This window comes from Cryptomeria japonica, chromosome 6 (genome assembly GCF_030272615.1).
Source record: "Cryptomeria japonica chromosome 6, Sugi_1.0, whole genome shotgun sequence".
Classification (NCBI taxonomy): Eukaryota; Viridiplantae; Streptophyta; class Pinopsida; order Cupressales; family Cupressaceae; genus Cryptomeria; species Cryptomeria japonica.
This window is the reverse complement of record NC_081410.1, coordinates 6,139,206-6,283,384: the sequence shown is the minus strand read 5'-3', so window position 1 is coordinate 6,283,384 and position 144,179 is coordinate 6,139,206. Positions and strand designations below refer to the sequence as shown.

Genomic DNA, 144,179 nt, shown 5'->3' with positions numbered 1-144,179 from the left:
TCTTTTTGTTTAATCTTTAGAGGGTCTGTCTTCCCGTGTGGTCATTAGGACTACTAGTGAGAAGAGAACGACCCAAGTGGTAGCGAGGAAAACCCACCTCTTCCGAACCACTATAAACAAATGTATTCATGGTGAAAACTATGGATAACGTGTGCTGATTAGTTCATACTGACACTATGTCTCCCCATAAACCCATTTGATCAAATTTATTTGATCAGTTGTAGGGCGTAACCCCTACCGGTTGGGAGCCTTCTGTATTTACAGAGCTGAAAGTACCGCATGTATGGCCACATGAGTGGATGCCCTTACTAGCACCTTTTTGTTTTAGAAGCCCAAATCCTTCTAGTTGTTGGGGCAGGAGGTCGGACCTCTAGTAGCGGCCCACACACATACAGTTCTTAGCAGAGATACAAAGTTCACCACGGGGAGTTTTCGTGGGGACTGATGCTTGGCTGACCCGAGAAGTGAGTGCCAAGGGTGGAGCCAGTGAGGTCGAGCATATAAGTATCCGCTCTGAATAGCGTAGCCTCGAGGGTAAAACCTCATGTGGGATCAACAACTATTGTCTTGGCCAGCCATAAGAATTGTGCTTGACTTATTTTAAACATTCAGAACATTCAAGACCAAACAACAAAACATTGTGTCTTTCATGTCTTCAAGTGTATGCAAAACAATTTTACATCAAAACAACACACTTTTATTAGAGTCATTTTTGAGTCTAGACACTTGCAAACATTGAGTCATCATCAACACTATGTCCTCTTGTCACGAAAAACAGTCAAATAGTCAGATTTGGTCACAACAAAAATGACTTCACAGATTGGAAAAGATTGCACAAATTTTGTAGAAACGCATCTGTGTCTGATATAATAACGTCTGTGTTGTATAACCGCGTCTGTGAAGGGCAGAATCACGTCTGTGTTCCCAAAATAAACATTACACTTTGCAAAAAATCTTAGAAGCGCGTCTATGTTGAGCAGAGCCACGTTTGTGTCTGGAAACTGCGTCTGTGAAGTATGCAAGTGCGTCTGTGTCCAGAATTGAAAAACTGTTACAGTCCAGCAAACAACCACAGTCAGTTCCAGAATTCTTGAGCTTCCTAGGTCATTTCTCCAGGGTTTCATTTAGCAGTCAACCTGTCCTTGGGTCTCACAAAGTCCATCATTGCTTTACATCTCTCACTTTACATTCACATTTGTCTAAACTTGAGTCAAAAGGTCACTTGCTTGTCCTCACTATACATTGTCAACACACTACATACAACAACACTTTGCTAAGTGGTCCCTCATCAAGGTTTCTTACCTTTGGGTCTCATTTGGTCTTACTTAGAGTCAAGGTCAACTTACCTCATCAAGAGAAACTATCCTCTCTTTGGAAGTCACACCTACTCTACTACATACATACTTGGTCTTACACTTTGGACATTGCAAGTACACCTCAGATTAATTTACATTCCATCCAACTCTTAGTCTTCCATACTGTTTCCATTTTCATCTAGTCTCACACATCTTGGTCAATACCTAGTTCATGGTTGAAACCCGTCTTCAAAAATCTAGGAGAGAAACTAAAGAGGCTCAAGAGTCCGCAAACATGAGTTCTTATGAGTATGATAATGATATCTTTTTCAATTCTGAACATACCGCATTACCTGACATGGATGCCTATAGAAACATTCCAAATGTTGAGAACATGGACACTACAAACAACAATGCTACACACAATGACAATATGGACAACTTCTTCGTACATTCAGCAGATGTGGAAGAATCCATTATGAATCCCCATTTCAATCGATTGGTTGAGGAAATAATGAGGAGGGATAGACAATACTTCTTACAAATGATGGCACAAAGTGGAGCCAAGATACCTCATGATTTTGACATGTCTCAAATAATGGAAAATCGACCTTTGCAACAACCTCACTCCAACATGGATCAAAGGAGACCTAATAGTGGAGGCAATAGAGGACCACATATGGTGCCTGAATCACCATCATCTTTGTTTCAAAAACCAGAGGTCCCACATACACATGGTCAAGCATATGATACTCACCTTCGCAGACCATTATGGAAGTCTTATGCAGAGAAATATGCTCAATCACATATCAATGCTAAGGATCAACCACCAAAGCAATTGGATATTCAAAGGCATGCTCAAAATTTGGACACAAGGAAACCCCATGTCAAATTTGGGGGCAACACATTAGAACATGACATGCCTGTAGAGTATGGTATACATGTACAAAATAGATATTTCATTCCTCAACATGAATCTATACCAAGTGGTCCATATATGCAGCATCACTATAGACCTCCTCCATATGAACATGTGTATGGTCAATATCATCCATATATGCAACATGCTTCTCCTCCAATTGGTGCCTCAAGCATAGGGTATGGTCCAAGAAGTCGATCTCCACCTAAGAGCAATTTGGAACAACAAATCAGGGACTTACAAAAGAAAATGGAGGACATAAATACACCAAAGCCAACATACACAATGAGAGACATATGTCCTTATCCATTTGACAAGAGCATTCCAATGCCTCCATTTCCTACACACTTTGTGATGCCTAAGTTTGATAAGTACAAAGGCAAAGGGGATCCTAAGGCACACATAAGACAATTTTTCATAGCCTACATTGAGGTAGCAGCAGAAGAGACATATTTGATGAGATTATTCCCACAAAGCCTAGGTGATCAAGCTATGGAATGGTTCTCCCAACTTCCACCTGGCATTAAGTCATGGGGTGATCTAGCAGAGGCATTTATTCAACATTTCTCCTACAACATAGAGACAGACATATCAGCCACTACTTTGTGCAACACCAAGCAAAAAGAGGGAGAGTCTTTTGCATCATTTTTACAAAGATGGAGGAATCTAGCCAACATATGCTCTTGTGAAATCCCACAAAAACAAATGGTAGAGATGTTCACCCAGAATGTTAACAAAGACATTGGATATGATCTAAGAAAAGATTGTTTGTCCACCTTCAAGGATGTTATTGAAAAAGGCTTAGCGACAGAAAAGGTCCTAATTGAACAAGGAGTCATTAAGATATTCAAGGAAAACAAAGATGACTTTAAAGGAAAAAACAAGCCAAGATTTTGGAATAAAAACAAGAACATAGTCAATGATGGTGTTGTTGATGCCAATACAGTGCGACCCAAATTCATTTTTTCTGGATCAAGTTCTACAAACAATCAAGTGAATACTCAAACAACTTCCAGATCATGAAGGAAGTACACTCCATTGGGAGAACCACTTGAGTCAATTTTCAAAAAGCTAGTGGCAAACAAGGTAATCACAGTTCCAGATTTTCCTCCATATGAACCAAAGGTTAAACCAAATTGGTGGAATGATGATGAGTATTGTGAATTTCATAAGAGCAAGGGTCGTAAAACAGGAAATTGTCATCGATTGAAGAACATCATACAAGATTTCATTGATAGACGTGACATTGAAATTGAGGGACACTCATCCAATCAAGAACATGAGATGTTCAAGGAACCATTTCCAAAGCATGACAAGGGAAAAGCTAAAGCCACAGATGACCAAACCAACTATACCAAAGCAACCTATAACTATGATTCAACTATCAATCACATCTCGATGGACAATTATGTCTCTACCATTATCATCAAGGACAAAACATCTAAGAATTCTACCTGGAGACCCAGGATTGTCCTAAAAGGCATTGGATCTTCTTCCGAACCTACCTCTGAATGTCATGTCACAACTCGTCAAGGTAAAATCACTTTGCAAGGTGCTCCAGCCAAGAACACCGCCTCCTCATCAACCAAACCTGAGTATGACCTTGTAGAATAATTAAGGAAGACACTCGCGCTCATCTCCATCCTTGAGCTCTTACACATATCCCCTGCTCATAAAGCCATTCTTGACAAAACCTTGAGAGACACCGCCGTTCCTACTGATTTGAACGTGGACTAGTTTCAAGCCATGGTGGGATACCTTTCCATTCCACACTCCCTTACTTTCACAGAAGTCGATGATGCCTCCGTAAGTCAGCCACATAATGCACCATTACACATTGAAGCCTTCATACACAAACATAGAATCAAACGAGTCTTGATAGATGGAAGAGCAGGTCTAAACATTTGTACATTGAGCATAATTAAACAATTGGGATATTTTGATAAAGCTGTGAATTCTACAAACAAAATCACCATCAAGGCATATGACGATGAAGAGCATTCATCCAAGGGCACAATCACCTTACCTCTCAGAGTTGGGCCAGTTACAAAGGATGTGGTTTGTCAAATACTTGATCTGGATCTCACATACAACATATTGCTAGGACATCCTTGGATTCATGAAATGAGGGCAGTCCCGTCTACATATCACCAATGCATTAAGTTTCCTCACAATGGAGTTGAAATAACAGTTAATGCTGACCCAAATCCATTCATATATTGCAACAATCTGCGACCTAGATCAGAAATAACAATTCCAGCTAATCGAGAAGCTGTTCCATCTTCAGCATATGTGGATCCAGAATCATTGAAAGCTTCTACATCAAAACAAACAGAGCTCAAAGGAAAAATCAAGGTTAAAGACCTAGGATGTGGTGAGTATATATTTCATGTTGACCAACTCCCACTATCTCCTAAGACATTCAGTTGACAAGAACAATCTATAAACAATTTACAAGGAATTGAGTGTGAACCACCTAGTGTTGTGGCTACTAAGTCTGAATGCAAATCTCCTCTAGTGGTACAAGCATCTCTTGATATAAATAGTCCTCAAAGTGGTTCCAACGAAGAATCTATTGAGCGTATCACCAACCCTCTTGAGAACTCACATAGCTTTACCATATCATCCACTCATTCCATTTCCACTCCACTTCCAGACTTGGATCAACAAGAATCACAAAAGCCCTTACTATTCGGGGATCAAAAATCAAGCTTTCGAAAGAAAAAACTAGAAGTCAAAACTAAAGAAAATTCCTCCAGTCCAAATCAAAATCAAAAGCTATTGGACTCTGAAAAAATCAAGGTCAAGGATAAAAATCCAATGAAAGAAAAAGAGCAAGAGTTGATCTCCCTTAATATCAAAATAACTGGGGGCAAAAATTCTACAATTGCAAGTCAAAAAGATTACTTGTTGATCCTAAGTCTCCATCATGCTATCCTACTTTCACTTCTTTTCGCAATCATAAGCCTTCATCACTCATCTACTTGTTCCACACATCCTTTCCCTTCTAGCGATACATCATGGACCTTTAATGGAGCTTCCTCGAGGGACTTTGTTATCAAGGATGCCCAAAATTCTTCAGGTGACACGCATACGGGCCTGTGTAGTCCACACACTAGTAATTCTATCTCAGTTCCTTCATCGAGGAAGACATTCAATCAAGCTACACATCATTTAGTCAAGGAACAATGCAACTACAATCACAAGGTAAAGCCTCACACATTTGAGGTAGGGGACTTAGTTCTCAAAGAAAACCCCAAAAATCAGCAAGACAGAGAGAAGAAGGGCAAGTTCGAACCAAATTGGCTTGGTCCTTACGTCATTACAATAGCATATGGATCTGGGGCATATCAGCTCTCAACTACAGAAGGTGAACCTTTGGAGGATCCTATCAACAACATGCACCTTCGCAGGTTCTACACATAGCTCTTTGGAATATCCTAAATTCAAAAATACAAAAAAAAAAATCAAAAATTTCAAAAAAATACAAAAAAATCAAAAATTTCAAAAATACAAAAAAATAAAAAATTTCAAAAATACAAAAAAAAATTAAAAAAAATTCAAAAACACAAAAAAAATTATAAAACAAAAAAAATCGTTACTTGGTGAAAACTTGGCAAACAGGCGCCTTGTGACACAAAAAACATTGAAAAATTGAAAAAAGTAAAGAAAAACATTTCGTCCAACGGTGAAAACCACTTCGGTGGCGCCCTGGGCAAGTACCATGGTGAAAACTGGGTCACCAGCGCCATGTGTAGAGACATTGCTCCTCCTTCCTTCAGGATTCACTTTCATCCTTTCACTTTGCACACACTCACAACCTATTCGTCCATAATAAACTTACCCATTCCCATCATGGCTTGTTATTGATCTCCCTAAGATTGGTTAGCCATTCATAATAAACCTCCCTTTCCATCCATAATAAATCAGATCCTATCTGTGGCTAAGGCAAATCCTACGTCTAGTGATGGGTGTGGAACTGAGAACATCACATGTTTCGAGGAGTACAGTTTCTTCCAGCTTCCTTCAGTCTATCCGCGCACAATCCGCAATAAAGCAACATTTGCATCACATATCCGCAATAAAGTTTCATCTTCTTCGCAATAAAGTATCAGTTTCACGGATTCAGTCAGTTTCAGATGAGATAGCAGCAACAATGGGCTTCAACAAATCAAATCTTTCAACAGACTCAGACAACATATGGTTCAGTGCTATCTATCCTTTCTATGAAAGTAAACATTATGACCACAATCAAATAAGACTTATACAAGTGACAAGAGACACTAAACTTGAGAACTACAGTGGATGTTGGTGTCGAGTCTTGGTTTTCTTTTGATTTTATCTTTTTGGTGACATGTCTTTTAGCTTTTCCGGGTTGTCTCTAACTAGAGATTCTATCTCCAGGATGTCTTTGACTAAAAAGGCGAGGATGGGGTATCGTCACCTATTTGTATTTGTTGTCTGTGGATTGTCTCTTAGTAATGCTCTAACTTGTCCAAGGATATGAGGACACTGTGAGTCAAGTATGAACTGGGGCATTCCTTGTTTGTGACTGTCTTATCTCCATGCAAACAGGTACAATGACTTTCTGGGTCGAACATATGCCTCGATTGTCATAACCTACTTGCCATAATAAAGCTCAATGATGATAACGCATAAGAAGCTCTTTCACTTTCATATCTTCTATTTTTCATCCCCCTTTCTTGATTGACTTTCATCATCCTTCTCGAGTCCGCGTAGCCTGCTATCACATGACTGAGTATAATGACACACCAAAAACATTTGTATTTCATATAGTTGCACCTGCATTACCACATATAAGCATTTCATACATACATATAGATATCACAACTGCATCACATCCTGCACACAACACCCATTAGCACAATTTACATTTGCATTATCATATTCATCTGCATTACATACATTCACATTTGCATCATGCATACACATATAAAACATAAAAGAACAAAAATATTGCATTTCATTATGTACATATTTGCATCATGAAACATACATCACATAGGTACGCATGCATATAGCTGCCACAAAGATGAATCATCTCATATATATAATCATAAGTGTCATGATACAATGATGTCAAAAATCATATGGCTACAATCACCCGCAGGTGTCTACATCATCATACAAAAATTGTACAATACTGATACATAGGGAGCCCTCTACGGCTATGATGAACTCCCTCCCTCAGAGCCGGCTGGCCTCGACGGAGTTTGAGCCCTAGAAGGACCTGCCCCAAGATCATCTCTCCTGTCCCCTCTGTCTCCTGAGCCTAGTTGTCTCATCCTCCTCCTCCCTGATCCTACAACCAACCCTCGTGTTGCTCTATTCGGACAAAGGAACCCACTGATAACTCTTGCCAACACTGTTGGTATTGCTAATCCTATCCATGTCATGGTATCCCATGCCACATGTCCCAACCTCATCTCCAATGCCGGATCCTGGAACACTCATCTAAGGGCATCCCTGTCTCCATCTCGATCGTACGGAATCAGCTCCCCATTAATCGGTATCCACATAATCCTGTATACATCCTCCAGGGTGACTGTCATCTCACCCATCGGCAAATGAAATGTACATGTCTCGGAGTGCCATCTCTCTGCTAGCGTAGTCAACAGTCCCATGTTCACCCGAAACTCAGGCACATACAACACATGTCTCAATCCCATAGCCTCAATCGCAGCTCGCTCCTCGGTTGTCAGCTCAGGTTGCAATCTCTGAGTCGATGGGAATCTCTCCCGTGACTCCAACATAGGCAAATACTCTTGCAGTCAAGCAAATCAATCATGTCAGTCATCGTGGCATTCACTGTTCATCACAAAATGCTACTTTTTATCCAAATGCATATTGCTATCTACCCTAGTGACACTCACTGTTCATCACAAAGTGTTGCTTCTACCCTAGTGGTACTCCCTATTCATCACAAAGTACTACGTGTTATGCACTCCTTGTTCATCACAAAGTGCTGCTCACATTTGCACTCCCTGTTCATCACAAAGTGCTGCTCATATTTTAGTACTCCTTGTTCATCACAAAGTACTCTATCTTGGTACTCACTATTCATCACAAAGTGCCTTGATCTATCCTAGTCTTCCCTAGAGGACCTGCTTGAGTGTATCCTCTCAGCAGCTTATCCAATCGACAGCGTATGTTCATCACAGAACTGTCGATTTGACCTAGAAGACAAAATTCACATTTTTGGACACAAACGCGTTTTCCTGACATAAACGTGCATTTATTACATTACCTAGCATGCATTGATGACAACAATAAATGCATCAAAGTACAAGGAGGTTTTATGGTACTCACCGGCTCTCCTGCCTCTGTTGGCCTCTGGAATCGACGAACGCGGTCGAATCTGTGAACAAAAGCCATTGCTGCTGACTGCTGTTGCTCTATTTTCGCTCTACACTCTGCTCTTGTGGATGTGTAGATGACAATGAGGATGTATTTTCCCCCGTGGTCTATCTTATAGACTACCCCTAGCCCTCGTTTCCCGAGTCAGTCTTCATTATCCCGTGACTCTGTCACTTTATCCGGTCAGTCCATTCTAGCCTTTCTTTCTTATCGAGAGATTGTCTGTGGTCTTTTCACACATTTTCATACAATCTCTCGAGGGGGCATATCATTCCCATCTTGGGGCAACTCTGTATCAATTCATATTATCTTCTTTGAAACAACGCGACAAGCCGCATTGTCTCAAAGAGGGGCAAAATGTAGACACCCAAAATTGTCCAGTCTAATTAAATAAATATTTTATTTATTTAATTATCTAAGCCTAATTCTTCTATTAATTAAATAAATCTTTATTTATTTAATTAATTCATTTATCCTCTTCTAGCCTTATTTCTCATTTAAATAAATACATTTATTTATTTAAATTATCCTTTCTTAAATTAAATAAATATTTTATTTATTTAATTGATCCCACTTCTTCTATTAATTAAATAAATCTTTATTTATTTAATTAATTCATTAACCTTTTCTACCCATGACACATGTCATTCATCTCTTAATTCATACACTACCTACCCCTCTTATTATTTTATTATTTCTTTTACCTACCCTCTAATCATAGCCGACCTCCTTTTACACCTCTCAATCTTATCCCTCCATTTCATATAGTGTCTTCTATATAAGGAGATACTTCCTTCATTATCAACCCTAATCGTTCTATGCATTCTAATCAATCATTCAAACTACTTGATCAATTGACTACTTGGCATATGCAATCCTACTTGCAACCACATTCCGTTCTTTGTTGAGCTCTTGTGCACGTAAAATCTGAGAGCAAATATATCAAGCAAGATCAATGGAGATAGGAAGAATGGAGATCCAAACCCTATTGGACATGTGAAGGTATAATCTTTGTGATTTCATTTGATTTGCATTGTCTTAGGTAATCTTCATATGTTATGGTGGATCTTTGTTGTTGTTAGGCTAGGGTTTTGTGGTTGAATTCATTTAGCCTTTCAATATTGTTATTATTGTTATCCATTTTCACCATATACACCACCTATAAAGCCTGCCAAAACTAATGGTAGAGGTGCGTAATCCAAATCCAAAAACTCTTGCCAGGGGATCTCATACCCACAAGTAGTGTCATCCTGAAAAATCCGGCGGAGTGCCTTAGTCCCACCCTCCTCCGTCTGCTCGTAGGGTAGTAATGCACCTACTACGGGAATCTGTAGAATCCGGTAGCAATCCTCATGCATCAATGTAATCTTGCCTATTGCCAAATGAAAGGTGTTCGTGTCGCTATGCCACCTCTCTGCCAATGCTGTCGATAAATCTTGGTTTACGATAAACCAGGGCATATCTAACAAAGAGGTCAAACCACACTTCTCAATAATGTCTCTGTCAGCCTGTGTCAATTGTGGTATCAAGGACCACGGTCTCGGAAATCACTCACGCGACTATACTACTCCAAGATACTCCTGTCCAAAAAAAAGCAACGCAAGTCCAATATCAGTTCCCTCATCAACACATGGATATCAAAATCAAATTTATATCAAAAACTTGAAAACTTTGAACAAATCTAAATCAAGTTCCACATCGTATCAATCGATCAAAACATATCAACTTGTAACACAACTCAAGTTTCACATTCATATCAACTTGTAACACAACTCAAGTTTCATATCAACTTGTAACACAACTCAAGTTCCACAATCCATATCAACTTGTAACACAACTCAAGCTCCACAATTCATATCAAACACATTCATATCAAAAACTTGAAAACTTTGAACAATTTAAATCAAGTTCCACATTATATCAAAATCACATCAAATCTACATCAACTTGAAACATTGCAAATCAAATCAAGTTATCTCAAAACTCATATTGGAAACACTTATCACACCAATGGCACTAGACACGAAGACTAGCAAAACACACTTATCCCGACAGAACTGGCATCACCCTACCCATTTTCTTCATTCCTAGATCCCACTATACCAAAATTTTTCCTACATGCGCTAAAACATCTTGTCTAAGCGCTAAGCTGCTTCTCATGCACTAATCTGTTTTCTCAACGCGCTACCCAATAAACCCTAGGCGCTAGCAGAAACCTACGCGCTACCCTTTTCTTCCAAAGTGCTACCTAACCTACCCTATGCGCTATTCTATCTTCTCTAAACGCTACACACTTAACCCTATGCGCTAGGTCACACCTACGCGCTATATAGATCTACCCATGCGACCCCCTAGAAGCCTTATGCGCTAGCATAAACCTACGCGCTACCCTGTACCCCCGGTGCGCTAACCTAATCCTATGCGCTACCATAACTTAACAATGCGCTAGCCTAAACTTTTCAGACGCTACCCTCTATTGTTAAAATCTACGCGCTATGAAATTTTTCGTATGCGCTACCTTTTTGACCCGACACTCTAAAACATAAAAATCCGAATAAAAAATTCAAAAAATGACCAAAAACGATAAAATAAAAAATCAAACAGGGGTCAAAAAGGTTGACTTACTAATGGTCCATACACAACAAGCCTCCGATACCTCCTAACGTGCTCGAATCGATGAGAAGAATACATAATCGACATGTTGACTTCTCTCCAAGTGTCACTTTGTCCAAAGTCAACAAGCACAAATGAGACAAAAAAAATCACTTTTTCCCTTTATATAGGGAAAATCGAAATTAGGGTTACATGGAGGAACGCAAAAATTGCTTGTAGTGTCTCATGCCAACCTACCCAACATCATTTTCGGGAGATGAATCAATTTTCACATTCAACATAGACCAAAATTTACAATGCTATCAAAATTATCCAAATCAACTCAATTTTTCAAAAAAATTTATTCATCTCCTGAGGGGGCATTATCAACATCATTTTATCAAATCTGGGGCATCATTCTATCAAATCTAGGGCACAACGTGAAAATTCCAAAATGACATAAAAATGGATCACAAACAAATCATAATGACTCATCATTTTCTTTGAATCAACATGTGCACACACATCACTTCAAAGAGGGGCAAAATGTAGACGTATAAAAATGACCATATTCTCAAATGAATATTTCATGTTCATTTCTCTATTTAGTTAAATCACTCACATTACTCTATGTAATTAAGTAAATTATTCAATTTATTTAGTTAAATTCACTAAAGCCCTTTTGCATCATTTAATTGAATAAATCATTTTATTTAATTAAAACCCTCCTCTCTACCTTTTAATTAAATTCACATTTAATTAAATAGTTTACCCCAATTAAATAAATCTAATTTATTTAAATCCCCAACTTGCAACCAAATTGAAATAGCAATTTATTTTAATTAATTCTGTTTTCCCTCACCCACTTGCATTTTCCTACATTTCCCACTTGCATCCTAAACCCTATTCCTAAATTCTTCTAGAATCCACCTAATCCTAATCAATTAACCCAAACCCATCAATTATTCCCTTTCCCTAAATTTGAGGAGGTCACTTCTCAAAATTGGAGTAAAGTCTTCAAAATGCATTAAAGCCTTTATCCATTCACTTGTTGAATGCCCCCAAATTTGGAAGAACTCTTACAAATTTGTCCCCAAAGTCTTCAAACCATTAATGGTTAACTAACCCTTAGTGGCATGGTTAGAGACTTTTTGCCTAACTTAACCTCCATCTAACCCAAGGGTCTCATCAAGCATTTATTGCTTTGACTATGGTTATTCCTTTAACCCTTGCACAAGAGTTTATCCTTTGGGTAAAAGCTTTATCCAATGGATAACCTTAACCTAACCTTAACCCTTACACCCTAGGGTAACCATGAGGTCTTCTCAAGCATTTAGTGCTTCTTACATCTCCTCTCAACCAGCCTTATGTTGACAATTGTCACCATTTCATTGGTGAGAAATATAAACATGGATTGACAACTTTCAATCTTGGCCCTTGATTAACTCTTTCAATCCTGACCATCCATTGCCCTATTTTTGCTATAAATAGAGCTCTCCTTCCTCCATTTTGGGGATCCATGAATCTAAGAAATCTATTATCTAAAATCCATGCAAGCTTTAGTATCTCATTTATGCTCAATTTTAGCACATCTAGTCTCTCTTTACAAAAGGAATTAATCTAATAAACATTTTAGACTACTTCCTTTATCATTAGCTTAAATCACATAACTAGTATATCATGTTAGGATAGTATTACTACTAATCTTGTCATCTTATAATCTAGTTTATTGCATTTGTAGGATCATGCATAGATAAGATGCATTCTCATGTTAAAATCAATCAAAAGCATCCCTCGTTCTTACATTTGTCATCCCTAAGCCACTTTGCTCAGTGATCTGAGAGCAAAGGCATTGGCTTGAGGGACCTTGTGAGATAGAGAACCATGGAACCATCCTTGGGAAGTTGAGTCATTCTTCATGACTCCATAACTTGCACCAAGAAGTCCTGTGGGTGTGTAGACAAGCCTCTTGGAGCTTCATTTTTCACATTTTGAGTTTCATAGCCCCGCTTTTCCCACATACAATATCAATAATAATTCCAAAAGCCCATAAATAATGATAAACATCCAATGATTATAAAATCATTTACCAAATATTTATTTATTTTATGATTTCCAACCATATTTATTTCTTTTATTGTTATAAACCTATTAATTTAATTTAACATTATTAAACTATATAAATTACTTAATAAATTAATAATTAAACCAATCAATAAATACATCACTCCAAACATTTAAATCTATTAATTTAATTTAACATTATTAAACTATATAAATTACTTAATAAATTAATAACTAAACCAATCAATACATACAACACTCCAAACATACCAACAAAAGACAACTCAAGAGATCACTCAACACTGAACTACAACTCACACAAGACTGACAAGGGTAATTAATCTTAAACCTAGAGTGTAGAAGAGGATTTTATGTCATCTTTGATCAACTTGCCATTGGGATAAGACACGCTTAGACCTGTGAAGCTTGGTGGAGTCAATGTCTGGTACCTGCAAATCTTGCATCAACAAAGCCACGATACGACATATATAATATATATAATACAGGCAAGTGATAGAGAATCGCAATGGCACATCCCGCTCACAATGAATGATGTGTCATCGTCCCTATCACGAAGACAATAGAAGACACTTGCAAACAGTCAAGCAATATCATAATAAATCTCACATCGTGAAATAGGGTTAGCACATCATAAAATATCCTTAAATCATCGTAAAAAAGGTATAAACAACATATAGAAAGAGATACATATAAGTCATCAAATGAGCACCTATCATCATAATAACCCATATAACAATCCATATTGTCATCATCCACATGAAATAATAGTATCAAATGCACTATAATATGTCCAAAATGCATAATAAAGCATCCAAATCATAAGTAAAATCCATAAACATCCACTAAAAGCATCTCAAATTAGACTAAGCTATAGCAATATAGTGTACCGATGCACCAAAAGAAGGACAAATCAGGGAAGGACACTACATGTAATTTATATAAAAGATAAATTATAATTTCATTTTTGCACTAGCTATTCCCGACCTGCACCAATAGAGAGAAAGATAAAAAAAAATAAAAATTATCAAATAGAAAAAAGTAATTATAAACAATAGGATTGCGGCTCAAAAATTTGAATTGTATATATAATGATTGGCTAAAATAATAAAAGAAATTGGATGCAATGGATGCATTAGTATTCCTATTGAAGGCGGGAACAAATAAAAATGAAAAAAAGGTTCTAATCTTTGGTGTCTACTTGTGCTCCTTTCACAAATATCACTCTCTTTTGACTACTTTCAATAGCAATCTTATTTTTATGAATTGATTCAATATTTAAAAAAATTACAATAATATACATAAAAAAATATATCCAGTCATATATACTATCATTTTTATTAAAATATGTTTAATAGAATAGAATAGAAGATTTTTAATGTCTATAAGATCAAAGGTCTATGGGAAAACAAACCTGTTATTTTTGCTTTGTCAATAATTGATCTCTTACTATTCAATCTAACAATGACCTCACATTATCTTTGTCTTCTCCTTGTTGAATAAATCATGAGAAACCATTATTGCTTAATTATTTATGCACTTGACCCAAATGTCTTCATACACATTGCAATCTAAATAAAGTGTTTTTCTATTTTCATTATCCCCATTGTACAAAAACACAAATCTTCTCTACCTAAACCTCTTTTGGCCTTTTTCCACCTATCTATTTCACAACAAAGATGACAACTAGATAATGAGAATATTTGACCTTTACAAGATATTAACTTCTAAATCAACATTTTACTAATAGTTCAAAATGGGTTTAAATTCATCAAGGTAAATTTTTTTCTCCCTGATGTTAGGATTAAGGTGTCATCTACCTCGTAAATCCTATGGCATGGTTCCAACATCCTTGGAAAGTGTCCTAAGGCACTTAGGATGTATTGGAAAAATTATTTGTAATATTTATTTCTCACTATAGTTTGTGATACATTCATAAGGGGTGATGGGTTCCACTAGCAACAATAAAAGTGGGTTGTGAACACAATTATTTAATATTATTTTCCCCACTTATGGATGTCTATAATAAGAAATTTAATGACTTGGGAAGTGGACAAATGAGTGACCTATGAGCTTATCCAAGTGGGAGATTGGAAGAGCAAACATGTGTCTCTTGATATTCCATCATTTATTGTATTTAATGTAATGTATATCTTACGAGAATGGGTACCCAGGTTGGAGGGAAAGCATTGGATCCAAAATTGATGACTTTTCAAGTTTTGTTGAGACATTTCAAAGGTTGTAGTCGTGGTCGTGAGGAGTGAAGAGGTTTCTTTGGACATCTTTAGTGGTGGTTTTGTAGCTCTTGTCATTCTATAAATTCAAGCTTTTGGGTCATACAACTTAGAAGTAACAATTGAATGTGGAGTTTCTCTGCAAAAAACAAGGATAGGTGGGAGGCATAAGGAGGTTGTTCACATGTACATAGGTGTTGCTATGTTGGAGGCAAGATAATAGAACTTATTGTATTGCAAGCATATTTATTGTTGATAATTCAAGCTTGGCCTCTCTTCTTGGTGGATTTTTTCCCTGCAAGGGTTTCTCCACGTAAATCTTGTGTTGTGTGGTAATATTATGTCGTTGATTTATGCCTTATTGTTGCTATCTTATGCTAGTGTTAATCATTATTTATTGTTGTTATAAGTTCACATAAGATAGGTTTATTAAGCATAGTTTACAAGTTGATTTTTTGCATCATTATGAAGAATGATCTACTTACGGTTTTCCATATTAAGGCAACTCAATTTTTCAGATTTGCATATGAGTTTCAGATTTTCATGTTGTAGTTATCCAAGCCTTATATCACATCCTTTGATTGATTTATTGGATAAATGTTGATCTTCACAATCTTTGGTAATGAATCTATTTATTTCCCAACATTTGGTATCAAAATTGAAGGTTAATAGTTTTGGGTGTTCCTTTAATTATCAATTTCTTAGCTCGACAGACTTGTGGGAATGTATTAGAAGGAATTAAAGGTTGTTGAAAGGATTTTGGGGCTGCAATGAAGGTTTTGTGAGTTAACTTTGTTTTGTAGATTTGTGAGATTGGAAACCATGAATATTGTCAATGTAATCTATGTTGTGCATTTGAAGCTCATGATTGTGGATCTTCATGGAATTAGTTATGGTTTGGTAACCTAGAGCTCTTGTTCGATAATATATGTGTATCCTCTTGTTTGGTGGTTTTGTTCCTTTACCTTGTGGTCATGTGTAGTGATAAGGTGTTCGCATTGGATGGGTATTGACATCCTGGTCACATGGAGAAACATTATCTTTTTGGACTACAAATTGGTGTGCTTGTGTTGGGAGCATGGTTTTAATCCATGGTTACATGCAAGCATTGAAAGATAAGCCATTGACCTCTTTGTGAGTTGTGTGTTGCGACCTTTTCACACATCGCCCCATTGAAAATGGGGAACCCCCTATTTTTGCTTTTTAGGGTTTTGCCTTGGCGTCGCAATTGCTAAGTCCAATATTTTTGCAATGAGGAGTTAGAGTTTTTGAGAAGTTATCTAGGTCAAATAGGGAATTGATGCTCGGAACGGTGTCTAGATGTCGTCAAAGTGCTCAAAAGGCCCGGAGGATGAAATTAGCAATTGCTTAGGGTCAATTCTGATACCTTCCTATTTTTAAGGAGTTCTACTTTTTTGCTTTTGTGTCTTTTTTCTTCTTTTTTATTTTTTGCACTTAGGAACCAATCTGGGAAGCAACTTTTTTGGCTTGCTTTTTGCTTTTTTGCTTTTTTTTCTTTTTTTCTACTTTTTTGAAAGTAGATCTAGGGTTGGGTCCCTCAGGTCATGGCATTAGTGCCTACATCTTCAAAATCAACAAATTATGTCTCCGAGTGTAAAAAGCACGGTAAAATATCTAGGCTAGGGTTTGTTTTAGAAGATCCAAATAAGCAACATGGTAGATCAATTATCGACATGGCAAATCAAACTTGAGGATGGCAGAGATGGGAGGGATTCAAATATGGCACATGGCCAAAGCCTGCCAAAATTCTCGCCCAAGGTTTGGACACGTCCGAAGAGCCTACCAAAATTCTCGCCCAAGGTTTGGACACGTCCAAAGAGCTTGCCAAAATTCTCGCCCAAGGTTTGGACATGTCCAATCAACTGTGAAGTTCGCCCCAGCCAAGTTGCACAACATCTGACACAAGTTGAAGTCCGCCCAACCAAGTTGCACAACGTCCGGCATAAGTTGAAGTCCACCCAGCCAAGTTGCACAACATCTGACACAAGTTGAAGACCGCCAAGGAAATTTTTTAGAAAATTGGCTAAGTTTTGATACCTTGGAGAATAAAATTTCAAAATTTGGTTAAGTGTCAAGGAAATTCCCTAAGCAAGAAGCGAATTTGCCCAAGGGAGATGAAGGAAATTTTGGCTAAAGTGTTGGTGGATTGAACGAAAAGTTGAAAATGTCCATTCTATGATGAATTCGCTCAAGAAATAGCCAATCCAAAGTTCACCCAACTATGTAAGAAAGTGGCAAGGCATCTGCAAAGTCTGCCCCAAGCTTGGCGAAGCTATGATAAAGTCCTCCAAGGAAAGAGTCAAAAAAAATGTCCAAACACTTGTCAAGTCCGCCCCACCCAAGGAGAGAGAGTAAGGTTGAATGGAGAGACAAGCATAAAGTCTGCCCAGCTAAGGAAGGTGTCCAAATATTCATGAGGTTCTCCTGTGGTTGGAAGACTGTGAAGTTTGACATAAACACAAAGATGATCAAGTTCGCCAAAGAGAAGGAAAAGATGGCTTGAAGAGGTTAAAGTCCACCCAGCACCTAGAGAGGTTGGCCAACCAACCTACACATGACTAGACATCTACAAAGTTCACCTAGGGGGATTTGAAGGTAGAAAGGTAAAATGGCACAAACTTAGTATGTCCAAACATGTGCAAAGTCCGCCATGACTAGAAAATGATGGCAAGATAACCAATTCGGCCTAGCAAGAGACCAAATTCGCCATCGAAGAGGAAAATGGCTAGAGGAACAAACAAATTGGACAAGAAGCATGAGATCCACCATTGAAAGATCAATCAAGATTGAAAGGGTTGGAAAATAAAACTTGACACCTAAATATTTTTTTATTTTTTCCAACACTTAGAATTATTTTCAAAGGGAAAATAAATTCAACACTTGAAAATTTTTGAACACACATGAATTTATAAAGGTGCTTTGCCAACACATTCACCTACCCAAGGAATGAAAGGAATTTCCAAAGTCCGACCCAAGTGTTGGAATTCGCCAAGAGAATTTTTTTTTTCCTTTTAAACATGGCTGTGTGGAATTTTTCACAACAAAAGAAATCAAATTTTGACTAAGTGTTGGAAAGAAAACAGGAAGAAATAAGAAGAATAAAGAGGAAAAGTAAAGAGGAAATGAATAAAATCCTTGTTCGAGGGTGGAGTTTGTCCTACTTAGCACAAGCCAAATTCAGAATTGAGGGCAAATCCATAGGCAAAGTTCACTCAAGCATAGAGATGTCCAAAATCTCAGTGAGGTGTTGGAAGGTTCACATGAAGGTGTCACAAAATGAAATTGAATAGCCAAAAATTGGCTAAGTATGGGAAATACTTCACAGAGAAAGTTCCAATTTCCTCCATTGTGGTGTAGGCATAGGGGAGTTCTTCTCCAAATTCAAGGCACATGAAAGAATTTCAAGGCATCAAGAAAGGAAACTCTTCAGACTTGGTGAAAATATAGAAAGAAATTCTAGACTTCTTGGAGGATTTCATTTACAATCCTAGACCTATTGAAGCAATCAGGGCAACTTCTCGAAGGATTTCATCTCCTGAAGAATTAAAGACAAGCTCCCAATCAGAATCAGATGGTGGTAAGAAGAGTATTCCAAACAAATTTCCATGCTTAGACAATTTCTTGACACAAATTGGAGAATTCAAGGACCAATCAAATTGTTCCCAGTCAACATGTTTAGGTTCAATGAACCTGACTTATCCAGAAGCTTCTAGAAGGCACACTCCACAATGCAACAACCTTATATTTTTTAATGGTTTATATTTAGCAAGAAGGACAAATATCCTCAAATGTAATTTTCTCGTTGGTCAAGGGGTAGCTAGTTGTAGCAAACCCTAATTAGGGTTTTATTTTGTAATCTCAATCATTGATTTAAAATCAATCCTGACCATTGAATTGCTATTGGGGAACCTATAAATTGAGCGTGCCCCTCATTTGTAAATCATGGGAGGATGTTGCAAAACATGTTGAGATAAGCAAATTGTAGCTTACGACTACCAAAGTAATAAGTAATGCATTGTTTGAATTGATGGTGATTACTTCTCTTATTTTGGAGTTTGCATGGTTCTTATCCCTCATCATAGTTTAGATTTTATTTCATGTATGTTAGATGAATGCAAGATCTAATAAGTATTGATTTAAGGTGAATCTTCCACTCATACTTTTGATGAATAGATGATTTTTGTTCATTTTGTAAAGTTAGTCTGAGCTTACTTTGTGGATGCTTAACTTCTGTTTGGATGAATATTGTTAGATTTGATGGTAGTTATTCGTGACGTGAAAAAAATAAGCACATCCTTTGAAGATTGCACACACTCCGTGTAGTTGTCCTAGCATGGCGAAGCAAAGTGTTGTTATTGGGTTCACATAGTCAATATCGTCTCTTGAATTCTTAGGAATAGATTAGAACCTCTTAACGCTTATCTCCTTTTCAGTTTTCTTAAAGTCCATGATTCAAAACCCAAATGATGGATCTTCATTGTGAATTGAACAAGCCAAGCGTAAGTCCCCCTTGTATTTCAGCATACATAACCAAGGTAGCTATCCAACACAAAGTCACCCATTCACACATATAAAACTTGGAGTCGTCGTGTGGTCTTTCTCGCAATCTTGGCACACATACTGATTTTGTTCAAGAGAGGGTAGAGTATCCTTGGATATTTTATCTAATGTTCGGTAAATGATAAAACATGAACCAACAATGTGGAGATGATATGTTTCATATGGTTTAAGCTCTTGTATAACTTTCATTTTATTGTTGGGTTACAATAATCTCTTGTTTTTCAGTTGTTGGGTTTTGTAGATCTATTCTTATTAGATTGTTCAAATGACATGTATAATGTGAGTGTCTAGATGTTTAAGTGGATTTCTTATTTAAATAGATGGGTTTGCAAGTTTTACATGTTAACTAAAATATGTGGTATGTAGATCTATGGTAAGAATGTATTCAATGTGTTCTAATTAGAGACAGTTATAGGTTCACATGACTCCTTGAAAGGTTTTTATTGATCTATGGTTAATCCAGTGTGAGTTTGTTTGGCAAAACAAATCTAGCATCGATTCTAGTGTTTGAGTCATGAAAATCTACATGTTATGCTTGATTATCTTTGTTATGCATGATACTTATGTGGGGTTGAATCTTTTAGTTATTTGAGATTGAAGCATTGATTAGGTATTTCTTCTTTGAGATGTTGCATATGTGCTAATCTTGTAAATTATTTAATGAGGATTCAATTTGGTAGGCCTTGTTGTTGGTCACCATTATTACCTTGGTGTTTTGATTGTAATGAGAAAAGGATTTTTAGGGAGTACATGATATACTTATTCATTTGAATCTTAGTAGTAGATTATGATGCATGAGAAGTTCTATTCACTTTTAGTGGAGGTTTGGTAATGATATTGTTCATGGTGCCATGTATAACTCGATATCACTTTCTGTGATAACTTTATTCAATTACATAATACGTTCTATCTTCTTTGTTTCAATATTTTGGTTGTAAGTTGTCGTTGTTGCAGTGTATTGTGAGCCATGTACAATCATTTATTAGAAGATGGATGATCTTTTGCAATGGATGTTGGTGTTATGTGCAGCTCTTGGATTCTGCCTTTAGATTGTAATGAGAGTTTGACATCTTTGGTTCTATGAAAAAAGATGTGTAGTGTATCTTCTTATTTTGGAGATTGTGGTTTGACTCTTCCTATTGGGAGCTCTTGGTTGAGTTCTTTGATCATGTTGGGGCCATGGAGGATCTTTAATTAAGAGATAGAACTATCATGTTGCCTAGAGAGCTCGGTTACATAGTTTAATGGGAGCTTTGGCAATGATGTGGATTCATCATTTGATTGTGGATGTTAACTTCATGTGGTTTGGAGATGGTGACATCTTGGTGTAGGACTCTTAAGTCTTTGGTGAGATGTTGTTGGTTCTCCTTGGCATCAATCGTGTGTTTGGAGCTTCATGATTTTGTAAGATTGCACTTGAAGTTAAGCATGGATTGATTCGCGGACGCTCATGGAGACTAGAGACTCTTGGGTGAGGCTATGAGTTCTCATATTTTTTAGGATCCTGGGCAACATGATAGTTCTATCTCTTAGAGAGACTTGGGTGAGGCTATGAGTTCTATCTTCAATCTTATCTCTAGCACTTGGTTATGGACATGAATCCATCGTGGTCCTAGAGATAAGATTGTAATTTATTGTAAGCTTTCATTGCTTGGTGTTGTGAGCACATGACAATCTTGTTTCCTGCTCTTGGTCTACTCGGCAGGTGAATGATTTGAGAGGTATTGTCTACTTGGTTATGAAATGCATTCTTTATTTTGTGTCTTCTTTTCTCATGTGTGTGAGTCTTGAATATAGAAGTTTTGAGGACGTGTTGAGAAGATGCATAGTTTTATGAATTTATGTTGTTCTCCTTCTTGTTAGTCTTAAGTTATGGATATAGTTTTGAGGACTTATTTGGAGAGGTACAGGACATGGTTTGTGGCTTTGGCTTATTTTCTTTGTTGTGGGAATTATTAGTTTGTTTGATCTACCTTTCGTATGAGAGATTTGCATCCATTTCAATTTATTTGAATGTTAGATGTTGACATCATTTCAGTTTGGGAATAGTGAAGGAGATCTTACATTACACACCTTGGTACATATTAGTGTGGAACAAGGATTTGGTTTGATTTGTAGATTCTTTCTTTGGTCTTATTCCTCTTCCTCGATATTTGTATTCGTAAGGTTGAGTATGAAGAATATGTGAGAGCTATGAAGACTAGTCGTGAAAGAGTTATCATAGCATATTTGGTTACAAGATTTGTAGATCAATGTATGTTTCCATGACACTATGTAATGGAGGAGTTAACCACATCCTCTATATGAAGTACTATAGATAGACTTTGCATGCTTTGATATATTTTCAGATTTGACATTACTCGTGCAGTGGGAGTTTCTAGAAAAGTCTATTTATCCTTCGTGACATCTTGGTTTGTTGATTATTGATGTGATGATGAGTTTGCATGTTTCATTGGATTTGGATCTACGAGTTATGCAAGTTATGGATTAGCTACCCATTTTCATGTAGTGGGATGACTTGGATGTGGATCGTCTATATCTACGAGATTATTTCAATGGTGGTGCAAACTTGGTTAGTTGGCCTTGTCTGTGGTCATTTATGCATTGGTATGTTTTTTTGAGATAGGCGTTTGGATTAGGTCTCTTGTATAGCAAGAGATGTTGGTGGTCAAAACATGGCAACAAATAAGTTGCAACAAGACATATTATAGATTATTCTTTGAACATAGAGCTTAGCTTGTTTGGGTTGTGAGAATTCAAATTATTGGTTTTCATCACTTGTTAATAATTTATTTAACTTTTGTAGAGGTGATGGTGTTTGATGTATATTAAATGAAGAAAACAAATTACAAACTCCAGCACAATTACAATCATTTTGAAGTGGCAATGCAGAGATATAGTAGTTTGGTAGTTGTAAATGCATAACAATTATGGTAAAAAGACTAGAAATGAGGTCCAACATTATGTCTACTTTGTTAAGCGTCAATTTGGTAATAATGTGGTTGGTTAGTCGTAACACATCACAATTGTTGTATATAGATTGCTAAATAACTTACATTAAGTGTTCAAGGTTTTCACAACAAATTTGATTGAATTTTTGTGGGATCTCCATAAATAGTCATCTATAGTGACAACATCACCATTGCAAGGGAACCCACATTGCACACAAATACCTCTACGCTTTTTTTTGGTATAAGGGAACAATCATGAATGTAGCCAATACTTTGGGAGTTTCACCTTCTAATCTATCCCCCATGGAAAAACTTTTGAAGCATGCAATGCCATACGTCATTTTTATCTTGCAACATCAACTGATGTGAAATCAACCCAAGCACGACCCAATTGTATATGTTAAGTATTTAAAACTTTCTTTAAGTATTTTAATTAGAAATTTGATTGAAAATAGAATTACCAATTAAAACATGTATATGTCACTTATGGAGTCAAAACAACAACAAAACATTGTCGTACTTGCACAAAAATAAATACTACATTGACGAGGAATGACAACTATTCTATATTACATCACTTTTATGTCACTTACTTCGATTTTGGTAAGATACTAATATAAATATCTTAAATACATCTATCTAAAAGTCGAGAGATCAATCTTGGATTATTTTATTTTACTTTAGAACTATTAAAGAATTATTTTATTTCATTTATATTGTTAATTTTTATTTTTATCTTCAAAAACTACTTTTAGATCTATAACAATAATTTTATTTAATTTACTCAATTTTTATATATTTTACTTTACACTCAATTAATATTTTTTTTTAATCTATTTTTACATTGTTTACTTGATTTTAATTTACTTTAGAATTATTTTATTTTATCTTATTAATTTAGACTTATTTAATTTGATTATATTGTTTAACAACTATTTTACTTTTGAATGTAAATTTTAGTTTTACTTTAAAGAAAATACCATTTTCATTATTTCAACACATCTTTAATGTAGTTTTAATTTTTGTTGACATAGAATACCTCTCAATCTTAATAATACTTTGATGTATAAATTATTATTGAACTTAAGATAAAAGGCAAGAGTTTTTGTTAACACACTCAACTGGTTGCAGCCACTAGTTATTCCTCTTGGCTACTGAGGCTGGGGTCCCATGGAGGGGGGCCTCCTAAAATAGAGTGGGTGCTGCAGAGGTTTATTAGGAATTTTTTAAAATGGGTGGTCCCATGAAATTTGTAGCACAGTTCTGCTTAAAAGTTTAAGCTCCTAAATTTAAAGAAGTTGGTGGTCTCATGGATACATAGCTTTGTCTTCTATTCTTACTTATTTTCCCTCCAAAATTATTTTTAAACAGCAATCTAAACTTAAATATGTGACAAGTGGCAGAAATCATCCCTAAGCGGGTGGGGCACCCCAATTTGACCGGGTGAAATATGCAGTCCTTAAATGCAGGGGCTGCTATTTTTTAGGAAAAGATTCTAAATAAACCTGTAGCATAATTTTTTTTTGTTGCATGGGACCTCCTGCTCCATGAAAATAGAAGCTTAAGCCCCCTCATGGGACTGCACCCTGAGTTACATGTATTTGTCTTAGTATTCTGACTATATCAAAACTCTACTCTGAAATTTTGCATTCATGCAATTTGCTAAACCTATTGTATAAACCCCAGATCATAATTGGTCCAGTCTGGATCTTTGATTGAAAAAATCCAGCTAGAGTTAACTTACTACAGCCTATTCATGGCATGGTTGAAAAAAAAAGGGAACTGTGGGAATGATAGGATTTATGTCAATTTTTGTAGAGACATGTTCAATCATGATAGCTTTTTGTAATACTCAATAATTGCTTCTGGATTTGATTGTGTATGTATGCCAATTTTATCATCAACGTTTCAAATCACACTCCGTGATTCATCATCAAGATGAGACAAGAATACCAAGGAGATGAAAGAATACCAAGGATTGAGCTTTTTGTAAGCTAGACTGAAAATTGGAAAAGCAAAGAGGCTAATGAAGTTTACAGCATTAAAAGTGCTGCAATTGTGCGTTAATTGAATGCTCTTGTTGCATTCAATAAAAAATTGCAGCACAATTGTTTTCTGTCATCTCCTAATCAAATTTTTACATCTAGAATGATTACAAGGCTATTTAAGAAAATGGCTCCAAATGTCTAGGTCTTGACATTAAAAGACATATTGCCTCATCTCCCCACGTTTGTTAGCCTCCGCCAAATCTTCTCTCCAAATCTTCCCTAAGTTTCATTTATCTGAAAGTAGGAAGTAATGCTGCAGAATTGAGCGATTGGCAAATGTGTGATCTGATCTCAAGGTAATATGAAAATTTCTAAATATATGTCATGAAGTTGAGGAGAGATTAACTTCTTTTCAAGCCTAGTACATATAATATGACTAAACGCAATCACTTGCAACGACTATCATAGTTGTAAACCTGAAAAATATGGCCTATCAAGTTTGACCAAGGATCACATGCGAGAATAATTCTGATAAATAACTTGCCTTTCACTAGACGTGAAGTTCTATATTGTGCTTCCATGCTTAATTAGTAATACAATTACTGAATAGTGAATTCCATATAAGGAAGATCGTGTTCCATCAGCATGGACATGGCAAAAAATTAAGATTATAATTTATTGCAACAGGCCACCTTAAACTTTTCCTGAAGAATACATACACAACAATAGGAAATGAGGTCTTTTATAATGAAATTAAAAACTTCAATTGTGCAATACGCCAATACCCATATCCAATCCACTTCAATAGTTTAAAAATTCATGGAAATCGAGACATATGCAGAGTAAAAATACTGCCAAATTCTAAATTGAACTTATCAGATTGGAACGAGAAAAACTATTTCAACAATAGTTTGCATCTTGATATAATTAAAAACCAAATGAAATCGATTTCCCAAACTTCAATCTGATATTCCCAAAAACTCTCTAAGTCTTTTACACTTAAAGTATGTCATACTTATTACATCGCATGAGAACAATCCTTACACCCCAAGTGATAAATGCTTACCTGCCTTCAAAAATCATCTCGGTACAGAAAGACCGAGTTCTAGGAACAAAATGTCAAAACAGATTAATCAGCACACGAGTCACATCGAAAATTAAAAAAGAAATATTAAAATCAAAATATTGAAAAGCTTCAGATCAACAATCATTTCACATGACAATTTTATGTTGAATAAGCAAACATCTGCTCTAACTTATATGAATTTTCGTATAATCAAACTACAAAACTAATACATCATCCATAGATTTGTAGGCTACATGATTTTTCCGACTGTTATGGATAGAAAAATATACTGAGACAAAAAGGCTTCACATCATAATAAAGACAAAAATGGATGAAAAGCACTTATGCTAAATTGTTAAGTGTCAAACGTAATATCATGTACCTAAAAACTTGAAGTACTTGAACGTAGAATTTTAAATTACAACCACTGAAAATTTCATCAATTTGAGCAAAACAAATTTTGTCAAAGTTAACAGTTTATTAAACGCTACTGTTCTCCCAGCACAATGAAGTAGATCTGCAACTAGTGCCAACATCATGATGTCCGCAAGTCTAACAAGCATATCTTCTTATGGTCCATCATCGCCATCTGATCATGCATTTCTCAACTTTATACAGTGCCATGGAGAAATAAACATATTTTGACCACAAAATAAAATTTTTAATAAGCATATAGCCTTTATACTCCAAAACAATGACATTCTATACATTTTCTTTTTCAATTTATCCACAACCTTTAGATTGTGAGTTTAATCATCCCTACAAATAGGGTTTCGCTATACACATTTTAATGAAAGATTTGATGATATCAGGCAACTCATTAAGACATCTAATCACAGTCCATGAAAGATGCATTATTCAAGATGCTAATGCAGCCCACTTTTAGAGGGATGCTGACATCTCACTCTGATTAAAAGGTAGAAATAGGGTTTATCCTCTGGCAGGGAAGAAATTTTTGTTATTCTTATTGCACACTTTCAGCAAGGTATTCTAGAGCACCTTCCATACTTAAAAAGTTGCTTGTGGCACCCAAAATTTTAAAATTATGAGGTGAACTGGTGGCATACATAATAACTGGTGTGCAAGAAGTCTATAGCCTAGAAACTCAAAATAGTTCCAAATGACTAGCTAACTGATATGGCATTTGCTGAACATCTATTCTAGCCTAAGTTACCAGTTCTGGTTCAGTTTGCGGGTTCGATCCAAAAAAATTTAGGGTTACGTTCATCCATACAAAAACATATAAAAAACAGAATTATATACATATTTGTAGCATTAATTAAGTTCAAAATACACCACTATATTAATAGTCAAATATTAGTTAAACATGAATGTCAATGATACATATTAGAGTTAAAAAATAATAATATCAAATTTCAACAATCAGCCACCATTAATCAAATATCATATGGGTCATCAAAAATATCATTATCATCATCCATATTAGATATGCATGCGGTGGTAAATTAGAAGAACCACAAACAATGCCACTGACACTAGCATTCTAATGCTCACTAGTTGGCTCATAGTTATCGTCAACATCAAATGCAGCAAAGTGGGCAGTGCAAGCATCCAAGTCAATACGCTTTGGCTCAATATCCCAATTCCTTGTGTCCCCTTCTTTGTAACCACTTTGTTTGCGTATAAGGAGACGCAAGTTTGAATGCACAAACACCAAGTCCTTTGCCTTATTTGACTGTAGTCTATTGTGCTTTATTGAGTGGATGGAGTATGTGCTTCAACTAGCAACCTATTAAGACAAATTAGAGATAAGAGTTGCAAAATTATAAAATGTAAATTATAACATTAAAATATAAATAAAACTTAAAAGATAAAAGATTTTTCTTTTATAAAACTTACTTGTGATAAATTTTGATTGCAACAGGTTGTAGGTGTGTGTATGTTTCACCACGGAAGTACCACCAACTATGAGCATCGACCATATGCTTGTCCCGAAGAGCATCAAAACCACCATTGTTGGAGCATGCAAAACCATGAACTCAGCCCTCACTGCATCCCGCATGTCACAATCAGCGAAGAGTCTATGAAGTGTTGCCTTGACCCCTTGAGTGACTTTAGGATCTCTATATGGGGCAATTCTTGATGTAATGGAAAGGAGTTGAGAACTATAATATTTGGGACTCAGTGCAAAGGCAAGAAGATGCAACGGAGTGGTCATTTTGTTCCATCTCTCTACAATGATTTTGTGTAGCTTTTTGAAGAAATTTTCTTCAAGATCTTGCTCTTTTGCATTTATGATGACTTTCATCTTCTCAATCATTGAGTCAATGCCATCATATACCTCACTCGAACAAGGCCTTTCCATAACAATATGGGCTTAATGAAACTGAGGAAATACTCAACACAATTCTACCAAATGTCATCTAGGATCATTTGTTTAACCTTTGCTGCCCTTGTAGTGCTAGATTGCCTCCATATGGACCAATTTGGGCTCATGAGCATGTTAGAAAGTGCCTCACGAACCTTCACAAGTCGTCTCAACATAGTTGTGTCGGAGGCAAAACAAGCCTTGGCAACTTGTTTGAAAAATAAAAATAAAAATTAAATTTATAAAATTAATTTTTTTACTAAAGTGAAAGAAAATTATTATTTAACTTACCTTCAACAGCTCCAATTTCAAGAATTGTCTAAATATGCCTTGTGACGTATGGTGGTTGGTGACAAACATTTGGATCTTTTTGGCCTCAACATACACTTGTTTAATCCAATCAATTTTGGTGCCATTTATTTGTAGCACAAAGTGTCCAAGAAATATGTGAATAACGTGAGAAGCACACACATACATATAAAGGGGGGGCGGGAGGGGGGGTGTGAATCAATATAAGATAAACATTTACTTAAGAACCAACAACCACAACAATAGCAATCACAAAAGATCCACACAATTAAGAGTTCAAGATTTATGTGTTATCCCTTTTGGGGAAAAACCATGATGAAGCACTGCTTGGATCTACTACTCAAATCCAACCACAACAAGAATAATTATGATCTTACAATATTTGCATGCACCAACCCACTGGAGACACTAATCCTCACTTATAGAATTTGCAGACACCAACCTATTAGAAACACCAATCCCCACAACTGAGCACCAACTCAGCAAGAGACACAAATCTATTCTTTTAGTAGGCACCAACCTCTTCTACAAAGTGTCACCTTCTAGATGTTGCTTCTTCAACGTATGATGAACAAAATCTGATTTGCATTAAATATGCTCTGCTTTGTATTCTAATGATAAAGCATTACACACACCACACTAACACCCAAACTCGCTTCATCTTTTTATACCACTTCATGCACCAAAAATTGAATGCATTAAACACAAAGGTTAGCCATACAAAATTAAATCAAAATATTAAAAATTCTATGAGATGGCCAAACAATTGAAGGCACTATAACAAACAATCTCCCAAACTTTGACATCAATGACCATATTTCCAACAATCTCCCCCCTTGAACAAAACACACTTTGACATCGATGACAATATTTCCAACATAACACTCCTCAACCAATAATCCTACAATTTTTGGCATTGTCTATTATAACTTGCACATCATTTTGAATGCTCACTTCCTCAATGGCTTGACAAAGAATGTTAGCAATAAATGCACCATCATTCACCTCTCCTTCACAATCCATTGCTCTCAAAAACATTGCCCCTTTAGGGGACACTGCAATAACATTGATCAACAGGTGTTTTTTTGCCTCTTTCCATACAATAGAAACAATGGACACCCCTATTTCGACCCACGAATCTTTTATTCGTTTCAAGGATTCCTCTACAAATTTAACTTGTTTATCCAGTAAGGTGCTATGCACCTTCTCGAAACCTATTCCCATGTACTATTTTGGGGCCTCATTAATTGATTTCCCCATTTTTTGCCAATATGATGAGCAAACAACATTGAATGCCAATTCATTCACATAAACACATCTTGCTATGTCTTGATTGGCAATCTCTCTAGACTCGTTTTGAAATGCCATTTCCAATGGTCCCTTTGATCTCTTACGTATACAGGCCAAGTTCTTTAGCTATGGACAAAAATGGATGGCTCTCTATAGGTTGAAAATGACAAGGTGGTGGAGGGAGCTTCATCCCTCGAGATCCTTTCTTTACTAAAGAATGATTTGATTTATGGCCTGAAGCTTGATTTTATTTTTCTAGCTCTTGAATATATGTCAATACTTGTACATCTATAAGGCCTTTATCTTCACTTGGACAAAATTCGATGCCTAGGCCATGGATCTTGCACAAATGGCCTTTCACTCAATTGTATGAACTCAAAAATCTAACTTTACAATGACCACAATCCAAACATAACCTCCACCACTTGGAAGTTCTACAATTTCAATATATTCCAAAGGGGGGAGTTTGGGTATGTTTGAAGAGGGTTGGTTCACGGAGCAAGAAATACTTGCCATTGTAATACCTAAGACAAGAAGTTCAATAAACAACACATTTGAAGAATTGAAACAAACGAAGTTTGAAACCAAAAATATATTAAAACTTAAAAGTTAATTCATATTAAAAAAATAAGCATGTTTATAGATACCTAGTGTTGTTTTTATGATCAGAATTAAATTAAGCAGAAATCAAACAATTATTGAACAATTGACACAGCAATATACCGTGGGAAAACCCTCCCACTTGAAGGGAAAAAACGCAACAACAATATTTCTTATATATATTGAAACAATTTGATTACTGATTGTTAATAGATTTGCCTTTCCTTTAATATTTTTTAATGATGACTCATGCATACCCTTGATGAAAAGCAAATGAAACCAACAGTTGGGTGAACCGAGTTTCGGTTTATCCTCTGCATAAGAGTGCAGCTCCTCATATGATATCCAATGAACTTTTATGCAAATAACTCACAAAGAAATACACTTTTGACCAGAAAGCGAGAAAGGCTTTCACATTCATTTGTCAACACAATAAGAATGCTACAAGATAATTATCTATAAATATAAAGCTCACGGACTCAAACTTTAAACATTTCAATTCAATGTAGCATAAATGCTGATCGATACTCGCTCATGCCTCAAAGGACAAGGGGGATCGGAATCATTTAAACGACAATGTACCACTAATTTTTTTAATCAATGAATTCACAGACTTATAATAAACTGATAATGAAGTAAAATACTCTGCACACAAGCATACATCCTGTTGTGACCATTTCACACATCGCCCCATTAGAATGGGGACCCCCTCTTTTTGCTTTGTTTTTTGCTTTCTCTTTGTTTGTTCTTCTCTCCGTGTTCAGGGTTTTGAGTGAGTGAGTGGTGATCCTGGGCTAGGGCTAAACCTTAGGGGTTCTTTTTTGGTATCGTTCAAGCTAAGTCCAGCTAAATTTTGGAAGTGTTAAGTGTCTTCCTGAAGAATTGAGATTATTGAAATGAGGTAAGCCTTTCAGAGGAGTCAGAGTAGGTCTCAGGTTAGGTCCTGTTTGAAATTAGGGTTTTTAGAGTCAAGTCCAGTTTGTTTCTAAGTCGGCGTCAGTTAAGCAAGGTCAATAAAGAAAATGAGTCTAGTAGGCTAAGTTAAACCAAGAATGAAATAGATCAAGAGCCTGATAATGTAAAATTCGCTCCTGACCCTAGCTGAGGGTCCAGGGCGAAATTCCTTGTAGACTGGATTTGCTTCACAATTTTGACTAAGTGTTAGCATTTTTGAAGGAGAAATTGTGTGTTCTTGCCTGAAGAAGTTTTGATCAATTTTTGGAAAGTGAGATGATGCTTGAAACAAAGAAATCGCTCCTAACCCTTGCTGAGGGTCCAGGGCGAACTTTATCCTAAGTACAATTTCTTGTTTTTGATGGACTTGCTAACTGGTTCCTAGCCTTGAAAGTGACCTAATTTTGCCTAGTGAAGTGGTTTGAGACTTAAATTCTGAGCAGTTTAGCCTAAAAAGGTAAAATTGCTCTTGACCCTTGCTGAGGGTCTAGGGCGAAAATGTTGTTTAGGCATATTTTGTCACTGACTTTTCTAAATTGTTTTGTGCAGGGTCTCCCGGAAGGATGATTGGACGTGACTTGATGCTTTTGAAGGTTTGAAGACATGAAAAGGGATGAATTTTGGAGACTAAAGGGAAATCGCTCCTGACCCTTGCTGAGGGTCCAGGGCAAAATTTTGATTTCCCTCACTTTGCAGTGGAAAGAGACCAAGTTTTGAGCATGAATGGAGCATGAATGACTTTCTCCACCCTCCTGAAAAAGTTTTAACTTGAAATGATGAAGGATCTTTTTGAAATCATCAAAATCACTCCTGACCCTTGCTGAGGGTCCAGGGCGAAAAATCTTATGGAGGTCATTTCTAGCCTTGTTTGGTCGATTTGAGATGTCAAAGGCATGGTGGAGGATGAAGTGAACATGATAAAGCATCCAGACTTGATTGAAGATGATAAGATGAAGGAGTTTTGCCCAGGAAAGGTAAAATCGCTCCTGACCCTTGCTGAGGGTCCAGAGCAAAATTCTTTGCAAACATATTTTTTTGACTTTTCTTGGACATGAGAACCTATTCATAGCATGAAGCAAGATGACATCTTCCTTAGCAATGTGATTTTAAGATGAAAAGTGAAGGATTTTGGTCACAATTACAAAATTCGCTCCTGACCCTTGCTGAGGGCCCAGAGCGAAATTTTCAAAAACACATTTTTCTTGCAGAGTTAAAATGTTTTTATGATTGGAATGGAGTCAAGGAAGCATGTCTTACCCATTGAATATAACTTGGACGATCAACAAGGAAGCAATCAAGCCAAAATTGGAAAATCGTTCCTGACCCTTGCTGAGGGCTCAGGGCGAAAAACCTAATATTGGACCTTTTCCTCCAAGTTTGAGCGAAGCTGAGGCTAGACATGGATTTGAAATAATGTTCAAATTGCCTTGAAGTGAAAAGAGATTGTTGAGAGTCAGGATTTTGAAGACAATTGTAAAAGTCGCTCTTGACCCTTGCTGAGGGTCCAGGGCGAAAATCACAAAAACTGCATGTTTGCTTCAAAATTGTGCTAAGGCAAGGTTAGGCTAAGGAAGAAAAGTCCTTCAAGGACATGATGAATAATGATTTGCCTCCGAAACTTGATGATCTTGGGCTAAAATGAAAAAATCGCTCCTGACCCTCAGAGAGGGTCCAGGGCGAAAATGTTGAAAACTCTTATTTTACCTTGCAACAACGAAGCAAATTTGGATGGAGTGGTTAAAGGAAGGACATTGCCTAGTGGTGAACAAAGTTTTAATGAAAATTGATGGGGAATTGAGCCCAATTTGCAAAAATCGCTCCTGACACTCAAAGAGGGTCCAGGGCGAAAAATTTGGAAGGATGATTTTCTTGCTTATTTTGGAGGCCTGAACGTGATCTAGCTTGGTGAGAAAGTGTTTTGATAAGGGAATGAAGATTTTTAGTTGAAATGGAAAAAATCGCTCCTGACCCTTGCTGAGGGTCTAGGGCGAAAAACACCAAAATTGCACTTTTTCTCCCAAGTTGGATAGAGCAAAGTCTGGAAGTCAGTGAGAAAACCTATTTGAAATGTCTTGAAAAGATTTTGAACGTTAAAAAATGCTAATCTTGAGCAAAATTAGGAAAATCGCTCCTGACCCTTGCTGAGGGTCCAGGGCGAAATTTCCTCTAAAGACATCATTTCCTTCAAAATTGTTGATGAATTAACTCTATAGTGCAAGGAAATGGATTTTGGGAGTGGCCTAGAGGGTTCAACAATCAAGCTGAGGTGGTTTCCAGCTAAAAAATGAAAAATCGCTCTTGACCCTTGCTGAGGGTCCAGGGCAAAATCCACATTCCCACCTAAATTTCTCATGCAAAATGTCCAAATTTGAAGTGCAACACCTTAACTGGATATCAATTTACCCTCCAAGGGATTTTCAAGTCAAGATGCGAAGTATTCAAGGCTAAAATTAGAAAATCGCTCCTGACCCTCAAAGAGGGTCCAAGGCGAAATCATCATAGAATTTGATTAAACCTTGTTTTAAAAATTGATATTCTCCAATTTGCATTAGATCGCCAAAATTGCTAAATTTGAGGCATTTGGAAAATTAAAATTAAATTCGCATTAAAATTAAAAGCATTTTGGCATTTAATAAATTAATTTTAAGCCTTGAGAAAATCGAAATTTTACTTTGGAGGCATTTAAAATTAATTTTTTATTAAATTAAAATCTAAAATAAAGCGCTCAAGGCATTATTTTGCTTTTATTATACAAGTCGGCCCCCTTTTTTTGAGATTTCATTTATTTTTTTTTACCTCCTTTTTGCCAAGTCGGCCTAGGGGAAGCAAGGGGTGACCGCTCTATATATTGGAGGAGTTTTGTTTCACATTTCAAATCATTCAATCATTTCCTTAAGTGCGAAATTGGAGAGCTAATTGAAGGAGCGAAATATAGCTGGTTTGGAGCGAATTTCTTCCAAGTGTTGAAGGCTAAAAGGAATTGGAGTTTATTCTTTCGAAGCTAGAGGAGGCGCAATTCATCCAAGAGAGGAAATTGATCTAAACTTTCCCTAGCGAAATTCATTTTTTGCATCACTTCTTAGAGTTTAGTACTCAAGAGGAGGTATGGCGAAATTATCTTAACACTCTTGTTCAAGACTTGATTTTTGGATGCTTTTTTAGTAAAGTCTAAATGTTGATTGGTTAATTAGGAAATGATAACTCTAGACTTATCATGAAGTTTCCTAATTAAAATCTTAAATCTTCCTTTTGAGTCTTAATTTCTACACTTCAAGATATAATGCTTAAGAACTAATTTTGAAATATTGTGTAGGTGTCAAGATGGCAACTCCAAAGGCAGGGGCATCTACTAGTCGCCCGACTCTCATCAAGGAAGATCAGAAGAATGACGAATTGGAGACTAGGATCGTGTCCCAATGGAGTAATATCGGAGACACCAACTTGGGAAACTTCAATGTGAAGAAGTTTCGAGAGGTCCCCTACATTGGCAAGCCATCACCTCTTGTGAAGAAGATAATTGAAAGTGGCATCATCAAGGCGGCAGGATTCCCTCCAGCAGTCAAGTGTCATGAACTGATGATCGAGTGTGCCCGCCACTATGACTCACAATCAAGATCGATCGTATCCAAGGAAGGGAACACCTTAGCTTACCTTTCAGAGGAGGCTATAAGTGAAGCTCTTCATCTTCCAGAGCATAAAGACATGATTTACAAAAGTTTAGAAGGAGCCAAGTCAATGTATGAAGATGATCCCGACACCTGTCTGAACCTCACCAACAAGAATTGGTTGCTCAAAAGTCGGCCTCGCCTGAACAAGATTCCGAACACACCGCATAGGATCGACTTCCAGGAGGAGTACAGAGATTTGATAACTTTGCTCAATCGAGTTACAGGGGCTCCTCAAGCCTTCTACTTCGAAAAGTGGATGTTCTTCTTCATTCAAGTGATAGTCCAAGGAAAAGGAATGCTTCATTGGGCCAAAATTATTAGCAATAGTCTGGATGTGCAGTTGAGAAGGCTAAGACCTACCAAGTCATTCCACATGAGCTCATATGTTATATATGCCTTGACAAGGAGTTTCGAGTATGCAGGGCTACCTCACAGAGGAGTGATTGGAAGAGGACCCGGAGAAGTGAGAGTTTGTGACTCTTATGTTCATCTGCATCATCCGCCTCGAAGTGACTACAACTTAGTCAATGATACCTTCACGATGAACATCACTAGGATATTGCAAGGTGGAATTCATAATCGACTATCTCTGGATGCACAGGAGCTTGTGAAGAAGTATGGTGCGTGGTTTATCCAGTTTCAAAAGTTTACATACATCAGAGTTCATGGGTGCCCTTCACCTCCCTACATGTTGCTGAGATATCCAACAGATAGGATAGTGCTACTTGAGGTAACTAGACAGTTGGCCGCTTACGCAAAGGTATCCAAACACAAGCATGGAAATGGAATTCCCGTGCCCATCATATTGGGGAATTCAATTGAGGTATGTCCTAACACTCAAGCCTCGGAGGATGTAGAGAAGGAATTAGCCTTGTATTCATTCACATTCTTTGCCTCACGGGAGAATTTTGATCCTCATGGTTATATGGAGGAGACAGTTGGTAAGAAGTACAAACATGAGTTTCAGGTGGAAGATTTTTGGATGAATCTCTCAAGTGATTTAGAAGTTAAAAGAAAGATGCATTCCAGGCTACCTTTAGATTTCATCAGGAAATGCAAAGTTTATAGAGTAGCTGATCAGGCCCAAGATAATGGCAGGTACCTCCAGTCGTCCTATGACAAAGAAGATAAAAGAGTGAAGATAGATTGGAATGAGCCTAAGATTTTAGACTTGAGAGCTTTGATGGCTCCTGTTTTATCATGTACTCGCAGATGGGTGGATGTACAACATCAGAAGTTGAGAGAGCAAAACGTACCAATGACTTTTACTTTGGAGGCAAGACCAGAAGAAGGAGAAGCAAGCGTGAGTGAAGACACTTCTCATCCTAGAGGCACAAAGAGGAAAGAAAGACCTGAGAAAAGAGAATCTTCCAAGAAGAAGCAAGAGGCCAATCGAGATCGCCCATCAAGCACATCTTCTCGACATGAAAAGAAGGCAAGTCAAGCTGAAGGTCAAGAGAAGATGGTACCTGAGGTGGATGAATCTATGGAATCCATGGTGCAAAATGATAAGCCAGAGAAGGGACAGACACCTCAACATTCATCAAGTCAATCTCCCCGAATTGATGAGCTACAGGAAGATCAGAGAAATGATGATGAAGCAACATCTCCTCTCCGAGAAGATGAACCATTGCCTAAAGAAATACAAGTTAGAGAAACAAGATCCGTCATCCCGAATTGGTTAAAAGAGAGGCTGACAAGGGTGATTGTGGTTGAAGAGGAAGAGGATGTAATTGATTTGGAAAGCCTTATAGGAAATTCTCAAGAAATGACGGAAAAGAAGAAGGCCACAAAGATGTCCAAGGTGATAAGGGATGAAACAGGATCCAGGAAATTGCAAATAGCTACACCAGTGGTGGACAAGTATGAAGGTGAGATTCTTGCAGATGAGTATGACTTAGAAACATTTGAGCTTGGTCCACTCACTACTGAACAGGCAATGGAAGAGGCAACCGATTCGTTTGAAGCATTTAAGGACAAACTCAAGGAAGAAATAGAAAAGAATAGGAAGCTTGAGAGGGAGGTCGGTGCTTGGAGAGGCTACTTTAGTCATCTCAATCAGCCCTTGAAACGTCAGGATCTAGCAGTATCTCCTTTACAAGCACTTCCTCTTGAATCAGTTGGCGAAGCAGAAAGGGTCAAAAGCTTGGTTCAGCTTATGAGTTTTTGGATTGATAAATCCCACACGGTAGCCGTTGAATTTGCAACAAGAATGATGAAGACAATTCATCGAGCTATCCAGGTCCTTGAGATTATCCATAATCTATTGATAACTGTGGCTGCTTTCGCCCACACTAGAGATGTTATCATTCCTGTCCTGCAAGTAATAAGGCAAACACCAAGACGGATCCTGGCACAAGAAAAGATAATGGATGGAGGAACTCATAACCTCCTACAGTGGTCAGCTCTGCTCCAGATGAAAGAGATTCTCTTTGAAGACATCAGCACCAAATGCAGTCAAATTGAAAGTACCATCCATCCAATTCAAGATAAGGTGTTCGAGGTGTTGTGTACCATTCTTGGCAGGCGGATCGAGATTGAGACAGATGTGGACATCCAAGAGTTGGAAGAAAGAATCAAGGTCATCTTTTGCAAAAAGGAGGATGTCATCACAGATGAGCAATGAGATTTGATGGTCACTACCATGCTCCTGATTGAGAAGATCAAAGAACTCGAACCAGGATGGGAAACAACTCTTCTCACTGCTTTTGATCAGGTCATTCACTTGGAGGAACGAATGAAGAACTTCCTGAGATTCCTATTTCTGAGATTGAAGGAATTGTGTCCAGATTCGTTGGATATGCTAAGAAAGAGCATAGGAAAGGGAACAAAGTTCTAGAAGAAAGGTTGTTATAGGATGATGTGGCATCTTAATTCTCATTGGTCTATGTTTCCTCGACTTTTGTGCCAATTAAATATTTGGCTATGCATTTAATAATGTTCATCTATAAGGGGACTTTTTGTAACAAACCCTAATTAGGGTTTAGGTGTCAAAATCTCAGCCATTGATCTTCTTTCGATCTAGACCGTTCATTGTAATTGAGGATGCTATATATACCCTCACTCATTTTCATTTTGTCATGAGATGATTAGATATTAAAGAGAGAGATTAGAATAGCTTAAAGAGAAGAAAGTTATTGTGTAGCAAGATTGAGTGCTGAAGAAAGAATTTTGAACAATTGTTGTCTATTTGGCTTTGAGATCAATAAAATATTGAAGTTATGGTGTTTTATTGCAATACTTGTGGCTATCTTCATGGTTGTTTTATCTTCTTGAATCATTCTCAGTCGAAGTAGTATTTAAGTTTGAAGGACTAAGTGTTGTGCTTGATCTTTGGTAAGATTCATATCCAAACCACTAGCTTCTTACTGATTGTAAGGACGCCTTGTGTGGTCAACTAGAGATATTGAGATTGCTTGAACATTCAATCATCATTGAAATATTGATATGTATCTTTATGATAGTATCCATAATCCTTGATGATTTGAAAACCACTAATCACCTTAGAAGATCGCATCAATTCCAGTAAAGTTGTAATTCCTTGGCAATATTGAAATTGGTAGAATCTTACCAAGTCTAGCCTACATTGAGTCATTCTTAGGATTAGATTAGAATTCATCTCTTGCAAACCCTATCTTTTGATCTTTTTTAAGAACCTGTTAGCTTTAGGAAAATCCTGTTCCTGCAGATCGAAAACGTAAGGCCCCTTGAAGAAACAGCATTTACAATGACCACTGGTGCTTATCCACACGTAGAGATCCTACAACGAAGAACCTTGAAGTCACCCTGATTGATCCTTTTTGCGATATCTTCAGCATTCAGAGGCTTTACTCAAGAGAGGATAAGGTACCCTTTAGGTATTTTATTCTGTGTTTGATAGTGTACAAAATACACGTCAACAAAATTGGTGCTAGAAGGAGGGCCTTTGAACCACACGAAAGTTGGATTATCAAAAGGAACAGTACTATCCAGAAAATTCAAAAAAATATATTCTTTCAAAATGGTCATGTATCACGATGGTGTTGCTGCATGAAGGATTGAATGAGGTAGTGCAACCTAATTTGGAAATAGGAAATACTCAGGAAGACATTGTTTCAGGATTGAATCACCTAGTGTGGAATGTAAAGAGAAGTGAAGTTGAGTATAACAGAATTAGAATCATCTTGGAACAAGAAGAAGACAGAGCCAAAGAACGCCAAAGAGCCGCCGCTAGAGAACTTCGCAATCAAAGGAACCTGCAGTAATCTCTGCAAAACAGATTTTCACGCTAGATCGTATTGGTTCTTTCTTGCCCGAAAAACATCAAAGAATATTGAGGTCTACTCCAGGCACCAAAAATCTGAATGAGCTTCAATTCACTTCAAGGTCAAAGCGAGTCAAAAGAGAAGATACTCCAAGGGAATTTGAGCCAAGATTATAAGACACTTCTGAGTCATCACAAGCTCCATCTCTTCAAGAACAAGTACATTCAAACGCACAGATTTGAAAGTCGTACAAAATATATCATTTCATTTATATAAAATGTCTACACTGAAATTCAAAAGAAAATTAAGTCTGCCAATTCAAATCAAAGTTTTTTGGACCCTCGATAAAGTTTTGCTTAATTACATATATAGCCTCCCAGCTAATAGTTTTTTTTTTGAAATTAACCCTAAATTCTTAAACTCTACCCTAGAGTTAAAAGAAATTGTTTTCTTCAAACTGTATAAAACTTAAATGATCAAAGGCCACAGATAGGATGACAACTCATCCATAAACCGATCAAGACTCCAATGTGGTAGAAGAAGCTGCTGATTTGTCCTGTTTTGTCGCAGTACCACGTACATTTCGCCACTCCAAATGTGTTGTTGAGAAATTAAGGATAACCTAATAGTGTGGGAGTCCAATGTGCAGAATGCGTTGCTTCCAGACTTCTTTGTCCATGTTTACCTGCATAACTTTAATTTTATGCGCTTCCAAGTGATTAAAGGAGACTGCTAACATTGATTCTATCCTTGCCACTTTGGAGAAGTCATCTATAGTTAGAGACTTTGTTTCTTTAACAAGCTGCACCCTTTCTTTAAAGGTTTTGACCATATCTGCCGCTGGTTCAATTGTCTGTCCATCCTCCTTCAGGAGCTCTATATCGATGCATTTTAAATCTTTTTGCATCGTATCAATAAGTTCTTTTAATCCTTCCAGTAACTTGATGGATTCTTCGTGACCCTATTTAATGATAGATTTCCTCCATTCAACATTCTTTCTTGATACATACACTACGTTGTAATCCAGGTTATCCACTGGTTTCTCAGCAAGAAATTTCATGACGCCAAATTTTTGTACATCATTCATCTATGCTAAGACTGCTACCCATTTATTTATTTCTTTGTCCCATGCGGTAGCTTCCAATTCTAGCTCTTTACTCATAGTTATGGAATTATCATACACCTTGATCAGGCTAGCAATGTAGTATGTGCCCAGCTGCACGATGGAGTCAAGCCACTCATCAAAAACTTCAGCTATCATGCGGCTTCTTTGGACCTGAACCAATAGCTTTTGATTTACTAGTGATTTAAGGTCAAAGGACAATGTCATCTATGTCAGAGGCTGAGGACTCGGGTGATGTATGGCATTGATATATTCTACCATCTGGGTAACAACTTGTTTCAACTCCCGCTTTTCCTTCTCATCTTTCCAGGTCCTGGATATCATTCTTTTAGTGGAGGATTCTAAATGTTTGGCATCCACAACCCTTGAAGCAACTCCCAGGTCAATTTTCTCAACAATAAAATCATTCTCAGTGGCTTTTTCTGGGTCTTTATCTGAGATAGGCTTATCTACTTCCGCTACCCAGTGGCCTGTTTCATCATCAACCTCCATCATTGCCTGTGTTTTAAGCTTTTAAGGTTTGGATATTTTCCCAAGGCACTTACTTACCATATCCTCCATGGGAATAGTAATAGGAACAATACTGCGTTTCTTTCCAATTGAAGCTCCAAGCCATCGAGAAGTACTGGAAGTCTCTTTGGGCAGAGGTGTCTAATCATCAGGTGGGTTGACAACAGTCATGGTGCTCATCGGATTTGGATTTTCTTCAGGTTCTTTCTCTGCATCCGCATCCTGCACTGAAGGATTATTTAACACTTGTTGATCCATGATCACCTGGGTTTCTTCACTTGAATCTAAGTCCACAACAATTTGGTCCGCCACTGGTTCCCTGTTTTTCTTTTTGCTCCTTGAATGGATGACTCGATCTGCTGAAGAACTCAATGGGGATTTCTTTGATCTTTTGGTTTGAACCTCTCCAATTTTAAGCCTTGTGGCACCTGCAACATCAATAATTACATTAGAGGAGGAAGTGGGAATCGGTGTTGTAGCATGAAGTGGACCAACTGTTAATTCTTTAGGAGTAATAATCGACTCCTTTCTAAATTTGTGGTCCCTTAACCACTTCTCCATTCTCCTTATAACATTGAAGGACTTGGCTTGAATATTTTCTTCTTCTCTCCTATCCCAGTCAATTTTAGGGATAGGTTACCCTTGAACCCTTTCATTGAATTCAGGATCCAATACATCTTCCCCCTCCTCTTCTTGTATTCCTGCCACATTAATGGACAACTTCATTGTAACAATCTACTGCAGAGTGAACCTTGACCACAATCTTCTTCTCACTTCAAATTCATCACAACAGTTTTCCCAATAGTCTTCTAATTGAGGTTCATGGAAGAAATTGTCATCAACATTTAGATGTTCTACAACATAGCCCCTACTATCAAACTTACGTCTGGCAATGTAGGGCTGTAAATTCATTTTCTTGAACTCTAATTCTAGGTTCAAGGCATCGGAAAAAGTCTTACAACTATAATATCCAAGTTCAATTGGAAAGGCAACTCCGGATTTACTCTTCGTCCCTAACCTTTTGTCAATGTGGGCTAGCTGTTTGCAAACTTCAAAAAGCACATAACTATCAAAGGCATACCTGGGCAATTTGAATGGTTCACCTTCAAAGCCTCCCACTCTAATGTAAGTAAATTTGGGAAATTGGATAAAATAGCTTCCATATATACTAACCAGCTCCATGGCATCGGCTGACATTCTTTTATTTGTGTCTCCCTGCAACTCAAAGACAAGTCTTCTTGCAAAAACATCATTCCATCTTGTAACATTTCCTGCATATCTCTGTTGTTGCAAGTGTGGGTAATAATCATAAAACTTCATGCAGTCCACCCATGGCTCGTTATGCAACCCTTGCCATTCTCTGGTACAAGCCAATATATAAAATAGATATGAGGACATGTAAAAACTAGACATTCCAACAAAGTTACTCAAACCCTCATGGAGCCTTTCAGCAATAACCTACGCCCATTCAAGATATTTCTCGCCAGCTAACACCTGAATATAAAAGTACATCTAGTCTGCCCAATAGAAAGCGTGCGAATTCCCTTTGAGTTTGTTTAACAGTATTACAATATCCCGCACCTTCGTGATCAAATGCTCTCTTGTAAGAGGTTTGGGTAACCGGAACCCCCCTTTCTAAACCTTTAGAAGCCAATTCCTTGCAATGATGCTTTTATATGCGCTTTTCTTCTTAGAGAAAAAAGTGTATGAGGTACCAATTGACCAATCTTCATACGGCTCTTTATGAGGGATTCCAATTGCAGCCATCATCATTTCTCTATTAATTTCTACTAACAATTCACCATTGTTGGTCCTAATGCACCTGCTATCGGCATCATATCTGTTCATGTTGAGACATGGACCAGCTAGGACTCAAACCTAGGACCTTCCATATGTTGTTGGAGTGCTCTACCACTAAGCTACTGGGACCAATCCATCGTCGGTCCGAGTGTGGCTTATTTCCAACACCAACACCCCCCCTTAAGCCACACCTCTCGTGTGCTTGGGGCTCCTAGCCTGGACCTGGCTCTGATACCATGTTAATTTTGGGATCAAACTGATAAATATAGATAGCAAAATCAGAGAATCAAATCATTGAACACAAAGAACACCAAAATACCTTGGGAAAACCTCCCTCTTGGAGATGAAAAACCCAACCAACTTAATCCAGATCTTTATTAGACAAATCAGTATGAGACTTTACAAATGTACTTCAACACTTGAATATTCAGAACAACAGCGTAAGCACAGTAGCATAACACAATAACAACTTATCTAGAACACAACTTGCAGAACAAGGAGAATATTCGCTGTCTTTCAAGTTCGCTGACCCTAGAATGAAGTCGCTGTCATTGGGAATGACTTCGCTGTTCTTGATAGTATCTTTGCTGTCCTTGAGTATATCTTCGCTGACCTTAGGAGAAGGTTGCTGCTGATAGGAATATAATCTTTGCTGACCTTGGAATGATGTTTACTGACCTTAGGAGAAGGTTGCTGCTGATAGGAATATAATCTTCGCTGACCTTGGAATGATGTTCGCTGACCTTAGGAGAAGGTTGTTGCTGAATGGAGAGTGTATTCGCTAAGTGTATATGGATACAATGACTAAGCCTTTGTATATATATGTGACTCAGCCTCCCAATTCACTCTAGGTCGGCCCTTTCAACTTGGCACCAAAGCATAGGGTTAAAATTACAAGATACATAAGATAGGGCCTGCCCTATTCACAAGTTACAAGTTACATTCAATATAGGACCACATGTTACATCGCTCAATTAGAGTCGGACCAAATTACAAGTTACATTATATATAGGTCTTGCCCAATATTCATAGCAAGATATAATTACAAGTTGAATGTATTTGGGCCCAGCCCTAAGTGGTTCGGATTGCATGAGAGGTAATACATAGGAATTTTAATTGTCATTGACAACATTAAAATCCAATAGTCAGGTATCCGAGCTAGCTACAATTTTCAACAGTTCATACATGCTATCACTAATTCTGGACAAGGAGCGGCAGTTGGGAAAGTAGTAGCTTCAATCAAGCCACTTCTAACTATTCTTTCCATCATCAAGTTAGCCTCAGGGTTTCTAGCTCTTTCTAAAAAATCTCCTAGGTCAGCTTGGGCCAAAGAAGTGTCACCAATTCTGGAAGTGTACTGACTAGGCATGATGTGTGACCAAGTTTTGGAAGAGTCGGTCTCATAATGGCCGCTTTTACATTCATCAAACAGTTCCTAGAAAGAACAGAATTCTATTCCAAAACAAAGAATTTTCTTACACTGACTTTCTGAGCTAGTAACACAGCGGAGGGGAAATTATCAAAACTCACCTGTAACCACCATCAAATCTGTGAAGCCCTCGGAAGTATGGAGTTGAAATTGCCTTTGGCGTCCTTCGCTTCTCCAACAACAACAACTACCACTTTCACAATTTGAGAATTCACATGTTAAGAGGCGGAAAAACTGAGTAATACCTACGCATGCCTCATGATAATTCATCCAAACGTGTGAGATAACCCATGATTCGATGGGATCCTGACAACTTTCTTAATTAAACATCAACTCCGCACAAACGCCTTGAGTTTTCATGATTTCTTTCCACAATTAGAATTTTAAAACATAAGATGTCCAGAATATTCCTTTTGCCACGCCACCTTTTATGTTATTAATGTCCTCGGGGCCAACTTGAAATGAACCTTTGAACTTTTAACCATTTAACAAGAAGTTCAATGGTTCAAGTTCAATCCTGAGAAAACAAAAGAACTCCCAACTTGCGGCTCAACACAACACCGAGAACGAGCGAAGACTTTTAATCAATTATAAAGGAAGACTTTGAACCTTGAACCGCTTTAGGAATGGTTCAAAAGTTCAAGTTAAAGATCGACTTAACACATTCACGCTCGCTCGCTTAACAACATAACAAAGCCGCAACCCACACAAAGGCACCAGTTGAACTTTGAACCTTGAATCAATACGCAGGTTCAACCGACGGGTCCATTGGGGCAGAAAAGGTGAAACATAAAGGAACAAAAGGTGCATGGCTAAAGACGGATCAAACCAAATGAGGGAAACAAAATTAAATACAAATTATTTTGTTCAAGACAAATAATGGGGTAACAATTACAATGTGGCCAAACACAAGGCCAACAATGAGATTAGTTACCAGATCGATCTGCAACTAATATAAGAGCACCTCTTTATTAACAAGAGCAAGTATTAATCTCCTTGAACACGTATTCGAACTGTTGTGTATGAAGTGAATTGAAGAATATATGTGTATTCGATGCAAGTGAATGAGCCAACCTTATGTATAAATATGTGGATCGTACCCCTTCTTGAATAGTCAGCCTCCAATAGAGGCGACTATTCAAATGTGAAGAGAGACGTCTCTTTAAAAGAGGCGACTCCTCCTTGAGTCAACCTTAAGAGACACGTCCTCTTAGTAATGAAATAAACATTATTTAAAGTGAGCGGCGATTCTTAATGAGCATTGGCCTCTCAAGGAATATATCTCTTGCCGCTACATACTTCAACACTCCCTCTTAGCTAGGGAGATATCTTCTCAGATACTCATGTCATGGAGTCTCTCAACATGACAATCACAATGGCTACATCCATTAGTGAAAAAGGGTTTATCACGGAGTCTCTCAACGTGATATCATCATGGAGTCACTCAACATGATGTCCATCATGGCTAATCCCATGAGTGGAAGAAAACAAGTGCACAAGTGCCCATCATAGAGTCACTCAATGTGATGTCATCATGGAGTCTCTCAACATGACGTCCACCATGGCTACTCCCAGAGGGTGGATAAACACAAGCATAAGGATTTCATCATAGAGTATCTCAATGTGATGTTGTCATGGAGTCTCTCAACATGACATCCACCATGGCTACTCCCAGAGGGTGGAACAGGGCTTTCACCTCAAACTTCTCTCTCACAGAGAAGAATGCATTAACAAGGGCTAGCACCTCAAACTTCTCTTTCACAGAGAAGAATGCATTAAAGTATATCTCAAGAAATCCCTGATGCTGAGACTCCCTCTCAACAAGGGCTTCATTCTCCACAACTCCGAGTTTGTCTCAAATATGCACAAACTTCACTTTCGCAAGGGGCTTGGTGAGAATGTTAGCCGTCTGTTCGTCAGTGCAAATATATCTCAACTGAATAGCTTTCCTCTATACCATATCTCTGATGTAATGGTATTGGATCTCAACATGTTTTGTTTTGTCATGGAACACTAGATTGACAGATAGCTTCACACAGCTTTAATTGTCACAATGAATAATAGTTGGCTCCAATGTTTGTCCAAACAATCCTGCAAGGAGCTTTCGAAGCCACACTGCTTCTCGAGTTGCTACACATGCTACAATATATTCTACCTCCGTTGTGCTTAGTGCCACTAAAGACTGCTTCCTGCTGCACCAAGAAATCATTGCAGACCCCAAACTAAAGCAACAACCAGATGTGCTCTTTTTGTCAGTCACACTCCCAGCCCAATCAGAATCAGTGTAACCTTGTAACTTCAGATCTAAACTGGAAGTATATTTCAAACCATATCCTATTGTGCCACACAAGTACCTTAAGATATGTTTTACTGCAACTAGATGAATATGTCTTGGTTCACACATAAACTGACTGAGAGCACTTATTGCATAACAATGTCAGGTCTAGTATTGACTAGATACATCAATGAACCAATCAACTGTCTGTACATGGTAGGATCTACTAAATTTGAACTAGCTGCAGATTCCCTCAATTTCTTTAGATTTGTTTTCATAGGTGTAGACATGGACTTGCAGTCCATCATCCCAAATCTCTTCAAGATATCAATGGTGTACTTCCCTTGACTTAGTATGATTTCATTGGGTCTTTGCCATACCTCTAATCCTAGAAAGTAGTGCATAAGACCTAAATCCTTCATCTCAAATTCAAAAGCTAACTCCTTACATTTGTCAATGAGATGATCTTCTTTGATAATAAATAAGTCATCAACATAAAGAACCAAAATTAGAGCTTCACCATCAATTACCTTGAAGTAGAGATTTGAATCTGCATCATTCTTGGAAAACCCCAAGTCCATCAAATATCGATCAATCCACTCATACCAAGCATGAGGAGCCTGCTTAAGGCCATACAAAGCCTTCTTCAGTCTGCAAACATGAGACTCCTTCCTATTAATCACAAAGCCATCAGGTTGCTCAATGTATACTTCCTCTTTAGTCACACCATTAAGAAATGTTGTCTTCACGTCCATCTAATGAAGCTTCCGTTTCTTTGTTGCTGTAATGGCAATAATGGTTCAGATGGATGTATAGCGAGCAACTGGAGCAAATGTCTCTTCATAATCTATTCCCTCCTTTAGCCACAAATCTTGCTTTGTACATTTCAATACTTCCATCAGCTGCATGCTTGATCTTGAAAATCCATTTGGGGGATACAACTAATTTTCCTTCAGGTTTCAGAACAATGTCCCAAACATCATTCTTGATAATAGATCGATATTCTTCATCCATAGCATCTCTCCATACATGCTGACTTGAAGCTTCTTCAATAGTGGAAGACTCAAAATCAATGATGTGACTCATTAATGCCACATAGACTGGAAACCTCTGTCGTCTCTTACTTTCTCTAAAGGTGCCTCGAGGAGCTGCATACTTTTTTGCCTCTTGCATAGTGTTCCTTGCCCAAAGAGGTCTCTTTTGATTCACAATAATATCTCTAGGCCCATCAGTAGGATCCAAGGGTTCAATTGGATCAATAGTCTCTACTGGTTCAGTAGACTCCCTCTAAATCTCAGGAGTATGATCAATGTCCATGTCTTAAAGAGTCTCTTGCTCTTCATCATCTATCTCCATGCATGAACCTTTAGATTTTCTGAATGCAACATCTTCTTCAAAGGTGACATCTATGCTAACCTCTATATGCTTCTAACCTGGAATGTAGATTTTATAGGCTTTAGAAGTTTCACTGTAGCCCACAAATATCCCTTTCTTGCTAGAAGGATCCAGCTTAGTTCTTTTATCTTTACGTACATGAACATACATTGGACAGCCAAAGATTCTCAAGTGACTGACTTTAGGCTTCACACCTATAAAGGCTTCTTTTGGAATCATATTCTGCAATATCCGATGAGGACTTCTGTTTTGAACATATACTGTTGTCCTGGATGCTTTGGCCCAAAGAAATGTTTAAAGGTCTTTATCATGGATCATGGCTTTTGCAGCTTCAACAATGGATTTGTTCTTTCTTTCTGCAACCCCATTTTGTTGTGGGTTGTAAGGGACACAAAACTCTCTCTTAATTCCTGCCTCAATACAGAAATCATGAAAGCTACCAGAGGTGTATTCACCTCCATTATCAGACCTTAAAAATTTAATTCTTTTCCCAAACAAGTTTTCTACTTGGGCCTTAAACTCTTTAAATCTACCTAGGACTTCATCAGATTCTTTAGTCCTCAAGAAATAAATCTAAGTTTTCCTAGAAAAATCATCTATGAAAATTACATATACAAAAATCCACTTAGGGATGGCATAGACATTGGACCACATAAATCAGAATGTACAAGATCTAATATTTTTTTTGACCTACTTTCACTGATATGAAATGGACTCTTAGTATAGCACAACCTTTACAAGTACCGTCATGTACATGACTAAGTTTAGGAATACCTTTAACCATCTTTTCCAATGATGGAAGAGCCTTGTAATGTAGATGACCAAGTCTTCTATGCCATAGTTCGCTGGAACTGGAAGAGTCATGTACAAGAGCTTGAACTAGATGAATGGAAAGCTTGCACAAACTCTCATGCCGATTCCCGATCACACGAACAGTCTTGATGCTGGAGTTCTTTGGCCATGCAAGAACTCTCTTTCTAAAAATGCTACTTGATAACCTTTGTCCTCCAAGGCTGAAATAGATACAAGATTCCTCTTGATTCCTGGCATGAACAAGACATCACTTAGATGAAGGGGAATGCTAGATTCTAGATAGAGAGAAGTGGCACCAAATCCTTTCACGAAATAGCATGCATCATCTCCAATGATCACTTGAAGGTTAGTCTCCCTTTCCACCAAATCTGAAAGATGTTCTCGATAGCCTGTGATGTGACGAGAAGCTCCACTATCAATCAACCAGGTGTCACTATCCGTGGGAACATTACTTGATAAGGCGGATATGAAGAGGGATCCATTAGAATTGTCTCCAGCTTCCTTTTGAGTTGAGACTTCGTTAATATTTGTCACTTGTTGCATTGGCCTTGTTAAACAATCTCTTGCATAGTGACCAAACTTGTCAAATCTAAAGCACTAAATGTGGGAGAGATCTTTCTTCTTCTTCTTTGAATCAGGTACAAAATCTGATCTTTGATCTCTATTCCTCTTGAAGTTGCCTTTTCTCCAATTTCTTCCTTTCTTCTTAGTAGATTGAGTAGCTAGAACATGAATGTCTTCATTTTGAGAGCCTTTGCCATTTCCCCTTGCAGCCAACCTAGATTCTTCTTGGATGCAATAAGCACGAAGATGATCAAACTTGGCCAACTTGGATCTCCCACTAATACTTTGAATAAATGGCTCCCAAGAATGAGGAAGGCCATTTAATGCCAACATGACAAGATCCTTATCCACAACTTGATCTCTAATGGCGTTTAGTTGATCCCTCAGGTCTGAGATCTTCATGAAGAATGATATGACTGTTTCTCCTTTCGCCACCTTGACTTGATGAAGTTGTTGCCTCAATGCAAGAGCCCTACTTGTGTTGTTGATCTCAAATAGACCTTCCAAGGTTTTGAACATGTCTCTTGTAGTTGTCATCTTGGAAATGAGAGGCACTAAGTGATCCTTCTCAGAGTCAATCAAGATCTTCTTCGCTTTTATGGCATTCTTCTTGAATTGAAGTTTCTCTGCTTGATTTTCTGGCTCAGATAAATCTTTTTCTTCCACAAACTGAAGATCATTTTCTTCAAGTGCAATAAGAACTCTAAACTTCCACGAAGTGAAGTTTGAAGCACCTTCAAGTCTATCTTCAACCTTGAGACCATTCACCATTTTTAGACCATCACCATTTTTTTTCAAGGCTTTGATACGCTCCTTGAAGGTGAGAGATGAAAGAGAACTTCACTGCTATAAGGAAATTTGATCACGATCTTCTCAAACCTGGCTCTGATACCATGTTGTTTTTATGATCAGAATTAAATTAAGCAGAAATCAAACAATTATTGAACAATTGACACAACGATATACCCTAGGGAAAACCCTCCTACTTGAAGGGAAAAAACCCAACAACAATATTTCTTATATATATTGAAACAATTTGATTACAATGTGGCCAAACACAAGGTCAATGATGAGACCAATTACCAAATCGATCTGCAACTATTATAAGAGCACCTCTTTATTAACAAGAGCAAGTATTAATCTCCTTGAACAAGAATTCGAACTGCTGTGTATGAGTGTATGAAGTGAACTGAAGAATATATGTGTATTCGATGCAAGTGAATGAGCCAACCTTATGTATAAATATGTGGATCGTGCCCCTTCTTGAATAGTTGGCCTCCAATAGAGGCGACTATTCAAATGTGAAGAGAGACGTCTCTTTAATAGAGGTGACTCCTCCTTGAGTCAACCTTAAGAGACATGTCCTCTTAATAATTAAATAAACATTATTTAAAGTGAGTGGTGATTCTTAATAAGCATCGGCCTCTCAAGGAATATATCTCTCGCCACTACATACTTCAACACCTAGAAGAATGAAAACAAACCAAAAAATTCAAAGAAAACAAGAGTTCGGTTGTAAAAAAATAATGTAGGAAAAAAAACTACCTATTTGAAGAAATATCCTCTGTAATCCTTGACAACAAATGAACACTTGTAAACGCGTAGGAATAACACAACAACCAGCTTGGAGCGTTCAACAATCAATCTTCAACTCTATTTGTGCAATGGCAAGCAAGAAAATAAGTTCAGCAATGGAGGAAAATGTTTTTGTGTTTTCATTCACAATATGAAAAATGAGTTTGCCTTTGCCTTTCGGATGTTTTGTATGTCACATTTTAGGATTGGGGGGCAAATGGCCCTTTTTGGAGTTCAAAAAATAAAAATAAAAATTTGAAAAAAATTTGCAAATTCAATGACTAGGTGTTTTTAGGGGTCGAAATTCTTCACGGGTTCGCCCAGCCGAACCCACAATCTTTGGGCAGAACCTTGTCCAAACCCATAGAGAACTAACCTAGATCTTGAATTGGGTTCGAACAAGACTATGACCCGAGGCTTTCCCTTGGCAAACTAGTAACTTAGTTCTAGCTAAAGATTGTAAGGATTGGCATAATGCATTTTCCTTAATCATGAGAGTGACAATTCATTTCAAGAACCATATGTAACTCCTTAGGCACAATAATTAAATGACAAAACTCAAAGTAACACGTTTTTAGTTAGACTTTATTTCCCTAACATCTTCAAAGTAAATTTCATTTGGAATAAAAAATGGATAAGACATAAAAATAGTATGAGGAATTCTTAGCAACAATCCCATGGGATAGTGTGACCAAAACAAATTAAAATACATAGTGCCATCACTCAAAACCACCCATTTTTGGTCTAAATACATATTTGTAAGGTAAAAAATTTCATAGTTTGCACTTTTCACCTTACATCTCTCCATTTATTTTGGTGTCCCTTTTTCACGTTTATAAAACATTTAGCCCATTTCTTCAGCTTGTAAACTATTTCTGGTGTGCCCCACATACAGTTCCAGACTCATCCTACTACCATAGACCTTTCCCTAGAAGTTGTAGCCTTCATTCACTATTGGACACAAGTACCCATGGGCACTCCTATCCAATTTTGAAATTCAAAATTTGGCTCCCACCAATGGTAAAACCCTAAACCTAACCATCTTTGCTGCATTTTCCTAATGTATAGTTGCTCATTCTCATTCATTTCCAAGCTCTCTACTCTTGATTCTACTTGGCTCTATTCATGGTTTTAATTTGCAACTCTCCACTCAATCTTTTGCAATATCACTTCAATTCTTAGATTCTACAACTCTCCCTCTTCCACTATAACTTGGAGTTACCAGTGAACCATTTCTTTTATTAGGTTCGCAAGCTCCTCTCACATTACCTTGACCCATATCCTTATGTTCCCACCCTTAATTTTCCCTCCACTATCTCAAATCCTAACCTCTGCAATTCTCATTCTCCTCCCTCCATTGCTGCATAACTACCTTCAAAATATTCCTTGCACAACACCCTTGGCACATAAGAGACTGCCATCTTCCCATCCTTATCCATTGCACTTGCATGCACCACCACAGATTAGTCATCCTCCTAGGATTTTTCTCATAGCCACAAATTCTTGCATACACCACCAACACTATCAGTTAGGGTTTGCACACTCCTTAATTTAATTTCTATAAGTGGAGGTTGAAATATGTCATCACGGGGATTGACTGAGGCAATCTCCTACACTAACCCTCTTTTTACCCTTTTCAGACTTTCAGACATTCATATCTTAGTACTGAAAATGAATGTCAGGATTCTACTCGAGTCATAATACCTTGAATTAGAGTGAGCAACCTCACAAAGTTGGAGTTAAAGATACAAGCACTTGACAAGGTCACCAGTGCCTGGAGGTTAGGCACAAGTGCCTAAGGATCAAACACTATCGTCTGACATTTTTCAGATTCTTCTTAACAGTCCAGCAAGCTCTAGAATCCTCCTTCCAGCCATTTCCAGCAACATCAATTGATAGATCAAGAAGCATTTCTAACCTCTTTGTCAATTTCCTAGTCATGTTTCCAATTCACAGCTCATGCGTTTGTCAAATATAGATCTTGGGGATACCTATCATTGCTTGTGCTTCATATTAATATTACACCTTCTGAAGGTGTAATATTTGCACATGGACTTGATTGCACCCATTCTTTAAGTGTAACAAAGCTTGTTCAAAGATCTACAAATTAATATGCACTCTAATGCCTTTGGAGCATTCTTCTATGTTTTTTACATGTCTTAAGATGAAGGAAGCTTTCACAAAGATCCTTGCTCCTAATCAGCTTCAATCGCCCATATCAGTAGCATGCTTTGCAGTAGTGTAACCACTCGTTGTGCCTGATCAGCAACCATAGCATCAGCAACACGCTTAACAGTGTCACCACTACTTGTGCCTAATGAACCGAGGTTTCAACTTTATTGATCTACATTAGAAACATGCTTTGCAATTGTGCCACTGCCTCTTTTGTCTGCTTAGCAGTCAATGCATCAGTAACATGCTTTGCAGTCATGTCGCCAACACTTGTGCCTAATAAAATTCAGTCTCCTGCATCAGCAGCATACTTCATAATCACATCATTGCTCCTTGTGTCCAATTCGTAAATATAGCATCAGAAGCATGGTTTGAAATTGCTTAACCACTACTTGTGCCTGATCAGATTCAATCACCTACATCAACAACGCACTTTGCAGTCATTTCAGCCCCCTTTCTGCCTAATCAGCAATCATAGTATTGGTAGCATGTTTTGCAGTTGCATCAACACTCCTTAAGCCTGACTAGCAAATATTGCTTTAGCAGCACACTTAGCAATCACATCATCACTCCTGTCTGATTATGAAAAACGCACTATATTGCCCAAAGTGGTCAAATTGCTCATTGTGCTGAAAGAACAAGAACAAAGGTTCAGTCTCTCTATGTACAGAAGATGCAAAAAGTATTCATACACACATTCATTAGTCTCCAGGATTGACTTGAGTTTCAAAAGCTATCTTCAAGGGAGGATGACCAATTCATTTTGTTCTTCAAAGGCCAATCAAACTTAAGCAGGGATGTTATTGCGCATTAAATTGACTTTGAACTCTTTCCTATGGGCACCATTGACTTACTCTGTATAATACTGTGTATAATGTTTTGTGTATACTCTGATTATTTGCATTTAGAAAAATGAAATTAAAAATTGGCTATGGTTATCAAGGGATACAAATTTGGATAAGATTGTCCAGTCTAGATAAGGAATAAAAGTTGGCCTTGAGGTAAGGTAGAAGCAATTGCCATGACGCTGACCCAGGTTTAAATTCCATGGGAATGCTCCAGAGCAGCCATGTTAATGGAAGCCCACAATGGACTAACTGGATCAGACTGCAAAGTCTAATGCAAATTTTCAAGCAAAAAAAGCCCCTTCACACATGACTTATAAGCTGAAAGGTGTTCTTATCTGAAAGCAGGATATGTGTTACGAGTTACCTAATAAAAAAAACTTCGGACAAAAGGTTAAAAATATGGGAAGTGGGGGCTGGGATTACAAACTCACAAAATAAAAACTACCGATCTGGAGAAGTTCGACAGAGGGTACCCTGAGACAGCGATCGAGAATTGATAGAAAGCCGAGATGTCAGTCGAGCACTTGCAACTGCACTATGTAATGGAATTAAAGACTCTATGCAGCACCCCAATTCTACAGGTAACCTGCCATTATATAAAATGAAGTTAGATGCGACTAAAAGGATATCTCCGATCACAAACTAATATACATTAAATCTTAAGTTCCCTGGAGAAATTCTTTAAAAACAACACACATAGCAACAAATAAGTAAATAAATAGATATAACTGACTATGTCCTGCAGTCCAATTTAGCTTAAAGATGTTAAAAGCCATCTCCTCTCATTTGTATATAGATAAAAGCGTTTATTTATTATGTGAAGCAATCGAGAACTGACACACATAGCAACAAGAATGTAAACAACTAGATCTATTTGAGGAGGCCCTACAGACCAATTTAACCTAAGATGTTAAGAGCTATCTCAATTTTTATCCGGATGATATCAATGCTTTGTTACTCTTGAAGCAATCAAGAGAAGATGAACGTTTACAATCAAATACAAGAATGGACGGACGGACAGGTCCAAGGGATTGCTGTACAATGGTAATGGGAAAATTTGTAAAAGCATGACCCAGGTTAAAATCCACCATTAAAATGATTGAAGCCCATAACTTGTTAAGCACAATCATACCTTCAACCAGTATTTAGGATAAACTTTAAAAAAGAAGATATATTTTTATAGATCCTAAAGATCGATTTAACTTAAACTGTTAAAAGTCATTCCATCTTGTGCACATACACTTCAATAGATCCTAAACACCAATTTAATCTGAAAAATTAAATTTGAACAACCCACAATTTAAAGAATTTAAATATTCTTCAATTAATTCCAAAAAACTCATACACAGCAAAGCATTGTGAACAGCCACATGGAAGCAAACTATACATTTCAGCTATGCGATGAAATCTCTAGAAGAAGAAGAAGAAGAAATGCAATGAAATGAGGAGGAGGCTAGTCAAGTCAATTATTTTAAACCTGGTGATAGAGAATAATCGACGAGGGTTGTCGGTACGAATAGAAAATGAAAATAGGGATGGGCTGCTTCTTAAGGGAGCTGATGATTTTGCTGATGTTCTTACTTGAGCTTGTGTTTTGAGGTTGCCACCAATACTTCTCAAACAACCCATTGCAGACCTTGACAGATTAGCCATTCTTTTCCTGCTCAGGAATTTATAACTGGTTAGCTTGGTGTAGTGTTTTTATCTTACGACTAGTGTATAATTTGGTGTATTTTTGTGTAAAAGTTGGTAAATAATTTTTTATTAGATTTATTTTATTTTTACATATTTTAAAAGTCTTAACTTAATTTATAATCTCTATTATTTATTATCTTGAATTATATTTGTGGGTGCATAACTCTCACTAAAGTCTAAATTATTGTATGCTAGTGTGTTATTAAAAAAGACATGTTCTAATGTATCTCAAATTCATCGAAGATACACTTTTGAGGAACATTCGCATGAGAACACCACATAACATCCCAAATGCATTATTCACTTGAATAATCATTTTAGGCATATTGCATCCTTGCCTATTATCTTTAATGCTTGCTTATCTCTATCAAATTAACATGTTCAGAGATTTCATAAAATAAATACTACTCCTTCCTCAATGGTATCCCTAGACACTACCCCACTTTAGACATAGGTACAACCAACTAATGTGATGCATTCCCAATTTGTAGGTTTCTATCAATCCATAATAACAACCTAGATTTAAAAACACATACAAGATTCAATTTTGCATGTAGAAGGTAAAGCTTATGCATATAGGGATCATTTTGATGAGAAAGAGAGTTGTCGCAAATTAAAGAGCTTAATTATAGCATTAAGTCTCTTGAACTTATGTATAAATAAAGGAGCATATCTCATCTCTTGATATATATTAGATCATCTCTCACATCACCCATCTTGTCATCGTGTTTTCATAATCCCATTTATTTTCTTATTGGTCATAGTCTTCTTGATCTTCATTGGTGAGAGAAAGAGAATAGTTCACATATAGAGAGAGAATAGGATAGTTGTTATCATTGAGAGTTTGCTAGTGGATAAGTTGTGAAGCCAACACGTTTGTGGAAAGCAATTAATATTTGTGTGGAAGTTATAATATAGGCATGAGGATTCTACCTACTCTTTTTTGTAAGGAAGTTAAGTAGCGGAAACAACTTCCTACACTAACCTTGAGAGGAGGGTAATGCAAAACTTTTTCAGATCGTTACAACAGTTACAGAAAATAGAAATAGATATAATAGCATTCATACCACAACACAGTGATTTACGTGGGGAAAACCCTTTCAGGAGAAAAACCCCACACTCCAAAAGCAGCTCAATATTTTATTCAGCAATCAAAACAGATTACAACATACTTGCAGAGCAAGCTCTTCGCAGGAGTACCACTAATCAGAGATTCAGAGGCAACTCAATAGCCATAAGACTCTTACACACAAACTCTATCTCACACACCTCATAAATAGTCTTCTCTGCAGGTAACTTTGCTTCAGACGAAAGAGCACCCTTAGGTACCCAAAAACCATTTCCATCTGCTGAAGGTGAAACCTTCAAATCTTCCAGTGAAGTATCCGCAGATTTACTTTTTACAGAAGTGCTATTACACTCAACAGTGTATGCTTCAAGCTTATACAAAGTGCCAAACCTGACACCTCTAGCAACTATCATAGCACCCTTAATCATCTTACATCCTGCTTCAGAAAAGACTACTTGCACACCCGCATCTATCAGTTTGCTCACAGATAACAGGTTTCGTTTTAATCCAGGGATATGTAGCACACCATTAATCCTTTTTATTCTACCATCAGAAAACCTGATTCTAACTTTACCTCGACCAACAATGTCTAGAGGTGAATCATCACCCAAGTACACCTTACCTCCATTAAATCCTTCATATTCAGAAAACCAATCTCTATTGGAAGTCATATGAAAAGATGCACCTGAGTCAATTAGCCAAGCATCATTACCTACATGAGTCGCCAAAGCCGCAATAAATGCATCGCCATCTTCCTTGTCGGACTCGGAATCAGAATCGAACTTTTTTTTCTTCTTCTTCTTCTTTTCTTCTTTGCAGTCCTTACGGATGTGACCCGGTTTACCGCAATTCCAGCAAATGACTTTGGACTTTCCAGGAGATTTCGATCTCCCTTTGGATTTGGACTTGTTGCGCTTCTCATTCTTCTTGCCTTTCTCCTTAGGTCTTCCACGAACGGTTAGGGCTTCCTTTGAACTGATGGATACCTTCCTTCGCATCTCTTCACCGAGTAGGGCACCCACCACGTCTTCAGATTTCAAAACAATAGAAGTACTACCGATAGCCATAACAAGAGAATCCCACGAATCAGGCAAAGAGCAAAGCAAGATCTGACATTTCTCCTCCTCGTCCATCTTAACACCGACGGATACTAATTGAGCCACCAACATATTGAATGCTTCCAGGTGGTCTACAATTCGTCCACCCTCTTCCATCTTCAAGGAATACAATTTCTTTCTTAAGAAAATTTGATTTAATAAAGATTTCACTTGATACATCTCACCAAGCTTAGTCCATAGCTTCTTTGCAGAGTTTTCTTCATGGACATTGATTAGAACAGAGTCTGCCAGGCACAGTCTGATTAGACCCTTGGCTTTTCGGTCCATAACATCATACTGAGCTGCCGCAGTAGGATCTGAGGGCCTTTGGACATTCGCATCAACAGCATCCCAAAGATCTCGATCTATTAGCAGATCTTCCATCTTCAACTTCCACATCTCAAAATTACTTCCATTAAATTTCTCCACCTCTATTCTCCCTGACGAACTCGCCATCTGAATATTCCTGCAACAAGATCAAAAAGTGTCTTCTGCACAAGCTCCCACTCAAATCTGGATTAGTTCAAAAAACCCAACTGCCCACAATTGAAACCAAAGGTGATCAGGCTCTGATACCACTTGTAAGGAAGTTAAGTAGCGGAAACAACTTCCTACACTAACCTTGAGAGGAGGGTAATGCAAAACTTTTTCAGATCGTTACAACAGTTACAAAAAATAGAAATAGATATAATAGCATTCATACCACAACACAGTGATTTACGTGGGGAAAACCCTTTCAGGAGAAAAACCCCACACTCCAAAAGCAACTCAATATTTTATTCAACAATCAAAATAGATTACAACATACTTGCAGAGCAAGCTCTTCGCAGGAGTACCACTAATCAGAGATTCAGAGGCAACTCAATAGCCATAAGACTTTTACACACAACCTCTATCTCACACACCTCATAAATAGGAGATACAATACAAGAAACTGTCAAACGGTATTACAAAACCATGGGCTAAAACCACCCAATAAGGTGTAGCCGACCTAATCTCCCTTCTAGATGCCCTATGACATGTTAAAGCACACATCAACACGTGTCGCTCCCTTTTACAGCTCATTTATGTATCCGATACAAATTATTTTTCCTATTTCAGGAGTACAAACTTCCAGAGGCCATAACTTGAGAACCGGGTGTCCGATTGACGAACCGTTTGAAGCGCCGGAAAGCTCGCGAAGTGCTCTATCACCTCGTAACCCGCTGCACCGGTTACGGCCACTTTTCAGGGCATTTGGGAGCCTCTAAAGTCCCCAAAATTAAGTTTAAACATTTTATCGCACCCCTCCAAGACGAAAACTTTAATATCTTCAAAACTAGCTGTGACCTTGCGACGCAACTTTACCGGAATGCTTATCTAGCCAACCAGAAGCTTCAGGGAGAGTTTCGCACCATTTCGTGCTCAAATGAAAACTTACTATAAATAGTAACCTCGCATAAATGCAAGGTTGAGACACCATTTTTCCCAACATTTTTGAGTTATGTTATATATAGGTTATGATGTTGCATAAGCTTGATTAAAAGCAATGTTTCAAATTGAGTTACTTATAGGATATGCAATCTTGAGTTGATAAAAGCTTGATAATTCTTATGATTAGAATTACGTATATGTGTGTGTAATAGCTAGGATAGTGCTATGCTATGATATGTATCCTTAATAGGTAGGAATGACTGATTGGTTAATCTCTGGGTTAGGATAATCCGTGGATGGGAATAACCTAGATAGTTATTCTAATATTTAACCTTGTGGGAAAGGTATGGGAATAGAATTTAATGGCCAGTTTACCAAATAGAGCAATGAAATGGGTGGACATATGACTCTCGAAGTACTAGGTGATGAATTATTTTCCCAAAGTAGTGTAGGTTGCCACTGTCTAAATTGTTGGTTCACTGTGATCCAAGTTTACATACTAGACAGGAATGTCATACATGTAGGTTGTAGCCAATGTATGGTAGCTCTAGTTATGTAGGAAATGACACTATGCTCATAAGGCTATATTATTGTGAGGTCATCAAACCAAATCAATGATTATACTTCTAGAGACATAGTTGTTTTCTTTAGTTACAACACCATATCAATTTTCTTTTAACAGTTGGCTACAATTTCTTTGTTCTCTAGTGATGTTCTTCATGTTCCTCTTGTTTTTTGGGACATTATTTTGGACGCTTCTTAGTCCTTCATTTTTTCTCTTTTGGAGAAACATTTTCTCCTACTAGTTTTTTCTCCTTTTTTCTGTTTGTGAGAGATTGTATTGCATTGTATTTGTGCATGGGTGCCTAGCATGGCCTTGTTGTCAAGATCATTTTGTATCTTGCATTTTTTACATCATTTGCATAATAATTTCATCTCCCTAAGTTGCACTTAAGGAGAGGTGTTAGTGTGAATGGCATTAGTTCACATCTAGTCATTAGTGGAAAATTATTCACATGTTAAGTTTACTTAGGTCATAAGTTAAGTGTCCTTATATCCTAGGTGTCATTCTAGAACTTACTTATAAGGGGGTCATGTTCACCTCATACTTTTAGTCACTTAGCATTTAAAATTGTGCATCACACATTTAATATTTGTTATAGGGGATTTTCTCATACCTCATCACACCTTGCCTATTTATCAAGGTGTTTTATACATTATAAATCATCTCATGTAGATCATATCTCATTTTCATTGTAGTCGATATGGAGTGGAATAACATCTCTTTGTGTTGCTACTCTCTTGTTTGTGAAGGTTATTTGTTTTTGTATATTGTTGATCTTGGTTGGATACATCAACAGTCATAATTCTTGATGAATCAATAATGATACTCATAATCTTTTGGTCATGTACCTAAACAAAATGGTTGATTTTTGAAATCTTGAAGTCATAGAGGTGCTCAGAGTAGAGAAACATGGACAATCATTTGGAATGCACATAAATTTCATATGTTATAGTAATAGCTTGAATACCTATAATTTCTTATTATACAACATTTGGTTAGAATGCTAACACACTTTCCACTTCCATGACCTAAAGAACATGGATCTCATTGTCATGTCATTATAGCTTTATTAAAAACTTAACACTAGAAAAATCAACTATGAAAATCTTCAAAACGACTAAGTATCACTTAAATATAAAAATAATTTTATATGATTTCCCAATTACAATGATGATTTCAACATTTGATTATTTATTATGGCAAATTAGGCTCATGAATGCCATACTTTATAAAGATTGACCTCCCATGCCTAGGAAGTGTAACTTCGAAGATGCTCTTGTAGTATGCCAGAAGTATGTCTTTAATCAATTTTGGTGCCTTTAGCATAATTTGAATTTGTAACTACCCACTCCCTAAAATATGTCAATTTTTTGAAGCCATAACTTTTAATCTAGGCCCCTGATTGAGCCCAATTTTTTTTAAACCAAAGATATTAGAGTGCTCTAAATCATTTAAATGTCTAAAATTCAAGTTGATTATTTTTTATATAATTTTTGAACTTTGAAACTTCAATATTTCATTATCTACAAATGATCTTTGGTTAAAATTTTAACCATAAGCTATTTTTGCAATTTCAAATCTATGGGTAAATTTATAGGTCCATACATGCTCAAATTCAAACTTCCTAATAATAGAAACCTTATTGTTTTTATCCCTCGTTGAAAATTATTCATCAAACCATACAAAAATTAAAAAATAAATATTTTGTAGGTGATGTAGGATTGCTCTTATACCTTGGATGCTCTTGCATCACATATAATGATTAGCACAAAATCATTGATTATACAACTCTAGTAGGGTTGAATGTATGTCTTTTGAATTGCTAGATTCTAAAATAAACCTACCACACAATCACTAAAAAATCTCTTTGGAGTATAATGAGATAATTATTAGTTCCACCATGAATCCTTTGACTTATTTAGACACTTAATCATATAATGAACTAAAGACTTGAATTATATCTTCTATACTTGGCGGCACTAGAAGAATATGAAACATTGCAATTGAATACAAATATACCTTGAAACTCATCCCCGAATTGGAAGCACAAGTCTGGAGCAATAATGAAGTTATCACAATGATCAATGCCTTTGGTATGATAGTGATTTTAAAGGGCATTGCCCATAATGCAACCCTATGTGTTATGGAAATAGTACAATAGTTACATATACCATATGGATCCATCATATATTAAGTTATGTCCCAATTTGCAACACCACCCTAGAAATAATGATGTAATGTATATATGTGAAACCTAGTAGTTAGATGTATAAAACTCTTTTCATTATTGCATCTATGATGTAATGTATCAATAGAAAAAAAATGATCATAAGGAAAGTATTTATATTCTCTAGTGACAATGATTTATATAGCTAACAGTACCCAACTGTTGGTGTGCTTCTTATATGTGAATTGTTGCCACAAACTTGATATATTTCTTCCCAAAAAGAATGCATAATTACTCTAGCAATCACATCACCACTTCAAAACAAGTGTAATCAAAGCATTTGATCTATTGTGTTTTTAAGAGCACTAGACCAAAGACTATAGTTCCTAAGTATAAATTTCACTTAAAGACTTCATCTTTAGACCAATCAAAGGAAGTTTCACATAAGGAAGAGTTTTGTGTACAATCTTAATAAAAGGAATTACACTTGTTTTTTATCACTTGTACAACCTAATCAAAGGAAGAATCCTATGTACAACCTTAATCACTTGTTATTTTATTAATGCACTTTATTAATTGTTTCTATAAGGAAGTTTCACTTGCTTTAATCAAAGCCTTGAAAGGTTCAATTTAGATCATTTTTGGAAATCCTTCACATATCTCTCTATTGTTCCCTTTTGTTTCAATTGGGCCAAATCTCTAAAATGAACTTCAAGATCTTCTCTATCAAACCTTTTGATCAACCTTTTACAAAATTCATCATTTATGTCAATCAATCTATGACTTTGGGTAACCAACCCATGGTACCACCATTTGTGTGTTGTGCCTTCCAAGTGTTGGTGAATGATGACATCATCCTCAATCATAGGTTTCAAAAATAGAGATGTGCCTAAATTTTGCACCCATGCATGAGTTATACATTTATTAGAACCATCAATTGTAGATAGTGTTAACTTTCTCAAAACTTGTTGCTAGTCATTTCTTCGTTGAGATCTAGGTTCAATTCTTTGTGTATTTCTAACTTTTTCATAGTCATGTAATTAGTGAGAAGCATTGCTTCTTGCATTTCTAAAGGGAGATTTCTATACTCTATATAACAAACAATAATATCATCTTGCAATGAAATTTGTGTTTCCCCCACAGGAAATTTGTCTTTCCTCTAAATGAAAGTAGGATGAGTAAGTCTATCAATAGACCCAAACATGGTTCTCTATGTATGACTTTTATACTTATTATTGCTCTATTATTGTCTCAAGAAGAACTTGCCTCACTATTTTGATTGTTGGACTTTGATGCATTATTATATGTTTCCTAGTTTCTATGCATCATATATAATATTTAGCCCAAATATATAACATATGATCAAACTTCCTTTCAAAATAATATGTAGGATCTTTTAAATCTTTCTTCTCTCTTTCCATATTTACTTCTATGTTCAATTCAAAAGGAGTTTCTATTTCTTTGCTCTTAGGAAATAGATTTCGAGTTTTTATAAGTTCTCTTTAATGATACCTCTTGGCTCTACTATTTGACTACATAAGAAGGCAATCTCATAAGCTAACAAGATCCAATTTGATATCATCGTAATATCATGGATGAAACATTTTATATTATTTGATTTACATATAATGATTAGCACAAATCATTGAGCAGACAACTCTGTTGCGGTTGAATGTATGTCATTTGAATTGTTGGATTATAAAATAAATCTACCACGGTCATTAATTTTTGTTTGGAGTATTATGAGACAATTATTGAGTCCACCATGAAAGCTTTGACTTGTTTAGACCCTTAATCATTCAATGGACTACAAACATGAATTATAACTTCCACAATTGGTAGTGATAGTATAAATATGAAGTATTGCACTTGAATACGAATATCCCTTAAATTCCTTGCCCAAATTGGAAGCTTGTGTCTAGAACAATAATGAAGTTGCCACAAATTGTGCACCATAACCCAAACTCGAATTGTTGTTATAATAACAATTAAAGAGCTACATATACTACATGGATCCACCACATATAAAAGTTATGCCCCAACTTGTAGCACTATTGTGGAAATAATGTAATTTATATATGTGGAACCTAATGATTAGTTGTATGAAACTCTTTTCATCGCTACATTTATGATACATTGTATCAATAGCAACCAGTGATAATAAGGAAACCATTTTCATGCTCTAATCACACCAATTTGTATGAGGGATGATACCTAGTTGTTAACACACTCCTTATATGCAAATCATAGTAACAAACTTGTCACAACACCCCTTCAACATGTAATTTTAACATCAATATGAGATTTCAATAGTTTAGCATAATGGCCATTCATGTATGAAATCACTCCGAGGAATTTTTTTTTTGGTCTTCCAATTCTAAACCTAGAGGATTTTCATCTTCAAGTTAATTTAACCGAAGTCCAAAGCCCGAAACTCCAATGGGGAGTAGAAATCATAAAATAGAATGCATGATCAATATGCCTCCTCTTTGCTTGACCTCTCTTGAATAGAATTTTCATCAAAAAGACATGCCTCGTCAAATGTCCCTTGATTGATATTATTACGAACAAACTTTAATTATAATTTCATTTATAATATTACTTAATTCCTTCTCTTAGAAATTGCTTGTTTTGTTTGATGAGAATACATTTGCTACACCATGTTTGTATTATATACTTTCATACTTGCTCCATCATGCTCTCAAGCTATAAGCATGGTCTCACAATAAAAATGTAGCTCATCTAAGTCTAAAAAGGGAACAAATTTCTCATTGGTTTACCTTTTCTCTTATTTTGATGTGACTAGTATGCTCTTTTTGCTGCCTTTCGTGTTTGTAACACTTTGAAATATAGCATGCATACATGCACAATGTGCAACCACCCATTCCTCTTTTATTTATGTTTCCATGCCTTTCTTCTGTCACACATACCTATGTCAACTCTTTTCCAAAAAGTTAATGACATTAGCCAATGAGGACTTTGAAAGGTTTTTAAAGAGCCCACCAGGGATCAAGTCTACTTGAGTACAAGACTCCTACATCACAAGGGACGAGGTTGGGATCTTGCCCGAGGCAAATTTGGTGGAATGAACCCCTCAATCCTTAGCTCTTAGTCGAAGAGGTTCAACCTAAGGCTCATGCTCCCATATCGAGTAGCTAAGACAACTTTGTGGATAAAAAATTTTCAATCACAAATAATTTTTTATTTTTATTTTTAAACTAACTCATGAGGATGTATTTATACTTTTCTATCAACATAGGCTCACGTCAAAATCCCTGAAGCCAAGAAGTTACAAATACTTCGCCTACAAACACTATTTTATATATTTATTTCTCATGCGCAATTGCATTCAAGATAGAAAAATTTCCATGACCAATTAAAGGCATGCCAAACTACAATCATAAACACAAATATTGAATTTTGCATTGATAACAACATGACTTAGTTTTTTTTCATATTTTCTTAAGAACCTGCTTTAGTCATGCTTGACTATAAGGTCACTAGATAACCTAAAACCTCTACACACACATGGACAACTTTTACACTTTGTTCTTGACTAGAATTCATCATTTGTAATATTGAAAGCATGTTTTAAGTGAGACGCTTGGCTTGTTTTGACTAATAGATGAGAATAGTTACTGGGGTGTTTTAATTAACCCTTAAGATGCAAATTTGATTACCGAAGAAGAAAAAAATCACATTAATGATTTCTAATATCAATTGTTATGAACTAGTGGAGATTAACTGATAGAAACCCTTACTAATAAGAGATCGAGAGTTGATTATTATAAAGTTAAAATATGGAAACCCTTGAAATGATTGGACCTAGAAGATGTTATTGTTAAACTTTTATACCATGTAACACAAACAATTGCAATGAGAACAAAAAACACAACAAAATGCGGGTACTATATTAAGTATATAAAAATATGAGAAAGAATGTAATGATTATGCTTCTCAAGAAAGAAAACTTATAAGATAAAAAAACAAAAGTAGAATAATGCTTGTAAAGAAAAAGAACTATTAGAGAGAAAAAAGAACGTGTACTAAAAAAGGCATAAAGATTTAAAAAAATGAAAAATATACAAATATTTTAATAAATCGTATGGCTCTTCTATCATGTGCTTGACATTGTTAAGATCCTACAAGTACACGACATTTTAAGTAAAAAACTAATTCAAAAATTGAGAGTCAACCATAATCCCTTTAAAAGCTTTCTCATTAAAGTTCTAAGGTATTACAACAATAAGTGTTTATCATACCATAAAGATTACAATGGTCGACAAGTACCCTTGCAAAAATTTACATATTGAAAATTATTGAAAGTGAATGTTTCTTTAAGGCACGACACTTCCTACAAATTTCACAAATGGGGCAACGAGCTAGGTGGGCGTCATCTTAGGGGACTCTCCATAGTTGAACACACAAGTCAAAGTAGTACTAGGACGGGTGACCTCTCAAAAAGTATCAATGCTTCACCCCTACAAGCATCACCTAGATGCAATGAGTGCTAAGTGGATCATTCATTTTCATGAGATGGGGGTTCATGTAAGTATTACTTATGAAATATGGGTCAACAAGTTTGACTTAAAAACTATGAAGATGGGGGTTCATGTAAGTATTACTTATGAAATATGGGTCAACAAGTTTGACTTAAAAGCTATGTACTTCAATCCTAATAGCAATATCATAATTTGACATATTGGTGAAAATACCTCCTTTTCGATCGATGAGCTAAAGGGGCTCTACAATTAATAGTTCATAATACAACACTCGTTGAAGGTTTTGCAAATGGGATAGCAAGTTAAGTGAACTTTATATTGAGAGAAATTTCAAGATTAAGCACACTTGAGTCAAAGTAGTATTGAGATGGGTATCTAATAAGAAGTGCCAACACTAAACTCCTATAAGCATCACCTAGATGCAATGAGTACTAAGTGGACCATTCATTCCCATGAGAGATGGTTTCATGTAAACTATACTCATGAAATATGGGTCATTGAGTTTGACTCAAATATTATGCAATTGAATTCTGATAGTTGTATCATAATTTGACACAATGAAAAATACTTTCTACTTATCACTTTATAAGATAAGGGGCTCTATAATGAATGGTCCATAAAGAACAACATTTGTTAAAAGTTTTGCTAATGGGCTAGCACACTAAGTGGGTTGATCTTGGGGGAAGCTCCATAGTTTAGCACCCTCAAGTCAAAGCGATGTGAGAATGTGTAAACTCTTGGAATGTACTAATGCACTAATGCTTCACCTAAATGCAATGAGTGTTAAGTGTACCATTCATTCTCATAAGACTTGGTTTTGTGTGAATTACTACTCATGAAATGTTTGTTAATGAGTTTGACTCAAAAACAACAGAGTTGAATCCTAATAACAATAACATAATTTGACACACTATAGAAAATGCCTCCTTATTTATTGAAAATAGTAACAAAGGATGTGTTGCTTTAGTATTTCAATGGTTGTATTCAGCAACAAGTTCGCAAACCATGAGAGGTTCCTTTTCCTCAAGCACGGTGTTCATGAGTATAATTTAATACTTCACCCAAAAGAAATCAATATTGTAGACTTCAGCCACATGATAAAACTTTTAGAGGGCATTTTTTAAAGAACTTCAGTTCAGCAAGGTCTACAATCCTTAGATATTTTGGTTTGTCCTAATATTGTAAGTTAACTGACCAAGTTACTCCTTCAATTAGCATCATGAAATGATACACTTTGAAACCTCATGTTAGCCACTAAAGGTAGTACAAAAATCGATTGAAAACTATTGCAGGCTTGAAATTCTAACATGCGAATTGGGAAACATTGCCTTATGCCTCGTAGAAAACATTTGACAAAGTAGCTGCACATGATAGTTAGATGCAAGAGCTCAGCAGGGACATTTATTTTAAAGTTCTATAAAAAGTCCCACTGTGGTAGCACCTGGTGAAACCTATAAATATATTGTCAACATCATAAACTGAGCATGGGCAATGCTATATATCATTTTCTTCATCCTCTGCAAAGGGTTCCAGAAACAAGATCACAAAGGCATTTATTGCCTAAATCAGTAATAGCTATCCATTTGTACCATTACTTATATGTTATTATTCTATAATCTAAATTCAAGAATTGAAAATGGCAACGATCAAAATATTTGTCCATAGTTACACCAGAACTTATCATTCACACATGCCAAAATGATTCAACACATCAATTTGATTCCGACAAAACAAATGCTCACATCATCTTTCACCAGTTGTACGGGTCTAAAAACAGAATTAAAAAACTTGTCCCATGGAAAGAAAATGATGCCTAATTATCAGCACATCTTGGAACAAAAGTAAAAAATTCTCAATGGTGAATAAGAATGGGAAACATAGTCAACAACTGGGGAGTGGCCTATGTCAGCCCTTGTAAAATGGATCTTGGCTGTGAATGGTGACAAAATGGAATCCATTAGCATATAAAGATTTTCCAGAAGCCAGAAATAATCATTCAACATTATGATGAAGGCTTTTGACAAGCACTAAATAGTTGCCAGCTGATGAATGCCATCAGTAATGATGAAAATAATTCGAATCCAACAACCTTTGGGAAGTCCCATCCCAGTCCTCTCCGCAAGTAGCTGTAATAACATCAACACAGCTTATTCAGAATAATCAAAATGGCTGCAAATGCACATCATACGTAGTACTAGATAAATAATAGTAACAACAAAACATTAACCTTTTGGATTCTGTGTGTCTACCAAATGCTTAAGGATATTTAGAGTTCTTAGCTCCATTTTTTTAATATTTAAATCTAGACAGTTGAAGCATCTTTGTAAATTAATGAAATTTTCTATGATTTTCATTATGTACTCTTCAATAATGTATTATAGCTTCCCTTCAGTCTACCAAACCCAGAAGAGTGAATCGCCAAAACTTGTACCTTGCCATCCAAAAACATATTTTGACCAAGTGTCTGAATGGCAAAGTTTTGTTTTATTAACTTTAAAAAAAAAAAAATCTTCCTTCCAAAAAAGATAAATTCTATAATATAGTGGGTGTAAGTCCAAAGCTAGATAAATTGCTGACAGACTAGTAATCAAAATGAAATTGCCACATACAAAACAACCGGAATGTGATACAAGAAATGACAAATCACAATAAAAATCAATAAACTGTCTGACAATCCTGTTTTCATGGGAGAAATTAAGCATATCAGAGCTAGATTAATTAAGTTAACCACCAAAACTTAAATCTAACTAGCAAATCCGCAAAGACAATGAAATATAATCAAATCAACAAAATACGAAATATAAACTAGATGAACCCCCTTTGTTGATCCAATAAGCTTCCATTTTTCTTCTCAATTATCATGGTTGATTGGCTCTCAATGTTGCACTAGGAATCTTACATAAGAGTGACAATAATTTCAAAGATAGTGGTTATTGAAAATGGGGGGTTGATGCTCAATTTATAGATTTCAAATGGAAAGATTAAACAGTTGAGATGTATCTAGGAACTGAATTGATCAACGGTTGAGATCAGTTGAGTCAAAATTGATTGAGTTAAACTCATTTGATTGATCAGTGAACTGGATAGATGAGCTTGTTAAAAAACGCTGATTGAAAGTTAGAAAAAGGTGATTGGGGAGTTAACTAAGTTAACTGATTAATTGACTAAATTAACTGATTAGTTGACTAAATTGATTGCCCAATTAGAAAATGGTTATTGACAGTTAGACTGAAAGTCAGTACCAGTTAGGATTTTGACATGTGATGTAGGAAATTGATTTAGAATTGCACTTGATTATTTAAATTTGCATTTTCAAAATCATGAAATGAAATGCACATATTATTGAAATTAATCGAAATTAGAATTTGGGGAATTTTGAATTTTTGATAAAAATGAGTTAGTTAATTAAATTATTTAAAGAAATTATTTAATTATTTAAAAATTGAATTTAATTAAATAATAAAGAATACTTAATTGAAAGTATCAAATTGCAATAATGAAATAACAAAATTAATTAATTAATTTTAAGAAAGAACGGTTAAATGATTAAATGATTAAATGATTAAGATGGAAATTGAATAATTAAAGAAGATGAAGAAATATTAATTGGAAGAATAAAATTAATAAGCTTCCATTGTTCTTCTCAATTATCGTGGTTGCGTTGGGAATCCTGCATAAGAGGGACACAATAATTTTGAAGATAGTGGTTATTGAAAATGGGGGGTTGATGCTCAATTTATAAATTTCGAATGGAAAGATTGAATAGTTGAGATGTATCTGGGAACAAAATCGATCAACGGTTGAGATCAATTTTGACACATCCCTATTAACAAAGCTATATAAATTAACAATAAACAAGTAGCCAAACTGAAACCACACATAAAGAACTCTGAGTTTGATACACGACATGACAATCCATGGTAATACTCAATAAACTGACTGACTACCCTACCCCCAGTCTTCATGTATACAATATTAACAGCAAACCTAATACTACTCCAATCATTGTATGGAAAATCACACAAAATAGAAAAACAACATATGTGAACTATTCTTGACAATATAATATATTGCAGACAGAGTCATGACTCATATCAGATGATCTTATTGGGCACGGTTGAAAGGATTGATTCGATATATATAGCCTCCAAATGCATACTGAAAGATCTTATTTTAACCTCCATGTCATCATAGTGGCCTCTGTACTCGTGGAAAAGTATCAGGAAAGTTCAACAACAAGATGTAAATATTAATCGTCTGCTAAGGTTAAAGTATCCAGAGAGTAAGTAAAAAATCATATTAAAGTGACAATTAAAAAAAAAAAATTCTTTCAGGGATTCCATCTGAACGAATAAGCATTCCATGTGTGTCCTTGTCATCTCTAACAAGATTGTAATATCAATGGCAAAATTTTCTGTGACATAACCTGTACTCCACAGCATATAAGTAAACAAGCATTTTTATGTGAAAATCAAAAGCAAGTTTCTCTTTTGCAGATTCCATTTGTAGGAATAAACATTCCATAGCTGCCCTCATTTCATCTGTACCAAGCTTGTGCTCCAGAGCAAAATTAAACAACTATTTTTATGTGACAATCAAAGTAAACTCCTTCGTGGATTCCATTTGTGGGGATAAACATTCCATAAGTGCCCTCACTTCATCCATGCAAGTCAATATGACCAGCAAGATTTCTCAGACATTAGCATCATGAAATGACCAAGAGGCGCAAGCAAGCATTTTTATGTCAAAATCAAAGCATAGAGCAGAAGGTTACATGAAGTGACCAAGAGGCACAACAATGTCACCCATGCGAAGATACAGCAAGAAGAACCATTAAACTTCTTGGACAACTCTCCCACTTGAAGTTCGACTACAAATGAACCCATCAGCTCAACCTGTTCCATCAGTGACTAATTTGACTTCGGTTGAACTAGTAAGAAAAGTTTAGCGAATTCCTCACTATTAACAGTTCCTACAACTTGCAGAGGTTGATAAATGCATATAGAGTCTAGACTCAAAATGAGGTATCTTTTTTATACTGCATAGCTTTTTGAGAAAAACCCAAATATGCATAAATATAACACTTCAGAATCTCAGATAACTCCCTTACGCTGTTTTTGACCCTACAACAACACTGCATTTTCATGCTATCAAACTGTATCTGAATGTTTATCCAATGATTTTCAGATCAAATAGCATACACGGTAATATAAATATGACTGAAACATATCAAATTACAACTTTTGAAGATATACAGAAAATTGTAGCCACAATTAGAAGTTCTTGAAATTGTAAAAGGTGGTCATAATGCCACCTTAAATCATCTGAAACCTTTATCTCTGAAGTAATGTGAATATTTCAGCATTAGTTCAAATGAATGCAGCCTGATCTTATTAGGAAGTATCTATCTACAGTAATTTGATTTTATAAGAATGGTGAAGAGGATGTAACTGTCAAATTATTCTGTATAGATATTTCACCAAGCATTACAACAAACCAATTCAGCAACCAAGCAAGTTTGTATAAGCCCAAATTTATAGCAATTAAATTTTCAGTCAATTCCTCCAACTTCACAAAGTCTATGTTACAAACCACCAAGCAGAACACAGTTAAACCATCATTGTTGAATATTTACAACAAACCACTTCAGTAACCAAGTTTGTATAAGCCCAAACTTGTAGAAATTTAATTTACAGTAAATTCCTCCAACTTGACAAAGTCTATGTTACAAACAAGCAAGTGGAACACAATTAAATCATCACTGTTGAATATTTACAACAAACCACTTCAGCAACCATGTAAGTTTGTATAAGCCCAAATTTACAGTGAATTCCTCCCTTCACAAAGTCTGTTACAAACCACCAAGTAGGACACAATTAAGTCATCACTGTTGGATAAACTACCCCCAAAAACTACATGTAAATGATATACTGACTAATTTTAAACCCCTGAATGGATAAGGATTGACAATTCATGTTGATAATAGCTATTTTTAACAATGATGGTAGCATTTTCTCCTGTTTTTCTCTTGAAACAATGATGAATTGTACTCTCCCATTATTGGCTTAAATTTTTGGTTTCTCTTTTTGTATAGCTGCAACAAGGAAGTTTCTGACATGCAATAAGAAATAAATTTTAGGAATAATTAGCATTGCAGGTTATAATCTGAGTTGAGAAATTGGGATTTGAAATAAACTTTATGCAGGTTACTTTGGTTTGAGGATGCCAAAAAAATCTCTAGATGGCTAAAGAAAACCACATGAACAGAATGAGGAAAAATTATTTCCCTCTCACAAACTCTGTTTTTTAAAGTTGCAACTTCCTTGCGTGTTTCTCTCATTCTTATGTGTTCACTTCTGAACCATGAACATCACTTGCAATTTGCAAACAACTAAAACAAGAACTTCGTATGGCAACTGGATGTACATTTTCTGTAAACAGCATGCTTTAAATTATTATCTAATTTGTGCTTTTCATAAAGCTTTTTCCTCAGACTCATATATTGTGTTTCTTCTGGTGCTCCAACTGAAGAATATGTTCCCAGTAATTAAAAAAGTTCTTGATGCAAGAAACTTTAATTGTTGAGAAAATATCAACGCATTAGGCTAACAGAGATAGAACCAGAGAGGAATAGATGTTGTCCTTCTCTCCCTAACACTGTTTATTTAGTTGCATCTTCCTTGTGTGTTGCTTTCATTATTAAATGTTTGCTTCTGAATGATGTAGACCATTTACCAACAAGTAAAACAACAATTTCATATAGCATCTGGACATTATGTGTTTTCTGTAAGCCACGCCTCTTAAATTACCATGTCTATTCTGGCCTTTTGATAAAGCTCTTTACCCTGCCTCGTATATTTGGTTTCTTAATTTCTGGTGCAAAAACTGAAGAATTTGTTCCCAGTGTTTAATAAGGCTATTCATGCAAGAAGAATTAATTGTTGAGAAATATCAACAAAAACCTTATAATAGATTTGTCAGGTTTTAAATTTTGTTTGTCTTAAATCCTTAACAAAAAGTGGTCTGTGCCAACAATATTGATAATCAAATATCCATGTACCTCTGATTCCCAACTAAAACTCCAAAGTTCTGCGTTTGGCATAACAACTATGTAAATTCTTATTATGGTTATGATTCTATGAAATGTTTAACGCAAAGGTTGTTCTTAATTTCATTGAAGCTTCTAAATTAAGGTAGCTTAGAAACTACTAATTAGCATCAAATTTTCCAAACATATGCACACTCACTAATAGATTTACTGAAGTTAATGATAATCAAAATAACAAACCTTATAATAGAAGGCATAGTTGCCAGAACACCGGCACTTGCATATATGATGGGCACCAATGTCTTGGGTTTATTCTTGCGAAGCCACATTAATGATCCTAAAGCTGCCAGTGATACAGTCAGTACCTGTAGCCAAGTAACAAATATGTCAGCACACATGTAGCACCATATATGAAAAATAGAAGATAAATGAAACAATAAAATATATACATCAAGAAACTAACCAACTTGAGGGAAACGTTATGGATTTATTGATTTTAGAACATTTCTAGTGACTGCATTTTCATCAATGAGAAAGAAAACTGAAATGGAGAAAAGCATACCAAATTTGCATTTGCCTCCAGCCCTTGAAGAAGGTAATCCCAGGTAAACTCTAGTCCTTTTGCTCCAACCCAGAGAGGTGCCAATCTGTGTAATAGTGAATCGGCAAATGCCCACCCTGTGTCAAGAAAAGATTTTATTCAACTTGAAATTAAAGAGAATATAAAAGATATTTTGCTTAATATTTTTAGAAGTACAATTCTTAACCTGCAAACTTAAGTCCAAGAAAATAAAATGAAAGACATTAATATTATGCCAGAGACCACTCTAAACTCTAACACACTTGAATACTTCCAAAGTCAAAAATGTTACTTGCAACTTGAAATTTGAGTAACTCAAGGGACGTGGATTGTCATGCTTGCTTATTAATACCCTTGGACAGTAAAGATGACAATAAATCAAGCTTGATTATTAAACCTTTCTGAACTAAACCTAAAAAACTGATGGTGAATTGTAGAAATCCATCTCTCATACCTATAAGTGCCCAAAAATGAACAGGCCAACATGGCAAGCCCAATGATGTCTACAATCTAGAAAATAAGCTGACAAGGCATATAAATGCAATATACCATTTGTTGAGCATCTACAGCTCCCCAAGTGTTGCTTATGTTTGCCAGTTGTCATTGGTTAATTTTTAAAATGTTGGTGTGGCTTAAGAACTGCATTTTCCACCCTTAATTATGAGTTCTCTGCTTGGCTTAGGCCATGGCAAATTTTTTACTAGTAAAGTGTCATCTCTGCATAAAGCTACAAACTCATCCAATTTCTCAGAATGTGTGATCAAATACAAAACACAAGTTTCCCTTCAGTTCTTCGTCCAATCATGACCAGTTTAGATCTGCCAATCATACCTTTGGTTCCAAACTATTAGGTATTTTATAAATAAGCCAACTTTTGTCATTTCGTGGACTTTGAAAACAAAAATGCTACAGCTCATTGTGAAGCATTTTTTCCTAAACCACTGTTTAATTGCAGATCAACCAGCTATTGTTCAGCCATTATCAACCTTGTCAACACCCTTGTCTCATTTTTTGAATCCATGCCCTGCTTTGCAGATAGACTATTGTCCGGCTATCACAATAGAAAGAAGCATTTGTATCTTGAAGCTCTAAGGATGCAACTGCCAATGTCAAATTTTGCTTTTGCACCTGAAGCAATCTAGCTCCAGGTACGGAGGATCTGTTTTAATTAGATTTAGATTTCCTTTTAATAGTTTAGAACAGATTGTTTGAATTAACAAAGATTTAGTTTGTTTGTTACCTAAAAATCTCTTCATTCATCTCAGCTTTTCATATCTTCTCTATAAGCAACACAAACATAACAAAATAGAAGAAATTGCCCTCCAAGAGGATTTTGCCTCTGGTGTTTCTTGGAAAACCTCAAAGATTTCTAGAGAAAGGTTCTCTTAGGAAACACTGGGATTTTTCTCAGTGGACATTAGTTTATCCTCAACAGCAATTTTCGAAATTAATTCAACAGCAATCCTCCAACATTAATCAAATAGAAGAGCTTCAAATCAAAATGTTTTTCTATTTATATTTCAAAAGAAGCAATTTATTTCTTTGTTAAAAAAATGATTTGTTTGTGTGTCAGTATAATATTGAATAAAAGCTTCCCTGCTGATTTTGCTTATATTGAGAAGATTGAAAAGAGGAAATCAGTTTTGTCTCTTGCATTTTTTAATGCTTCTGCATAAAACCTAGAAAAAGCAAAGTTCTTATTTATAGAAATATTAGATAGTTGCATTCACTTAATTGATTGATTTTATTAGAAATGATTAGAGCACTTTGAAATATTTAGTTTAGCTATTGATTATTTATCATTATTTAACTAATTAGTTATTTTATTGATTTATCCCAAATAACAGAAAAACAAAACAACCTGCAAACTCACTCAGTTTTATTATATCACTTAAACTATATTTATCATTTTATTCACTTAATTAAATTAGTCTATTTTTCTCAGTTAAAATACAATATATACATTTGTCATTTTACAAACTGCTCAAATAATTCAAATCAAAGTATTTCAAACCGTTTAAACAAGAAGACCACCATCTCAACAGATCAATCAAAGACATCCAAATCTGCAAGTAAAACACATACATTCAAACACCAAACGAACAATCTTAATTAGATTTTACGTGTCATGGGTTGCAACCAAACCTTGTGAGAAAGTTACAAAAGGAGGTTTCATCTATTTCCCTTGCTGTTTTCCTTGAATAGCTCAACATTTTGAAAAACTGTTTGACAAACTTGACCATTCAAATGACTTAGAATTCCACTTCAACCGACAGTTCAACCAACATTACATTTATTATTACCTCAACAATAAACCATTCAAACAAACTAACCAACCAAAATGACCTGTCATGCACCCACCTAAACCACCACTTGATTTATTTCTCAATAGACACCAAATCATCTGAACATATTAACATTTATGTGTGCACCCATTTTAGGGCATATAGTACCAAAAATTCAAAACTAAGCTCTGATACCAAATGTAGGAAATAATATTAGTCTTAACAGAAGAATACTTGCATAACGAAACAGAACCTAAACAATTCAACAAAAAAATAAACACTTAAACATAAGATTTATTTTGGGAAATTCTTTCAGGAAAAAATGCAACAAAAAATAACCACTCTGTATGTATTCACAATAAGAGATTTGCAATACAATGAAAGAATTTGCAATATGTAAGTTGAGGGAACCTCATCAAAATGAACAAATATCGTAACACAGAAATTGGATAATCAGATACACAGCACAGACATAACTACTGGAAATCTAAATGCTGCATGTGTAAGCTTAGAGTTTAGATAAAAACAAAGAAAGCAACACACATGGAACTGTCATTATGAATGTTGACATCTATTAAATAAAAGCATAATTAGATTTATTTTACTTAAGGTAATTTCCAAGGCTTTCAAGTTTTACTGTAAAGAATAAACAATTAAGGAAATGTTTTATGTTGGATAACATTTGAATTTTATTATTTAATCTTAATAGAAAAGTATATCATTTTGACAAGGTTTTCATATTTTGACAATTTTATTTACCATTCTGAAGTTTTTCTATTCATATAAGTAAACTTGCAGTGAAATTCAAACAAAAATGAGCTAAGCATTCCATTTAATAAATATATAATTGAAGAATAAAGTTAGATTAAATAATTCTTATCATATCCAAAGTTTAACTTCCCAAAATTATCCTATTAGATCAAACTGAAGATATGGCTTCTTTGAGTACTCTCAATTAGAATAGAAAAAATAGTCCAAAGGATCAAGATAATGTCAAAATTAATAGCCCTAATTTAGAATGTCCTAGAGTAAACATTACTCACCAAGTCCAATCGCTTGGAATTTGTGATTCTGAGATATATTTCTGTGTGTCAATTGTGTGAGTGCAAAATACAGACCAGCCACATCAATGAATCCTATGAATGCCTTTAACAGCTCCTGCGAAACAAATACAATGGTTTTAAAGGAATATTACCTTTCATGATCACAAGTTATATCCTACACTTAACATTTTTCAGAGGATTTTGGCATCCCTTAATGAACAGTTGTAGCCAGAGAAACTCTTTGTCAAATTCTAAGCTTTACATTTAAATCAAAACAATATCACATTCATTTGTGTGCAGATTATTATATAAAAAGAAAATTACAAAAGTGATTTGAATCTATTTACAGATAATATAACCTATCGAGAATGAAAATAATATACTGATTTTTTTTTCAATTGCAATTAACTCAACAAAAATGAAAGAAGGAAACAAAAATTATTAATGCCCACAAATGATCAAAAGTAGGTCAATGGGAATCAATATACAACAAAAAGTTCTAGGAAGAGAAAATCCTAGAGAGGCCCAAGAAGGAGAAACAACAAAAGCAAAAACAAAAATACAAAACAGATCTGTACCATTATCACGTGTGGTCAAGCCAATACATATAGCCAAGTGAGGGCAACATGATTCCCAAAGAGCACAAGCTGCATTTTGAAGAGTTAGGACACAAGTCTTATTGAATATATTTGTCCTAATGAGGTATTCATTAGTGTCATCATCAATCACTATGAAAGAACCAATACAAAATCTGATAGTGCTCATTAGGGAGTGTCTAAAGGCTGGGAGGCCCATCTAAGGAATTTTAAGAGAAAGCAAGGCACTCCTAGAATTACACTTAACATACAAAGCCCATGTAACGCCATAGTAATGAAGAAACTTGTAACATGCATTTGTCTTTGTGGCTAAGGGGTGGCCAAAGAGGAGTAAATCTATGTCACTAAGGAGCCAAGTAACACTAGGAGAAAGAAGCAAAACCACGTTGCCAAGGGGAAACATGTTGGAGCATTTGAGTAGAAGTGATAAGCTGTGAGAAATGTTGTCTCATAGGTCCATCCATGTTTGTGTGTTAAGTAGTAGTATCCAAAGGTAGTTTAGAGCAATTAGTCTCCTAGATTTGTTGGAAGGAGCCTTAGGGCTCTATTATCACAAAAGCTTGCAATCTTGCTGAGCTATCAACTCAGCAACCTTGTGAAACATGGAAACAACCCTACAGTGTGGGACCTTGCGCAAGGGGGTTGAATCTCCGGAGAAGGCCGACTTCCTTCTCAATCCAAGTGCAGGGGTTAAACCAACTCAACACTTTAAAACTAATTCCTAAGCCTATCCTAACAACTTGCAGAGGTAAAGGGAAGAGAGAATGCTTGAAATAGAAGGAGGTGATGCACCAAGAAGAGATTGTTCCTCTCCCCATCGAGATGACACAAAGAATTAACTGAAACACCTAGGAGATGCACAAACTTCAATTGTATGAGTGACTCCAACGCATGTATGGAGGTTAGAATTCGCTAAGTGTCAAGAGGGGAGAAGGATTCCCACAAGTCACACTCAAAAAACAAGTTAACACAGCATATATGGGGAGAAAAGCCACAAGACATACACCTATGATGAAGGTAAGAAAACATACACAACATACATAGGTTGAAAGAAGGCAAGAATGGTGATTTTCAATTAATTATAAGGTCAATGGCAAAACTTACAGTTGCATAAATGCAAGATAAATACAAGAGAAGTGGGAGAGCATGGAATAGCTCAAGCCAGTAGGGAGAGAACTCTTTACAATGAGGCTTAACAGCCTTTATATAGAAAAAAGGTTACAAGGGTGATCATGACCCCTGCATGTCAGTCTGGAAGTGCATGCACTTGACTTGTACATGCAAGCAACCTAGCCATATCACAAAGGGCAATCCTGATAAGGTGGATTGACTGACCTTCCAAAGTCAGAGTATGCAGTCATGACACAAGTCACCAAGCATGGCCTCGTACCTCCCTTGATGGAAACTCTGCCAAAAACATTAAATGCACCCTTGTGGCTCCACAAAAGAAAGTGTACAAGTCACCAAAATTGTCGGAGCATTTAAAGCCTTAAGTGTCGATCACGCCATCCGAAAGTGTTGCCAACCGGGAAGAAGTTTGGAAAACTTCGGGGCCTGGGTCACCGAAGTTGGAGAAACTTCAGAGACTTGGGTCACCGAAGTTGGGAAAACTTGGGAACTTGGGAACTTCAAGGTTCTGGAGTTCCGAGGTTGAGGAAGAGAAGACCAAGGAACTTCAGAGACCTGGATCACCGAAGTTGGGGAAACTTCGGAAACCTGGATCACCGTAGTTGGGGAAACTTCAGAGACCCGGGTCACCGTAGTTGGGGAAACTTCAGAGACCGAGGTCACCATAGTTGGGGGAACTTCGGAGACCTGGGTCACCGAAGTTGGGAAGACTTGGGAACTGGGGGATCCGGCAAGACAACACTTCATACTTCATGATTCCATTGTTTTCTCCTTGATCAACTGAGGCAGCGGTGGTCCATAGAACATATCTCTGATCGGGTCTCACTGATGGACCAAGGGTGTCATAAAATGACAACAAATCCCAATGTACGCATTTCTTGATGACCCATAAAATTTTGACAGACCCGAAAGAGTGTTTTGAAAAACCCAGAAAATATTTTTCTAAGAATGGTTTTCCAAAAAACCCTATCCACAGAAAAATACTAAAGGTTCATAAAAACCCTAGGCGGCACAAAAATGGTGATCGCAAGCTAGAAAAACCTGTCGCGGTATACCAATCGCAGAGAAGAAGGAACCCTAGCCAAAAAAAAAACTCCACGCCCTGTTGTCACCATTAGAAAATCACAACACAAAATCACGAAGAAATCAATGCGGGTGACAGAGACCCATTGTGGGAAGAGAGAGAAGGGCACGTGAAAGAAATTTCTCGCCGTCGCGAACAAAACCGAACCACAAATCGTGCAAAAAATCGCGAAATAACTACAAAAAATCGCGAGCAATGAACAATCTCGATGCGGAACTCTCACAGGCGCGGAAACACAGAAGTGCACGCAAAAAAGTAATCGCAGGAAAACTCAGAAGTTGTGGAAATAATTTCCGACGCGAAATGCAAAAGACAGCCTACAAAAAACCGACGCGACCACGAACACAGGCAATAGAAAAGATTTCGACATGGATCGAGCTCTCTAGTAAAATACAAACGGATCGTGAAAAAAATCATGAGTACGGAAAAAACCTAGGCAGATTTTTGAAAAGATGACTAAAATATGATTCAAAAAAAAAAGGGAAAAATAAAAATCTTTTCGATAAAATTATATGCCTAAGCTCTCATACCATATTACACAGGTAATTGGTAAATAATTGAATGAATTAAATGAATGATCGAAAGATCATTTATAGAGTTACAAGATCAATGTTTCCATAAAGAAACAATCGACAATTGAAGCAAAATTAGAAACATCTAATATTTACGATACTTTCCAATATTGACCATTAATAATTAATAACTAAGATATTATTCTAATAAAATGCTCCAAGCAGGTTGTTGTTCTATTCCTACACATTTGCAAGTGTTAGTTTATTGTCAAAGAGATCGTAGAGTAAGATTTTTTCAAAACAAGTAGGTTTTTTGTTTCACCTTCACTTTTTTTAACAAATGAACTCTCTTGTTTTGTTTTGTATTTTTTTTCTTTTTGGTTTGTTTCGAATGTGTTGTTTATTGAACTTGTTATCGTAGGTTTTAAAATGACAACTATCTCTAGCTCTAGGAGCCAACCTTTCTTTTAAACAAACCCACACTCTCCCCTTTGAAAATATGTTGAAATGGTACAACTTCCAAGCAACAAAGGTTACATGTATTTGAAGTCACTGCAAACTAAATTATTCAAGCTCATACAGTTGAGTGAAAGCCATTTTGCACTTTAACCCTAACCAAGGCATCAAATATTGTCTCAATGCCCCAAATGTTAAAGGCCTTCTTTCAAAGGAACATGTCTTGGTATACATTGAAGAGCAAGCAAAAGCAAACCAAGCAACAAGGAAAAAAGTTGTAACTCATCCTTTGCTGAAAACTAAGAAAGGATCGAAAGGGATGAAGGTCCCTCCATTGCCTTCTCTTCAACCTAAGGCCATCCATTTTTGTCCATACTTGAAGAATGACCTACAATCTCTACACATAAGAGATCAAAGGGACCATTGGAAACAACATTTCACAATGAGCCTAGAGAGATTGGTGTTCAAGACATAGCTAGATGTGTCTGCGAATTGATTAACATTCAATGTTGTTTGCTCACCATATTGGCAAAAAATGGTAAAATCAATTAATGAGGCTCCAATGTGGTACAAGGGCATGGGTTATAAGAAGAATCCTACTACCTTATTGAATAAAGAGGTGAAATATGTACAAGACTGACCTGCAATCTCTACACATAAGAGATCAAAGGGACCATTGGAAACAACATTTCACAATGAGTCTAGAGAGATTGGCGATCAAGACATAGCTAGATGTGTCTGTGAATTGATTAACATTCAATGTTGTTTGCTCACCATATTGGCAAAAAATGGTAAAATCAATTAATGAGGCTCCAAAGTGGTACAAGGGCATGGGTTATAAGAAGAATCCTACTACCTTATTGAATAAAGAGGTGAAATATGTACAAGACTCCTTGAAGGCAATAAAGGATTCATGGGTCGAAACAGGGGTGTCCATCATATCTAATGGATGGAAAGATGCAAAAAAATTCCCATTGTTATTGATTGCAGTGTCCCCTAGGGGCAATGTTTTTGAAAGCAATGGATTGTTTAATAGAGTTGAAGGATGGTGCATTTATTGATAGCATTTTTTAAGCCATTGAGGAAGTGGGCCCTAAAAATGTTGTGCAAGTTTATAACAAACAATGCCAAAAATTGTAGGGTTGTTGGGTTATTGGTTGAGGAACGTTATGAGCACATTTTTTGGACACCATGTGTTGTCCACTCCCTCAACCTAATGCTACAAAAAAATGGCAGCAAATTGAATGGATCAAACAGGTGTATGTTGAGGCCAAAGGGATCCAAATGTTCATCACTGTCCACCATATGTCACAAGGTATATTTAGAACATTCTTGAGATTGGAGCTGCTAAAGGTAAATTAAATATTAAATATGTTTTACTTTAGTAAACTTTTTAATTTTATTTTATTTTAATTTTGAAATAGGTTGCTAAGACCGTTTTGCTTCCAACATAATTATGTATAATTTTTGAAGGTTCGTGAGGTATAAACTAACATGGTAATTAGCCCAAATCGGTCCATATGGAGACGATCTAGCCCTAAAAGGGCAGCAAAGGTTAAGCAAATGATCCTAGATGATATGTGGTGAGATTGTGTTGAGTATCTCCCCAATTTCATTGAACAAATATTGAGCATGATTTGTTATACTGACATGGATAGGCCTTATTTGGGTGAGGTATATGATGGCATCAACTCAATGATTGAGAAGATAAAAGTCATCATAAATACAAAAGAGCGAGATCCTGAAGAAAAATTCTTCAAAGAACTACATCAAATCATGTTACAGAGATGGAACAAAATGAACACTTCATCGAATCTTCTTGCCTTTACATAGAGTCCCAAATATGAAGGTTACTAGCTCCTTTTTGTTGGCACAAGAGTTCCCCCATATAGAGATCTTGAAGTTGCTTAAGGGTACAAGGCAGCACTTTGCAAACTCTTTGGTGATCATGACATGTGGGATGCAATAAGGGCTGAGTTCATGGATTTTGCAAGCACAAACGATTGTGGTCTTTACGCTCTTTACGACAAGTATAGGGTTGATGTTCATGGTTGGTGGTACTTCCATGGAGAATCACATATGAACCTACAACTTCTTCTGATCAAAATTTTATCACAAGTTTTATTAGAAAAAAAATCTTTAATCTTCTAAATTCTATTTATATTTAAATTTTATCATTTAAATTTTTTAATTTTGTAACTCTTGACTCTAATTTTGTCTTGATAGGTTGCACATACTCCATCCACTCCATAAAGTGCAATAAACTACACTCAAAAAAGGCAGAGGACTCGATGTTTGTGCATTCAAACTTGCAGCTCCTTACACACAAAGAAAGTGCCTACAAAGGGGAAACAAAGAAGTGGGATATTGAGCCAGAGCGTATTGAGTTGGATGCTTCCATTTCCCGCCTTGCTGCAATTGAAGTTGATGATGACTATGAGCCACCTAGTGAGAATGAGTGTGATCATCTAATATGGAGGATGATATTTTTGATAACCCATATGATATTTGATCAATGATAGCTGATTGTTGACACTTGACATTATTGTTTTTGAACTTAAATATATATCATGACAATCGAGTTTGACTAATATTTGACTATTAATATGGTGGTGTCTTTTGTTATGTTATTTGATTATTAGTATGGTGTGTATTTTGAACTTAATTACTATTGCAAATATGTATATATTTTTATTTATATAGGTCTTTGTATGGACAAAGCCAAAACAAACCCAACCCAAAAACAAACTTGCCTGAACCTGCGAACCGAATCTGAACTAATAAGTTAGAAGGATAGGAATACTAACGCACTACAAAAGCATCCTCCCGTAACGTCCCCTTGTTGAAATAGGATTTATTACTAAATAATAATGATAATAAATTAAAGTATAAAAGAACAAAATAAAATTTAATATAATTAAAATTTAGTTAAGTTTAATGAATGGTCAAAAGGCATGAAATGAAAAGTTGCGACTCCCTCAAACATGAGATATAAAAGGGAGAGAAGAGAACTTCATTTGGGGAGAAAAAGGTAGGAAGGAAAAAAGAAGGGAGCAAAGGAATTAAGCATGCATTAATGGGAAGAAGACAAGGAAGTGACCCTTCCAAAGGGGCACCAATGATGAAGGGTTGTGACTCTTTTGAATGGTGGTAATTGTGAAAGGTTGTGACCATTATGAAGAGGTGTGACTCTCCCTCACATTGGAGGATATAAAGGGGAGAAGTTTTCATTTGAGGAGATAAAAGAAAGGGAGATCAATTTGAGAATAATATATAATTATCAAGGGCAACAATGAAAAGTGGTGACTCAATTCTTATGAAAGGTGGTGACCCTTCCACCAATAAACTATAAAGGAGAATTCATTTCAAGCATTGAAGGGGACTTATCAATCAATGGAGGAAATCAATACAATTAACATCAATTCTCCTAAGAGAGCAAAGAACCTTCAGCAATCAAATACAGATCAAACCATTCAGTAATAGCACTCATCCAATAGAGCAGCATTCAGCTTTCAAAGAGGGAAACAACATCGAATTGAATCTGTCCAAATGACCACAGCAGACTGAAAATACATAACCTGCAATAATTCTACAAGTATAGTGGTCAAGATTTAGTGTCCTCCCAAAAGGGGACATTACACCTCCACAATACTACCCGGAAGACAATAAACAATTTAACTATAGAGGAGGAAGAGGACGCGAAAAGAGTAAATGTGGGAGAGATGATGCAACTTGTTACAAGTGTAGTAAAATTGGTCACTTTGCCACAGAATGTTGATCTGAGAAGAAGAAGAATTGAGCATTTTGTTGCAATGAAAATCATGATTTGTTCAGATGTAAGAGGGCACAACAATACTTTCAGAATGCCCCACCAAATTCCAAAAGTGATGACCTGCAAGGGGATAGAGGAGCAAGCATGATCAAAAGAATTCTTCAGCAGCAAGGCGTTAGAGGATGTCACAAAATAGATATGATTGGTATCAGATACATCAAATGGAGAATACTCTGAAGAAGAACATCAACAGCATATGAGAACCCCAAAAAACAAATAATCAAATAACTAAAGGATAAAGTTGCAGTATTTAACCCACCAAGGGGCAGATACCGAGAGGAATAAGAAGATAGTTGAAGAGATTACTGAAGAATCTGGTCCAGAAGAAGATGAATATGATTAAATCCAGCCTACTAAACAACATGATAAAGTAGTAGAAAATGCTATACAAACTATAATACAGCAGCAGAATGAAGATGTAGCTTGATTTTCAGAAGAGGAAATACTCATACTAAAGAGCTTAGCCTCTCTAGCTCAACAAAAAGATTTGTTGGTGTAGTTGAAACAATCGGATAAATATTGGAACAAACAGAAGGAACCGCAAATCAACAAAATCACAGAAGGCTAGAATTGGAAGAATGGACCTCTATCAATCAATGCACATCTCAATAATGTCAAGTTGAAACATGTTATGGTAAACTTGGGTGCAGACATAAACATCATTCCAACAACCACTTGAGAATGACCAGGTCAACCCAAGCTAGTAAAAAACCCATTTAATGTAAGTCTTAACAGTGAATCAAGAATGGAAATACTAGGCACACGGAAGAATGTATGAGTGAAAACACAGTCCTAAAATAGCTAGCAGATTCAAGGTAGTAAAGATGAAGGAACCGTTTAATACATTTAGGGCACTGTTAGGCCTGAAATGGTTTGTAAATGCCAATGGCATTCTAGACTAAGGAAAGAAGAAATTTCCTTTGTGGATGAAAATAGGGTATTACACATCCCCCTAGGAGATAGAGAAAATAGAGCTTATTTAGAAGAAGTTGCTCAAGACAACAGTGAAGAAGACCATGAATGCACAAAATCCTTGGTTATATTACGAGGTCATGAATGCACAAAACTACTCCTACTACTACACTGCTGATCAATGTTTTTGTTTTGAGTGATGTGAGAATGGTATGTGGTTTTTAACCAATGCCTATTCCTTAGGCAGCAGAGTCATGGTTCATAGAGAAGAAACAAACTAGAACCAAATAACATGAATTTGTGTGTTTGCATACAACAAAGATCATAAAGTTGTATTGAAAAAATACTTATTAATCTATAATAGAACTGCACATATCTATATATAAAGAGAGAAAGATCATTACAAGCCTCGCAATGTTTTCATAATGTCATTACATTCATCTAGCCCAAAATTACATCCGTGCCAACAAATGTGGCAAAGCAAAATCCCTTACAACTAAGAAGCCCTCCTTGATATAGACATACCATCGTGGAGACATTCTGCAATAAGATCCACTTGCAATATTAATCTCCTTTGATTCCACATGTTTGTACTTGACCCAAAAGAACTTGACTAGCATCTATGGCTGCCCTACAACACACTAACAACTTTTTGGTGTTTGAAAAAACACAGTCGAACCAGCCTCCTTGAAAATAACTAAAACTCTTGCTTTAACACCCACAAGGTGTCAACCCTAACCCATGGCATTGTAGTAGCACCATATCTACAACTAAGGGTCAATCCTGCCCAATATGTGCATCTTAGATTGAACAGGATTAGCATTGATTGCTAGTAGTTGAGTGATTGTTCTGCAATAATGGCAAGTAGTTGGGACCAAACCTAGGTGTGAAGTTTTGGAACCCAAACATATTTTCAAATTTATGTTCTTTAAGTCCATGCTAGGTGGAAGATGCATTATTGGTGTCTCAAATCATCAAGAGAGTAGGTGGGAGACGTATGCCAAGCAATACCATGTATGAACTTTATGGACATCGAGACGAATTTTGGGGATTTTGAAGTGCAACTACACCTTTGCAAGAGTTTGCCACTAAATCGGACTTAGCAAATTAATCTATCTAAATTACACTTGCAAGAAAAACCATCTCAATCGAACTTATGGGAAAAATCATATCAATTGAACTTACAAGGCAACCCATCTCAACCAAACTTGCGATAAAAACAATCTCAACTAGCAAACTTCACAATTTTTTGGTTCCTAATTCGGAAGAAAAGCTTTGATGATGATGTCAACATATGGACAAGGTGACATCATCATGGACTAGGATGGACGATGGGATGCCATCCTGATGACGTTAATAGGGTTGTAGATGTCAACAAAGTATGACTTGCAAGAAAATGCAACTAGATTAGTTTCGCAAGGAAGACCAACTGAACCGGATAAGAATTTACTTTTGAAAGGTTCAATTCAATTGGTTAATGGATCTCCACAAAAGGGCTAATGATGAAATGGTGATGGAAAGATGATGTCACGATGGCATGGCCTGCGCAATTTTCAAGGTGAACTGGACTTAAGTTCAAATGGACCCCAAACATCTGCAACACTTTAAATTTAGTTTTATAAAAGTTCAGATGCAGAAAAGGCTAAGTGAAGCAAACAAGTCACTTTCAAAAGGAGGAAGTTCAAATGGGTGACTTCCCACAAAAGGCCTTCATGCGGAAAGGTCAACAGAGCCAAACATGAGAGAAAACGCAACTAAACTGAAACCAACTACATTTAACAAAGGCAGTTCAGTAGATATTGGTAAATAGATTTGTCAATACAAATATGCCTTCAAGAATGACCCTCTTCACCCAAAGAAACAGTGACAACTGTTCCAATAGTTGGACAGATTGATATGGAATAGTGATCTTCCTTTATGTTTGAGAGGGGCAGCTCCCTCGTATGATCAAATTTGGTGTTTTTGTGGTATTTTAACCAAAAATACCTAAGGTAAAAAGGAAAAAACTAAAGAAGGATGGCTAACACTAACAGAAACCCTAGTTATAGACACCAACACCAACACCAACACAGTTTCGCAAACTCAATGAAAACTAAACAAAACACATCACAAAACTAGAAACTACTTCCCAGATTCAAATAATAAATCGCATAATAATGTCTATGATACTGTAACAATAATGGATGAATAGAATGCAAATCCCAGCATACAAAGGGGTAGTCATGAATAGCATTTAAATCAAGATACCGAGATTGTAGTTTTAATTCTTTAAACATATTGCACGCCGTATAGGTACCCCAACAGATAACCAATGGCTTTCCACAAATGACATGGAGAGATTACTGATTCAAAATACGAGAAATCAATAATGATAATCCAGAAATCCATCTAGAACACACGAACCAAATGCAACCTTTATTATCCTTTTGAAATAGTACAACTTCAAAAACAACTCTGGACAAAGCTCAATCTAGCAACCCTCTGTTTGCTCTCAGTTCTTCTCTATATCAAAAGAAAAACTGAAAGAAAAACGGAACCCTTTTATATTGGAAAACATTTCTTTTTATAGACTCCCAGCTTATAACTAACAATTAAATGCCTTGCAACTATTACTTTTAAGACTCTACAAAATGTTTAAAATATTACAAAGCCCTTTTAAATGAGCATACACTATCAGCTCATTAAAAAGAAATGTTTTACAAACTTATAAAACTGATTTGAAGATAAAATGTTGGGTCATTAAAATTTGATGGCCATTTCTTTTTATAGACTCCCAGCTTATAACTAACTATTAAATGCCTTGCAACTATTACTTGCAAGACTCTACAAAATGTTTAAAATATTACAAAGCCCTTTTTAATGAGCATACACTATCAGCTCATTAAAAAAAAATGTTTTATAAACTTATAAAACTGACTTTATGATAAAATGTTGGGTCATCAAAATTTGATGGCCATTTGACTGATGCTGCATCATGTTGAACAGTTTGCATATATTTATTATTGACTGTAGATATTCATTTGCAGATATGGTGGCAGAGAAATATTTCTATTTCTTTCACTTTCACAACATTAAGTAAATGCCTTCAATCTGGAAAATATCCAGCTGCCCTTCATCTTCAAAGCCAGTTTCCACAAGTTTACATAAGAAACTATACCTGTGGATATGATTTGTCTTCTATCTTTCATCAATTTCCTTATCATTTGAAACTCGCCCCACTTGCCCAGTCATATTCTCCACTTCGGTTACAAAAGCAATAAAGAGATCACAAGTACTTCCACATGAACAGTTCTTATGGTCATACTTCATATACTTCCTATAACAATTGCAACTGGTTAACTCCCCATCAAATAAATCATCTTCTGATGATGCATTTGCATTGTAGCTGTGTGAATCATAGCATCTACAATTCTTGGTGCTTTTATTCACTCCCAAAAGGTTTATAATCCTTGTTGATGCTAGAAAATTAGGATTAGAACTAACATCATGCTTAATCCCACTTACTTTTATGTCAATATCCGGAGTCTACTGCAATAGATGCTAGATAATCTGACACACATTCTTCATCTTGCACCATAGAGATATTTTTACTACAAATAAATGCAAAAGTGACTTCCTGAATGCCCACAATACAAGCTTGAGTTGAGCTCTGGGCTATCATTTTCCCGTTATTGTGTCTAGAATAACTGAATTGGCATCACAATATGAATAATTTAAGTTATGCAACTCTAATTCAAAAGATGGTCTGCAATTAGTGCACTTGAGACTCTGATTTGTAGCGGGAACTAGCAATTGATCTCTTAAAGAGCAACAATTGCTAACTTCAATAGGTTCCAACATCTCTGCACTCTTGTGGTTCATGAGTGCTTGTTTGATAATCAACTTATACAAAATGCAATCAATAAAAAACTTCACTACTGTATTTTCTAATGAGCACCAATGCCTTTAAATGGTGGCAGGATCCAAATAATTATAGCAAGAAACACTAACATCTGATGTACATATCTACAAGTGCACTACCCACAAAGATATCTACTTCACATCCACCTTTGATTACATATCCATGAATCATCCTTCCATCTTGTTGAACTCCAAAGTAAGCACATTGCGAGAGAACACTCATCGTCGTAATGGAATCTGGCTATTTGCATTTCATGAAACACCTTCAGAGCCTCCTTGTAACATCTGTTGTATACATATCCACTAATTATTGCACTGCAAGAAACAAAATTCGTATCTGGCATACATTCAAGCAATTCCCTTGCAACCTCATACTCTGCATTTTGCATATTTCTGTATTAGAGAGAAGTCAAAACCAATTTCCTCACGATTGTTGCTTTAATCTGTTCACCAAAAGTACAAGTAAAAGAATTGGGGGTTCAAAGCTACTAGATTCTTAAGCTCAAGACAAGAATTTTGCAGCCTTTTAAATAAATAAATAAACTTAAATGCGAGTTAAAATTTGTCTTCAGGCTGAGAGGATACTAGTGTAGGTTTAGGTGTTTAGCCTTATGCCTGCTCAATGCCTTTGATTGAAAGTTTCTAAAAACTTTTCAACAAATCCATTTTGTGCATATACTGCAATCTCATTGCATTCGATGAGGCAACCACTCTTTGAGGCATTCTGTCAAACAATTCTTACGATGTTTATGCTTCCTGTTATGCCTTGATGAATGTCCATATGCTGTCCAAAGCTCCCATACCGATATGGACATCACAACATGCCATTAGACTGTATTTCTGTGAGGGATTCTGTTAGTCAATCGTGCAATCTATTTGTGTCTTCATATTTTATATATGAATCTGCCAGGGCACTTAAAACTACATCAGCTATTTGCATTTGCTTGAAGTTTCTAAAGCCATTTCAACATATCCATTATGTGCATAACTTAAAATCGCGCTGTACCCTAAAATCATGTTTCCTTGAGACATTTTGCCAAAGAATTTAGGTGCAATGACCCTGTTTCCAAAATTAACATACATGTCAACTAGGGCTCTAACAAACACACTGCATTTCAAGCCATGATTTCTCACAAAAATCCCCATTCCACTTTGCTTTAATGGGTTACCATATCCTACCACAATAACAATGGTGTCCATGAGAGCACATCTTCAAGGCCCTCTACCAAATAGTTCATGTGCATAAATACAGGGGACGTGAATAGGACATTTGCAACTAATTGGAACTTTAGGGAGAATGGAAACATTTCGAAAAGTTTCAAGTTCCTAACAATATTCCGAAAATGTCAACAAAATGCCTTATCAGGGAAAAAGGAGGTTCCTCGTACCCTGAGAACCTCTGAAAAGTTCCTAATGATCATAAGACCTTCGATAAATGATTTTAAATGCCCCATTTTTCAAAAGTGCTATGGGGACTTTAGAGTCTTTAGGAACTATCAAGGATTAGACATCTATCAAGGACTGAAATGGGTGAAACCTCAAGAGTTCAGGGTATTTTAGGAACTAAAGGAAATTATGAAGATTTTCATACGATTTTTACATTTTAAAATGTTAATAAAGTAAAATGGCAAAAAACACTCCGGCAATGTGAAACTTTTACAAAGAACTTTTTAAAATCCAATCAATACTCTAGCTTCTGACATTTGAGTTTTCAACTCAAAGAAATGTCATAAAGAAAAATTATCAAGATTCCATCAAACTATCTAAACTCGCAAACCTTGCTCCAAGAGGCACACAACAAATCTGCAAGCAGGGTCAACGAAGATTTATGCATAACTTCCACTCGGATCAGTATTTTATCAATAAACATTTCCACGGTGCATATAATGGTGCTGTAAACCTCCCTACAAAACCATTTTGCTCCAAATGCTACAAAACTTCAAATTTAATTGTTTCCATAAATTTTCTCATAGAAAATTGAAGTGTTAAAATCTCTCAAACCAAAGGCATCTTGACGTGCAAACTTGCCACATTAGGAAAAATAGCCCCAAGAACATTACCATAAAAGGATTTTGCACCATCTTGCACAGATTTTGAAATTCAATTGTTTTCATAAATCTCAATGGATTAGATAACTGCCCAAAGTATTTTGACTGACAAATGGTAAGAGACTCAGCATGTTAGGATAATTAGGGATTCTTTAACTAGGAGGTACTTAACACGAGGGTTTAGGCACAAAAGTTTAAAATTTGACCAATTTAAAAATGGGGCTAACAGTACCAAGCCAGGTTTCCACAAAACAAAGACATACTGTTTTCCTTTGTAATTCTTCCTTTTGTAGGGATTTCTAAGTGGACAGGTCCTTGCAAGGAAATCAAAATGAACCAGACTTGGTTCAGTTGGGAGGGTAAAACCCGTGAGCCAACTTTTGACACACTTTAACTTATTTCAATAAACTTCTTGAACATTTCCTATCCCTCTTGAGCAGCACTTCAACATGGGGGCCCAACTTGGAGATTTCTCAAATCAATTATGAATAATGGGTCACAAATGACCAAAACAACACATGGAAAATGAAAGGACTCAAGAAAAAAAGGGCACTACAGATTTGAGTCCCAACAAGAACAACATCATCAGCAAAAAGAAGTATGGTTATAACCACCTCATGTAAAATACAACCATCATCCATATGAGTATAATGCCAAAGAAACTCCAGCAACTCATCAACATAAATGTCAAAGAGGGTCACTAGGAGAGAAAGACCCTTGTTTGACTGCAATGGTAATGGTACTCTTCAGAAAGTCAAAAAGACCATGAGAAGTATGGAACTGTCCATTAAGCTTCTCATAAGACCCCCAAGCTGCAATAGTGAGAGAATCAAGAATACCAACATCATGCATCCTCCAGAAAAGCGTCTTGGAACCAAGTCAAGGGCCTTCTTGAAGTCTATAAAACAACAAAAGACTCCATTACATCATGGTATACTCTACTTGAAAAAAAAAGTGTATGACCCCATGGATAGTTGTATTCAAATCCGCTAAACTTCATTAAGCTCCTCTAGCAAACATTCTAAACTACCAGAAATATTCAATGCACACTGCACTGAGAAAATCAGAGCTCATAAGAGTTTATATTTATGACTGACATGGAAGAGCAAATGAAGCTAAAAATAAGAAACAAACATGCAGAGGAAAGGAAGGGGAGGGCCTATTTCAAATCTTCTCCTTGGTAGTACTCAATGTAATAATCAGAGATTAACAAAGAGTTTATATTTATGACTGAAATGGAAGAGCGAAAGAAGCTAAAAAATAAGAAACAAACATGCAAAGGAAAGGAGGGGGAGGAACCATTTCAAATTTCAACTATGGTAGTAATCAATGTAGTAATCGCTGCAAAATTTTAACAGCCAAATCATGGGAATTCGTAAACAAGCCAGAATTTAAGGAAAGTCTAGAAAGTTCTGTATTTCTACCTGCCTAATGTAATAAACCTTGGGATTCAAATATCACAACTTTTGCAGGCAATTTACTTTAACAAAACATGTGATTCTACCTGATAAGGATCAAAGTTGTCATTATCCGATACTTGGAGGAAGGTTGCAAGACAGACAAGCTGCACAAAAACACAGAATTGTTGGACATAAATTTTATTTCAAGAATTCTATTTGTTATATACTAAAAGGATATCCAATGATTGTTATTAGCCTTTTCTAGAAATCTTAATTCTTAATGCAATTTCCCACATCAATATTGAATTTTTTATCACTGATGTAAGTAATTAGGAATTAATATTTATAGAAGTTTGACAATGATTTCATCTCCATATAACATTTATCTTTCAAAAACTTTAACTGCAATGTTCTAATTAACACTTTTTAACCTTAATCAAAGTAGTGCCAAGGTAGACAAGGGCCGCTTTCAAGCAAGTTCCAATTGTATCATATTCAGATCTGCAAGCAAACAATTAAACAGTATCTCATCTACATAATACCAATACATTTAAAGCAAACTGAATAAACATTAGATGTGCACCGCCACCCATATTGCAAGAAGATAGGAGGATCATCCAAATAGTATCCACGTGAGACAGTATATCTATAAAGATACTTATAATCAACAGAAAGCGGGGGCTGTTAGTGTAGCACCATTATTGACAAGGGATTCACCTAAGCATGATTATGTCAGAAGCAACACAAAACCAACTAATATTATGTCGCTCCCTACATAATGTAGCCCCTTGCACGATTTCCCACATTAATGGGATGTTGGTTAGAAGGCAATGTGTAAAAAAGCGAGGAAGTGGATGAGTATTTATAACAGGGTTAAAGAAAATATGTTTACAACATATGACTCGTTGAACATTATTGTTTTGACTTTCTTTACTATTGTGGTTCACAAATGACCAAAACACGTCAATGGAACTTGATACATACATTTAGCTGTATTAGAGAAGTAATGGGAAAAAAGGACCCTATAATATGAAAAGTGACTAATCACAAAGTTTTAAAGTAAATATAACACGTGTGAAATGGTAAAGCAATTAAGCCCCTTATCATTGTAACTCTGTGTTACTGGCTACTTGGAGAACCAAATCACACACAAACCAAATTTGTATTGAGTACAAATCTTGGTCAGGGTACAACTTGGGCTCTTCCAAGGTTCTGACCAGGGCTTGTGGTTCCACCTCAGATGCGTTTGAGACATTCTTGAGGCAAACCCAAAAGAACCTATGGCAAAAAAATTTTAAAAATGTTTTTAAATTTAAAGAGGAGAAAAGAGAAACCTAATATAACATATACAAGCCCTAAAAAGTGACTTCTAAGTCACTAACAAGACACAAAATAAAAGCAGAACTACATTCCTACCTTTCATTCCTCACTAAACCAAAACTGCATTCCTGACCATTGCCTTGGGTTGCAAGTCGTGTTTGTGTTCAAACATTGTTCTCCCATTATTTGTATGCCTTAGGCAGCGTTTAATAGGTGTGTGCCAAGAAGATAAAGGGTATTGCAACAGTAGAATCTCCATTCAAGATTACTTTCTTTTTTAATTTCTTTCCTAGCCTGACAAGAGATTTTCTTGCATTTGAAAAAAGAGTTTATTATTGCTTTTAATGCCTTGTTGATTTTTTCAATAAGTAATCATAGGTTAGGGTTACATCATTGTTTTTTTCTTCTGATATTTGTTTATTTTTAAAATGTGTGGATCTAAGTATATTCCAGAATGGTTGGGAGTTCTAGCTATGTGGGCCAAGTGTCAGCTAGGGATTTCAAAATTGATCCTTTATCACCACTTTAGTGACACTACCAAAGCTAATCGGTGATTTTCCATTTTTTTTCCGAAGTCATGGTTTTAGTATTAAAAATTAGAGCAGCATTAATAAGATCTAGGGAAAACTTTAATAGAACAATAGAAATGAGAATATTAATAAACTATTTGAAATCTTCACAAAGAGAGAATATAATTAAATCTAGGAAATATTACATCCCTAATATTTTTCTTAAAATTAGCCCTTCTCTCCCTTGGTGACAAAATGCAGAGGTCCTTAAGCTAATTAAGCTAATAGTCACAAGGAGGAAAAGATAATTGCCTAATTGCCCTTCGCCTTGCTCAAGAACCATCCAAGGTATGCCTTGTATCCATGCCTCATATGCCCCTTCCCTAATGTCCACTATTTACCTTGCTCTACCACAAGATTTTCAACCTCCAATATCCAAAGTATACAAGGCAATAAAATAGTTTTCAAGGTAATTGAAAGACAACCAACATAACCTTTTGTCAATATCCTTGATTAGACCACTTAATATTTTTTACAATTTACAAAGGTATGCATTATTTAACAGTTTTTCATCATATTTACATAAGTCAAAGGAATATTAAATACTTAATACATTTAGGTACAAAAAAATTATTAAAAACATGTGATGATGATAAAGTAGATTCCTAGAGGCAGAGGTTATCTTTGTCACTACAACAAGTTCCAAAACAAGTATAAGAGATCCTATAGATGTGAAAGCTCACTTGTCTGTACTTGCTAGCCAAGGAATCAAAGTTTTTGGCAAACCAACCAAATTTGGGTTGGCAAAGGGATAAATTCAAACATATATTAAAGAAGGGGATGTAAAGTTGTAAACAATGTGACCAAAAAATACTGATCAAATTTAATACTTCAGCAAAAAAAGGATCCCACGAGTCACTTATAGGACCAACCTCAAGTGCTTCAGTAATGGCTGCCATGCATCTATTTCTTCCAACACTATCTTCATAAGAAGATGACAATAATCCATTTTCCCACAAGAAAGCAAAGGATGCGGCCCCATTAGAAAAGGTGTTTCAGAATGAGGTGAAGGCCAATGCCAATGAGTTTTCTCTCAACCTCATAAAACCGCCATATTGGTTGGAAATAGGGAGGGGTATATGTGAGGCCCTGTTGACGTGTATTTTGTACACAATCATACACAGAATAAAATACCCAAAGGCATCTTATCCTCTCTTGAATAAAGTTGCTAACTGCTGAAGATTTCGCAAGAAGGATCAGTTAGGATGACTCCAATGTTCTTTTTGGTAGGGTCTCTACGTGTGGATAAGCACCAGTGGTCGTTATGATTGCTGTGTCATCAAGGGGCCTTACGTTGCCGAAGATTTTGCTAAACTAAAGAAGCTTTTAAAAAATAACAAAAGGATAGGGTTTGCAAGAGGTCTAATCTAGTCTAACCCTAAGAATGACTCAATGCGGACAAGACTTGGCTAGGTTCAACCAACTTCAACATTGCCATAAAGTAACAACTCAATTGAAATTGATGCGATCTTCTAAGGTAACAAATGATTCTTCAATACATCAAAGATCAAAGACACTACCACGAAGGTACATATCCAAGATACAATAACGATTGAAGGTTAAGTGATTCGAGTATTCTCCAGTCGACCACGCAAGGCGTTCCTACAATCAGCAAGAAGCTAGTGGTTTGGAAAGCGAATCCTACCAAAGATCAAGTCCAACACTTTGTCCTTCGAATTAACACACTACTTTGATCGAGAAATGATTCAAGAAAATTGAACAACCATGAAGATAACTAAGAGAATTGCAACAAAACACCATAACTTCAATATTTCATTGATTTCAAAGTCATCATGTACAACAATTGTTTGAATTCTTTCTTCAAAACTCAATCTTGCTACAAAAGTAAATTGCTTCTAAACTCTAATCTCTCTCTAATGCTGATTTTCTAGCTATTTCTAATGACAAAATGAAATGAAATGAGGGTATAAATAGCATCCTCAATTACAATGAATGGTCCATATCAAAAGCAGATCAATGGTCAAGATCATGACACCTAAACCCTAATTAGGGTTTATTACAAATAGCCCCCTTTTTACTGAACAATATTAAATGCATAGCCAAATATTAAATTTGGCACAAAAATCTAGGAGACATAGACCAATGACAATTAAGGTGCCATGTCATCTATAACAACCTCTCATCTAGAATCTTATTCCCTTTCCAATGCTCCTTTTTAGCATATGCAATGAATCTTGATACAATTCCTTCGATTTCAGCAATTGGAATCTCGGGAAGATTCTTCATTCTTTCTTCCAAGTGGATGACCTGATCAAATGCATCTAGAAGAGCTGCGTCCCATGTAAGTTCAGGTTCCTTAGACTTTTCAATCAGGAGCATGGTAGCAAACATCTGGTCCTGTTGCTCATCTGTGATATTAGCGTCCTTGCAAAAGATGACCTTGATTCTATCTTCCAATTCCTGCAAATCCACATCTGTCTCAACTTCGATCCTCCTGCCAAGAATGGTACGTAGTACCTCAAATACTCTGTCCTGGATCGGGTTGATCACCTCCTCAACATGACTGCATCTAGTACTGATGTCCTCAAAGAGAACTTCCTTCATCTGGAGTAAGGTTGACCACTGAAGTAAACTGTGAGGTCCTCCATCCATAATCTTTTCCTGCGCTAAGACCTTCCTCGATGTTTGTCTGATTACTTTCAAGACAGGAATGATAACATCTTTGGTATGAGCAAAAGCGGCTACAGTTATCATCAAGTTGTGGATGATCTCAAGAACCTGGATAGCCCTATGAATAGTCTTCATCATCCTTGTTGCAAATTCTACGGCAACTGTATGAGATTTATCCATCCAAGTACTCATACGCTGGACCATACTCTTGAATCTCTCTGCCTCACCAATTGATTGAAGGGGAAGTGCCTATATGGGTGATCTTGCTGGATCCTGACGTCCTAAAGGCTGACTGAGATGGCTGAAATATGTTCTCCATGCACCGACCTCTCTCTCAAGCTTTCTACTCTTCTCCATTTCTTCTCTAAGCTTGTCCTTCAATGCCTCAAAGGAATCTGTGGCATCATCTAGTGTCTGCTCGGCTGTGGATGGACCTAGCTCAAATGTCTCTATATCATATTCCTCTGCTAGGATCTCCCCTTCATACTTGTCCACCGCCGGTGTAGCTATCTGTAATTTTCTGGATCCAGTCTCATCTCTAATCATCTTGGACATCTTGGTAGCCTTCCTTTTCTCTGTCACTTCCTGGGAATGTCCAACAAGGCTCTCTAAGTCAATTACATTGTCTTCGTCCTCAATCACAATCACTTTTGTTAATCTTTCCTTCAACCAATCTGGGATGGCTGATCTTGTCTCTTTGACCTGTATTTCCTTATGCAATATTTCTTCTTCTCTGGGAGGAGATGTTACTTCGTCATTATTCTTGTCTTCATGTAGCTCATAATCTTGGAGAGATCCACTTGGTGACTTTTGAGGTACCTGTCCTTCTTTATCATTCTGAACCATCGACTCCATAGACTCTTCCACTTCAAGTGTCCTTTTCTCTTGTCGAGAAGATGTACCGGATGAACGATCTCGGCTGGCCTCTTGTTTCTTCTTGGAAGATTCTCTCTTTCCAGGTCTCTCTTTCCTTTTCGAGCCTCTCGGATGGAGATTGCCTTCACTTGCACTTCGAAGGTTGCCTTCACTTGAATTTCTAGGATTAGGATTGCCTTCGCTTACACTAGCTCCACCTTCGGCTAGTCTCTCCTCCAAGGTGAAAGTCATAGCTATGCCCTGCTCTCTCAACTTCTGATGCTGCACATCAACCCATCTGCGAGTACAAGACAAGACTAGAGCCATTAAAGTATCTAGATCCACAACCTCGGGCTCATTCCAATCTAACCTCACTGATTTGCTTTCTCGATCATAGGATGATTGGAGATGTCTGCCACTGTCCTGAGCTTGGTCGGCCACTCTGTAAATCCTGCATTTCCTGATGAAATCCAAAGGCAATCTAGAATGCATCTTTCTTTTTACTTCAAGATCATCCAAGAGATTCATCATAAAATCTTCTATCTGAAACTCATGCTTAAATTTCCTACCGACTGTCTCCTCTATATATCCATGCAGATCAAAGCTTTCTCTCAAGGCAAAGAATGAAAAAGAATACAAAGCTAACTCCTTCTCTGCGTCATCCATGGCTGAAGCATTAGGACATACCTCAACTGAATTGCCCAATATGATAGGTACGGGAACTCCATTTCCATGTCTGTGTCTGAAAGCCTTCGCATAAGCTGCCAACTGTCCTGTTACCTCAAGTAACACTATTCTGTCTGTCGGATATCTCGGCAGCATGTATGGAGGTGAAGGACATCCATGAACTCTGATATAAGTAAACTTCGGAAATTGGATAAACCAAGCACCGTACCTCTTTACCAGTTCCTGTGCATCCTGAGATAATCTATTGTGGATCCCGCCTTGCAACGTCCTTGTGATGTTCATCGTGAAGGTATCATTAACTAACTTGTAGTTGCTTCCTGGCGGATGATGCAAGTGAACATAGGAATCACAAACTTTGACTTCGCCGGGTCCTCTTCCAATCACTCCTCTGTGAGGTAGTCCTGCATACTCAAAGCTCCTAATCAAAGCATATATGACGTATGAACTCATGTGGAAGGACTTGGTAGCTTTTAGTCTCCTCAACTGTACGTCCAAGCAATGGCTAATCATTCTGGCCCAATGAATTGTTCCTTTTCCCTGAACTATCACCTGGATGAAGTAGAACATCCACTTCTCAAAGTAGAAGGCCTGAGGGGCTCCTGTGACTCGGTTGAGCATTGTAATCAAATCTCTGTACTCCTCCTGGAAATCGATCCTATGTGGTGTGTTCGGTATCTTGCTCAGGCGAGGACGACTCTTGAGTAACCAGTTCTTGTTAATGATGCTTAGGCAAGCATCTGGATCATCTTCGTACATTGACCTGGCTCCTTCTATGCTTTTGTAGACCATATCTCTGTGCTCTGGAAGATGGAAAGCCTCACTTATAGCCTCTTCTGAAAGATAAGCTAAAGTGTTCCCTTCCTTGGACACGATTGTTCTGGATTGAGGATCATAATGACAAGCACACTCGATCATCAACTCATGGCATTGTACTGCTGGAGGGAAGCCGGCCGCCTTAATGATGCCACTTTCGATTATCCTCCCGGCGACAGGTGATGGCTTGCCCATGTAAGGGACCTCTCGAAACTTCTTCGTGCTGAAGTTGCCCAAGTTGGTATCTCCAATGTTGCTCCACTTAGACACGATCTTGGTCTCCAGTTCTTCGTTCTTTTGATCTTCCTTCATGAGAGCTGGACGACTGGTGGATGCTCCCGCCTTCGGGGTCGCCATACCTACACAACATTTCATAATAATTAACTAGATATTGCAATGCATAACATAGATTAGATTAATTTTAGGAAACTTCATGATAAATCCTTGAGTTATCATTTCCTAAATAACGATTGAGCTATTGAAATTCAAAATTTCAAAATTCAAAACTTAAGGCAATGACGATCAAAATTCAAAATTCAAGGGATCCTCGCCATACCTCACTTGAGAGCTAACTCTAAAATGCAAAATGAAGAAAATCGCCTAGGCAAAACTTAATTTGAAGCTTCCCACGTGATCCCTCTTCAAATGAACGTCCTCTTTATCAATTCGCCACCCTTGGGGTCTTTGATGTGATCTTCAATGTCTTTGGCAAGTTCGCCTTACTTTAACTTCAAGTTCGCACTCCCTTGATGATGTTTGCGCCTTCCTTGGAATGGAAATTCGCTCCACTTGAATACCAATCGCACTTCTCCAAAATCACATATGAAAGATGATAAAATGATAATGTGAAAATGAAAATTTTCACCCTCCTTTTATAAGCGCTCACCTCTCATTTACCTCTAGGCCGACTTTGCCAAAATAAAGAAATTAAAATGATTTTTAAATAAATAACAAGGGCCGACTTTTATAAAATAAATCCAAGCGCTCCAATTTTCTATAATAATAAATTAATTAATTGCCTTTATAATTAATTTTTTCGATTTTTAAATAGGCAAAATTAATTAATTAAATATCCAAGCGCCATTTTTTATTATTTAAAATAATAATTAATTAATTAAATGCCATCGTTTTTTAATTAATTCGATTTTTAAATAGGCAAAAATTAATTAAATAAATGTTTTGCGCAAATTTTAAATGCTATCAATTGAATATTCCTATTTATCGATTTTTAGCATTTAATAAAAATTCAAAAAATGTTTAGCGCCAAAATTGGAGGGAAAGATGCAAACCATTATCGGAGGGAAAGATGCAAACCATTACCGCTCTGGTCCCTGACTGAGGGACAGGAGCGAATTACCATTTTAGCCTGGAATCTCGTGCTTTCGACGTTCAAAATCTCCATCTTTACGTTGAAATTGGCATTTTGCTGGGAATTTCAAACTTGGTTAACTTGACTTTGTAAATGAATGCCTCCTGAGGTGATATCGCCCTGGTCCCTTGGCGAGGGACAAGAGCGATCTTGGTGTTTTCTCCTTGATCTTGCTTGTTCAATCACCAATCTTCATCATATGGCAAGTAATGACGTTGTCCTTCCATTCCGCGCCTGCTTTATTCATTTTTAACAAGGCATTTAGATGTTTAGATGGATTTCGCCCTGGTCCCTTGGTGAGGGAAAGGAGCGATCTTTATGCTCTTAGCCAAAATTCTTCGTTCTTAACCTCAATTTCTCGTTCATCGCCTTGCAAATGATATCTTTGATCTTGTGTATCTTAACCTTGACGTGACCTTGAAGGATAATGAATGATTATGTGAAAATTGCCCTGGTCCTTGCCTGAAGGACAGGAGCGATATAGCTTCTTGGTTCAATTTGATCACCTTTTGACATTTGATTTTCTCGCATATCATCTTCTCAAGATCACTTTGACCCTATGCGACCCTGTACAACCTTGACTTGGCGTGATTTTTGAAAGAATTGGCTAGTATGATGATTATCGCCCTGGTCCCTGACTGAGGGACAGGAGCGAACTTCAATGTTTTGGGCTCATCCTTGCTTGTATCAACTTGCAATTGCTTTCACCATGTAGAATGAGGTCCTTTGATCCCTTTTGGCCACTTGAAACTTGATAAACCTTCAAAACTTAGGCCCTCATAGGAATTTCGCTCTGGTCCCTGACTGAGGGACAGGAGCGAATTTGGGTATATAGTGAAAATCTTCCATCATATTAACTTGTAATTATCTTCAAGGCTTAAAATGATGCTCTTCACTCCCTTTCAAATATTTAAAATGTGAATAGCAACCCAAATTTGGCCTCATTTGAACATTTTCGCTCTGGTCCCTGACTGAGGGACAGGAGCGAACTAGGGCATTTTAGTGCAAATCCTTCATTTTGGCGATCTTTATAACTTTGTTCTTCGTCAAGACGCTTCAAAATATCTTTGCCTCCTTGTATCCTGACTTGGAGTGGTCTAAAACTTGGGATGAAAGCAAGATAACCACTATATCGCCCTGGTCCCTGGCTGAGGGACAGGAGCGATTTTGCATTTTCAGGCTCAACTACACTTTGCCAACTTCAAAAATTATCTTCAATGGTCTTGTTGTGCATCCTTTCATTCATCCATGGCTTGGAATTCATTCAAACTTGGCAAGAAATTGACCTAAGGCAAAAATCGCTCTGGTCCCTGACTGAGGGACAGGAGCGCCTAGGCCAATTTGAGTCTCCTATTGATGTCTTGTAATCTTCAATTTGTATTCAACAGGTTCATTTCATCCTCCTTTCTTGCCTCAAACTCAAAACTTGCTCAATCTTTACCCAAATTTTGCCCTATGAGGAATTTCGCTCTGGTCCCTGGGAGAGGGACAGGAGCTACATTGAATTTCGACCTGGTCCCTGACTGAGGGACAGGAGCGAATTTTGCATTTTTGGTCTGTTTTCCTTCACGAAGGCACTTCAAGTTATATTCAACTGATGAAACATATCTCCTTGGTTCTCCTCAAATCGTCAAATTGTTCAAATCCTGCAAGGACAAGGCAATGTTTGATTTTGAGCTTCGGTCCTTCATTGAGGGACAGGAGCGATTTTTACTCCTGGGGCATTTCCGTGCTCATGAAATTCTTCAAATTATATTCAACGGAAAGATCATGCCTCCCTTTACCACTTCCACTCGAAAGATCATCTTGATCCTGCAGGGACAGTAAAATTTTTGAAAACGAGCTCCGGTCCTTCACTGAGGGACAGGAGCGATTTTGCTCCTACAGGCCAAAATATCAAGATTTTGGGATTTTAATCACTTCACAAGGCAAAAACAAGTACTTTCCAATGCCCGGGATCAATTATCAAAATTCTCAAAAATTGGTCAAAATTACTCAATCGGACAAAAATCAAAATCTCATCATCAACACTTAGACAAATTCATTCAAAATTCCAATTGAAAATAGACCAACTCACTTAGCCTCTGGCGAATTTACTTTATTCAAAATTGCATCCTACGAGAGGAAGCTCAAAAAGCTCTCAAGACTGACTGGACTTTGGCCTGAAAACGACAAAACAGAAACCCTAAGGCTTGACCCTAAATCCAGACAACTGACAAACTACCAAAACCCTAAAAAGCAGAGAAAAAGAACAGGCAACACGAGCAAAAAGAGGGGGTCCCCATTTTAATGGGGCGATGTGTGAAATGGTCACAACAGGCCCCTAAAGGATAAGAAAGACTTACATATGAAAAGGTATGCATTGCCTTATTGACCTAAAAGAGAAAAAAATTACATACTGATTGCAACCCATTTGCAATTCATGGGCCAAAAGAAAAAAGGTATGCATTGCCTTATTGGCCTAGAAGAGAAAAAAATTAGATACTTGATTACAACCCATTTACAATTCATGGGCCAAAAGAAGGGGGCCCATCATTTTTTATAGATAAAGCGATTCTAAAAAAATGATAACAGACCACTAATTAATGCCCTTATGGTGTGTCCTAATAGAGCAACGTATTTAGGATACTTGATTGTGATATGAAGATGTTGGGTGTAAACTTCATCACCAACATCCTCATAGAGTCCATTGTGGCGGTAGGAACTCAAAACATTATCCTAGTTATAAGAGACAAGAAAATATTGCAAAGCCATAGGGTTGTTGGAAGAAGCAAGATACAAGCACATATTTTGGACATTGTTTTCATTCACTCACCCAATTTGACGATGGTGAATCTTATCACGTAGATAATGAAACACCTCTAAACTAAGGCTAATTAGATTCCAATTTTTTTAACTAATCATCATGTCATGAGCCATCTTTAGGCTCTTCTCAAGTGTTCTAAATTTTTAACACTATATTAGGTCAATTTACTTCACACACAATTGTCTTGAGACCTACTGTGAAGGTACAAAAGGCCTTGAGCACCAAAGTAATCAGCAACCTTTAGAACATATGGAGGCAATCTAATATAGAGAGGGCCAAAAATGTCAATGCACCAATTCTAGATGATGATTGGTGGGCTTCTATGTGTTGAATTCAATTCAAAACTATCATGAGTATGATCAAATTCACCAATTTGAATCAGCCATGTTTGGGTGAGTTATATGATGATATTGACTTTATGACAGGAAAAATAAGGGATATAATAGCAACTAAGTAGGAGGACTCCTATACAACATTTTTCAAGCAGGTGCAAAGAATTATGGTTGAATACAATATGACACAGTGTTGCATTTCGCATTTGCTATGACCTGCAAAAAGATACTTTCTTTGCCCAAGAGGGTGCCACCATACAAAACCATTTAAGTCAAAGATGTGTACGAGTCGACATTCACAAGACTCTTACATAGTCTAGATGTAAAAGGCATAGTAGTAGGCAAGTTTGATAAGTTTATGGCTTCGACAATGCATAGGGTTAGAGGTTTTCACAATAATTATAAGGGTACTAACACAATTGAACCTCCATTGCCAAGGTTCTAGTTAGCTGCAATCTCTTACCATCAATGTTCTATCATAAGTATGTATTTTTTATTTTATTAACTTAAATTTCATTGGCAACAATAATTTTAAAATTTGCATTGACTGTCTCAAATCTCAATTGGTTGCAAGTTCCTCTTTAAATAAGCAAAACTTACTCCTTTATCCACTTGGTTAAGCATAGTCAACTGGCAATGAAGAAGGCAAAAGAGTTGGTGTGTGTGCATTCCACCTACACCTCCTCTCACACAAACAAGTTGGGTAAAAGGAGAGGATGATGAGGCATTAGGATGTCATACTAGAGCATGGTCTTGATCGATGATGACAAGCATAAGTGTGCTACATAGGACAACTTTCCTTGGTCTTGGTCGATGATGACAAGCATAAGTGTGCTACATAGGACATGCATACTACCACTAGTGGGGGTGGCAATGGGACTTGTAGTTCTAATGAACCAATTGATAATGTCGATTTTCTCAAATAAAAAGCAATACCAAGATTTATATTGATTTTCAATCTGCAATTGAACTAATATAAATTGTTTAATTTATCTTTAACATTTGACATTGAATTATCATCTATTAGTTGTGTTAACTGTTATGTATTTCACTATGTAAATTTTGTACAATTTATGAGCATGTGTGTGTGTACATATACATATATATATGTACACATACATATACGTATGTATACATACATATATATACCTATGTGTATATATATGTACACATACATATACGTATGTATGTATATACATACATACATGTATTCAAATTTCAAACACACACACATATATATAAGAACCAAATGATAATGTCAATGGTCTCAATAAAGAGCAACAACATGATTTGTATTGATTAGCCATGTGCAATTGTACTAATATAAACCATTTGATTTATTTTTAACATGACATTGAATTATCAATTATCGGGTGTATTATTACGCCGAAGGTGTATTAAACTCACATAATGGATGCAAAATGTTCGTCAATAAAAACTAGAAGCATTTAAAATGACGTGTTTGTGACACTTAATGCATGAAAAACAAAAAAAAATTATTTATTTTCTCCTCTCAACTACCACTAACTCTAACCGATCAATCAATTATGTCTATCTCCATGATGCAATCAGTTAACTTCGTAATTACCTCAATCTAATATTATAATAATAAAAATGAAAACATAATAATATTTTAATATTAATCACAATATCATTATATAATAATAATTTAATATAAAAAATATAATAATTTTTTAAGTGGAACAATTAACAAAAATTATATTTTTCGGTGTACTTTACCTATATCTCTTTATGTGTGTGTGTGTGTGTGTGTGTGTGTGTGTGTGAAGGGGGAGGGTGCGTGGGCATGCATGTGCGTGTGTGTAATTAGTACCCAAACATACAAAATCCAAATAAAAAAATTAGCAAACAACCAAAGCTGAACCTAAACTAATAACTTCGTTGGAACTAAGTACAAATAACCTTGTGATGGAAGTACCCCTTAAGACATGGGATTGGGATTACCACATAATTGTAGTAAAGCTTGAGCTAGAAAAACAACTGGCATCATCATCCATCACCGAAAAATAGCAAACAGACTATCTAAAAAAATGCTCATTGGGAATGTCCAAGGGTGAGACAACCATGTTGGACAATCCAAGGAGAAAGCTATGTACTCCTGCAAGAACCTCTCCTAACATACAAGGCCAATGAATCTTTGGGAGAAAAGAAGAAACTAAAAATGTGTGTTGACCTTGTAGCTGGGCAAGAGAAAGTTCCTTGATGTTAGAACAAAGAACATCCACTCCACCTAGAATGGGAGTGAGGGAGATAGTACATTTTGGCTGCAATATGCAACGAGAAATATTGTATTGCGTATAATCATCAGAATTGGCTAGCTGAACAATAGCATCTAAGAACTTTTTGTGAGAATTTGCCTATAGCAACCCAAGATCTAGAGGCCAATGAATAGCACAAAAGTAAGAGAACAAAATAGACAAGAACAAACTGTATTCTTATCAAAATGCAAATTGCCCAACTAGACTAACCGGATTACATGTAATGTAAATGAGTATGCTTTAAAGGCAAGGCCATAGGGAAATGAGAGCACACAATAATGACATGTGGCTCAATCAGATACAAGGGTAGGTAAGAGAAATAATAGAATATCCCACTAAAGGTGGATCACCCACCGAAGGTGGAATGCGATAACAAGATAACACCACAAAAGGTGGAATTTCTCCTACAACCATCTTCCCTAGATGTTCAATTCCCCAAGTGTCTCATATAAAAACTACAATAAATGCATTATCCTAAGTCAACTTAAGTAAAATGTAATTATGAGACATAATTTACACCAACAATTTTGGAGCAAAATTGAAAATACTCTCGACCGCTACCATGATGTACTAGGCTCAATGATGCTTTTTGTGAGAATTTGCCTATAGCAAACCAAGATCTAGAGGCCAATGAATAGCAGAAAAGTAAGAGAACAAAATAGACAAGAACAAACTGTATTCTTATCAAAATGCAAATTGCCCAACTAGACTAACTGGATTACATGTAATGTAAATGAGTATGCTTTAAAGGCAAGGCCATAGGGAAATGAAAGCACACAATAATGACATGTGGCTCAATGAGATACAAGGGTAGGTAAGAGAAATAATAGAATATTCCACTAAAGGTGGATCACCCACTGAAGGTGGAATGAGATAACAAGATAACACCACAAAAGGTGGAATTTCTCCTACAACCATCTTCCCTAGATGTGCAATTCCCCAAGTGTCTCATATAAAAACTACAATAAATGCATTATCCTAGGTCAACTTAAGTAAAATGTTATTATTAGACATAATTTACACCAACAATTTTGGAGCAAAATTGTTGGTGTAAACTCTCTCGACCACTACCATGATGTACTAGGAATTGTATAACCAAGGTTGAGAAATAGAATTTATGGTAAATCTAATATCTAAATATCCAAATAAATGAAAGCAATGGAACACATTTCTAAAAACATCGAACAAAAGCTTGATGGTAAAGAACTAAGACAATATGTCTTACGACGAAAAATCTTTGATACAAAATGTTTCAATTTTATGAATAGAAAAGCACAAGTTACAAAAAAAGAGACCTAGTTCCAACCAGCCTTAGAAAATGAGCTAAACAAAGAAAGTGAAAACAGTTTGAAGATTAGTAATTCTTCCAAGGCATTATTGAGCTACATATCAAAAAAGGTGTGTTTTCAATCCCATGGTCGCTTCAATAAAATTAAACCATTATGACTTAAGATAAATCTACGATTTGAGAGGCTAATTAGTAAGCATAACAGAATGATGCATTTCAATGGTCATATAGACCAATTTGGTCTAATGGACATTCAAAATCGTCCTCATCATTGTCATTTTTTATTTTCCTCCCTAGTTGCATGCTCAATGATAAGGACCCTTCTTTCATGTTGGCCTTGGTTTTTGCAAGGTAAAACCCTCTTTCTTGACGTGAGAGGCTCAAACCATAAGGACGCTCTCACTCTAGGAATTTTATAAAATTACGACAACCTAGAGAATCAAATCTAAGCTACTAATTGTAAGCTCCGACCAACTTAGCACTCACACATAGCACGGCCAACAAATTTACTAGCCTTGTTCTTATTGTAAATAGCATCGAATTGATTCATTAATAGCATTAATGTGATGCCATTTTTTTATTTTTTATTTTTTAACAAAACCTATAACGGTTGGACTTACTAATATATGCAATCCCTGCTAAAGTAATTTGTAAGACAACTTTTGCCCTTTTTTCTCTGAATTTCCAAGCTAGAACATTTCTTCAAACTTTGTAACTTGATCTTAGTTGGGTGGTAAATCGTCAAAACTTTCAGATCATAGACTTTGGATTCAAATCTACATGAACATATTAAGTTTGAAAGGAAGAAAAGCATCACATATAAGCATGTTTGTAGCATTCCACAATGGAAGAAGTTATGCCTTGGTAGTATTGTCTAGACTCTAGACCAATGATTACCTTACAAAGGGATTCTTTCCGGCAATCAAAATCAACAAAGTGGTTGCACTATGTGTTGTAGACATCAGCAGAAATTAGAAACATAACTTTAACAGATCATTTGTCCTATCTGGTTCGAAACAAGTGGAAATAATTGCATGTGTGTACATCAAGTGATGACATGGTTATGATCTTTCTGAAAAGTAGCAAGAAGATAAAGAACTTAGTGTAAAAAATCAGCAAAACCACCAAACCTCTTCATTTGCAACCCATCAAGCCAGTTGGGAGCTCATGTCAATAGTCAACTAGTAGGCAAAAGGAGATGAGACTAGAACAAAAGGGATCAAAGGGGGATGTTAATGTTAGATAAAAGGTTGAAGAGGCTAACATAAGAGCAGGCATTCATTTGTTGCCCTAATTGGTCCATCAATAATACTCCAAACATATTCGACTCAAACACTTTTGAAATAAGTGTTGGTCTTGGGTTCAACCTAGATATGCACAAAACACTTACCCAAGTCTATGTATTCAACTCGAGTACATCTCAAGTGAACCTAGGCCAACCATGCAAGCTCAGGTACAAACCCTATGAATACCCAAGTGGCACCTAACCAAAGACTTGTAACCAAACTTGTTTGGTACAGAAGTGTATATGCCATCATTAGGTTTAGTATCCACACCATTGACACCATGTGCCCATGATGCACACGCAAATAGATCTAATCTATGGGACCAAACATTACCCTATTGACCCCCACTAGTAAGCTAGTTGCTCAAGGGCCCATCAGCTTTTCTATTGCCCCTCTACAACTACAACTATTGATAGAGAAGGGGCTCCCCGACCTATATAGATTGAGTCTATCAATAAGATAGATGTAGAGCTCCCCAATTATATGTAGAGATCCTCCAAAAAAGAGTAGAGCATATGGTGTGATGTTGGCCCCACTATTTTGTTACTATTACTTCTCCATCTCATGTACGTTTGCAAAAGAAATTTTAGCCAAGGGAAGGGGCTTAATTGTTTTGAGGTGTCAGAGATAACTTCAATGTCGAGAGATAGCTAACACTCAAGCTTTTGTTGGACTGAAGCAAGAAGACAAAGAGCATGTCAATGAATATATGTAGATTTGTTTGCTATTGCTCACATCATTCACAGATACAGATCTAGATCTACTACATCCGTAACTTTGAATGATTGTTCACACCCACATCTGTTGCAGTCTGATACAGTGGATGGATGCATGGTTTGTTTATATTGAATGATGCAACCATAATGGAGTAATTTACAAGAGTTGACCCTGTTTGTGAGGACAAGACAAGCATGACAAGTAGAACTTGTCTTTCATTAGAGAAATGAAAGAATTGGTTACATTTTTCATAGGCTCTCCCCTGATAGATAAGGATATTTTTAGAAAGCTTTTCCTTCGACTCAATTCTACTATTATTCGAGTTCCAAATAAACAGATTTTCAAAATTACTAAAAATCTGATTTTAGAAATCCATTTTGGTTATCTATATAAATTGAAAACTTGGTCTATTAATGAAAAGGTAGAGGACCCATGCTCCTAACTTTACATTTCAAATAAAAAATATAAGTACTTCAAAAAAGAAATTGTATCTCCTATTATTGTTACATAAAGGCCTAACAGTTTACACTTTCTTTGGCATATGTAAAGTCCCATTTGAATTTTTAATATCCTCGAAGAAATATTTCATAATATCCAATCAAGTTTTTTTTTATTTGTGTACCATAATACATTCACCAAAAACTATACTTTTTCAAATTAATATTTCTGATAATTAATCGAATTTGCACAATCAAATATCTCTTTTAAAGATAGCAATCAGATTTGTGATAAAGAGCAAATATTATTAGCTTGAAATTTTAATAATGTCTTCTAGAAGCTCAATCAACTTAGCACAATGGTGGTTTTCTGCCCTTGAGAAATTGTGGGTTTCCAACTTTCCACCCTTCAATTCCTACCATGAGGGGTTTTGTCCCAAGGTAAATGAACAGCAGTTCCATGCTCCAGAGGAGAAATAATCCAATAATAAAAGATTTATTCTTTGAATAGTGATTACTTCTGCTTGTTTAGTGTCTTATATATATCTTTTTCCTTCAATAGTCATGATCCTTCATATGCCCCTTGACTTTTAATGAAAACTTGGATTTTATATTTATAATTATATTATATATTATATTTTTTTATTTTTTTTTGATGTTTTAATTTTTTATTAGTTATTATCCCATTTTGAAAAGGGGATATTACAATCCACCCTTTCCAAGATTGCTTGTCCTCAAGAAATCACAAACTAAGATACCCTTCTTCACTTGACTGGGCCTTTTTTAAGATGCCAGGATCCCCAATCAATCTTGGAAATTTGTAATTCCCAATCCTCAATCCAAAACTAAGACCTATTGCTCAATTTCAGGAACTTGAATGATTTGGCATGATAACATGTTGATCATCTTCAACATTCATCTCCTTTGACTTTTTATGCAATTTGACAGTTGCATCTTCAACCTTCCCACAATTTGATGCTAAAGAAGGTAATCTGTTGACTTTAGAAACATTAGTGTCAATAGTGGATGTATCTATTATTCTAGGACTAGTGCTGCAAAACTAATTTGTTGAACTTGATTTTGGCTTCCATTCCTGGTTAGGTCCCACTACTTTCTGAGGACCAACAACTTGCAAAGATCTGATATTATAAAGATTAGCAACGGCAGAAGACCTGCCCATAGAAGATGTTGATCTCATATTAGATGCCTGGTGTAGCCCTTTTTATAAACAATGATAACCATCCACTATTTATGACTGATTGACAAATTGATCAAGAGAAAAAGTATGGACAGTTGCAAAGGGAGCACATTGCTATTGAGTTGGAAATTGTTGTGCATTATTTGACTTAAAAGCACTAGTCGTAATGTTATTTCTAATAGTAGTACTCCAACCTCCTGCTGAAGCTTAATACACCTGATGAGTTCATATTAGGTATAATAGGACCCTAGTTATAGTCATTGGCATAAAGCTTGTGCTAGTACATTTGTCTTAGATTGTGCATTCTGTGATATTGTAGGAGGTTTATGAGAATTTGAGTTAACCCAATCTACAGCATTTATACTCGTGAAATTTGTGAAAGACATGGCCTTTTGGATTCAGTGGAAAGATTTTTATAATCTGCACACATGGTATGAATATCATCTTTGTTGAGACATGGACCAGCTAGGACTCGAACCTAGGACCTTCCATACGCTGCTGGAGTGCTCTACCACTGAGCTACTGGCCCCTCTTGGCCCAGTCCATTGTCGGTCCGGGTGTGGCTTTTCAAAATCAAACATGATTGGATCTTCCTTAGACTATACCGGATGAAGAAGATGAGAAGAGACAATGGATAAAGAACAACAATAAGACCATGAAGCTGTTAGTAGACGCAGTCGAGGATCACATAGTACCTATAATCTCCAAGTTAGATACAGCATTCAAAATGTTCTCAACATTAGAAAGCATGTATGAAATAAACAATACTAGCAGGGCTCTATCACTAAAACAGAAACTTCACCATATGAAGATGAACAAAGGAGAATCCATTACATCATATTTCATGAGGATCACAGAATTAAAGGACCAACTCTCCACCATTGGTCACCTTATAGATAGCAAGGAGCTAACTATGTTAGAATTAAATGGATTACCTAGTTCATGGGAAGGATTCATGCAAGGAATTAGTGCTCGCTCAAAACTTCCAAAATTTGATCGATTAAAAACAGATTGCATTCAAGAAGAATCCAGGCTAATTGCAAGGGGGAATGGTCAAAGCCCTATCAATGAAGACATTCATGTGCTGAACTCCTCTTCACACAAAAAGGGAAAGAAAAGGAACGTCAAAAGGAAGGAGGACAAAGATTCAAGAGGAAAATACTCTTCCAAGGGGAAGAGGGATATGACCAAAGTACAATGCGTCAGATATGACCAATATGGGCACTATGCCATAGTGTGTCTGGACAGACCAAGACCTCAAGTAACTGTTGCAGAAGTTAGTAAGTCAAGGATAGAGAATGATTCAGAGAAACTTGTGTTCTACTCAGCTCTTTCAAGTCAAGTATCAACTAACCCTGATACCTGGGTAATTGATAGTGGAGCATCACGTCACATTACAGGATTCAAAGAACACCTTGATAGCCTAAAAGAAAATTCTGATGAGGAAGTAACTATTGGGGATGATTCAAGTTATCCTGTAAAAGGAATTGGGACCTGTACTATAAACCTAAATTCAGGCATCTCCCTTCAACTCACATATGTATTATATGTCCCAAGGATAAAGAGAAATTTAGTCTCCATTTCAGCACTTGAAGACAAAGGATATAGAATCACCTTTATGGAAGGAAAGGTCTTGGCATGGTCAAAGAACTCAACCATCAAGAAGACCTATACTATTGGAGTAAGACATGGGTGCCTCTACAAACTTTGTATTTCCTCCTCTCAAACTTTAATGCATGAGTCAACAAGCACAAGTGAAATTTGGCACAAGAGGTTAGGACATCTTCATTTCCGAGCTCTCCCTTCAATTGAAAAAATGGTGATAGGTCTACCTAAACTAAAGCAAAATCATGAAGGAACATGCAAAGGATGTGCTCTAGGGAGAAACACAAAAGGTACGTTTCACACCAGCGATAGCAAATCTAAAAATGTATTAGAAATTATTCATTCTGATTTATGTGGACCCATGTCTGTAACCTCTTTAGGAGGCTTTTTGTATTACGTTATCTTTGTAGATGATTTCTCTAGGAAGACATGGATATATTTTTTTAAATGTAAAGAGTCAGAAGAAATCCTTATGAGATTTAAGGAATTCAAGGCTCTAGTAGAAAATATATCTGGTAAGAGAACTAAAATACTAAGAACAAATAATGGGGGGGAATATACTTTAGATAACTTTAAAAACTTTCTTATAAATGTTGGGATTAAGAGGGAGCATACAGTTCCTTATAATCCTCAACAAAATGGAGTGGCAGAGAGGAAGAAGAGAACTAATGTAGAAGCTGCTAGAGCTATGATGTATGATCAAAACTTAGAAACTTATTTTTGGGCTGAAGCCTCTAGTACTGCTGTATATGTACAAAATAGAAGTCCTCACTCTCTCCTAGATGACAAAACCCCTGCTGACATAAGTCACCTAAGAATCTTTGGATGTCCAGTCTATATTCATATACCTAAAGAGAAAAGATCCAAATTAGAACCCTCAGGCAAAAAGGGCATATTTGTAGGTTATAGTGAAATATCTAAAGCCTATAGAATCTATATACCTGGACAAAGACAAATTGAATTAAGTAGAGATGTTATATTTGAGGAAGATATTGCTTTCAAAAAATCTAAAAGTACTCAAGAGTTAGAAGACCTAGAATCTCCTCTAAACATGGAAGAGGATCTTGCTCCTGAGATTCAGAGGGAGACTTGAGAAGTAATAGAAAATGAAGGACAAAATGAACTCATGGATCCTGCAAATGAAACCAGAGGTACTCATATAATCGAAAAAGGCCACTTTGGGCAAGAAAAATGATTCAAGAAGCTAAAGACTATGCAGCACCACAAGGAACCTTCAGGGAAAGCAAAAGACCTCACAGGTTTTCCAGCTATGTTGCCTTGATGAGTGAGATCATCAAATTAGAGCCTTCCAGTGTCAAAGAGGCCATTGAAAATCAAGTATGGAAGGATGCTATGACAGAATTGTATCAGTCCTTCATTGAGAATGATGTTTGGGACATTGTGCCCCGACCTAAAGACAAATCAGTAGTATCCTCAAAATGGCTTTTCAAAATCAAACATGTGGCAAATGGCAGCATTGAGAAATACAAAGCACGATATGTAGCCAAAGGTTTCTCTCAAAAGGAAGGGATTGACTATGAAGAGACTTTTTCCCCAATTGCCAGATATACTTCTGTTAGAGCTGTCATTGCCATTGCTGCATCTAAAGGATGGAAGATTCATCAGATGGATGTGAAGATAGCTTTTCTGAATGGGATAATAGAAGAAGTATACTTAGAGCAGCCTGAAGGGTTTGTCATACATGGAAATGATGCATATGTATGCAAGTTGAAGAAAGCCTTATATGGGCTCAAACAAGCCCCTCGAGCCTGGTATGAAAGAATAGATAAATATATTCTGAGCTTAAACTTCTTCAAGAATGATGCAGATCCGAATTTGTACTTCAAGGTAATAAATGGTGAAATGTTGATTCTCATTTTATATGTTGATGACTTATTAATTACAGGAGAAGATCACCTAATTGCCAAATGTAAGCAAGACCTTGCTTCAGAGTTTGACATGAAGGACTTGGGTCTTTTACATTATTTCCTTGGTTTAGAAGTTTAGCAACAAGCAGATAGCATCATCCTAAATCAAGGAAAATACACTATTGACATTTTGAAAAGATTTGGAATGATGGAATGCAAACCTATGTCTACTCCTATGGAAACAAACTTGCACAAATTAAAGGAAGCAGTAGCAGAATCAGAATTTGCAGATCCTACCTTATACAGGCAAATTATTGGGTCCCTAATGTATTTGGTAACACCAGGCCTGACATTTGTTATTCAGTTAATGCACTTAGTCAATTTATGTGTGAACCAAAGGAGATACATATGGTTGCAGCGAAGCATATTCTGAGATACCTACGTGGTACTATTGGGTATGGTCTTAAATATACAAATGTTGATCTAGATCTTCATGGTTACACTGATTCAGATTGGGTTGGAAGTGTGGTAGACAGGAAGAGCACATCAGGGTGTTGTTTTAGCCTAGGATCAGCTATGATTTCCTGGATCAGTAGGAAACAATCCTTAGTAGCACAAAGTTCTACAAAAGCCGAGTACATTGCAGCTTCCATGGGAGCAAGGGAAGCAGTATGGCTAAGGAAACTCCTTGTGGGGTTGTTTGGACAACCTTTGAATCCTACTATCATCCATTGCGACAACCAGAGTTGTATAAAGCTTTCAGTAAATCCAGTGTTTTATGACAGGTCTAAACACATTGAGATTCCTTATCACTATGTTAGAGACATGGTTGAAATGAATGTGATTCAGCTGAAGTATGTTAGTACAGGCGAACGGACTGCGGACATTCTCACCAAACCTCTATCCAAGACAAAGGTTGATCACTTCTGGGATAAACTTGGTATGGTTGGAAATATAAGTTAATTTGAGAATAAAATCTAAATTATTTAAATTATGTTGTACTTAAAGGTGTTTAATGTATAAACCCTTTGTCATGTGTGAGACTCCATGACCTGCTTGGGCCCTGTGAACATTTTTGAAAGATGACGATTTTTCAAAATGAACACTTGTATATGGTTGATATTGTAAAGTGACGACTTTGCAATATTTAACATCACTATCATGGTGGGTATCATGAGACTTGATATCTATGAACATGACATGATAGTTAGCATCTCTGTAGATATTATGGTGGGTATCATGAGATTTGATATCAATGGATAACCATAATAGTTGAGATAATCATGGTGAATATTATATGACGTAATATTCATGGATATGCCATGATTTATATCCCTATGATAGGTATCATGTGACATGATGCCAGTGCACATATCATAGTCTATGGATATATATATATATATATGAGAGTCATGGCAAATATCACGTGACTTGATATTTGTGTACATGCCATATCTCTCAGATATCACCGTGAGGTGATATTATTGGATCTACTATGTTCTGGATAGAATTAATCCTCCCTAGCTAAGAGGGAGTGTTAATGTTTTGTAGCTTCGGTCAGATAATTCTAATCGATGAAATCAAATGCATAATTGGCCTATCGGCCTTAAGCATTTGATATCTATCCTCTACAAGTATTAATCCATTATTTGCATTATGTATTTAATAAGATTCTTGCTTAAATATTAATCTTGAAATATGATTATGAATTAATCATATGTATGTATTTAATAATGTATAACTATACATTATTAAATATACACATATAATTAATTTTATTATATCAAATAACATTTAATCATATGTTATCAATATTTACTATCGATCAGATTATGTGCGTTTAGCAAATCATATTAACAATGTAACAAATGCAAATTGGTTACCAATAATTATCGACTGCATTACATTACGTATCGGTGTGTTCTTACATGGCCGAGAGACATGTCTCCGTAGAGGCATGTCTCTACGTAGAGGCGTGCCTCTACGAAGGCATGTCTCTCTCATTATATAAGGAGGGAGACAATCGTATTGTGGACGTACAGAATCATTACAGTGCAGAAACAATATCGACTGCCTCCCAGAATATTGCAGGCCATTTGCTGTTGGAAGTTTAATATATTAATTGATTCTATTTTCATGTTAAATTCCGATAAGATTAATATCAGTTTTAATTGATCATTGTACAGCAGTTCATATTAAATTAATTGATATACAAAGGAATCCTTATATTGATATAAGTAGTGGAAATTGCATTAATAAGATTTAAAAGATCCTATATTCAAATCTGATATAAACATTAACAATCTTGTATTGCGCTCTGTGATTTCCTCACATGAACTTCTTTTTTTCTCTGATTTCTGGAAGCATTCATATTCTTTGGTTTCATGTGGAGTATTTGACCCAACATATCTATCATTATACCAAATTTCTTTTCAATTTTATCTATAAGAAGTTCCCCCAAATGATTTTTTGCTTGCTATCTACCATATTCACTTCTTTGTCATTTCAATGAAATAAGTTATCTTTGATAATATCTGCTGGCTCTATTACTAAATTGCATATGAAAGAAGCCTCACAGGCTGGTAGATCCACCTCTGATACCATTTGTACTGTCCATTTGAATTTATCTATCCTAAAAGGAATATTTCATAATATCCAATAAAGTTTAATTTTAAAATTCTATACAATAATATATACACCTGAAAATATAAACAAATAATGTTATTAACTTGAATTTTAATAATGTCTTCTAGAAGATAAATCAACTTAGCACAATGGTGATTTCACACACTCTTGAGAAATTGTTGGTTTCCATCCTTCAATTCCTGCCATGAGGCATTTCATCCACAAGTTAAATGAGCCACAGTTCCATGCTCAAAAGCAGTAATAATCAGATAGTAAAAGATGTATTCTTCATATAGTGGTTACTTCTCCTTGTTTGGTGTCTCTTAATCCTTTTTCCTTCAATAGTCATGATTCTTCGCCCCTTGCCTTTTGATTGAACTTTTTAATTTTATATTTTATAATTATATTATATTTCATATTTTATTTTTTTTATACTATAACTTATCATTATTATTGTCCCATTTCGGAAAGGGGACATTACGGCATATTCTATGCCAGGCAAGGTTAAAACCTCCACTTGAGATAGGTTCCAATAAATCAAAAGAAAATGTAAGCACTTTACTGAGGACTCCAAATTGATCTTTTGGTGTGGGTTTAAATTTACCAGTAAAAGACGAGTTCTAAAACATCATTTGTTTCCAAGTAGTTGCTGCAGCCATGTCAGCCATTTTGTACTTTTCTGAATCCTTCCATCAGCTGGGCATTCAATAAATTGCTATTCTTCAACTTGATTAACACACAAAGGCTACTAGAGATGAATATGGTAGGCTTTTATCAGCGGTGGCACTCCCCTTGGGTTGTCAGACCAACCACCTGGCTGAAGCTGTGGCGGCCTACCATGGGTTAATGTTGGCTAGAAATATTAATGCCAATTCAGTTTGGCTTGAGGGGGATTCTAACAACATTATCCAATGCCTAATGGGAAAACAAAAACCTTCTTGGAATATCAAAATTTGGATAGAGAAATCTAGGGATATTATAAAGTCATTCCAAAAACTTAAAATCTCCCATGCCTATCGTGAAGCTAAGGGGTTGGCTGACCACTTTGCTAATGTGGCGTTAGGAGTAATGATGAAAAAGTATGGGGGCTTGGTGATTGTTTATCGGCTGAAGTTAAGGCTTTGTTGCTATATGATTTAGCCGGCGTGAGACAAGCCAATATTCTTCAATAAACGCCTATGACACCTCTTAATATGATGACTCGGATTTTTATGATTAAGCATGTCATTCTTTTGCTACTCATATATGCTTCACACGCTTTATGGGTATTTTGTGGCCTATTCTAAAGCATTCTTGCCCTGTGCACTATTGCCTTTGTTAACACCATGGGAGGAGAAAGGAAAAGGGTTGAACCCTTGAATTGCGACGAGCTCAGGAAGAATAAAACCATATGGCGTATATTGGATTGTGGCGGGATTACCCCCTTCATAGAAAGATTGCATGCTGCAGATGCCAATGTCACGAAGAAATTCACCAAAGGTTTGAAGGATGGTAAAATCCAAATTGGAGGTAAGAAGGTTGAGATTGATGAGAAGTTAATTGCTGAGGTCACTGGTTTGTCAATGGAAGGTGTGAAATTCTACAGAGATAGGAAAATGTCAGATGCTGTTGTCAAAAAATTTCCTAGAAATGAGAAGGAAAGGGTAAAGTTGGCCAAAGTGGACAAGAGAAGCTACGATGCGGGTAAAATCAAATCCATTTGGCACTCTATTCTTGTTGTTTTAATGAGATATGTTACCCTAGATGGTAGATATACTAGGGCATTCGAGCATCACTTTGTTCTGCTAAACCACTTTAGGCACAAAGTGCAGATTTCTTTCCCCTTCTTTCTGCTTGTGTCCATCAATGCCAACATTAAAGATCACAGAAAGAACAAAAAAATTCTTGTCCTTCATGGGGGTTTGCTTTTCTTGATCCATGAACATATTAATACCTTGCCCTCTCCTTCGTCTAGGGTTCCTAAAGGTTCTAGTGAGTCTGAGGAAGATGATCATGTTAACCTCTCCTCTGGTGAGGAGGAATGGAATACTGAGATGGAAGAGTCTAATTCTGGGTTGAAATCTTCCTTGAAGATTGTGCACAAAGTTAAGACAGGCAAAGCATCCACCGTGTCTACATTTGATTTTGAATCTCTGCCCTCCCATAATTCTATTCTGGATAAGTCCGTTCCTGGCCCCGCTAGGAATGATAGACCCCCTTTCCCGAAGGACCTCAATGCAAATTCCTCTTTTCTCAGCTTGGATAGAGAGAACCCAAATGATGTCCTGTCCATCGCTCGTGATTCAACTGTGGATAATTTTAGGATGTTTAAATGGGCTTTCCATGAGATCAAGGACATCAATATCAAGCTCCAGGCAATCAACAGCAAATAAGAAAATCAAGGTGCGGAACAACGGACGGTGGACCAAAGAAAATCAATTGTGGACTCCATGCAGAAAACGGTGAGCACTGTAAGTGAAATGAAGAAAGACTATGATAGCAGAATATCTTGTCTGGAAGAAAAACTCAAGGAAGACTATGAAGGTAGATTGAGTCAGATGGAGAAAAAATTCCAGAAAGTTAATGAGAACCTGATATCTCTGGTTATTTACAGTCATAAAGTGGTGAAGAATTCTGCTGAGAGCATAAACACCATGGTTGGGAAGCTCGAAACTCTCCATCAGGAAGGAGCTCCTATGGATGTGGATTCCATGGATAAAAAACAGGAGGAAACAACTAGGCCCTCTAAAAGAACCAGAGCCAATCTGAAGAAATCTACAAATCAAGAAATTCAGGAACTCAAGAAAATTGCTTTAAATATGACTCAGCTGGAAACTGAGGCCGCGGAGGCCCTTAAAAACTTGTACTGGTTTCTTGTTGTTGTCTCTTTGCTAGGTTTTGGCTTGTTGCTGGTCTTTTGCTGACTCTTGGCTGTTGTTTAAAATGGGTATATCCCTATGCCGCTTTTTGATGTAGAACTTTGTCAAAGGGTTTCGGGTCCCTTCAAAACCTATTTGTTCCGTAATCAAAAACACACAAAGGCTACAAGGTAAAAGGATAGAGGTCCAAAAAGGCCCCAAAAAAACGGCAGCCACAAACAAGACGACCAAAGCAAATTGCAGCTTTGGTGTTTTACAGACATACTGCGATGATTCAAAAAGAAAAAAGGTACATTTTCATTCCATTGAGCTATTGCCTACACCAAGGTAAAAACCTAAAAATTGTGATGCCACTTTAACAACTATATTTATAATTTTCCTCCTACAATTGCATGCCCGATAATGGTTCTCCTGCTTTTACACTGGTCTTAGTTTCTTTTTGATTAAGTGAGCCTGCCTTTCTTTGTGGAGGAGGGTCAACATTGAGATGGTTTTCAGCTTGGTAAATTTTCTGACACGTCAAGAGAATCTATATAGCAAAAAGGGAGCAATTTCTTCCTGCTGTAAGGCAAAACCTACATGTCTGGAGGCCACTTTACCATATGTATTTATTATGTTTCTTAACTGCTTGCAAAGGGTCCTGTGATGATGCTCCTGTCTTATTTCTTCATTAGCTAAACCTTTTTTTCTTGGCCAAAAAGGCTTGAAACCCAGAATAGCATCAGTCTGGAGATTCCCTGTTAGAAAGCAGCCCTGAGATATGGGCTAATTGCGGCAATGTTTTGTAAGATAGAACCTTTTATTTTGGCATTTTTCATAAGGCCAACCCATTTCTCTTGTTTGAGGAGGACCAAACCCTGGGATTCTATCACTCCAGAGATTCCTGGCCTCCAAAGCAACCGTAAGAATTTAATCTGGGGTAGTTGTGTAATTTTGTGTAAGGTGAATAGGAACCTCTTTTTCTTCGCTGAGGGTCAAATCCTGGGATGGTATAGCCATACAGATCCCCTGCCCTCAAGCAGCCCTGTATACTGAATCTGGACTAGCAGTCAAAATGTTTTACAAGGCGAGTCCCCTTTTTTGGCTTTAAATTAGGTGTATACCTTAACTAACAGTCATAATGTTCCATAAGACGAGCTCTTTTCTTGGTTTTATATTAGGTGAGCCCCTAATAATGTTCTATGAGGTGAGTCCATTTTGGGGGGGTTTTATTAGATGAAAACATTGTTCTTGTTCGACGAGAGTGGAACCCTCGGACGGTATTCCTCTAGAGTTTCCCTGCCCACAAAAAATCCCGAGAGTTGAATCTGGTCCAGCAGAAATAAACTTCAGCCAATTTACCACCCAAGTGCAACCCACCCGATCAATTTAATAACCTTAACTTTACCGTAATCAGCATCGATTTGATCCATTAACAATATATAATGGTGTCATTTTTTAATTTTCTATTTTTTTAACAAAACCTAGAAAGCCTGGATTCACTAATGTTACAGTTCACAGCTAAAATAGTCCGTAAAACAATAAGTTTTAACCTCTTCTACAGCTAAATCCACAAGACAGACCATTTCGCGGTCCATTTTAAGCTGGCCTATGATAAGAGATAACAAATGCAACAGAACGTAATCAAATGTACTGAGTCTGCGAGATTAAACTGAAAGTTTACTGTTTATCCTATTTGCAGACAACAGATCATTATGTTTGGCAGGTAATGACAGCGAAACGAAGCTTGAAGTGATAGATTCTAGTTGAAATTCAAAGTTTAAAAGAATGAAAAAATAAAATAAAAAATTAACTGGTATTAAGATTTTTTTTTTTTGTAATTAGAACTGAATATAGGGGATTGCGTAAAGCTTACAGAGGAGTGGCTGTGTAATAGACAGCATGGGGGCCGAAGGTGAGAGCTGCACAGTTGAAGAAATGGAATATCGTCATTCTTTTTTTGGTATAATCTTCTCCGATTTCGCTTCGCCTGCCCCAGATATAGTAATGAGAATTTAGAAATTCGCTAACGTTTATGAATAGAAAATTTTCAGAGCTAACGTGAGACTTAACTATGGTCGTGGTGTATTATGGGAAGGTATAAAGCCCCGGTTTTTCTTTTGGTTATGCGTAATGATGCAAGAGAGTAAGACCGATTTGTTAACTAATTTGCAAACGGAATGAATGGACTTTATGATCTAAGGGATCAAGTCACACAATATTAATTTTTTTTTTTTTTCGATGTAAGTTTTTCTATTTTGAATCTTGATTAAGAAATGTATCGTTTTGTGAAGCTTTGTTTCTTCGAATATCTCATTCATACTATTTATCTATAGTGTTTTCAAACTAAGTATGAATATTTTCATACACTACACACTCTAAGATGAATCTAAATCAGCTACAAAAAATGCAAGTTCATTCTTCCCAATCTGCCTTGTCTATTGTTAATTTGTTCATCTCACATCTAAGATGATGAAAATCAGTCCTCAGTTGTGCAACTAAAATTTTAGCCTTTCCCTTTGTGGCTCACAAATAAGGTTTTTAATCATGTTTCCATATTGGATTGAACTCTTTAATATAGTGTATTTTTTTTTATCAATTTGTTTTGTCCACATGGGTCTTGGATTTTTCTAACACAAACTTTTTAATCTCTTTATTAGTGTTAGGTCATTCTTGCAAAGTAACATCCTATTTGCTCATCCCCTTCTTGTTTTGATTCATTCAAGTCTTCTTCCTACAATCGAAATCCTCCTCAACAACCATTTTCAACGAGAAATGTTTGTCCATGTTTCCAACTTTTTAAAGTATATTAGCAAATGAATTATTGTCGATGCTTCCATCAGAAGCATTCCCCCATCAACCAGAAGGATCTCATAGGGGATTATTGATTTGACTTTAAAAGTACTAGTGAATTAATGTTTTTGGATTCTTTCTAAGTGTCTCCACTTGAGGTTTGATATGCTACTCCCCCAAACCTCACAACCATAGAGGATAACCATAATGACCAACAAACCAAAAAAGGTTTTCTTCGTTTTCCAATCCCATAACTCTACTTTCCTACACTTGTTCTAAAGTAGGTAAGAAGCTTTCCATATTCCTTGCATCTTTTTTGTTCTTCATGTTTCCTAACTAATCCTATTGTGAAAATTAATTCCTAGATACTTGTATTCTTCCACTATCTATAATGAGCTTCCCTCAAAATAAAGTTATTCCTTTGCAAGGATAATCATGAATTTGGCCTTGGTGATGTTCACTTGCATCTCGACCTCTTGGAGATAGCTCTAAAACCTTCAAATGTTCTCTCAAATCATGGGCAAATTTTGCAATTACAATAAGATTATCTGCATGCAAAACTAAATTCACCACAAAAACCACCAGATGGATACCTTCTCTCATGGTTTCGTTTAGTCATTCTTCTAGTATATCAACTAGAAATAAAATTTTAAGATATTATCCTTAAAAAAAATACTTTTTGGCAAGTAGCCACCAAAGTCGCTTAGCAGATATGTAAGTGGCCTTAGGTAAAAAGGTTGAGGCCCTTGGTTATCACCATCTATAATTGGTAAACTTAGTTATCAACATTTATAATTGGTGTATTCAAATGGTAAAGTGTGAATCTTTTAGTTTTCAATACTTATGATTAACTTATATTTTAGTAATAAGGTAGAGATCTTTATTCGTCAAAATTATAGTCAGTATATCTAATGCATTTGTGTAGTTTCGATTGTTGGTATTCATAGTTGTTGTATTTAGATAGAAAGGCATAAAAAAGCTCTTGATTAACAGCATTTAGGAAATCATAAAGATCTTAGTCATCATCATTGTTATTCAACTTGGGTAGAAATGCAGCAAGCCCTTGGTCATTAACATTTACAATTTGGACTTGAGAAGGAAGGCATGAAGTCCTTACTCATCAGACTTTTTAATTCACGTGTTAAGTGGAAAGGAATAAAGCCCTCAATTGTACATTTACACTTGGTATATTGGTGAAAAAAGTTCAAGAATATTAAATTATTGGTATTCACAATTGGTAGATGGACAAGAATATACAAAGCCTTCAACATTTATGTTTGGGTGGGAAGGCATGAAGCCTTCATAATTTACACCAAATACACTTGTACAAAAGGCCCAAGATGTATATATAGCCTCCATGATGATAATTGAATGCAATTGATTTTAAAATGTCATCCCTCTCACCAATTTTCCTTATTCCTAACTAATCCAAAAAGATCATGTTTATTTTAAGGTTCACACTACAACCCTATGCATAGTTTGGGTTGAACTAGGGATTGAGCTCAAAGTTTCCTCATGTTCTAAGGGCTACGAGAAAAATGGCAAAAGTCCTCCTCTTGGAATTATATCATGACACTCCAATAAATGTGTTCATATTGCTATCTAGTTCTTTATTTTTATTTTGTAATATGGGAAAGGTGATCCTAGACTAACACATCCATTAATCTATGGATCAATTCCTTTTCCCATATAATATTAGAGGTGTTAGTGGGCTTGTCTTAGCATCCACAAGGAAGAGCCATGTTGTCCTAGACTCGCACTTCTATTATTTATGTGTGATTGGAATTGATTGAGTATATGTGTAGTGAACTATGCTGGACTAATTAAGACAATTATCTAATTATTTATTAAATAGTCATCTAATTGCTTTTTCACTTAATCTAAACTTAGGTGTTTTTTTATTATCTAGAGTTTGCTTTTCTAGCTTTAGTTCTAGTTGTAGTTGAGCTTAATTTAGCTCCTACTTTGCATTGCTTTAGTTCTCCTAGCTTTAGCACTAGGGTTTGCACCTAGGGTTTCATTCATCCTTTTATAAGGATTCATTCATTCATTTTAATTGTATCTCCAATATTGTTTGTGTAATATTAGAGGAATTTCTAGTTATTATAGGGCATATTGTAGATGAGGGAATTTGTTACCTCTAAGATGACAAATCTTAGAGAACAAACTATTTGTCACTACCTCACTTAACTAGCACTAAAGGTGAGCTAGGGGATAAAAAAGTAACAATGTGGTAACAATAAAGTAAACACTAAATCAAACTTATGAGATTACAGAATATCAAAGTACATATAACAGATTAGTAAAGTTTTGACTATTATGGAAATGCAGAAATAGAAATAAATTATACTAGAGGACCTATTCAGTCTCGGGTCTTGGATGCCAACACATCACGAGGATTTCTACGTGTGGTGCTATTGTCTGTATGGACAAAGACCTGCAAATGTGTCCAAGATACTCCATAATTTATTTGTAGCTGCCTAGAACCTGTTCACCACCTACACACATAGAGACAACCTGGGGAAAATCTTGGGGTTGTATAGGGGTTTGCCTCAGACAAACCCCTCGCTTTGGTGTTTCCACCACCACGGACAACCAAATAGATAGATTGGATAAAAAAATAATTATAATAGAAACTAACCCCACTTAATGGAGGAAAACCCCTACTACATATGATTCAATGATAAATGATAAATGCAATAGAAACAAGCCCTATTTAATGGGGGAAAACCCTTATTGCAAGATATAAAAATGATAAATTAAATGCACCTATACCATAGATACATTCAAAGATGTAATAAAGCAATCCATGTAATGTTAAAGATACAAGAGATAAGAGAGAAGACAAAGTGTTCTAGCCAAACCCCTCTCTTGAGATAGGAGTGTGATGAAGATTTGGATGGTGTTGTTGTTGCAAGATAGTTGCCAAGTATTCACAATGAGAGCCAAGAGAATAAGAGAGTGATCCTTGAGATCTTTCTTTCCAAGAGTGTCTACAGAGATTGCAATTGACAAGAAAATAAGTTTTTAGTGCAATGAACGGGCAGGAGGAGTTGTTATGGACGAGTTCAATCGAAAGGGAATGCATCCAAAAATGTTTGATGTAGGATATACAATTCCAGATTCAGGAATTTGATGGGACATTAGCGCGGTGCACAGACGTTTGTGCAACGTGTTGATGTCCACACCAAGATGGTCCCAAATGAGGTCTCAGGGCCATTGGGGACACTTTGTCTTTTGAACCCGTGATGTCAAAGTAATGAGATTTTGATCATGAGCCTTGTCATAAATGCATCGGGTGTAATGTGTGTCATAAATGCACTAGGCATAATTTAGGACACTACATTTTGACCCCACTTTAGTGAATTGGTCGACTTAAGGGATAAGGTGCACTAAGTAGTCTAGAAAGATGGATTTATTAAACATATGCAGTGCATTGAAAGCAGTAAATGCATAACAAAAAAGGATATTGTAGAGACTGTGAAGGTTGAGCGGGCAAATATGAGTAATTCCCCTAGGTCTCTATGAAAACCACAACATTCCATTGTGAAAATTCAAGTACTATAAAGATCAAAACTCCATTAGCACGAAAAATGGAGGAAGTTATTGTAGTGAGAAGAATGCTTAAGAAGCATCAGTATAGATAGGAAGTGAAAATTTTGATGAAGGCGAGTATATGCCCCCTCATTTTTTTACCCAATGAGGTGGGGAAAATAAGAAGAAAGACGAGCCAAACGGGCATCAAAAAGGGGTTGGGACAATTCGACTATATACTTGAAGGGTGGGCCCCTAGAAGGGTCGTTAGCACTATTCATCATGGGTATTTTCTTTGAGATTTGTATAGAGCCTTAGTGAAAATGCCATGCAAACAACAGCATGGGGTGAGCAGGGTCGAGGAGTTGTGCACTGTAGTGGAGCAAGGCGAGCACCCAAAGCATGTAAGTCTCAGATCTCAGTGTTTTAGTTGATTTTATTCATTTTATAAGGATTTTAGATTTCAGAGAAATGCATGTGTCTATGGGACGCACTAAGGTCCTAGACCCACATATTTGTCCCATGGACGATATTCGCGTTGTCGTCCGAAGGACACGCTGGCATCCATCAGACCCACTGGTGTTTGCATGGTGTGCTAGCACCCTAGTGAATACATAGAAAATTGATCATAATTTTATTTTGATGCGGACACTATCCAAGGTCCAAGAACACACATCTAGACATCTCCTTAGCTTGCTGTGGGAGAGAGAAGACGAGCTACCTACAACTAATTGTCAATGACTCTGAAGAGTGAGACTCTGCTAGGTATATCACATCCAGAGTTCTGCTTCCATGCGGCGATGCTAAGAGCTTTGATGGAGAGGTGGGACATAGACACAATATCATTTCACCTACCCACAAGGGAGATGACAATGACTGATGGATTTTTATTGCACCTTGAGACTACCCGTTCACAATTGATGAGCCTCATTGGCTATCTCATCGATGTGAGAGCTACAGGCACAACAGGAGTGGGATCTAGGTCAGGTTATAGATACGACCGACCATATCTACCTTCAAGCATTCGATTTGGGACAAAGGCCAATACCATTGATCTGGTACATTATGATCGTGATTGTAGTGCTAGGAGTACTCATCAATGGACGAGGATTGAAGCTAGCAGTGGGCTTCATTCCATTGTCGAGAGATGAAGGAGGAGGGTATTGTGTTTGCATGGGGATGGAGCATGCTCACACATCTCTACTATGAGCTCTCCCGCTACATCCACCATGAGTTTCAAAGCTTGTTGGCATGCACACTATTATAGGTGTGCATGTTTGAGTACAGCACCTGCACGAGGCCCATGTGATTCCCATGTCTGATGCCTGTAGACATGCCATGAGCATATGTAAACCCACTTCAAAACACTGAGTGGAGGACCAATGATCTGACATACTGGAGAATCACAATCGATCAACTCGAGATCAGAGATATTTGTTGTCCAGCAACCTTTCCAGGAGATGGAGATATGGATTATAGAATGCACATAGTTTCCACGGATGCAAAAAGATAAGTTTTTGCTTGGGCGATAAGACCATATAGTCATCCCCTACTATTGGTGTTGGTGCATGCACTAGTTTGAATAGGTTCAAACTATTCCACCTACCGCACCTACTTATGTTCGATAAACGAAGAGCATTGTGTGGCTACAAGACCTTCCCTAGACTACCATCGATGACATATGGAAGAGTCCAATGGGCAAGGATAATGACAATACTACACCCTAGTTGGACATCGATGATGTTGGGGTGACTGAGGATTTCGCTGAGTGGTGGAGCATAGTAGGTCTAACACCCATTTTTCCAGCCAATGTAGAGAGAGGGGATTCCAGAGCCTTGGTAGGAGACATTAAAGAGGGTCATCCTTAGGCAGTGAGGGTGAGAGACCAACGCGAAGGCAATGAGTAGCTAGTTGGAGCACGGTGAGAGCTGCACAAACTTCGTCACTTAGGGGGTTGACACCATCACTTGTTGCACCACTGGCGATAGCTATAGCAAGGACCACAAGGGCATCCTCGAGTAAGGTGCCATCACAAGATTTAGACTAGAAGAGGGGTGATCCAAATCTCACTACACCACCATCATACTTTTCCATGCTCACAAACTTAATCTTACCACCTGTCATATGATGAGAGCAACCACTTTCAATAACACATTCACCTTTCTCTTCAATCTTAGCAGTCAAAGCTTTCTCTTCAATAATGCAGCTAGTAGAATCAACAGTCACTGGACCATCTTCCTTGATAGAAATGAACACCCACTCATCTCCTGAATTTTCCTTATCAAACTCATCATCTGTCACACCTTCATCATCAACAAAGTAACACTTATTCTGATATTTAGACTTATAAGACTTAAATTGCTTCTTAGAAACTCTTTCTGGACAGCTTGAGACAAAATGTCCTATCTTATTGCATGAAAAACATTTAAGAGGCAACTTCCCTTCATACTTATCAGCACCTTTAGGAAATCTTCTGGCAATCAAGGCTTCAAGCTCTTCAAGCTCTCTTTCATCTTTGTCAATCTCTCTCATTTCCTTCTCATATCTAGATACTCTTGTTGAACTTTCTCCTGGATCATTTTTCTAGCTTCCCGAATATAGTAGCTTTAAATGAAGATTCAGATTTAGGAGGGGTTTCACCAAACTTGCTCAATTCAAAAGCAACAAGCTTACCAATCAACATGTCTCTAGTCACATCTGTCACTATGTGGATCTCTTCAATAGCAACAACCTTATGCTTGTAAGCAAGAGGCAAGGATCTCAACACTTAAGCCATAATCTTAGATTCTTCCTGTAGACACATAAATCTGTCCACTTAATTAAATGGATATTTAATATTTATTTGATTATTTAACTATCAATTAATAATTAATTAAATTAATATATTTAATTAATTCATCTTAACCCTCTTCTCCTATTAATTAAATAAATTATTCAATTAATTTGATTTAATTCACTTAACAAATTCAGACTATTAATTAAATAAATAAATCATATTTATTTAATTAAATATTCTCTCACATTTAAATAAATTAATATTTATTTAAATCCCCCAAAATCCCACCTCTCACATTTAAATAAATTAACATTTATTTAAATCACCTTTATCCTCCACCCACTTATATTTTCCTACAAATGCAAGTTGCACAACTATTTTAAATAAATCATTTATTTAAATCACCTTTATCCCCCACCCACTTGCATTTTCCTACAAATGCAAGTTGCACAACTATTTTAAATTAAAAAAATTATATATTTAAAATCCTATTTATCCTCACCCACTTGAAACCTTTAATGGTTTCCCTTAAAGTTTTCAAACTTAATGGCTTCCTTCTAGAGTCTTCTCAAACCTTTGATGGTTTCCCTTAAAGTTTTCAAACTTAATGGCTTCCTTATAGAGTCTTTTTAAGCCTTTAATGGTTTCCCTTAAAGTCTTCAAATTTAATGGCTTCCTTCTAGAGTCTTCTTAAGCCTTTAATGGTTTCCGTCAAAGTCTTCAAGCATTTAATGCTTTATCTTCTTTTTCTCATGTAAATAAATTAATATTTATTTAAATATTTATCCAAATCCAACTTACACCATTTAATTGAAATAAATGATTTTATTTTAATTGAAAATACTAAAATTCCTCCTACTTGCATTTTCCTACAAAATCCACTTGCATGCCTAAACCCCTTCTAGATTCTTCTAAACCCTTCCTAATTAACCTAATCCATCCCCTAAATATTGTCACATTCCTAAGCAAATTGGAGTCACTTCTCAAAAACTCCAAAGGCTTTGAAAAATAATTAATGCTTTGTGTGTTCAACAAATTAACCTCTAAAGTCTTCCAAACCACTTATGGCTCTTACATGACCATTAATGGTTAATTCCACTTGCACCCATGGTTAAGGACTTTGACCCCTAACTTAACCCTCATGTAACCCATGTGTCTCTTCAAAGCATTTATTTCTTTAACTAGGGTAACCATCATGTCCCCTCAAGCATTTAATGTTCCTTATCTCTCCTCTCAAGCCTCCTCACGATGACACTTGTCAACATGGGATTGGGTTGAAAGTCTCACATGGATTGAATATCTTTCAATCCTGACCCTTGTTAAGATTGCTCAATCTTAACCCTTCATTTCCCCGTTTCTTCTATAAATATAACCCTTCTCCTCAAACAAAGGAGGAAGCATTAGAGTATTGTTGTTATACTGGTATTAGCATAGAGATTTTTCATAGCATCACTATCTACACTTGCATAGCATTTGCTTATCATATTCAACCATCTTGAATCTCCATATGACATCCATGGCTACTGCTAAAAGCTGAGAGCTACACTCATTTGGGACTTGGAGAGGGGAGAAACAAGGGAGAAGCATCAAAAGGCATCATGGAAGCATCTTAGGGAGGCTCTTCTCCTTTCTTTTATTTTGTTAAACTTCTTTCATGCTTTTTGAAATCTCTTTTGATATGTTTGGATTTTTTTTTAGTTCTTTGTTTTGTTTTTATGGTTGAAACTAACTTATTAACTTTGAACTTTGTTGTTGCCTTGTCCCCATTTCCATGACATCATTTGGTGAACCCGATGTGAATCAAACACTTTTGTAACTTTGAGGACATTCTTTTTTAGGCTTGTGAGCCCACCATGTGTACTAACTTTTTTTGAATGTTTTAGTTGCAGATTTTCTAATTTTTTTGTGCAAGTTTTGGAAGGAGTTAGTTTAAAACATTTTAAATTTCTTTGCTTTAAAACTTCATCTTTCTTGTTTTTCACAAAGGGATAAAAAGAACTTCACATTTTCTATTTGGTGCAACTAAAACAAACTCAACTTTTTCATTTGGTGTATTACAAAGAACTCCATCTTTCTTGTTTTTCACAAAGGGATAAAAAAAACTTCACATTTTCTATTTGGTACAACTAAAACAAACTCAACTTTTTCATTTGGTGCATAACAAAGAACTTCATCTTTCTTGTTTTTCACAAAGGGATAAAAAGAACTTCACATTTTGTATTTGGTGCAACTAAAACAAACTCAACTTTTTCATTTTGTGTATAACAAAGAACTCCATCTTTCTTGTTTTTCACAAATGGATAAAAAGAACTTCACATTTTCTATTTGGTACAACTAAAACAAACTCAAATTTTCATTTGGTGCATAAAAAGAACCTCACATTTACCTTTTTTGTTACAAAGGCTACACTACTTTATTTTTGTTGACCAAGTTTTGTTTTCCAAAAGTTTGTCAAGTGTCAAACATTTTGATATCTTGGTTAAAAAGAACAACATGATTATTGGAGCAACATCTCCAAATAGTTAGATCACATTGCAATGAAAATCGGTTAAAAAGAACAAGTGTTTTTGGTGATTGACACACTTGTGCAAAGTTTGTCGAGTGGTTCTACTTCTAACACACACTATCCTCTCCCTTGGCTTTCGTGGTCCTAGGTGCAAGAGAAAAGTGTTAGTAACACTCAAAGTTTCTATTTTTAAGAGAGGCCTGCCAAGGGATCGTCACTCTTGGGAACGACCTCGCGCGGTAAATCCTTCGAGTCGCTATAGAAATTAGGTGAGAGCAAAAGTTGTAGCCTCGGGTATAGCTATTCCTACAGTGTAACTTGCCGAAAGGACAAATGGGCCCCACCACAAGTTACAAGGCTCTTAAGTGAGTCACTACAGAATGAACTTATGTCCAAAAACATAAAAATTACTAAATACCTCTAAGTAGAAGCCCACATGTTCTATTGATTGAGAATATTTGAGATACAATTCAGTGCAAGAGCATAGATGGTTTTGCTCCCAAGATACTCACCATACATATTTCCTTGAGTCGAAACATAGCTTTTTGAAAAATCACTTGTGGCTTGATGAAAGTGGTGACTCCCCCATCATAGGGATCATCTTTTTGTTATGCTCGTGCAAGACTTAGTATATCACATCCTTACCTGCCATGGTAGGATTCATAAGATATGTAGTACCAAAGTCGAAGAAATATCAAGATGTGGGCTAAATTTATCACAGCTGGCCATTTGACCTTAGGGATAAAAAGTGTTTGAAGTGTTTTCGTTTGTGAGTCAAGACCAAGTATAAATTGAGCCAACTTCAGGCTTTGGAAGAACACCTTAAAAAACACTTAAAGGAAAAAGGGTCATACAAAGTCCAAGATTGGGTTGATCTAGACCCATACTTATTTGTGCCTTTTGAGGCAACATTCTTGTGTTTGTGTGCTTGCTTTGTTTTCTTGTCAAAGAAAAATCAAAACAAATCAAATCCAAAAATCAAAACAAGTATTCATCCAACACAAACATCTTTCAACAACCAACCAAACAACCAAATCAAAAAAAAGATAAAAAACAAAGAGAAAAAAAGTATCAAAATATATGACCATTCTTCACATCTTGAGAAAGAAGAATTCTTATCAACACATCAACTTAAAGAAAAAGCCATTAAGCTCCAAGGCTTTAATCAAAAGAAGGAAATTCTTCTATCTAAATAGACAAATATTTGTCTCTCATAGAACCTTCCTACGTCGCATGCGCCTTTATCTTCAAGGAAAATCAAACGAATTTGATCCAGAACCATTGAACCGTAGAACTTTTATGCAATATAGAGCTTTGAGTTATCACAAAAACCAAGGAGGCAAGATCAATCCTAACTTTTTCCCAAACATTTGTATCACATACAACGCAGCTCGAGAAATGCCACCAACTCCCGAAAGGGAAGAGGTAGAATTTGTTCCATTTGTGACACAAAGCTTTTATTGAAGTTAAACATCCATTCTCACATTCACATCATCAATCCATCTTTCAACTCTCAAAACATTAAGAGGTTCTTGTCCTAAAGTTCTCTTTTAGATATTGCTTGAATCAAACACAACCAAATCACTTTTTAGATTGTTTCTACATCTAGGATAAGCTCATCCTAATAGACATATCTACGCAGGTTAAAACTAGTGTATGAGTGAATCCTCTCATTACTAGGTAGTTAAATCTGTAACACATCTCAGATTTCTCTAAACCTTATCACATCAAACCTTATCAAACACAACAAGCAATTCCAGAAAGAATTTTGGTCACATCCACCTTTAAGTGTTAGAGATCCATATGCAAAACACTTCACCAACCATCAATCTTTCATTTCATCAACAACTCATCATCATTTTCACCCAACTTCAACAAAAGCTTGTGAACAAAATGGCCCAAACCCGATCACAATCAAGGCAACGAGAAATAGAAATTGAAGAAGAAGAAGAGGAAAATCTCAATGAATTTCAAGAAGCACTTGGAGGAAATGCAAATGACGAAAACCCAAGTACTCCTACTTCTGCAACCATAGAAAGGGCTCAACACAACCCCCTCTTTAACAGACTTTTTGATGAAATACTCAGGAGCAATGCGGATGCTCACTTTTTAAAGCTTGCTCAAGATGGAGCTAAACTCCCCTCTGACTTTGATCTTGCACAACTAAGACAAGCATCAGAGCGACATAGTCGCAATGAGGATGATAGAGGTAGAGATTGCATTAGATATAACATTCCTCAAGGTAATCCACCACCACCTCCTCCTCTTAATGACATAGAGATGTTGCGGCAACAAGTTGAAAATCTTTCCCAACAACTTTGTAGTGGTGTGAAGACTAATCAATTCTCATTTAATGACATTTGTCCCTATCCCTTTGATAGGAATATTTATATGCCACCTTTTCCACGCGGGTTCGAAACACCCAAGTTCGAAAAGTATCGAGGAAAAGGAGATCCTCACGATCATGTCAGAGAATTCCATTCAGCTTGCCTCGAAGTGGCATACGAGGATACATACTTAATGCGCCTTTTTCCACAAAGCTTGGGAGGAACAACCACATCATGGTTTTCCCGATTACCAGGTGGCATTAGGACATTTGAGGAACTCATCCAGAATTTCCTAGCACATTACTCACATAACATTGAATGTGATATCACCATGGCTGATCTGTGTAACACTAAACAAAAACCAGGTGAACTATTCTCAGTCTTCCTGCAACGATGGCGTCAAATGTCTAGCAGACGTTCTCTTCAGTTGCCTGAACAAGAACTAGTGGAAATATTTATTTCCAACTTAAACAAAGAAATGGAGTTTCACCTGGATGTCAAAGACATAGATTCTTTCAATGACATGATCACCAAAGGCTTGAAATGTGAGTGGGCCCTCATCAAGAAATGACTTATCAAAATCTACAATGAACCAAAGGATGGTCCTCATCCACACTTCAATAGTGACAAACCAAACTTCTGGAACAAAAACAAGAATATCGTCAACAACGGGGTTGTGGATGCCAGAACTATCAAAAGAGCACAACCTATGGTTCGATTTGCAAGACAGAATCCCCCACTTAAAACTAACACAGTTGCTCCTCCAAATCAAGGCCACATCACATCTCAAGATGAACCTAGACCGTGTCAACAAAAACCAAAGCAAACGTACACTCCTTTAGGGGAACCCATTGAAATAGTGTTACGACAGTTGGTTTCTCAAAACCTGGTAACCCTACCCAAAACATCAAACTATGAGCCTCAAGTCAAACCTGCATGGTGGAGAGATATTGAACACTGTGATTTTCATCAAGGAAAAGGACACAAGACAAGCAATTGTCATAGATTAAAAGATCTTATTGACCGAGGTGATATTGAAATCGAAGGACATAACCCAAAGACAACAAACAATGATCATCTGATGTTCCAAAATCCACTTCCATCACAAGATCAAAGGGGTCCTTCCACTTCCAGAAGAAACACTGATACCACTGATTATACGCAAGCTGCGTATAATTACACTGTGAATCACCTGTACGATGCCGATGAACAAATTGCAACTATTACCATATAAAATCCACCCAGTTCCAATTGCAATGTTGTTACACATCACGACAAGGTTACCATAAAAGCAGCTCCACAAGCTACCACATCCATACGAAAGCAATACAATCTTGTGGAACAATTAGACAAAACGCCTGCGCTTATATCCATTTTAGAGCTATTGCGTCTATCTCCGTCTCATAAAACAATCTTGGATCAAGCTCTCCAAGAGGCGTCAGTCCCTGCAAATTTGAACATAGATCAGTTCCAAGCCATGGTTGGAAATCTAAGATCATCACTTTGTCTCACTTTCTCTGAAAGTGACAACACATCCTTCCAGCAACCTCATAACGCCTCACTCCATATTGAAGGGTTTATCAACCAGCACAAGATCAAGCGAGTCTTGATTAACAATGGAGCAGGCCTGAATATTTGTACACTACAACTAGTCACAGCTTTGGGATGTGCCATTGAATCCATGGATCCTCGCAAGAAGATCACAATCAAAGCTTATGATGATGCAGAGCGTTCATCCAAAGGAGCTGTGGTACTACCAATCCGAGTGGGCCCGGTGGTGAAGCACATCATATGTCAGGTTCTGGACCTTCCTCTACCGTACAATTTATTGTTGGGAAGACCTTGGATACACGCCATGAAAGCCGTTCCATCCACTTACCATCAATGTATCAAGTTCCCACATAATGGAGTAGAAATCACAATCCTGGGCGATGCAAACCCTTTTGCATATTGTCATAACATAAGTCATCAACCAGAGTTTACCGTTCCCAATAATAGAGAAGCCATCTCCTCCACATCATACGTAAGTCCAGCTTCCCTCACCAATTCAAACACTATTATACCCAAGCAAGAGAAGCTTAAGATGAAAATTGCAGAGGAAGGTCCGAGAGAATACAATCTAAGCCAACTCTTTTGTGTTGGACAAATGCCTACTTCTCCTAAAACACATGGCAAACCTCAACAAGTACTTCAAATGACACTGGTTAAACCAACATGTGCATTAACACCTTTCATCCTTGGAAAGAGTCAAGAAGAGGAAACCAAAGATGAAGACGTAGCAGAATGGATATATAAGGATCCTATCACTATCGATATTCCGCAAGCTCAGCTTCCCACAGATCAATATGGCAAAGGTCTTCTCATTATGCAAAGAATGGGATATGATGGTCAAAGTGCTTTGGGGTATTGTAAACAAGGGTGACATGAGCCGTTGCTGCCGGAATTACAACCCAAAGACAATGCAGGCTTAGGCTTTCAAAAGGAGATCTTTCCTAAGCTCAGATTCAAAGGGAAACCCAGCAAACCGCTATATCAACCCACTACAAAGAGGCCACCTTTGATTATAAAAGCAGCACCCCAAAACATCACAACTGCCTCATTGAAGCTACAGATCCCAGCAAAACCATCTACAATGCCAATCATCCCACCAATCAAACCAGTGATCCCATCAGCAGCATCAATAACATCAATAGCACCATTAGCAGCAACAACTATATCAGAAATCTTAGCAGTATCGACAACACTGGCAATTCCAGTAGAAGTGGCTGACTCAACACTACCAATACTCCCTGTATCGGATTCATTGCTCCCCATAATCCTTCCTACAACCCCGATCATCTCAAAGGTACATCAACCAATCACATCTGCAGTGTTTAACTCAAATGATATTCCAGTATGGTACAGTAACCGGATCCTAGAAAGCTACTCAGAGACTGACTCACATGAGTGGGAATTTGATTTTGTCCAGCTTAATACTTCAAATGAGGAAGACACATCACTACCTCCACCCCGCAAAGACATCCCTGTTTACGGAGAAGCACAGATAAAGACCTCTTGGGTTCCTGAGCTGGAAACTTCTTCCACAAACCCTACGTCGCATCCTATGCCTGATTCTGACAGGGAGAGTACCATCAACACCCTTCACCACAAAGTTTTAACCCTCACTGACACATCTAATGAACATAACCTAATTGATGAGATAATGCCCTTTATCCATCCTGAACTCATCTAATGGAACCAACCTAATCCCCCATGTCTTGACCATTTCCAAAACGATGAGGCAATCATTGACTTCTTGGACTTACGGGATACCATACCAAGCGGGGATCACAAAGTCGGATTCTCCATAGAACTTAATAGCGCAACATACTTTGGGGCGGATGCCAAACCTTTCAGCTGCAAAAATATAACGATAAAACATGGATCTTCCAGTGAAAACCACAATGTGGCACTGTTTGATCCCACAAAAGTAAAAAGAAAGAGCGTATCCAACGGTGAAAACCTCTCTGAGGCGTCTGAGGATGAAAGGTTTGACATCCTTCCCTGTAGCACACAACGGGAACGATCAACAATTCTCATTGAAGAAACCAAAGAATACAATGTGGGGACTCCTGAAACTCCTCACCTCATACATTTGGCATCTCTTTTAACTTCAGAGGAACAACCCAAGTTTGTCGAATTCTTCCAGAAACGCCAAATCAATTTCGCATGGTCATATGCAGACATGCTTGGACTTGATCCTGATTTAGTCATGCATCACCTCATAGTAGCAGAAGGAACCAAACCTATCAAGCAGAAGCTTCGTAAGATGCATCCTCAGATTGCAGTCCTAGTCAAAGCAGAACTTAAGAAACTCCTAAATGTTGGTTTCATTAGACCCGTTGATTATGCGGATTGGATATCCAACATTGTTCCTGTCAGCAAACCAAAAGGGGGCATCCACATTTGTACTGATTTCAGAGATCTAAACAAGGCATGTCCTAAGGATGACTTCCCCCTACCAAATATCGACATCATAGTAGACCTGACAGCAGGACATGCCATGCTTTCACTCATGGATGGCTTTTCAGGATACAATTAGATAAAGATCGCACTAGAGGATCAACATAAGATGACCTTCACATGTCCATGGGGCACATACTGCTGGAATGTAATGCCTTTTGGTCTAAAGAATGCAGGAGCGACCTATCAACGAGAAATGACTACTATCTTTCATGGTATGATGCATACCATAATGGAAGATTATGTTAATGACTTACTGGCAAAATCACTCACAAGAGAAGGTCATTTGGACATATTAGAGAGAATCTTTGATAGACTGGAACAATATCATGTTCGACTCAACCCAAAGAAACGTGTCTTTGGAGTAACCTCCGGGAAACTTCTAGGATACATTGTCTCAAGCAAAGGTATTGAGGTCGACCCAGCAAAGGTAAAAGCAATTATGGACATGCCACCTCTAAAGAATATCAGTTAGCTAAGAACATTACAAGGACGACTACAATCCATTCGAAGATTCATTGCACAACTGGCAGATAAATGTCACCCATTCACACACCTGCTACATAAGAACATCTGCTTTCAGTGGGATGCCAAATGCCAGCAAGCATTTCAGATGCTTAAAGATTAGCTCATGAATACGCCATTGCTGATCCCACTAGATCCAAGTAGACCATTATTACTCTATATATCGGCAACAAGTACAGCATTGGGTGTACTATTGGCACAACATAATGCAGAAGGGAAAGAGTGTGTTGTTTACTACATTTCTCATACACTGGTGGGCTATGAACTCAATTACACACCTATTGAGCGAGTTTGCTTAGCAGTAATCCTGGCAGCCAGTAAATTGAGGCACTATTTGTTAACACACAAGGTACAACTCATTGTAAAGATTGATCCACTCAAATATTTACTCAGCAAAGCAGCATTGACAGGCCGCTTGGCCAAATGGGTGATGATTCTAAGTGAATTTGACATCGAGTATGTAGATCGTAAAGCTATCAAAGGACAAGTCATTGCAGATCAGTTGGCCGATGCACCACTCATAGGCGATCATCCTCTCATTTCCAATTTTTCAGATGAAGAGATATTCATGATCACAATGGCACAACCATGGAAACTATACTTTGATGGTTCGTACACTAGGCATGGCTCAGGGGCTGGAATTCTGTTTATCGCACCTCAAGGTGATAGTATCCCGAAGTCTTACAGGCTCACATTTCTATGCACCAATAACATAGCAGAGTATAAGGCCTTGATCACAGGACTTAGGCTAGCCATACAATGGAAATTACAAGAACTACAAGTATATGATGACTCCTAATTGGTCATTCGACAAGCAACTAATGAATATCAGACCAAGGATGACAAACTCATGCCATACAAAAACATGGTGGACAAATTAAAGGCATCATTTACTACTATCACCTTTGAGCAGATACCAAGAGATCAGAATCGAGCTGCTGACGTTATGGCTACCATCGCATCTCTCCTAGATCTTCCGTAGAATTCAACACGCTACAAGTTCTTGGTAGAATAGCTTTGGATTCCCGCTTATGATATCCCCGAATCTGAGATGATATGCCACCTCGTCGGTTCCAAATCCCCATTGTATGGTGAGTTCTACACCTATCTCCGCGATCACACCCTTCCTCCTAACCAATCGTATAACCAACGTAAAACCTTCATTCGCCAAACTACTCGATATACCATGATTACCGAAACCCTATACCGACGCAGTCTTGATGGTACTCTCCTTCGATGTTTAGAGAAGAATGAGATAACAAAGGCCTTGGAAGAGGTACATGAAGGAATTTGTGGGACTCACTCAAGTGGCCCGTCACTAGCCAAGAAGATCATGCGAGCTGGATACTATTGGCCATCTATGGAAAATGACTCCTACTACTTTGTTAGAAAGTGCAAGAAATGTCAAGTTCATGGAGACCTGATACATGCACCAGCACAGGAATTGCAACCAATCACAACACCATGGTCTTTTTGTCAATGGGGACTTGACCTTGTGGGTAAAATTCATCCATCTTCATCCAACGGCCATAAATTTATCATTATTGCTACCAAATACTTCACAAAGTGGATCGAAGCTGTTCCACTTACCCAAGTCACCGGCAAGCAAATCGCCTCATTTATCCTTGATTACATCATCTGCCGGTATGGTGTACCCATGTCCATCATCACAGATAATGGGCTTCCTTTCAAAAATCAAGATGTCCGTGAACTCTGTGAGAAGTTTCACATCCAACACTGCTTTTCCACCCCCTATTACCCACAAGGCAATGGTCAGGCTGAAGCATCGAATAAAAACATATTAAGAATCCTCAAGAAGACAGTTAATGATGTCAGCCGTGATTGGTATGTTCAATTGAATCCAACACTATGGGCATATCGAACTAGTATTTGAACCCCTACAGGTGCAACTCCCTACTCATTGGTCTATGGAGCAGAAGCTATTTTACCTATTGAGGTTGAGATACCATCACTACGGGTTTCCTTGCATAATCTGATAGATGGTGAAGCATACAGAGTCTCCCGCCTCTAGGACTTAGAGCTACTTGATGAGAAATGACAAGCTGCATACAACCACCTCAAAGCCTATCAACAGCACATGAGCAGAAGCTATAATCATCGGGTTAAACCTTGTACATTCGAGGTAGGTGATCTTGTTCTTCGAGAGAATCCTCGTAACCAACCAAACAGAGAACATCAGGGAAAGTTTGAATCAAATTGGCTGGGTCCATATGTTATCACTACTGTATTTGGGTCTGGGGCATATCAGTTGGCTACTTCAGAAGGAGAACCGCTAGCAGATCTGATCAACAACATGCACCTCAAACGGTTTTATACGTAAAGTTGTACATAGTATCAGGCTCTCATACATACCAGAAAAACAATCCAAAAACATTTAGATAAATGTCCTGAAGAAAATATAAAAACATCAAAAAAGTAAAGAAAAATCATGCATCCAAATGGTGAACAACCACTCCGGTGGCACCTTGGGTAAGTACGATGGTGAAAACCTGGCAAACAGGCGCCACTCGTAAAGGCTATGGCTTCATTATCCTTCAGGCTTGTTGCGATCACATTCATTACACACACATCCATCCGTCCACACCATGGCTGGTTATTGATCTGTAATAAAGAGACAACACTTCATGTGTCTTGCATTCCACTTTTTCATGGTCCTGCCTATACTGGAGGCAATGCCCTTAACCTATTGATGGAAGTGGATTTCTGCATTACTTGTGATTCGTGGAGTTCTTCATTCAAAACTGTCTCACAAAATACCAAAAACATTCAAAACAATCAACAAAATACCAAAAACATTCAAAACAATAAAAAATCCAAAAACATTAGAAAACATAAAAAATCAATCAAAAACATGGTAACACATTGTACATACTCATCCGCGTAGATACCAAACAAACATTGTGATATACTCCACAAAATGACCACTTATCAATCGACCACACAATCAACATCAACACTCAAAACTGTCTTCAACAAGGATGCATCCTTCCTTGCCAAAACAAAGATAAGATGACATTTTCTTTGACAAGAAAATTCTATTTACGCTATCAAATACTTGGTTGATTTATGGGCTAGTTATTTATATCAAGTTCCTACAACATTGTTTGTGTATCTTCGATGCATTATTCCGATGAAGTTTTGGGGCATGTACTAATGGTGTCTACGTGGGAAGTTCACTAAGCTACGTGATCATAGGCAAAAATACAGTCATAGGTCACTACAGCTTGCTGACTACAACATATACCTCGACCATATGAGCATGAACCATTACCAAGGATCCATATTCTTTATTCTTTATGTATATACTGTTTGTTTGCAGGTACAATGCTCTTTCTTTGGTTCCTCCTACCTCATCCAAATTGGATAAAGGTTTTATCTCTTATTACGATATGCACTTGTCTCAGGATATGATCAACCTAAGATCAAGGAGGATGATCTAAGTCATGCATGAAAGGAGATAATCCTTGTCTGTTCCGCAAGCAATACTCAACTCAACTTGATCCATTATATCAAGTTGCTTGTATTAACTTGCTATATCAAATCCATGTAAGAAATACTCTGGTCATCTTGAATCTTTATGTCAAGTTGCTTGTATTTTCTTACAACATTTTAAAGCTCAATGATGAAAATAGAGCATTATGGATCGTCATCTCATCTCATCTGTATATATTGCATTTCGTTGCATTCCACCCATCCATACATTCATAATAGCTGCATATCATGCATACATAGTCATAATAATGCATACTCTATTTTACTCATCTTCTTCCATAGGACTCGGTCCTAGTCCTCCATATCTTCTATCTAACATCGAATCCCCCCTCACCCTCCCTATCTTGATCATCAACATCATCCTAATCCCTTCATCGCTTCCCATCCTCACTCATCCACAAAATTAAGCCAATTACTCTGTCTACACAGATACATCGACTCCCACACACCTAGACTATCAACAAATACTCTGATCAAGTATCTTCGGGTCTCAACAAGTAATCAATCATGGTAATCCTAGACTACATCAGGCATTTATCATAATGACCTAGTCTCAACAGGGTTGCCATGATTCCCCACAACCACCCATCACACGCACACACTATCAATTGATCAACCAATCAAACACAATTCACCGGACAATTACATCAATTGTCTACGTCTCAACGAGAATTTTGCTTCATATACCTTGACTTCATCGAGCAATTACATCAATTGTCCAAGTCACATCAGGTCACTTTGATTCACTTACTCAGATTTTATCCTGTCCAAGAGACCAACTGACATCAACTATCACGCTTTGACTCGACCAGGGCAATTTAACCAATTGCACTAGATTGTCCAACCATTTTGATAAATTATATAGCATCATTCAAAAGCACAACACCACATTTGCACCATATCTCCTACATAACCTACGGGTACTCACTGGCTTGCCATTTCTCTATATTCACTCTATTTTTCTTCCATTCTTTCACCATTGTTGCTAATTTCTTCTATTCTACCTCCCCTCCACTTCTCATTCTTTTTCGAAAGATCGCCCGATTTTTCGAAATTTATCGGCCCATCTCTCGAGGGGGCATACCACCCACTAAATTAACATTTATGGGGCATATTTTTTCACACCTATTTTTCTTTCTTTGAAACGACACAATAAAACCGCACCGTCTCAAAGAGGGGCAAATGTAGTTACATAAATCTGTCCACTTAATTAAATGAATATTTAATATTTATTTGATTATTTAACCATCAATTAATAATTAATTAAATTAATATATTTAGTTAATTCATCTTAACCCTCTTCTCCTATTAATTAAATAAATTATTCAATTTATTTGATTTAATTCACTTAACAAATTCAGACCA

At 36.7% G+C, this 144,179-nt stretch overlaps 2 protein-coding genes across 3 annotated transcripts; both read right to left on the bottom strand.

Annotated features, from left to right (window-relative positions):
- Window positions 1-25,918: 25,918 nt before the first annotated feature.
- Window positions 25,919-55,679, bottom strand: LOC131077567 (protein NUCLEAR FUSION DEFECTIVE 6, mitochondrial). 2 transcript variants are annotated; one of them, XM_058015095.2, is made up of 3 exons: window positions 55,462-55,679; window positions 54,458-54,570; window positions 25,919-26,125 (listed from the first exon to the last, which is right to left on the bottom strand). In XM_058015095.2, exons 1-3 carry the CDS (start codon window positions 55,635-55,637, stop codon window positions 26,100-26,102), a joined length of 315 nt encoding a protein of 104 aa, XP_057871078.2. In that variant the 5' UTR covers window positions 55,638-55,679; the 3' UTR covers window positions 25,919-26,099. The 2 variants fall into 2 exon arrangements, with proteins under 2 accessions (XP_057871078.2, XP_057871079.2); XM_058015096.2 differs by lacking the exon at window positions 25,919-26,125 and adding an exon at window positions 26,415-26,675.
- A 12,512-nt stretch (window positions 55,680-68,191) lies between these two features.
- On the bottom strand, window positions 68,192-122,944 carry LOC131077566 (uncharacterized). The gene is made up of 7 exons (XM_058015094.2): window positions 122,715-122,944; window positions 93,748-93,817; window positions 93,421-93,480; window positions 77,449-77,563; window positions 74,103-74,218; window positions 73,781-73,905; window positions 68,192-68,618 (listed from the first exon to the last, which is right to left on the bottom strand). Exons 1-7 carry the CDS (start codon window positions 122,789-122,791, stop codon window positions 68,495-68,497), a joined length of 687 nt encoding a protein of 228 aa, XP_057871077.1. The 5' UTR covers window positions 122,792-122,944; the 3' UTR covers window positions 68,192-68,494.
- Window positions 122,945-144,179: the final 21,235 nt, after the last annotated feature.

Bases quoted from the DNA above. Each gene is read 5' to 3' on its own strand.
- LOC131077567 (XM_058015095.2), bottom strand. From the start codon at position 55,637: ATGGCTAATCTGTCAAGGTCTGCAATGGGTTGTTTGAGAAGTATTGGT. The intron at 54,571-55,461 runs GTTTAAAATAAT...ATATAATGGCAG, and splicing joins CGATTATTCTCTATCACCAG to GTTACCTGTAGAATTGGGGT. The intron at 26,126-54,457 runs GTACCCTCTGTC...TTTTGTTCCTAG, and splicing joins TTCTCGATCGCTGTCTCAGG to AACTCGGTCTTTCTGTACCG.
- LOC131077566 (XM_058015094.2), bottom strand. From the start codon at position 122,791: ATGACGATATTCCATTTCTTCAACTGTGCAGCTCTCACCTTCGGCCCC. The intron at 93,481-93,747 runs GTTAAAAAGTGT...GTTTTTGTGCAG, and splicing joins TTGGCACTACTTTGATTAAG to CTTGTCTGTCTTGCAACCTT. The intron at 77,564-93,420 runs GTAGAATCACAT...TTTGTTTCGCAG, and splicing joins ACAACTTTGATCCTTATCAG to GAGCTGTTAAAGGCATTCAT.